The sequence below is a fragment of the Ursus americanus genome, chromosome 21 (assembly GCF_024610735.1).
Source record: "Ursus americanus isolate L20-20 chromosome 21, mUrsAme1.1.p, whole genome shotgun sequence".
Classification (NCBI taxonomy): Eukaryota; Metazoa; Chordata; class Mammalia; order Carnivora; family Ursidae; genus Ursus; species Ursus americanus.
In genome coordinates, this window is record NC_142147.1 from 1,105,003 (window position 1) to 1,235,558 (window position 130,556).

Below are 130,556 nucleotides of genomic sequence, written 5' to 3' on the forward strand. Positions count from 1 at the left end.
CTCCCAACACCTACAGACTGGGAATCAGGAAGGGTCTAGGCCTCGATCTGTCCTGGTGAAGTGGGCGTGGCTGGTGTTTTTCTCCAGGGGCCACTATTTGGGTCCCTCCACCTACAGGCCTTCTTTTTCTACCCAAATTTTACTGATCACATTTCCCCTCTTCACCCTAAAGAAGGCCTTTGGGTCACCTCTCTCCAAGGCAGGAGCAAGTGGAGGAGGGACCAGAGGCCCTGGCGCTGAGAAGCTGGTAGCTGGTGCTATGGCTGCAGCCCGGTTATGTCCGGCGAAAAGCAGAAGCCTGAGGGATCAGCGAGGATTCCGGACAAAAGGAAAACGATGTAATGAGCCCTCCAAGGTTGGGGACCCCGTCTTTCAGCACGAGAGGTGCCCCTGGATGGCAGCGTGAGGGCCACGGACACGGTCAGCACCAGACACCCAGCCAGGAAAACCACTGTTTTCAGACTCAGATGCCAGGGCCCAGCCTCTGTGGGCTCAGGTCCTGGAAACAGGTGCGAGAGGGACACCCAGTCTCTCTGTTGCCCGGTCGCCTGCCCCACCCCCCGTTCAAGGAAACCTCTCTCCCGAAGCTGCAGACACACTAAGGTTATGCCTTCCCTTCCAAAGGCCCAGAGGGTTCCATAAATATCATTTTGGCCCAGAATATTCTGGGGGGTTCTCTGGAAGTTTGAAAATAGCCCGCTTGTTACTATCTATATTCGGAGAACCCACTCCTGGCCTCCACTTGGTGGCTAAGTATAGCTCGCTGGCAAAGTTCAATGGAACAAAAGTTTCCAGGCCTCTATCACTGGCGGATGGCATGACATTCCAGGGAGGGTGCTGCCAAGACTCAGAGGGGCTCCAAGAAGGCTGGGACAGCAGGGCGCCCCCGAGCGGGGGAGTCTGTGGGACTCGCTGGCAGTAGGGGTGTCCTGACTTGGTCTCCAGGTGAGGTGTTCTGATCCCAGCTGAGTCAATCCCACTATAAAGCCTTGGCTTCCACTTCTGTGAAAAAGGAATTATGCTAAACTCTATTTCAGAATTCAGGGGAGTGCCAAATATATATAACAGCAACAAAAGAAAAGAGACACTTAGGATGCCTCAAATAAAACCGAATTGCTAAGTTGAGAGAAACCCTCCACTTTTACCACCTCTGAGAATCTGTGTGCACTTCCCGACCACCCTGGCTCCCGATCTCCCCTTCCAGCTGCCTGCCCAGCCCACTGCGCTGCTGGGAGCTTCCTCAGGGCCCAGCAGATGTGGGGCAGGGCTCGAGTACACAGCAGTGCCAAGGGCGGGAGGCTGAGCGACAGACGTTCAGGGTTCGTCTCGGTGCCTGGGCGTGTACGTCTCTGGTACGTGCAAAAGTTCAGGGCTGCCTCCCCCCATGGCCCATCCGTGCTACGCCCCTGACCTCCAGGCGGACCTGAAAGCATCCGCCCCCACCTCGTCTCCTCACACCTCTGCCCCTCAGGACTTTTGTTCTCCTATAAAGAGCCACCCATCACCGGTCCTTCAGGAAGACATGTACTTGGTTCACCTAGCTTAAGACACCAGCCCCCTTTCCTTCCCCTGGGAGCGGGCCTGGGCTCCAGACACAGTGACATGGTGACCTCGGAAATGAGAATCTGTAAGGAAGGCAGTCCTGGAGCCACAGGGGGCTCCGAAAGCTGCACGTTCGCCTCAGGAATGCAAGTGTTCTGAATTGGCCAAAAAGAGGCTGGGGTTGAGGACAGTCCGAGCCCTGATCCCGCCACCAGTCCCTCTGCTGAGCATGAGATGAGGTGTGGCTGCGGTCCCTGCAGCTCCAGTGACCTTGGCGGCGGCTATCTCTGTCCCCTCACAGAACCCTTACCCGTGACACCAGCAGTGCACACGAGTGGTCTGCAGACTTCTGTCCATGGTGGCTACGCCAACGGACACCTCTCACCGTGGGACGCACACACCGATGGTACAGAAACAGTAGGGGCGGGGCGCCTGGGTGGCACAGCGGTTAAGCGTCTGCCTTCGGCTCAGGGCGTGATCCCGGCATTACAGGATCGAGCCCCACATCAGGCTCCTCTGCTGTGAGCCTGCTTCTTCCTCTCCCACTCCCCCTGCTTGTGTTCCCTCTCTCACTGGCTGTCTCTATCTCTGTCGAATAAATAAACAAAATCTTAAAAAAAAAAAAAAAGCAGTAGGGGCTTCGGTGCCGGCATCACCACACGGGCAGGCCAGCACGCTGCCCCAGGGCCCTGGCACCTCCCCACCACACGCGCAGAAATCAGATGCAGCCTATGGACGTCCTGAATTGTATTCAATCTCAGCCCTGGGTCCTGGTCTCTGCCGTGTTCCGAGTGAAGAAATGGGAGGTGTGCACAGAGTCCCCGCCACCGCAGTGCGCACATCATCTCTGGGGAGGGCACGCGCCACAGAGATGCAGGCCTGGGCACCTGCAGCATCTTGTCAGAAAAGAACCAAGGGGGCCTGTCACTTCCAGGAGAAGAACAGGACTTCTTGCCCATGATAACACCTACACGTTTAAGAGAAAATGACCATTTTGGAAGCTTTCTATCTTTGGGCAGCTTTCATGCTTAAAGATTTTTCTGATAAGAAAATTATATTTTTAAATTATGAAGTGAAACATCAACATGTGGACGACGGGTAAATCAGCGAACCAGTATTTTCTCAAGGACCGATGCAGACACTGCACTATCCTGCCCAGGCCAGGGACCGCAAGCACAGGACAATTTCCGCAGAACGGAGCACGGGAAGGGTTCGCCGACAGGACAGACGCCACATTGCGGCTCACCAAAGACAAGCCACGGGCATCCGAAGGCTGCTGGAGCGTGTTTCCATCCCCAAGTCTGTGGAGGTTGGGCATTTCCTAAGCCACTTGCTGCAAAAGCAGACGGGACAGCCTGGCCGCTCCATCCAGGACACCAGACACCCAGGTTTGCAACAGTGCAAAACAATGCCACTCTCCTAAAACTGTTTTGGAAAGTAGTTCCCTTTACACAATCGTGTGAGCACGTAGTGGGTTTATTATTGATGACTTTAAATAAACATAGTTAGCAAATCTTTAAAACATCATCAGTTTAAATTCCTAACGGGGGAGATGTAGAAGCACCGCGTACACAGTTCTCGGGGGCTGAGCCTCGAGCGTGAAGGCACTCTGGGACCAGCTGGAGAACCACGCTCCCACGTGTGGTCCTGGTGTGGGAGCAGGAACCTGTGGGGCTACATGGTCGCCGTCGGCTGGGTGCTGGAAGAGAAGCTTGCACCAGGTGCAGCAAGATGCGTCCGCTCAGCCTCATCGGGGATGTTAAGGGGTTATCTGGGGTAACTCTGACCGTATGTGTTTTCTGCTTTTACCCGCTGACTCTGGAAACGAATCCCCGAGGCCACGTGACTCTTCACACTTGCAGTGAGATGCCCCTGTCGCACGGGGGGGGGGGGGGGTCCGCTTCCCTGGCCGCACACTTACTCACTTGCACCAGGCTCATCCTCTCTGTCCTCCCACCACCTCCTCGGCTCAGGCCCTGTGCTCTCAGCCCAACCAGTGACGGCTCCTCCTGGGCCCCGCTCCCATCTTCCATCCGCACCTGCCTCCCCTGCGACCAGTGAAGCGCCCCCAGCAGCTTCACGTTCAAGACCACAATCCTTGGCATCCTGTGGGAGGCCACCTTCTACCCTAAACCACACTGTATGAGAGCAACTCTGTGCCCCATGTGCCTGGCCTGTATCTGATCGGGACAGGCGCTCAACAAACACCAAGGGAATGAAGGAAGGGATGCCTGCCGTTGGGAGAGCACACAACTCTTAATCTCAGGGTCATGAGTTTGAGCCCCACACTGGGCATGGAGCCTACTTTAAAAAAAAAAAAGGGAATGGGGGCGTCTGGGTGGCTCAGTCAGTGAAGCGACTGCCTTGGGCTCAGGTCATGACCCCAGGGTCCTGGGATCGAGCCCCACATCAGGCTCCCTGCTCAGCGGGGACTCTGCTTCTCCCTCTCCCTCTGCCTCCTTCCTGCTCATACTCTCTCTCAAATAAAATCTTTTAAAAAAGGGGGGGATGAAGGAAAAGAGGGGGAACAGGGCAAGATTCAGTCTAAACTACTTTGTTTTTTTTTCTTCAGTCCATTTCTGGGGCTAATCTCACAGTCGTGGCCTTTTCTCATCCTTGGAAAGGAAGCTGCTGGCCTTAGCGCAAACGTGAGCACCATCATCAGGCCCGGGGGGGGCAGGCAAGCAGCCTGCTCTGCTCCTCTAGTCTGGCTGTGGTGCTGACACCGCGTGCGAGCGGGCGGGCGGGAAGGTGATGGAGGAGACCATCTCCACCGTGAGCAGCGCCGGCAGGGAGACACCAGGGTGTGTGTGGAGTAGGGACCCCAGCTGGCCGGCCCCAGCCAGCAAGGCTTCCGAGCCGTGTGCACACCGTGAGTGATGGTGCGTGTGAGCTCATTTCGGAGAACCAGAGGCCACAGAAGAAGCTGTATCACTCACTCACTGATTTAACCACCAAACACTGTTTTTTCTGGAAGGTGGCGGCACGCACCTGTGTGCTTCCGGGGCCAACAGTAGTCAGTACTGACCGCGGACTGACATGCGCGTGGCATCGGCAGGGCCCTTCCAGGCCTTTCTCTTCCACCTAAGAGGTCACGCAGCGTGTCCGTGGCAGCTGGGATTTAAACCCTGACCACAGTGTGTGCCCTCAGCTACTAAACCATGTTGCTGCTCAGTAAGACACTCTGAGCTCTCTTTTGGGCATCAAGAGATCAGAACGAGGGTGGTGGTCAGGGCGGCAGAGGCCGCTCTCTCACGGCAGCCTGGCTGTGCGGAGAAGGCCGGAGGGCAGCCACGCATGTGCGGGAAGGGGGCCGCCCTGAGGCCTGAGGGAGAACACCTAGCTGGCAGGTCTGGGACTCGAGCGTGAAGCTGGGCTCTCCTCACCCGTACCCAGGGGAAGAGAAGGGGCCGTAAGCAGGTGGGGGGGGGGGACTGGAAAGCCACGTAAGGACAGCGGGATGCTTGGAATCTCACCAAGCTGCCCAAGCTTTGAGAAACAGGACAGAAAAGCAAGGAAGAACAGAAAAGGGGGAGGTCAAAGGACAGAAGCCAGGACTCAAAGGCAGACTTGGAAAGGATTTCTCCTGAGCTGGCTGTGATGCTGCCACTACCAGCTGGGCTTGGGGACCAAACAGGCAGCAGCACCGGGCACCCAGCAGGTGCCTGATACTCAGCCTCCACACTCTGTGACTCACAGCTCTGATCCTTCTGGTATACAATGAGACCTTAAACTGCTCCTGCTGGAACCATAAACCTTTCAGGGAAAGCCCAGCAGCAACACACCAGCAGGTACCGCTGGCAGGCACCTCCCACGATCAGCCAGACACCTGCAAGAGCAGGTATGCACAGGGCCGGGTGGGAGGCCCTGGCCACCATCTACAGTGAAGCATACATGAACCGGCCTGCAGAATGCCCTCTTCCTGAGTATCTGGGGACCACGAGGCATCCTAACTCCGGGACGCTGGGGCCACCATCACAAACCCCACAGGTGGGGCTGAGAGCTCACTCACGCACTCCCCGTCCTGGGGGCTGCAGGTCCCAGACGAAGGTGTGGGCAGGCTAGTCCCTGCTGAGGCCTCTCTGCGTGGCCTGCAGACTGGCATCTTCTCCCTACGTCCTCATGTGGTCCGCCCTCGGTGCATGCTTGTGCCTGATTTCCTCATGTCCCCCAGTCACTGGGATCCGGGTCCACCCCACTGACTTCACTTTAACTTAATCACCTCTTTAAAGAGCCTCTTTCCAAACAGAGTCACATCTTGAGGTCCTGGGGGTCAGGACGTCAACATGTACGTTTTCAGAGGGCAACTCAGCCTGAGAGCTCCCTTTCAAAACCGTGTGATCTTATTTAAACCGTGGAACGCCAACATGCCCCGCCAGGTGCCAGTGTGCTGCAAGCAGCCCTCGCGGGAGTCAGACTTCCGAGCTCTGAGACTGGCACCGTCTCAGCCCCAGTTCAGGGGTAGGTGGCACAGGAGGTGGACTGACTCGCTCAGGGGCTCCCGGCCACAACACGAGGGAGGAGGATTGGAACCAGGCAGCCTCCTCCAGAACCCATTATCCTCAGGCCCCGTTCTTGCTGGAGAGCAGCCCTGCAGGGACGGGTGGGCCTCAGTCAGGCAATTGCCTTGCTCTCCCCACATGAGGACAGGAGCTGCTGGCCTTCCCTGGAGCAGGCTAGGAATCCACGTCTCCCCACTCCTTGTCCTCAGCATCTCCCCCTGGCTTCTCCCACACAAGTGCCTCACAACGCACCTCATGCATCCCCAAGACTAACCCCAAGCATAAATAAATAAAACATGGATTAAAAACCTGTACATATGGACACCTTGCTGGTTCAGTCAGCTAAGCGTCTGCCTTCACCTCAGGTCATGATCCCAGGATCCTGGAATCGGGTCCCGCATCGGGCTCTCTGCTCAGTGGGGGTCTGCTTCTCCCTCTGCCCCTCCTCCCACTCGTTCTCTCAATCTGTCTCTCCCTCTCAAATAAACAAAATCTTTAGAAAAATAAATTTAAAAACACAAACCTGTACTTGAAGTCCTGCCTTGTGCTCTCTGCTGATGGAGAAGGGCAGACAGCAGCACCTGCTCCATGCCCGGCACACACGCTGAGCCGGCCCAACAAGCGGGGCTCAGGGAAACGGGAGCCCCCGGGGCCAGAGGGAGAGTGGAGGCGCAAACCTGACCGCTCTGCCTACGTCACTGTGGACACGAGCACTGTGAGTGGAGGGCCACAGTTGTGAGAAAAACACCAACAGTCTCAGAAGGGAGGAGCCGCCGTGCAGACAGGGGTAAGCTCAGGTTGTGGCGCGAGCCAACGCCATTCCTCCTGAGCCTCTCTGTCGGTGGGACAGACCCCAGCGTGCACCCCAGTGTGGAGGGCCCCGCACACAGGCGGATGCCCTGCCGGGCTCGTCTCAAAATTCTTCCTACTTTTTGGACAAGGGACCCACACTTTCAGCTTGCATGGAGCCCTGTGGTGACACAGCTGGTCCTGCATCTCAGGACAGGTGACGAGGACACGGATAATCAGATGACTGCAGACGGAGGGAGCCCAGTGCTCACCGTTTCCTTAGTGACATCCTCCCCCCTCCCCCACTGTCACCTTGTCTCTGCCACCCGTGGAGCTGCATGCCGTGCCGCCTTCACGTCGGACTCCGGGTTTACACTTGGTTCAGAGAGCTCGTTTCGGTTCAGAAATCGAAGGGCAAACATTTTTAGACGAGCAGGTCAGCAAAGACAGTGTGATCCTGACATGACAAGCACGTTAGTTGTCTTCGTGCTTCGTTAGTGGGCGAACCCACTCAGGTCGGTCAATCTAAGCCAGTCGCCAGCCCCCTCGGTTCCTGACCACGCACCTGGTGGCTCACACACACGAGATCGCTGTGTCACCAGGCAGCCACACCGAACGGGCACGGGCACATAAGCAAGCGCACAGACACTAAGTGTGTGAGCTGAGGAGTCAGGACACCTGCGCACACCTGTGAAGCCCCGGTCTGATCCATGTGACAGACACACCCGGCCAGCCACCTCCTGCCCTTGCCTGTCTCCCCCACCCCCATCCCGTCCCGGCAACCACGCAGCTGCCTTCAATCACACAGGTCGTTGCTGGCACTTTCTAGAATTCTTAGCAGTGGGATCTGCCGTGATCGTTTATGCATCTCATCTCCTCAGTCCCGACACATGTCTCGACACGAGATCTCAACACAGGTCATGTTTTCTTCCCACAGATTTCTCAAGGTCTCAGACTCCCGTTGCTGGCCTTCCAATGCTGGTCAGAACTTCCATTATAGACCATCACAGTCTGCGTTACAAGAGATGACAGACATCACAGACCACGTCTACAGACAGGAGACACAGGCTGCCTCGGTCTAGACACAACAGATGACACAGGCCATCATGGCCTGGAGACAACAGTTGACATGGGCCGTCAAGGTCTACAGACGACAAACCATCCAGTCTACAGATGACAGATGTCACAGACTGCCATAGTTATAGATGATAGACGTCACCGTCTAGGCTGCAGCAGGCAATGGAGCTTACAGACGACCATGACAACCTTTTAGGGGTCTCCCTGCTCCAACTCATCCATGTGACAAGTGATCTTTGTTCAAGATACAGTTACAATCATGTCATCCCCCAGACTGAAAGCCAGACCTTCCTCCTTGTCTGTGGGGCCTGAGCAGTCACAGCAGCTCCAGCAACGCGCCACTGTCTCCGCTGTGTCGTTCGCTCTAGGGGTTGTCTCGTCTCCACAGGTAGGCTGTGAACCTCCCGAGGACAGGGCTCCCTCCGGCCTCACCTGGCACCGTGCCCTGCTGGAGAGGCCCCAGTAAGACTTCACAAATGAACAGAGAAAAGCGTATGTGACTTCGGCAGAGCTTAGAAGAGAATCACAGGCTTCAGAGCCTTCATTTCGTGATGATGAGACAGTCACACAGCTGGTTCCTGAAGAGGGACAGAATGAAGGAGTTTTGGAAGCCAGAAAAGTTGAAGGCTGGGGGTGACCTTGGGCCACGCCAGGGTGTACCCACCCTTTAAATGCTTCTTGTTCCATCTCTGCCCCAAGCCCCGCTACCTCTCACCTTCCCGTGATGTTGGCAGGTGCCTAGCGTCTGAAAATGCTTGGCTCTAGCCAAGGTGGCCCTGGATCCACAACACTGAATCGTCCCTGTAAAGGAGAGAGTGCGACCCTTAGAGCCATAACTGTGTGTGAGAAGAGCAAGGCTCAGAAGCCACACAGTGCCGCCAGCGACAGGACCACAATGAAAGGAGGGCCCACCCACCAACTCACGTTCCGGTGAGCAGACTGGGGAGGGACAGCGGCCCCGAGCATTTCAGAGAACTGGTCAGGTTCTCACAGTCAGTGACGGAGGCCGGGGGGTCATATTTTGATGCTTCAAATTAACACATGACCTATATTCTGTGCATCAAACATTCCTCAATGAACAGGAAAACTACAAAGAAACAGTGGCTCTGGGAGAAGAAAGAGATGTCAGGCAAGGGAGGCCAGTGCCCGCTGCAGCAATCATAAGGCAAAGTCCAGCCCCCTCTCCCCTGAACATGGGCTCCTGAAGATCTCCAGGATGCCAGGAATGCTTGTACCAGATCTGCCCCAGCCAGCCCCCAGCCCTGGCCTCTCTGCCTCTGATCCATTTCTCTAGATGGGAATGGTTGGTGAGCTGGGGCAAGTTCCCGGGGTAATTAAAGGACAGCAAGCATGCCTCACTGAGCTGCCTAGCAATTGGTGTTTAAGACAACAGTCTATCACAAGCATAAATGAAATAATTCATGTAAGTACTCAGTCCCCAGTGCGCAGGGTGGGGCAAAATGGCCAGAGATGGGTGGGCCAGGTAGCTGAAGACTCTGAGAATCGTCATGCAGGAGACCTGGGAGCGCTGAGCTCTGGTCCCTCTCTGGTCCCCAAGCAGGAGGGAAGGGCAGCAGTGTGAGAGCACCCAGGCCCAGGCCCAACTTCCCGTGCCAGACTGCGACCGCCTGCTTCTGTTGGGCATACTCCAGCACTGGCACTCGGCACAGCATTGTGACGCAGGGCAGACCCCTGATGGACGGTCACTGAATGAGCAGTGAGGCCCTTCATGCTCTCCTGAAATGTCAAGGCACCAGTGCTCCAGGAAGGTCAGGCCCTGGAGCCTGCAGCCGGGAGGTGACCCTTGGCCCCCATACCCCGTCTCACATATGGTGCCTGATGACAGCACACAAGGACCCCACTTGTTCAGTTCTGCCTCGGGCAGCTAGTCCACTGTGGATGGGCCGAGCAGCAGCCACTGAGGACACCAGCATTTATTCTGAGCTTGTGTCTGAGCCCTTGGCAGTGGACAGTGGACACTTGGCAGTGGACAGTAGGGAGTCGTGCTCCTAGCCCACAAACGAAGACACTGAGGTCACCGCAGTTAAGACACTTCACGTACCCGAGTTGGGTGTGCCTGACTCTGGAGCCAATGAACTGCTCGTCGTCTGTCTTTGCTACTCAAGGCGTGGCCCTCAGACCAGCAGGTTTTGTTACTGGCATCCCCTGGTACTTGCTAGAAATGCAGAGGCCGCACTCCAGATCTCCTGAATCAGGATTTCCACAAGCTCCCTTGATGACCTGTGTGCACGTTAACACTGGAGAGACACCACCCCAGACCTCCTTTCTTCAACACGGGGAGACTGCCTGAAATAAAGGGAAGTCTGGGAATGCAGACCAAAACCACTACGAGAAGCAACTTCACACCCGTTAGGATGGCTGTTACCAAACAACAAAAAGGAAAAAGAAAATAAACGTCGGGGCGCCTGGGGGGCGCAGTCAGATAAGCATCGACTCTTAGTTTTGGTTCGGGTCATGATCTCAGGGTGGTGCGATCAAGCCCCGCGGCAGGCTCTGCACTCGGCGGGGAGTCTGCTTCTCTCCCTCTAAAATATATTTTTAAAATATTTTTTAAACATCTTTTTCTTAAAGATTTATTATTTATTTGAGAGAGAGAGAGAGAGAGAGCATGAGTTGGGTGAGGGGCAGAGGGAACCTGATGTGGGGCTCGATCCTGGGACTCTGGGATCATGCCCTGAGCTGAGGGCAGCTGCTTAACAGACTGAGCCACCCAGGTGCCCCCCAAAAAATATATGTATATTTTTTAAAGATTTTGTTTATTTATTTGACAGAGAGACAGGCAGTGAGAGAGGAAACACAAGCAGGGGGAGTGGGAGAGGAAGAAGCAGGCTCCCAGCGGAGAAGCCTGATGCGGGGCTTGATCCCAGAATGCTGGGATCACGCCCTGAGCTGAAGGCAGACGCCCAACAACTTGAGCCACCCAGGCACCCCCCAAAAAATATTTTTTAAAAAAAGAGAAGGGCGCCTGGGTGGCTCAGCTGGTGATCCTGGAGTCCCAGGATCAAGCCCTGCTCAGCGGGGAGTCTGTTTCTCCCTCTGACCCTTCCCCCTCTTGTTCTCTCTCTGTCTCATTCTCTCTCAAATTAATTTTTTTTAAAAAGAAGAAAAAGAAAAGAAGCACTGACAGTGATGTGGAGAAACCGGGATCTCTGCGTGCCGCTGGTGGGAATTTAAGATGATGCAGCCGCCAGGCACACAGCACAGCACTTCCTCACAAAACCAAGAGAATTACCATATGATCCAGCACGTCCAGCTCTGAACATCCGCTCAAAAGAACTAAGAGCAGGGACCTGAACAGGTATTTGTACACCTGTGTTCAGAGCAGCATCACTCACAACGGCCAAAAGGTAGAAGCAAGCTAAGTGTCTCTCAGGGGATGACTGGAAAAGCACGATGCAGTCCACTCATGCGGTGATCACTCAGCCTTAGCAAAGGTCGTGACCCCTGCGACAATGTATGGATGGGCCTGGGGGATACTGTGCTGAATGAGAAAAGCCAGTCACGACAGGACAGACACCGTAAAAGCCCATTCACATGGGGTCCCTAGGAGAGTCAGACCCAGACAGAAAGATGGGGGTGCCAGGGGCTTGGTACAGGATGGGGAGTTAATTTAATGGGGACGGAGCTCCAGGTGCAGAAGATGGCCAAGTTCTGTGAACCGGTGGTGGTGTCTGCATCACAGTGAGTGTGCCTAACGTCCCTGAGCTGAAATGGTTAGGATGGTAAATTTTAGGTTATGCATATTTTATTTTTTTAAAGATTTATTTATTTACTTTAGAGAGAGAGGGGGAGAAAGAGAGAGCACACACAGTGGGAGGGACAGGGAGAGAGAATCTCAGCCAGACTGGGCGCTGAGCACAGAGCCCAACACAGGGCTGTCTCGTGACCCTGAGATCACGACCTGAGCCGAAACGAAGAGTCAGACGTTTAGCCGACTGCACCACCCAGGCAGCCCTAGCCTGTGTATATTCTAGCACAATTTTCAAAAAATGCTTTAAAACAAAAAAAATCTGAGGATGATCGCGAGATGCTTGAGGCTCACAGGAGTGCACCCTGCTCTTCATTCTTGGTACTCAGCCTTGAAATTTCAAACTCTACTCCCTGTCTTCCCCGCACCTTTGAAACACCTGAATGGAACAAACAGAAAATCAGAATAACGTGACCTCTGATTTATCATCCTCTCTGTCACTTAACAGGCATTAACACCACAACCCATGTAACAAAAAGCTGAGAATAGGAAAAAAATATATCTACCCAAGAGGCCCTATGAGGAGTTGATCTTAGACATATGGGTAGGTCCTGGGCTGAAGGTGTTGCTGTGGGATCTAGGCCCAGCCCTCTTATAGGGGGCTTGTTCGTTCCAAGTTCTCCAAAAAATAAGGGAGCCTTTGCCCACTAGCATGTGGTCACACATTTATGCCTACTTGACTGAACAGAGAACGGTTTACATAATCATAACAACAAAACAAATACCTATTGGACTACACACGGAGGAGGGGGAGGAAGGGATGTTGTTGGGATAAAACAGAATCCCTTCCTTCTACTCAGTGGTAATCAACAGATGCTATCCAAAGCTGAAAAAAAGAATAAAAGAAATTAAAAAAAAAAAAAAGAATAAGAAAGAAAAGAACGAAAAGGGAAGGGAAGGAAGGAGGAAAGAAAGAAAGAAAGAAAGAAAGAAAGAAAGAAAGAAAGAAAGAAAGAAAGAAAGAAGAGAGAGAGAGAGAAAGAAAGAAAGAAAGAAAGAAAGAAAGAAAGAAAGAAAGAAAGAAAGAAAGAAAGAAAAGAAAAGAAAAGAAAAGAAAGAGAATGAATATGGGCAGGTTATTTAGAAATATGGAAGAAAAGAACAGATTTGAATAACAGCCGCCTTTAGGGCGCCTGGGTAGCAGTCGGTTAAGCGCCTAACTCCTTGTATCAGCTCAGGTCTCGTGATCTAAGGGTCGTGGGATCGAGCCCCACTTTGGGCTCCACGCTCAGTGTGGAGTCTGCCTGAGATTCTTTCTCCTTCTCCCCCCTGCTCCTCCCACTAGTGCTCACTGTCTCTCTAAAATAAAATAAATAAATCTTAAAAAAAAAAAAAAAAAAAGCGGCGGCTTTTGGTGAGCCAAAACCTGGAGGCAGTGAGTATGGAAGGGGTCTGGTAACTGAGTTTGTAAAACATGCATATACAATATTATCTTAATCTGTTCAGGCTGCTATAACAAAAAATACCACAGACTGGGGGGCTTATAAACCACCACTGATTTCTCACAGGCCCAGGGGCTGCAAGTCCAAGACCAAGGTCCTGGCAGATTCTGTGTCTGGGGAGGACCTGCTTCCCGGTTCAGACGTGTCTTCTCACTGTGTCCTCAGAGGGCAGAAGGGGCGAAGGCAGGCTCTCTGGGGCGTCTGCTCTAAGGGCTCTAATTCCACCACGAGGCTCCACCCTCCTGACCTCATGGCCTCCCACCCACCCCCCTCCTGACACCATCAAACTGGGGGCTGGGTTCACCATATGAACTTGGAGAATTTAATGTCTGTGCTGTCCTTTCCACCGCTACCACGGCAGAACATAAATTACTGAGGCTCACAGGTGACCTGTCTTCAGAGAATACAGGCTGACTGCTGCCCAGAGCAATCTATCATCAATCTTTCCACACAAGTTTTAGCAGCTTGGCATGAAACAGAAACATGACTGCAAGAAAAACTTAAACTAATAACCACCTGAAACGCAAATGTGAACAACGGAGATTCTATTTTTCACCATCAGACTGCGGAGCCTGGAGACGGCGCGCATACCTCCACACTCTGGTGGCCAGGCTTCAACAACTAATTCAACTTCCTTCTAGGGACTTGCCAACAGCTATCAGAATTACCTGACACGTTCTACTTGGCCCGGTGATTCCAATTCCTGAAATTTCTCCTAAGGAATACTAACAGTTACACAAGACGTGATACATAAAAAGCAGCTTATACTATAAAAAAAAAAAAACCAACAACAACTGGCAACCACCTAATTGTGCACCAACAGAAGGTGAGTTGGGAAGATTAAGACACATCTAGACAACAGACCCAGGAGGCACGTCTGTACTGAATTGGGATGATCTCCAAGAAGCACCTAAGTTGGAAAAGCAGGGTGGGGAAAAAGGTCTTTGCATGTTATCATGCATGAACTGGTGATGGAAACATGCACGAAGAACTAACACACTTCTGGGAAGAGAACTGGGTGGAGGCTGGGGTGGGAGGATTCATTCTGCATACTCACAACTTGACTGATTCTCGGACATTTTAAAGGTAAAAATCAATGTTTATGAAGGGAAGGGGAAATTGGGAGTCAGTATTTAAAGGCTACGAGTTTCAGTTTACGATAAAGAAAATGTTCTGTGGCTGTCAAACGGGAATGGATTTAATCCCACAGAACCATACACTTGAAAATGGTTAAAATGGTAAGTTTTACACTACGAATATTTTACAATAAAAAACTCAATGTGCATATAGATATGGCAATCCAAGTTAAGAGTGAAAAAAAGATTCCTGCTTTTCTGCAGCTTAAAAAAAAAGGGAGTGAGTGGGGCACCTGGGTGGCTTAGTGGCTTAAGCGTCCAACTCTTGATTTCTGCTCAGGGGATGGTCTCAGCGTGGTGGAATCAATCCCCCACTCGGCCTCCACACTCCGCGGGGGTCTGCTGGAGATTCTCTTTCTGCCTCTTCCCCCTTCCCCAAATAAATAAATAAATCTTTAAAAAGTGGGGGGATTGAGGTTTGAAAGAGCCTATCTCTGACACCATTCATCCCTTAGCGCCCTCCCAACCCAGCACAGGTCGGGGCAGGGGTGCGGACCCCATTGGAATGCCGGACCACTGTAGCGCGGGGGACCTCAAGTGTCGAGGCGCTAGGAGGACCTATGCGCCCTGCCAGGACGGGGGACCCCGACGGTCAGGGGTGAGAAGGACCTATGTGCCCCGTGGGGACGGGGGACCCCGTCGGTCTGGGGTGAGGAGAACCTATGGGGGACGGGGGACCCCGACGGTCTGGGGTGAGGAGGACCTATGGGGGACGGGAGACCCCGTCGGTCAGGGGTGAGGAGGACCTACGCGCCCCGCGGGGCCCGAGACCCCGGAGCTTGCCCTTCAGCTCGGCGGCACCCCTGACGCGGTCACCCCGTCTGTCGTCCGGAGCTGCTGAGGCCCTCTGGGCTCCCGCACCCCTGAGTCCAGGCCGGTGGAAGAGCTCTTCGGGGTGTGGTCACCTACCGCGTCCGCCCGCGGGAACCTTCCCCTCTGGGGCAGTCCAGGCTCTCTCCAGGGAAGTCCGACGCCACGCGCCTGCGCAGACCCCTGCGCCTGCGCGTTCCCAGCTCCTACGCACCGGCGGGACTCGGTGTCCGGGCCTATCCCTGCGCTTGCGCAGAGCCGGCGCGCCGTCGCCCGCCACTGGGGGCGGGCCCAGAGTCGGCAGTCCATCGTTCGATCCCCCTCATTGGCTGAGAAATGGAGCGGTGGCCTCACCTACCGCTGATTGGGCGGCGTAAGAAACAGAGCCAATCGCAGGGCGGGTGAGGTGCGAGCCGGGACCCGCTGGGGGCTGCGGGCTGAGATCTGTTTCTCGGCCATGGCCTCTGAGAAGCCGCTGGTGGCGGTGACCTGCACGGCGCCGGTCAACATCGCGGTCATCAAGTACTGTGAGTGCGCGGCCCGGGGCGCCGGACACGGCCTACGCGGGACGTCTACCCCGCGGGGGCGACACGGGGGGTGACAGTGTCCGCGGGGACGGCCACCCCGGGGCTGGGCTCCCACAGTCTCCCGCAGCTGGCCACGTGGGGGCCGCTGTCCATTTCTCACATGCTCTCAACTGAAGAACAGCTGTCAGTGGAATCACTGCATATGTAGCTTTGAGAAGTGGCTCTTGTTCCTCACTGTGGTTCTGGGGACTCGTGGGGGCGGCTACTCACGTCATTACTGGCCTCTTTAGTGCTGAGTCCTTTCCCTGCTGGGGACATCCCACACACTCCTTAGCAGCTGAGTTGTGTCCAGGTTGAGCTTTATGGTGAATAAAGTGGCCGCAAAACTTTGTGTAAGGGGGCTCGGTTGAACACAAGTTGTCATTTCTGTGGGGATGAATGTCCAGGAATGCCTCTGCTGGGTCATAGGGTAGTTGTATTTTAGTTTTTTTATTATTATTTAAAGATTTTATTTATTTATTTGAGAGAACGCACACAAGTGGGGGGAGGGGGGAAGAAGCAGGCTCCCCCCTGAGCTCAATCCCAGGCCCCGGGGATCATGCCCCGAGCCCAGCGAGCCACCCAGGCGCCGCTGCTTCTCCCTCTCCCTCTGCCCTCCCCCCCCACCCCGGCTTGTGCTCTCTGGCTGTCAAATAAAGAAATAAAATATTTAAAAAAATAAAAGAAACTTAAACTTCCCGCACCACTTTGAGTTCCCACCAGCGATGTCTGCACGATCCAGGACTTCAGCCTGTGGTGTTGTCACTAGTTTCTATTTGAGCCGTTCTGATCAGTGGGTTGACATCTGGTTGTGGGTTTCGGTCCAGGGATGCTCAACACCTGCTCTCGTGCTTTCCTGTAACCCTCGTGTCCTCTTTGGTGAGGTGTCTTCTTGTGTCTCACATCCGTGTTCTGCTCAGACCGTGTACTTTCTCGCCATGGAGTTTTGAGTTTGAGATATATTCTAGATACTAATCCTTTGTTGGATGTATGGTTCGCCAATATTTTCTCCCAGTCCGTAGCTTGTCTTTTCATCATCCTAACAGGGTCTTTCAAAGAGCTGAAGTTTTTCAGGTTTTGGTGAAGTCCAGTGTGTCAGTTTTTCCAGGTATGGGTCATGGTTTCGGTGTCAAGTCAGACGCATTTGCCTGATCCTACAACCTAAAGATTTTCTCCCGTGTATTTTTCTAAAGGTTTTATAGTTTTACGTTTTGAATTTAAGTCTCCATCTTGAGTTTTCTGTGTAAGGTGTGAGAGGCGGGTTGCAGTCTGTGTCTGGCCTGTGGATGTCCCGTTGTTGTGGCAGCGTTTGCTGAAAAGGCCACTCCTCTCCTCTGCATTGCTCCTACACTTTTATCAAAGATCAGCTGGGCACGTGTGTGCAGGTCTGTGTCTAGGCTGTCATGGATCACCCGCCAGGCAGTGGTCATCATCCCCGCCTAGAACTGTCCATGTCCCAGCACCCGACAGCGTGCTGTACGGAGAGCTCACCTCCTGGAAGGTTTCCTTGTCGCTAGTGTGCAGGGAGTGGGGGTGGCCCTGCGTGCCTCCAGGGCGTATGAGCAGAGAGCTTGGAGGAGTTTCAGTAACCAGGGCTCCTCCTGTGTGGGAGGCTAGAACCTTACCGGCAGAGTGCTCAGGGTCTGGAAGGCACTCCAAGGTAATTTGTTGAACGAATGAAACAAGATAAAACAGAAGCAATGAAGCAGGGGGATGGACTGGCCTCCAGCTCTGCTCTGGGAAGTGGGGAGCAATCCAGGAGGACTTCCTGAAGGTGAGGGCACAGCAGGAAGAGGGCTTAGCCGTGAAAGAGCAGGCTCCTGGCAGGTGGGGGAGAAGTGGGATGGGAGTGAGGGTAACTGGGGAGCACTGGTGGGGAGGAGTGAGGACAGCAGCGTGTTGGTTTGCCGGGCTGGGAAACTGACTGGCTTTGCCTTGGGTTGTCTGTTCCAGGGGGAAAGCGAGATGAGGACCTGGTCCTGCCCATCAACTCCTCTCTGAGTGTCACTTTGCACCAGGACCAGGTTAGTACGGGCCGGCACCGAATGCCAAAGCAAAGAGTTACCCAGATGTTGTTGAACTTTTATGTAACGGTCGGTAGCAACGGCTTCCCAGCCGGTGACGGTTCCACCACCCCCGTTAGAGCCGCTCTTCACATGCACTCCCCTGCTCCCTCTTCTCCTCTGGAGGTCCGCGTCCCATCCTCCGGGAGCCACGCCCAGTGGCTCTGCTGTGGGCCATGAAAATATGGTCGCACGCACCCTGCGTGCTGGAGACCAGGCCTGGCGCCAAGCCTGAGCATGGCTTGAGGCCTTCCTCACTGCCCGGCCTGGCCTGCCTTGGCCTCAAGAGCCCTGTTCTCCAGCAGGGCCATCTCCGCCCCTGAGCGGGTGACCATGAGGGGCCGTCTTAGGAAGGCCCTCCCCAGTGGAGGGGGCTGCTTGGCCAGCACCCGCCCCTGAGGTGGCCCTGTGTTTTTTATCCCAGTTGAAAACCACCACCACAGCCGCCATTAGCAAGGATTTCACCGAGGACCGGATTTGGCTGAATGGCCGGGAGGAGGACGTGGGGCAGCCCCGCCTCCAGGCCTGCCTAAGGGAGAGTGAGTGGGGTCCCGCGAGGGGCACGTGCAGCCCTGGGGCCAGGCTGGTTCCTCACGCCACTGTCCCTTCTCACTCTGGGTTGGGCCTGAGTACCCTGCCTCTTGGGTCCCCCGACTTCCCACCGCAGCCTGGCCCCTCGGGAGAGGGGGTGCCTGTTAGCACAGCCGGAGCGGGGTGTGGGGCTGGGGCTGGGGCAGAGGCCCTCCTTCAGCCGCGCCGCTGCCTCCTCCTGACTCGTGGCAGGTGAGCTGCCAGGCGCGGTTCAGGCTGCTCTGCCCAGCGACCGTCTCCCCTGTCCGTTCAGTCCGCCGCCTGGCCCGGAAGCGGAGGAGCGCCGGGGAGGAGGACCCACTGCCCCTCAGCCTCAGCTACAAGGTTCACATAGCGTCGGTGAACAACTTCCCCACGGCCGCGGGCCTGGCCTCCTCAGCGGCAGGTTATGCCTGCCTAGGTGGGTGCCCGCCGGAGCCCCAGGGCCCTCGGGGCTGTGCTGCGGCAGGCGGCGCTTCCCGCGCACGCAGCCTTCAGGGACCCGAGTGCTCAAATCTTCCCGGGGCTCTGTGTGTAGGGTCCTCCAGGCTGTATGTGTCAGAAACCCACCTCGAACTTGCTCAAGCCTGAGACAGGGCCAGTCTCTTGGCTCAGCAGGTTCCAGGGGCTCACTGGGAACGGGTCTCCCTCCTTCCAAAGCCCTGCTCTACTTTCCTCTGTGCTGGCTCGCTCTCCAGTAGGCCCTCCGCACCTGGGCAGAGCTGGGCACCGCAGCGGCGGGCGGTGGGCTGACTGTGTGCGGCCTGGCCAGAACCCCAGGGGTGACGCCTACTTGCTCAGCCAGCTCGTGTGCCCGTGTGCTGAGCCACCCTAGATGACTGGCAAGGCCAGGACGACACCCAGTGTGGGGGGCAGAGAGCTCGCCTCATGGGCCCCCGGCTCTGTACCCTGGCATCGGACCGTTGGCCAGACCCAGCCCTGCGCCCTGATGCCCAGCACTGCCAGCTGCAGTGTTTGTGCCCACCTTTCAGGCCTCTCTGCACTGGTCTCTGCTCCACATGGCTTTTCGAAGCCTTCATGCCCACCCCACCCTCCTGAGCCCCCTGTGCCCTTCGCCCTGTGCCTGCAGCGTATGCCCTGGCCCAGGTCTACGGGGTTGAGAGTGACCTCTCGGAAGTGGCTCGCCGGGGCTCAGGCAGTGCCTGCCGGAGCCTGTACGGTGGCTTCGTGGAGTGGCAGATGGGGGAGCGGGCCGACGGGAAGGACAGCATCGCCCGGCAGGTGGCCCCAGAGTCTCACTGGCCCGAACTCCGAGTCCTCATACTTGTGGTGAGTGAGGCTGGGTGGGGGAGCTCCCTCTGGCCCATGGGCTCCCTGGGTGATGGAAGCACCTGGCTAAGCATTGAGTGACTCCCCGCAGCGAAGGGGCTGCTGTTCCCAGGCCTGCCCTGTCTCTGCCCAGGGAGGCGACCTCTGTGGTTGGGGAGGGATGGGACGCGATGGGTGTTTCAGGCGGGGAGCCACAGGGTGGGGTCCAGGCCATTTCTCTTGGTGCAGGTGAGCGCGGAGAAGAAGCCGATGGGCAGCACTGCGGGCATGCAGACCAGTGTGGAGACCAGCCCGCTGCTCAGGGTAAGGCTGGCGCCGGGATGGGTGAGCGGTGGCCCAGGGCACGTCCTGCACATGACAGCACACTGCGAGCTCCACCAGCATCCTTCAAAGCCAGGCTGGTCTGCTCTGCTCAGCCCCCGGCGGAGCCGCTGGCCGCCCTGCAGAGCCGGGGCTCCGACTGGGGAGCGGCCAGCACCTCACAGGAGTGTGCCTCGCAGTTCCGGGCTGAGTCGGTGGTGCCAGCGCGCATGGCGGAGATGACCCGCTGTGTCTGGGAGCGGGACTTCCAGGGTTTCGGCCAGCTGACCATGAAGGACAGCAACCAGTTCCACGCCACCTGCCTGGACACCTTCCCGCCCATCTCGTACCTTAGCGACACGTCCAGGCGCATTGTCCACCTGGTGCACCGCTTCAACGCCCACCATGGGCAGACCAAGGCAAGGCGGGTGGGGGCCGGTGAGGGCTGACGCCACTCCTGCCAGCTCCCCAGACTTGCGGAGTGTTCCCTAGAATAGCCCTTGGGCCCAGAGTTGCCTAAAAGCCAGGCTGCGGTCCAGCACAGGCCGGCCCGAGACGAGGCTTCGCGGCTCCTGCCTACCCGCGGTCTGCAGGCGCTCTGTCTCTTGGCCGGTGCGTGGGTGCGTGGCCCGCACTTGAAGGCGGAGGCACCGCTGCTGCCCTCCACGCGGCTCGCCAGGGCCCGGCTCGACGGCGGGCAGCCCCGGGTCTCCCCGGCAGAGGAGAGGCACGAGCCGGGCCAGCCACTCCAGATACTCACGCTGACCGTGGGGGTTCCAGGTGGCTTACACATTTGACGCGGGCCCCAACGCCGTGGTCTTTACCCTGGACGACACTGTGCCTGAGTTTGTGGCTGCCGTGAGGCACTGCTTCCCCCCTGAGTCGAATGGAGACAAGTGAGTTAGGGGTCCCCCACGTTTGGGACACGTGGAGGGAGAAGCAGGGTTTCTTGCTGAGATGTGGGACGGTGGCCCCTGAGGCCCCGGTGCTAAATGGGGGTCCCGTGAGAATTTCAGTTCCTGCAGCGACCCCAAGCAGTGTGTCACCAAGGGCACTCCCTGTGACCATCACGTGTCACAGCCCGGTGGCCACACGTGCAGGTGCATGTAGCATAATGGCTCCTGGGGGTGGTGCCCATGGCCTTGTGGGGACAACTGGGCTTGGACTTCTCTCTTCCAGTCGTGTCAGTGCAGGGACACCTGCCAGCTAGGGGTGCGGGGAGTATGTGGGGTCGGCTTATGTGTCACCGTCGTTGGGGTAATACTGACCTGTAGTGGGTGGGGGCTGGAAGGCTGACTTCCTCACCAGGTGGACAGACGCCATGACCAAGGACGGCCCCCTTGTGGGAGACTCTGAACTCATTGCTCTTGTCACCCTGTGGGTGGTTTGCGGGCTTTCGTCTTCTGGGGAACGTGTCCATGGAGTCCCACTCGGACGGAGGTGTTGACTTCTTCCTTTTTTTCAAAGACTGTATTTATTTGAGAAAGAGAGAGTGGGAGAAGCAGGGTCCCCACTGACCACGGCACCCGACACGGGGCTCTATCCCAGGACCCTGAGATCTTGGCCTGAACCAAAACCAAGATTCGGTTGCTCAACTGCCTGAACCCCCCAGGCGCCCCATGAGGTGCTTCCTTCTTCAGCTATGTTCCCCCCGAGCCAAGCAGGAGCCGCTGGTGAGGCGTGAAAGGAGGAAACCCAAAGCTCCCTATCCTGGTGACCCCGCCAGGCGCTCACTACTGGCGCTTAGCTTCGTGTGTGAGGTCACATACACACCACGGACCGCTCACCCTTCCCACAGCCTTGGAGTGCGCGGCCCGGGCTGTGCCCACACTCCTGTGCGAGCAGCACTCCCATCTGGTTCCGGAGCTTCTGCATTTCCCCGGAAGAAACCTGACCCCTCCCCACCGCAGCAGCCACCAGTCTGCTTCCTGTCTTGCATCTGCTGTCTACACACCTCCCGTCCGTGGCCTCAGGACCTTCCTGCCTGTCCTTCCCCAGGTTTCTGAAGGGGCTGCCCGTCAGGCCTGCCCCACTCTCAGATGAGCTCAGAGCGGCGCTGGACGTGGACCCCACCCCCGGCGGCGTCAAGTACATCATTGCCACCCAGGTGAGGCCCAGCGGCCCCACCGACTGAGGGGGCGCATCCAGCTGTGCGGGCTCAGACCCCGCCTGCCTCCAGGGGAAGGGCTCCTTTCAGCTGCCACCTGTCCCGGCTGGGAAGCTGACTTGCCGAGAGTGGGAGCAGAAGACACAGTGACATTACCTTTTGGTTTTCAGGGCGTTGAGTACAATGTGGCTTGTCCCATTCACTCACTTACCCACCAAGTGGATGTTTAAGGACCCCCAGCGTTGTGGGCTGGTGTTCCCCATGCTGAGGGGGGAGATTTAGGGAGACATACAGGTGCTGGGGGTCCTGGGGACTTTCCTGGCTCACCCCACAGGAGCAGGTCAGCATCCCCGTTTGAGTGCCTGAGCTAGCATTTCACTGAGGTCGGTCTGAGTCTAATTCCGATGACCTGAGCCCCCAGGCCCGTGGTCTCTACCTTCCCCCTGGGACATGCTGTCCACGCCAGGGCTGGGATGGAGGGCAAGTGACAGGATGCCCGGTGTGGGTCAGGGTGTCACCATGTGGGTGGTTAGCCTCTGACCTGCGCTTACCTGCCTCTCCCGTTATCCCGTCTGACAGGTGGGGCCTGGGCCTCAGACCCTGGATGACCCTCATGCTCACCTCCTGGGCCCGGACGGCCTGCCGAAGCCAGCCGCTTGACGGCCTTCCCCGAGGGGAGCCCCGGCCACTGCTGGGAGAAGGGCCCCTTCGCTGGGACTGGGGAGCTGGGGGTGGTGGCTGGGGGTCGATGCTTGTTGGGGCTTGAGGGCTAGACACCGGGCTCCAGGCCAGACCACATGAGTGACCCTGTGCACCACCCAGGCTGTTGGGAATGCCCCCCCCCAAGTGCCTCACCTCACCCCAACCTGCACCCGGTGCTTTGCTGAGAGGAGAACGGGTATGACACTAGGGATCCGATGCTGGGCGCTGAGCTGGATGGTGTGGAGCTGCTGGGCACCCCTTCAGAGGGCCCCCTGGACTCACTCTCCGAGGCCTCTCCCACTGCTCCAAACAGTGGCTCTGCCGGACATGCCAGACATGATGGGGAGCTGGCATCCCTGCTGAGAGCCGGAGGACGGGTCACCACTGCAGACCTCAGGGACCCCCCACAAAGCTGGAAGCCTGAGACAGCCCCCCGTGGTTCCTCCACCAGACTCAGGCCATGCCATACAAATGGAATGCTTCTCTATAGAAGGACCCCCGGTGTGTCTCCAGAGGGAGGTGGGAGAGCAGCACCAGGGTGGGTGTGTTACATGGGAACCCTGTGGGCTGCTGGGAATAAAGCCAGGGGTGCCGACTGGGGCAGACGTGCTTTTTCGTGGTTCCGACACCAGCGCTCTGGGGCTCCTGTGCTGAGAGGCCGGGAGGGTATAGGCAGAGCACCCAAAAAAGCTGCCTTCTGTCCCCTTTGCTTGTCAACTGCTGGCCACACAGTGGGTGTTCCACATGTGGCCATGACCCACGTTTGGTGGCTGACACGATAACTAAGGCTCTGATGGGTGTGAGGATGTGGTTTGGGTCGGGCTTTAAGTCCCTGTCCAAGAAAGAAGGTGGGGAGTGGGTTTTCTGGTGGGAGTGCTGTTAAGGACATGATTCCCTGCAGCCCAGAAGTTTCTGGGTTCTGAAACCACAGGAATGCCACCCCTCCCCATTTCCCAAACATCAGTGCAATGCAGGGCAGGTTTCCAGGAGGAGGTGGACACCTGGGCCAAAACCCCGTCCCTCCCCCACCAGGGGCTGGGGCTGGGGCTGTGGCAGCTGCTGCTGAAACACCTGCTGGGCTAGGACCCTGCAGGGGAGGGTGGAGGGAGATGACAAAGGAACGCACCCCTGCATTCTGGGTTTCCCCAAAGCTTGGCACATCCTGTCCTCCGGAGTTGGTCCTGTGAACAGACGGTCGCCTGCAGTTTGACCTGGGCCGTACTTGCTCCAGGCCCCGGGGAGATGAGGAAGTGGGGGCTCGGCTTGCCACTGTCCCACCTGGTCGGTACTGGTGCCTTGCTCCCTTAGGGGGCATCCACTGCGTGGCCCTGGTGAATGTTCTAGGCCTTTAAAACTGAGGAACCAGCCTGTCCACACCTCTTCTGGGAGAAGCCCCTGTTGCCGCCTGTGGGATCCCTGGTCTGTGAGCGTCCTGGGCTGCCTCTGCTCTCCGGCAGGTGCTCGCGCTGTGGCCCAGCCCGCCGGGGGTCACGCTGGTCCTAAGCAGCCCGGGTGATGCTTGGAAAGTGCAGCTGACCCGGCAGGGCCGGCACAAAGCCAGGGAGACGGACGGTGGCCTCCCCCTCCCGCCCGGAAGGAGCCGGGAGGAGGAAGTGGGTCGGGGCCTGGGCCCGGAGGGGGGCTGGCTGGGCCTACAGGGGACCCCGTCAGGGAGGGAGGTCCGGGGCGGGCAGGGCACCCCACGCTCGGGGCCGGCTTTCACCGAGAGCGCCGCGCGGCCTCCTCGGCGGGGCGGGGCCGGCCACTGGGGGCGGGGCTGGCGGGCGGGGGCGGGGCCGGCCTCGGGCGGGGCTGGCGGCGGCGGCGCAAGCCGCAGTGTCCCAGGGATCCCGCCGAGCCGTGGTCGCCTCCGCCACCATGGGGCAGATCGAGTGGGCCATGTGGGCCAACGAGCAGGCACTGGCGTCCGGCCTGAGTGAGTGCGCGCCGAGACCTCGGGCTGCGGGCCGGGCAGGCGGGGGCGCCGAGACCTCGGGCTGAGGGCGGGGAAGTGAGGACTCGAGGCGGGGCTGGGGACCTGCCGCTGCGGGGCGGGCCCGGGGTGGGGGTGGGCTGCGGCCAGCCGGGCAGTGAGGGACCTTGGCCTGCGGAGGGGGTTCTCAGAGACCATCCACCCCCCCCCCCGCCCCGGCTCCTGCCCACCCCCAGCTGTCCCCTCTACACTACCCCACCCCCGCCCGGACCTCTACACCGAGAGAGGAAGTTGCAGGCAGGGGAAGAAGCGTTTCGTCCTTGGTGGTTTCCGGGGAGTCACTGCCCACCGTGGTTGGGTAAACCCAGCAAGTGGACGCCTGGGTGGCCCTGGTGCCCCGGAGTAGGGGGGCTTTGGACCAGCGGTGGGGAGAAGTTCCCTCTCTTCCTGGGTCCTGAGTGGCAGGTGCTCTCCAAGTGGGGTCCAGCCCCCAGTTGCACAGAAGGGCATCTGGGATTTCATAAGGTGGCTGGAAACCCCCAGAGTGACCCCCGTTCAGCTCTACTCCCAGAGAGACTGCTTCTGGGGAAGAGTGGCAGGGCCCCCAGTCACCCTGCCAGCCATGCTCAAGAGCTCCGGTCAGGGAGTGGTGGGGTGTGCTCCCCAGCTCCGTACTCACAAGCAGGAACCTCTCAGGACTGGGTGGGGTAAAGTGGAGTCAAGAGGAGGGCTCTGCCTGCTCCCCCTCCAGGGACCTGCCCCTCCCAGGAAGGTCCTGTGTCCAGTGGAAAATATGCAGACGAGGGGGTCTCAGCCCAGCAGCATTCCGCTGGGACCCCCCTGAAGCCTTCTGCCACCTGGGGAGAGAAGAGCAGAGGCAGAGCACGTCTCCCCGGCCCTACACTGTCAGATCACGTTTTAAAGCACAGGGCCTAGCGTGTGTTGTACGTCCAGGCAGGTCACCCCTGCTTTGGGCATCTCGAGTGGCTGAGAACCCAGTGGACTGGTCTCATGGTGCTCCTCACGGTCCCCAGGCTGTCCACTGCAGACCAGCCTCCCAGGAAGTAGAGGGTTCTGGGCCCCGGGGCCCCATTTGTTGAAGGCCCACTGTGTGCAGGCCGGTCTGGCCTCCACTGCTGCCTGCAGTGCCGTGGGGCCCACATCTCTCTCACATCCGCTGGGCAGACAGTGAAGTGGGGGCCTGGGCTCAGCCTTCTCCATCATCAAATAAGACCGCTTGTCAGAAGGTCCCCCGGGGCCCCGCTCTGGTGCTGACTTTTCTTCTGGGTGTAAACAGCTCGGGCCTGGTGAGATCCTAGCCAGTCACACCCCACATTTTCTGTTGTGGGAAACCCCATCTGACCCGATCATGTCACCTGCTGCTGGAAGCCTTCCTGTGGTTTTCCAATACACACACCAAAACCAGATTCTGGCTGCTCCAGACCCCGAGGCCTCCAGCTCTCTGCCTTCTCCGGGACTCGCGCACCGGCTTCCTTTCTGTTCCTGGATCTCCTAAGCAGACCGCAGGGCCTTTGCTGAGCTGAAGCATGTGCAGCGAGCTGGCTTCTCCATTCATTTCTGAGCTCAAGATGCCACCTGCTTGGAGGAGCCTTTCGGGAGCACCAGGCACCAAGTAGCCCCAGACATTCTGTCATATTCCCCCTCTTCTAGTTCCCATGTTTATTTCTGTTCCCCCGTTGACGAGACCAGAAGCCCCACAAGAGGCCCCATCTTTCCTTGTTCCTGCTGCGTCCTGCACATAGTAGGGCTCTGTCAGCATTTGGTGGGTGGTGGGAAGTCCTCCTGCCTTCCTGGTGAGCCAGTGGTGTCTTTGCCCCCCTCCTGCTGTCGCCGGGCAGCAGCGCTGCGGCTCAGGATGGGGAAATCACACGCCCAGACACAAGGAGCTGGCTGAACGCAGACTACCACCCTCCCCTCTTCCAGCTCCCCAGATGCTGACCAGCCAACAGAAAAAGTTAATATGTACCAGAGCTCAGCACCAGCAGCAGGAAATCTGCTAGCAGGAAAAGCAGAGTGAGGTTTCAAGGTGGTTTATCCAGGCTGAAGGAAGGGGCGCTGGGGAACAGGGACCGCCAGGGGGTCCAGGCTCTTACCTGGTGGGATTTGGGGGCCTCTGTGTGGAAACAGGCGAATCTGGGCTGCACGGCTGGCGCTGGCTGGAGAGGGCCACCTGCACAAGAAACAGAGGAGGAAATGGTCCCCTCGAAGGACGCTTGGGACCTGTAGTCAGGGCTGGATTGAAGAAGTCCCGGACAAGGCAAAACCGTGGAAACTCAGGCCTGTGCTGTGTGTGGGGAAAGGCCGAATGTCCCCTACCCTGTGCAGGACCAAGAGATCCCCACGCACTGGGCCCAGGCCTGCAGAAACCCCCAAGCCCCCAGCAGAGGCAAACGTTAAAAGTTGTCTGCAAGGCCGTTTGCTCCCTGGGGCACAGGATCGCTGCCAGCCGCCCGCTCACGCCCCCAGTTGGAGGAAGCACGCCGCCCGGGGTGGGCCCCCTCACACCGTGACAGAGCCATAGCAGCCCAGCCGTCTGGAAGACCTGAGAATGTGAGCACGCATTGATGCCTACCCGTGTGTTCCAGACTGCTCCAGGAGTGAAAGGGTCAGAGGATTATACAGCAAAACAGGACGGTGCAGAAAGTGAACTCATGCGGGACGTCAAGAAAGAAAAGTCATTAAAGGTTAATGGATGAATTGAACGCGCTATGAAGACGAGAGGATTCGTGGAACGGAAGATGGGGCTCAGGGAACGTTACAGCACGCAGCCCAGACACGGAGATGGGGTTAAAAGAGAAGCTGAACTGTGTGCAGGGGTGCAGTGGTGGGGGGACCTCCCTGTGGGCAGCAGTGGAGAGAAACCTGCCCCGTGGACAGTGGGTGGGGGAGACCCTCCCCGTGGGCAGTAGGGGGGTGGGGGAGACCCACCCCATGGGCAGTGGGGGTCATGGGGGAGACCCTCCCCGTGGGCAGTGGGGAGGTCGTGGGGGAGACCCTCCCTGTGGGCAGTGGGGAGGTCGTGGGGGAGACCCGCCCCGTGGACAGTGGGGGTCATGGGGGAGACCCTCCCCGTGGGCAGTAGGGGGGTGGGCAGTGGGGGTCGTGGGGAGACCCTTCCCGTGGGCAGTGGGGTCGTGGGGGAGACCCTCCCCATGGGCAGTAGGGCGCTGGGGGAGACCCTCCCTGTGGGCAGTGGGGGTCGTGGGGGAGACCCACCCCGTAGGCAGTGGGGGGGTGGGGGAGACCCGCCCCGTGGGCAGTGGGGGTCGTGGGGGAGACCCTCCCCGTGGGCAGTAGGGGGGTGGGCAGTGGGGGTCGTGGGGGAGACCCTCCCCGTGGGCAGTGGGGGGGTGGGGGAGACCCTCCCCGTGGGCAGTAGGGGGGTGGGCAGTGGGGTTGTGGGGGAGACCCTCCCCGTGGGCAGTAGGGGGGTGGGCAGTGGGGATCGTGGGGGAGACCCGCCCCATGGACAGTGGGGGTCGTGGGGGAGACCCTCCCCGTGGGCAGTGGGGGGGTGGGCAGTGGGGTTGTGGGGGAGACCCTCCCCGTGGGCAGTAGGGGGGTGGGCAGTGGGGTTGTGGGGGAGACCCTCCCCGTGGGCAGTAGGGGGGTGGGCAGTGGGGTTGTGGAGGAGACCCTCCCCGTGGGCAGTGGGGGGTGGGGGAGACCCTCCCCGTGGGCTGTGGGGGGGTGGGGGAGACCCACCCTGTGGGTAGCAGCAGATGCAGAGGTTCAGAGCTCTGTAGGGTGAATGCTGGGAGGCATAAAGGAAAACAAAACCCTTTTTGGACACATGGTAATGAAATTACAGACCAGTCAAGAAAATCTTAAAATTTACCAGAGGGGAAAAGTGGCTTCGCATCAGACGGACTACAGGCTTCTCCAGAGCAGCTACCAGATGACAAGGGAATAAAATCTTAGGTGCAGAGAGGAAGGCTGAGTTCAGGACCCAGGCTGCCTTGTTCGGAGGGCTGCTGCCAGGCCTTCCTGCGGGCACCCCCGGAGGACGCCCATCAGCCGGGGGCACGGAGTCCAGCGGACAGGACTGGCTGCAAGGAGGGGGCCTTGGGGAATACGCACCAATGGTGAATAATTAATGCGTCATGGAGTGCGCAGCCTGGGGGGTGAGGCTGAGGTTAGCTGAAGTCCACACGTGGTCCGGGAGGGGAAACTTCAGCTCGAACACGTTAGCAGGAGGAGGGAAAGCGACACAGACACCTGCTAGAGAGAAACAGTGAGTGCAAATCGCCTGCTGCCATCAGTGGTCAGGAACAGACGTGAAGTTTGCTCTCGGGTTGGTGCAACTAGTAAAAACCCAGCGGTATTGGCTCCGTAATCGTGCAAAACCGGAAAAGGTCCCAAAGACGGGAAGGCGGATCAGTCCCTCGTGGTTGATTGCTACAGCAGAACACCGCGTGGAGGGTCTTGATGGAAGGAGGTGGACACGGGGGTGGGGGTGGGGGGCTCGTGGGGCGAGGAGAGTCTTGGTGTGGGGGGGGAGCGCGTGGGGGAGCGCCTCCCAAAGTCACAAGCTCACGCCCGCTCAGTGTCCTGTGTGTCGGACTTGTAGCTGGAGAAGTTGCTGCAAGTTCTGGGGGTGTTCACGCAGCAGTGTGGGCCGACTTAGGACTTTATACTTTAAGATGGCTACAATGGAACATTTCATGTTACGGAGAAGTTGTAACATAATTTCTGGGGAGAAAAGCTCCAGACGTAAGCGCCTCCAGCAGCCCCGGGGAGGCAGCCGCCCGCGGGCTCGAAACGGCGGACGGACCAACCGCAAGCCCAGGAAAGGCCAGGGTACGCGTACCTGAGAGCTGGGGCCCAGGGGAGACAAACGGGAGCACCGTGTGGCCGGGAGAGATGTCCGTCCGTGGAAACACAAATATCAGTGACGTCTCGAAATGCGGGAAGCGAACACTCAAAATGGCCAGGCGTCGGAGCCAGGCAGGGGCGAAGACCAGCCCCACCTGGGCGCCCTGGGCGCTGCTCCCTCAGCCCCTCCCCCAGCTCACGTGCTGCTGCGAGGGCTCCCCCACCTGTGTCCCCTGCCCGGTCAAGCGTGTCGTCCCTCTGGAGCCTCTGTGGCCGACTGCTGGGCTCGCCGGGGCAGGGGGGGGGCACATGGAGAGGGCTGGGGACTCCTGCTAACCTGCTTCTTCTCTGTCCGCAGTCCTCGTCATGGGGGGCATCGTGGCCACTGCCGGCCAGTTCACCAAGTGGTACTTCGGCGCGTACTCCATGTATCCTGCCAGTGTCGACCCCAGGACGGGGGCAGTGCTGCTGGGCTCGGGGTGGGGGTGCGGCTGCCCCTGGGGGCACGGCACGTCAGTTTCCCTGGGCCCTTTGGACGCCCCGCAGCGGGGGCGGGAGGAGGGAGAGGCAGGATAGGGCTCAGGTTCAGTTTGGGAAGCCAAGGCTGGGAGCAGGGGAGCAACTGGCCTGAGGCCAGGCATCGGTCTGCAACTGGGCCAGGGGTGTCAGCAGCCCCGAGAGCTGGCACTGAGGCCTTGGGAATTCTGGGGGTCCCCTCCGTGCCCCCCTCTATCAGCTGTCCCCCTGGGCCAGCCTGGGATCTGTCCGGGAGTGGGCTGAGCCCCTCTGGCCCAGCTGTGACAGGCCAGCCAAGGCCGGCCTTGGGGGACAGCGGGCAGCAGAATGGCTGGACCTGTTGGAAACTGCCTGGCTCCCAGCTGTATGACCTCCGGGAGGCAGCTGCATCCCTCTGTTTTCTCAACAAAGGGGGCTCACTCTGGCCCCCAGGCTGAGCCCGGCTGTTCCTTAACGGCATGTTCAGCGGCGCAGGCGTGTTTGTCTGCCTGCTGGAGTACCCCCGGGGGAAGAGGAGAAAGGGATCCACCATGGAGAGATGGTGAGTCCCCCCCTGCTCTGGGGGCCACCCCACAAGGGAGGACACTCCTTCTGAGGCTGCAAACACCCTCCTGGGCGAACAGGCCAGAACCTGCCCAGCTGCTGTGGCCCCTCGGTCTCTGGGAGGGAAGAAGACAGGGCCGCGGGGGGCGGGGTGCTGCTAAGTAGGATACCGTCTGTCTTCTTCCCACCCCCTCTGCCTAGTGGACAGAAGTACATGACCAGAGTGGTGAAGGTGTTCGGGCCTCTGACCAGGAACTACTACGTCCGGGCCTTCCTGCACCTTGCGTGAGCCCCCCCGCCCCCCGCCCTCCCCTGCAGGGATCAGGTCGGCCCTGCCCTAAACCCTCCCCACTGCCTGGATCAAGTCAGCCCCATCCCCGCCCAGATGCGCTTCCAGACTTGGCACCAGGGCTTCCCCAGACCTGCTCTGTCCCCCGCCCCCCCCCATGCTGAGTAATGGTTCACGCAAACACTAGGCACTTAACCAGGAGCTGTCGGGGGGGCTGACGAGGCTCACCTGGGCGGCTCTGCTCACTGCCTTGTGCATGCGTCTGCTGGTTCCTGACGGGGAGGCCACAACACACAGGCCTCGACAGCCATGTGGGCTTCCTCCTGGCGTGGTGGGTGGGGGCCAAGCATCAGCACCCCAAGATTGTTAAGGTTCAAATGAAAGCAGAGGACGGCTCCAAGGGCCCAAGCGTAGAAGTCCAACCTTTGGCAGGACTGGGCGTGTCGTCCAGCCAGGGTTCTGGGGCCACACACGATAGTCTGTCTGGTCCTGGGGGTCCTGGGGCCGCGAGCCCTCCTGACTGCCCCTCCCCCTCCCCAGGCTGTCAGTGCCTGCTGGCTTCCTGCTTGCCACCATCCTGGGGACCGCCTGCCTGGCCATCGCGAGCTGCATCTATCTGCTGGTGAGTGTATCCTCTAGGGCTGGCCCGCGGGCATGTACCACCTCCGTCCCCAAAGGCAGCTCTGCCGGCAGATGCAAGGCCAGCAGGCTGTGTCCTCGCTCGTGCCGTGGCGGGTCTGTGACACCGCGGCCACCGTTCACTGCGCATGCGAAGTGTGCTAGCTCGTCTCTGCTCCTCGACCCTGCTTTGCGACCGCAAAGTCCCACGGCCAGCCAAGGCCCCACCGGATTGGGCTCCATGTGGCACACGTTTCTCATCCAACCTGTCCTTGCTAACTTGGGGTGTTGTCGGGAGCCCGTCCTGGGGAGCCCGTCAACAGTAGAGATGCCACGTAGATGTTTTCCAAAGCTGCCCTGTTGGGCCTGCCTGGAGTTTGACACCTGCAAAGGCCCCGTGGTGAGGATGCACGTGACCCGGTCTTCACAGAAGGGCTGGCGGACGTTAGGGCGGACGGTGTGGACGGGAGCTCTGCCGGGCACAGGCTTTGGGCCAGATGCTTCGCTTCTCTCGCACTGAATGTTCATCCTTCCGTTTGTGTGTGTTCTTGAAGGGGGGGCACGTTGTCTGTGCTCCAAACGCCCACGGGCCCAGACGTTTCACAGCTTGGCGACCCGCCGGCCGGCCCCACTGCTCCCCCAATGGGAACCCTTCCTGTGTTCGCTCTGCTGCTTCCCGAGTGTAGTCGCGGGGTGCTGGGGGGAGGGGTGCGTCACCCGCATCCAGCCCCTGCACCCTCCCGGCACTAGCGGGCTTGCTGGGTCAGGGGTCGCCCAAGGGATGCCCCGCCTGCCCACCCGCGTGCTCCCTGCCAAGGCTGGCTGGGCTGCGGGTCCGACCTGCTTCCCTCTGCTGCGGGTCTGAGCTTCCTCTTACAACTGCCCGTTGTTCCAGGGGCCTGTCTTTTCCGTATTAACTTGAAGGGATCTGTGAATGTTCTGTGAGTGCATTTCAGACCCTGAATACTTGCTCGGCCTCGGCGAAGGGTCTGTTCACCGTGTGTGAAATCCTCCCCCGGGCAGAACAGAAGTTTGTCCGTTTGCCTTCTGGTTTGTGCCTTCTCGGACACCCTTTCCTGACCGTGAGCCGCGTGTCTGCACGCTCTCGGATCCACTGTATAGTTTCCTTTTCGGGGGCAGACGCACTAGCATTGAAGTTAGGAGGTGGGGCCGCACTTCTGCTTCCTAAGTGACATGACGTCACACTTCTTCTATCAAGGGTCGTGGGTACAGATGAGAAGCACACGCTCCCAAGTCCTCCCAGCCCGCCGAGGGCCCCGCATCCAGCGAGACCCCATTCTCTTCCCTGGCCTGCTGTGGCTGGTGCCCCCAGGGAGGCCCCCTGCCCTCCCTGGCTGCCCCCCTGGGCCACTCCCACCCTGTGGTCCTGTCCCAGCCTTAGTCCCTGCAGGGTGGGGGGGGAGGCCCGGTCTTGGAGCATGTGCCTGAAGTGGCCTCCGGGTTGCCCTCCCCCCACTGTGGGGTCCCGCCCGGAGGGTGAAGCAGCTGGGGTCTGGGGTCCTGGCTGTCACTCTGGACTTAGTGGGTTCCGATGTGGGTCCCGCCTGGTTCCCCGGGGCTGGTGGTGGGGGTGGAGTGGGCCTGCGGGAGGCCCTATCAACCCAGCTCCTCCGTGTCCTGCAGGCGGCCTTCCGCGGAGAGCAGTGGGTCCCCATTGAGCCCAAGCCCAAGGAGCGGCCGCAGGTGGGAGGCACCATCAAGCAGCCGCCCAGCAACCCCCCGCCCCGGCCCCCAGCCGAGGCCCGAAAGAAGCCCAGCGAGGGGGAAGCAGCAGGTGCAGCGGGAGTTTCCGGTGGCCCCCAGGAAAACCCGGTCCCGGTGATCGACGAGGTTGTGTGACCCGTGTCTCCAGCGGTCCCCCTTGTAGCCCCCAAAATAAACCGAAGAGAGCAGGCTCCGTGACTCCCTATGTGCACCCCGCTCCTGATCCGGGATCCAGCTGCAGCCTAAATCTTGGATGGGCCACTTCTCACCCTCTCTGCCTCCCCACCTGCCTGTCCCGACGGGCCACTGCTGAACCACTGCCGAACCGCCAGTCTCCCGCGGCCCAGGATAGACGCCACCCGTGCCATGCCAGTCACCGCCATCAGGGGAGGCCCCTGGCCTGTGGCCTCTGGGTCTCCTGGACCCTCGGTGTGGAAGTGCAGTCCCTCCCCCTCCCTGACCCAGCCACCATTCCTTCACCAGCAGCCCGAGTCGCGCCTGGTTCTGTGGCATCCGTCGCCCGTGGGGCTCTGCTCTCAGAGCCAGCCACATGGTAGAAACTCAGTCACGTGCCGAACAAAGCGTCCTTCAGATCCCAAAGGTCGCTCGTCCCCCTTTCCTGGGCGCTTGCTTGCACACAGTAGGCCTTCATCAGGGGTGGAAATGGCTGGTCAGACAGGGAGGTGCTGAAAACTGCCCTTAGATGGGCCAGGGAAACTGAGTCTCCAAAGGGGGTCATCACCTTGCCGGGACTCTGATTGCAGGCCGACCAGGTCCAGAGGCCAGGCCGCCTGGCCTCGGGGCAGCCCCTGGCGGGCCAGGTCACTGCGGGTGGGCAGGAGCCCCCCGGGGCGTCCAGGCAGCGAGACCGGCCTTTGGATTGACCTGGGTCTCTGGTGGGACTGGAGGAGACATTCACACCCTTGGAGGGGATGGTGGGCCGCACAGGCGTGTCCCCCTGAGCCGACACCCCCGGCCGTGGGCAAGAGGTAGGTCCCCCTGGTGGAGGAGGGCCTGCCCGCATGGCGGCCAGACAGGGAGCCGAGCCTCTCCCCGGGCGCCACGGCCAAAGGTGTCAGCAGGTGAAACCACCAGGGCCCGCAGGGCACACGTGTCCGCACAGTGGCCACCCTCGGGGTTCGCGCATAGGCATTTCTGGAAGGACGCCAGAGTCTAGGGCCAGCAGCTGCCCCTGCAGGACCAGCTGGGTGTCAGGGCCAGGCAGGGGTGAGGGTGAGGAGGCAGCCTTCAGCCACTGCTCTGTGCTGCCGCCGCTGTGCTCTGGGGGGTTGTCAATTAAACAACACATTTACACTTAAAATAAATAGTTGTTTTAGAAATACAGGGGTACTTGTTTCCAGGGGAGGCTGGGAAGGGAAGCTCGGGGGACAGGGACCAGCCTGAGGCCAGTGAGGGCGCTAGGGAGCCCGGGGAGCCACAGACGTGGAGGGGACATCAGAACACATTTCCCATCATTTAACACGTTCTAGTTGAATAAGATGATTCCTTCTAGCCCAACTGTTTTTGCAGAAAGGGTAAACCGAGTCTCGAGATGGGCCTGACCAGCACAAGGGGACCCCACAGGCCCCAGGGACGCAGCTCTTCCAGGGCCTGGTCTCCACCATCGTTCCTCACCCCTGAGGCCTGGAGCCTCGGTACCTGCCCGGGGACCCCGGGGGCAAATAAATAACCAATAAATACACATAAATAGGAAGGGCCCTCTCTGCAGAGACCCCGACTGTCCAGTCTGGGGGGCGACCCCCCGGTGCCGGTGAAGACAGCCAAGGCCGCTGGTCACTGTGCCGACCTGGGCAGGACGCAGGTGCAGCCGACGGGCACGCGGATGAACTCCGTGTGGAAGGAGAAGGCCCCGGGCGTGGGCAGCCCCGTGGCGTCCCGCGAGCAGGGCTGGCGGCGGAGGACCAGCAGGCTGTGCAGCAGCGGCACGGAGCTGAGCGCGGCCGTCTCCCGGCCAGTCTTGGTGTTGATGCAGCCCCTGCAGAGGCACTGGGCGACGGCCAGCTTTTGCGGGTAGCGGCTCTCGTCGGTGTCCACGCTGCGGGGACAGACGGTGTGAGGCCCCCGCCCGTGGCCACGGCCCTGTGGCGGCCCCTCACGCTCGGCGCGCTCCTGGCCCCACAGGAGCAGAGGACACCGGGCTGCGGGGCGGGGGCACGGGGCCCCCAGGAGTGAGTCTCGTCGCGTCCCCCTCACTGTCCCCTCAGAGAGCTCCCCCCACCCCCGACAATGGGCCCAGCCCACCCTGGCGGGGGCTCAAGCGTGGACCGCAGAAGTGTCCCAGGGCACCCGGGGACCAGAGCCGTGCTGCCGTCTTGCAGACGGCGCCTGTGGTGGGGCCGCCCTCCCCGCCTGGGGGTGACGGCCCACCCAGCAGGCGAAGACACTGAGGCTCAGAGAGGGGAGGGAATGGCCCAAGCCCACAGAGCAGGGACCCCAGACCCCGCGAAGTCCCGCAGCCCTCACCGGTATCTCCAGGGCGAGATGGAGCGCTGGTGGACATCGGCGTCCAGTATCTCCTCCGGCCGCAGCACCGGGCACTGGGTCCCAGAGGCGGGACCATCGTGCCGCCTTCTGCGGCCCCCTGCCTCCAGACTGGACACCAGGGCTACAGGCAGAGCCTGCTCCCACTTGGCAGCTCGAGCCAGCAGGTGTGGCGGGGCCTGGCCCGGGGGCAGCTCCTCGGCCGAGTAGCAGCGTGGAGGCCCGTGGGGGTGGGGCCCCCCCCAGAGCTGGGGGCCATGGCGGGCCGGGCTGGTGGGCAGCCAGAGCAGAAGCAAGAAGCCGGGTAGGAGCTGGTGGACAGACATTAGGTTGGGTCAGGTCAGGGGGTACCCAGGGAAGGGGGCACCTCCCTAACCTCCCGGCTTGCCCTATTTCCTATGGAAAGATGGGGTATGGCCCTCCCTCTACAGTTGGGGAAAGTGAGGCCAAGAGGGAAACTTGGCCCTCAGCCCAAGCTCCCCAGAGCACCAGGGCTCCTGGGTCCAGGCTCTCCTGTGCCCAGATTTGGGGGTTCTCCTGGACCCCGTGCCAGCATCCTCTGCTCGGGGGCCGGCGGCACGGTGCAGGCCGGGGCGTGGGGAGAGGCCAGCTCACCAGGCTGACCATGGCAGCAGCGGCGCTGGGCTGGGAGAGGCGGGTGCAGCCGGCTGCAGGCCTGGAGGCTGTGGACCTGGAGGCTGCCCGGCTCCAGGTGCCCTTTATACCTCCAGCCACACCTGGGGAAAATCCGGAGCCACTTCCTCCTGGGGAAGTGCCCGGCTGTGCTTCCTCCTCCCCTCCCGGTGGGCCCCACTGTCCCTCCTCCCTGCCCGGGGCAGGCCATGCTCACCCCCATCCTCCTTTCCCTCCCCCACCCAGGGGGTGCCTTGCAAACGGAGCCACCAAGCCTCTTAGGGCTGTTTCGGCGGCTTGGCGCTGGGAGTGGGGCAGCTGGGGCAGCTCGCTCGTCCACACGGCTGTGTGGAACTCCTCGGGGTGGTTCCCCAGGTTGTGGACACGCGGTCGGCCTGTTTTTTATATTTTTATACCTGGTGCCTGCCTCCAGCTGGCAGGTCGGGCGGTCCAGAAGAGGCTCCGGGAGCTGGGGGCCGGCCAGCGTCTTCAGGCTTGGGGTTGGGTTTCTGAGGATGTCCTCAACACCACCCCACTCTGGCAGCCAGAGATGCGGTGAGAACGCCTTGGAAACTTTAAAGTACCTGCACCCCAAAATTTGAGAAGGCCCCTCTCACTCAGGCTGCGGGCTGCGGGGGGGCTGCGGGGGGCGGTCCGGTGCCTTGGTTATCCTGCAGGGGACAGTTGGAGGTGAACTTGCAGAGCTTTGGACGCGGCTCCCTGGGTGCCCTGGCCACCCCTAAGACGCAGGGCCCCATGTGCCCCGTCTCCCCTATCAGAGGCTACCGTGTCCCTAGCTGAGGCGGCTCTGAGGGCAGGGGAGTGGCCAGGACAGGGCCGTTCCCTAAGTCTCCAGGGACACCAAGACCCCCTGGAGGAGCAGGCCTCTCCTGGTCCTTACAGGTGTCTGCACCTGCACCTGCTGCCCTGCACTCCCCCCCCCCCGGGAGCAGGACAGGCTTAGGGGAGACCCTATCCCTCGCTGGCCTGGAGGAAATGCTCCTTCCCAACTGATGGATGGTAGATGCGTTGAGTCCCCAGGGCTGCTCCTGCCTACAACGCCCCAGCCCTGGTCCCCCGTCCTCTGTTTGCATACCTCCTGCAATGTGGAGATCACCACCCCGCATTAGTTTGCTGGGTGCTATTGCTGCGTACTACACGCTGAGGCCTCCATAGCTCTGGAGGCCAGAGTCTGAGGTCAAATCGGGGGCAGGGTCCATTCCTTCTGGGGGGTCCGAGGGAGGACCGTTCCCAGCTCTTGCAGCCTCTGGGGGCTGCTGGTAATTCTCAGAGTCCCTTGGCTTGTGGCCACAGCACTGCTCCCCCACCTCCTCTCCATGTGGCCTCTCCCCCGTGTCCGTGTCTTCTAAGGACACTCACCCGTGAAGATCTCAAGATCTTCCCATTAATGACATCTGCCAAGACCCTCGGTTCTTCCCAGGGACGGGGCCAGGCCTTTCGCGGGTGTTGGGGGGAGCACAGTGGAGCCCAGGACCCCTGTACAGGGCGGTGCTGGAGGCTTGCTGGGCCAGCTCTCGAGGGAGCCCCTCCTGAGGCCAGGCTGAGGGCGGCCTCCATCCCGGGAGAGTTCCAGTCCCTCCTGCGTCCCCCCCGGGAGGCAGAGCGACCCCCTTGGGCAGGGACGGTGGTGTGGGGCAGGGCCACGGCCCCAGCACAGAGCTGCGGCTGGCGCCCAGGGCTCCATGAATATGCGGGAACAAGGGGGAGAGGGGACGAGCCTGGCTCCCCGGGGAGTAACACGGGGTGACAATGCCCCAGTTGCAGGGTGCTGGCAGGCAAACCCCAGCCTGGAGACCGAGGGAGGGGGACACCCGCTGTGCAGTGGTCTCGCCTTCTTTTGGGGGGGTCTGGCTGCATCCACACACGGGTGCCATTTATGAAACAAAACGGCTTTGTAAAATGGTCACTTCTGCTGTGGCTGCCGGGCGTGCCCCCTCCTGCGGGGCGGCGGCTGGATGTACTCGCAAGTGCGGCCCCAGCCTCACCCCCTGCCCACGCCAGCCCCCTGCGGGTGAGGGCAGCTTCCGCATTTTCTGTGCCTTTCCAGAACAGCTCATGGGTGGACAGCGCGCTCGCAGAGGAACCCTGGTATCAGGCTGCCCGCCATCCGCTTCTAGATGCCACCGCCCCTCACGGCTCCGCGTGGTCCTGACAGCCGGCCCCCAGGGGGCGGGGGTGGGGGGGAGAACTGCCCGAGGGGGACGGGGGCAGGGCCGGGGGTCGGGGGTCTTGGCCGGCGGCGCCAAGGCCGGAAGGATGCGGGGCGGGGGCCCAGGCGGCACCTCATTCCTGCGGGCGGCTGAGGCAAGCGCAGAAGTCCCAGGTTGGGCAAGACTGGAAAGGCGCCACCAGAGGAAGGCTGGAGGGAGTCCTGGAGGCGGCGTCCCAGGAGGCCCCGCCCTCAAACCGTGCCCCTTGGACCACAGGCCTCCGTCAGTCTCCTGCTGAGTGAGGCTGCCGCCACCGCCCTGGAGGGGGTGACAAGTGTCACTGGGGGCAGCCAGGCGGCTGGGCGCATGGAGGAGGGGCAGGGGCGGAGGCCCAGGCGCCTTGGCGGCAGCACGGCTCCTACAAACGACCAAAGAGAAACCCGCAGAACTTCATTTTCACCAAGCGAGTTGCCGCGTTAGCCTGACATGTTCACTCATGACGTTGGAGATTCTCACATTTGAGTGACAAAAATTACAAAATAAACCCTTCTGTTCTGTCCACTTAAGAGAGACGAGGAGGGAGGCCGCAGTGGGGGCCGGGGGCGTCAGCAGGGGCCGGGTGGTTGGGGAAGGAGAATGGGAAGGCCTGAGGGGCAGGGTGGGCTGCCCTGAGCTGCCAGAGTTGGTGTGAATTAGTCAGGTCGGAGATCCAGGAATAGGAAACAGCATGCGCAAAGGCCCTGGGGTGGGAGGAATGGCAAGCAGGTGGGGGTGGGGTGGGTCAGCATGTGTAACGTGGCGGGGCCGCTCTAGCTGTGGAGACTGGACCTGGACACAGGGGCCAGTCTAGTGGACAGACACGGAACTGGAGGGACAGCCCTTAATTATCCGCACTATTTGCATGTTAACTACAGCCAGGATCTCAGCCATCGTGTTCCCTGGAGCGCAAACATGCCTGAGGACCCATTACATAACAGGGCTTCCTCTTTCCAGTTGCCTGGCCCAGAATGTTCTTTCCACAAATGTTCTTTCCACCAGACTGGGCAGGGAAGGGTGGGCTTGGGCTGTGGCCCTTCCCCCTCCCCGGACAGGTACTACTGAGTCCGGCCCAGAGGAGCCGTGAGCCCAGACGGGCTGGGGTCGAGGGGACCCAGGGCTGTGGCTCCAGCCTCAGGGTCAGAGGCCCGGGACAGGTCCGTGGGGCAAGGAGAGCTATGCGCAGACAGGGACGTGTGGTGGGCTCACCTGTGGGCTCCCGGCTGGCTTGCCGGGGTGCAGTGGCTCGGGGGTACAGAGCACACGGGGTCAGGCTGGCCCCAACCTGCCCTGGGTTCTGGCTTTGTGTCCTCGAAGGCCACCCACTCAGAGAATGGGAGTTCCCTTTGAACCCGGCTTCGACCGACAGATCAGGTAAGCCTTGAAAACTTGCTGAGACACAGGACCGAGGCACCGTGGTGCAGGAGGACTCACATCGTACAGGACGTGGAGGCAACATGGAACACCGTCCACGGGATGCTGACCCCGCTCACCCCCGGCCCCCACGCTCTGATGGCCACCCGGCCTCGGGGCAGAGCACTCGGCGGGTCCCGCGGGCAGGGGAGAAGCCCTGGGGCTGCTGCCTGCTGACCTGGCCTGTGCAGCTCCCCCCACCGGAACTGGAACTGGGGAGGCAGCATGGGCCCCAGGGGGTGTTTTGTCTACCAGTGGAACTTGTTTTAAAGCAATCGGAGCATGGAGGGGGCACCGACTCTGCCCACCACAGACCGTGTGGGGGTGCTCTGAGGCCTTGGTGCTCCTCGGCGAGCTCACTCCCCAAGAAAGGGCTACAGCGGGCAGCAGGGGTCCCCATTGATGGTCTAGGCAGCGATGGGGCTCTCCAGCGGGGAGCGGGGACTGCGGTGGGCAGGAGGACGGCCCTGCTTGGACCTCCTCACAGCAGTGGGACCACGGGACGGTCCTGGGCCCAGGACTCGTCAAGCCTGCCTGCGTCTGCCTGTGTGCACACAGGGGGACCGCGCACGCCCCTTTGGGGCCAAGCCTGACGACCGTCCTTTCTGGCCTCTTTGCTCCAGGACCCATTTCGGGGAAAGTGGGTCACCGGCTCAAGTGGGAGGTGCTCCCGTGTTCAGGACGCCCCGCCAGGCCCAGAGCCACCACGAGGACACGAGGGGCCCCATCCACGGGGGCCGGGGGGCAGAGCCCCTGTGCGAGCAGCGTCAAGGGCATCTCATCAGGGCCTCCACGGGCCACCAGCCGGGGCCGCCAACTCGCCAGGCAGGCCCAGGCCCACGGAATCATCACCACCAGGGCAAGACGGCTGCTTATCAAAATACTTTATTTTAGGAGACCCCTCAAAAAAAGACCCTCCACATTAGACAGACTCCCAACAACACCCTCAGCCTTTTTTTTTGGTCTTTTCTGTATTTTTTTCCTTTTTAAATCAACTAAAACAATCTGATGCTTAAAATAAAAGACAGGAAGTATTTCCCAATCGGACTTCAGTCAAGAATATATATCTATTTTCTGACCCTGGGGCCGGGCGGGGGTGGGGAGGAGGCGGCTCAGGAGCACGAGGCGCTCCCGGGACAGGAAGGAGCGCGTGCGGAGGACAGGACGCAGGGCAGGCCGGCGGGCAGAGGGGAGGGAAGACGGCAGGCGGAACCGGGCACCCGGGGCTGATCGTGTACACGGACTGCCACTGCCGCGTCCCTGCTGCCGCCGCGCCGCCGGCCTGTCTGGCGGGACCTCTGCTCCGGGACGGGGCTGGTTCGGTCTGGTCTGGTCGGGAGAAGACTGGGACTCGGCTTCATCTTCATCACGTGTGGCTTCTTTTCCAGCTGAGAAACTTTTTTTTTCTTTTTTAATTTTTAAAAAGATTCACAGCCAAAATGAGACATTAACTTCAAAATCCAAGACGGCTGTGCTGACGCTAGTTATAAAAACACGAGAGTCTCGCTGCGGCGGGGCCGAGCCACGGCCTACACCTTCCCGGGGATCTTGGCCCGCTTGCGCGCGATGGCGTCCTCCACGGCTTTGAGCTGCTTCAGGAGCTCCTCGCGCCGCGACAGCGTGCTGGCCTTCCCTGACTTGGTGCCGCCGGAGACGGTGCTGCCAGTGCCGGCATCGGAGGCTTTGCCGGGCACACTTGTGACCTTGCTGGAGCTCTTGCACTGGGGTGACAACTGGCGCTTCCTGCGGGGTTGGGGGGGGCATTAGAGGGTCCGCCATGAGCCTCCCGCTGGGCGAGGACACGAGGCTCTGGCGGTCGTCGGGACGACAGCAACGCTGGGTCTGGCCTGGCCGCAGTGGGGTGTGTCGTCCCCCCCCCCCCCCCGGTTGTGGAGAGTGAAGGCGGCACAGCGTCCAGGGCTTGGCTGCTGCCCTACTGATCCGTCCCTCCTGCTTCTGGTGCTTCTTTGCAGGCTGCCCCTGGGTGGGGAGGAACCCCACGCTGCTGACCCAGGAGCAGCCCCGAGGGCAGAGACACGTGTGGGGCTACACGGAGAGCCGAATCCCATACCCATGGGCACCACAACCCTGAGCACTGGGCTGGCAGGGAAAGGCCTCACAGCCGACCCACGAGAAGGAAATCTCTGCCCTGCTTCTGGGGCCGAGGGGAAGGTGGGAGAAGCTGGAAACACCTGGAAGCCTTGTGCCTCGGGGCCCTTGTCCTAGGACCTGCTTCGGGGCAGGAACACTCTGGCTAGCCCGCCCTGAGGCCGCAGCACACATGTGGTCCGCCTAGGGCACGGGTGGGGCACTCACCTGTCCGGTGGGGCCACTGGCACCTTAGAATTCTGGCCTCTCTGCCGCTCTGGCTTCGGGGAGCTGAGTCTCCCGCCTGACTTCCGGTCCCGAGAACCTGGATGACAAGGACGAGGTGAGACCACGGTCCCAGCCCAGAGTGGGCTGGTGTGCACAGAAAGGGTTCGGGCGGCCTTGCCGGCTGCCGGCGACCCCATGCCAGAGTCATGGCAGCTGAGGACTGCCTGCACGTTCTCACAGGAAGAGGGAAAGGGCAGAGCCGGTCAGAAGAAAGGGACAGGGCAGTGCTGGTCATGCTGGAAAGTGAAGCCCCAGGAGCCCACGGAGGCCGAGGTCAGGACAGGCCACCGAGCTCCCACTTATCCAACACAGACCCGCTCATCACTCACACTTCTGAACTGGGAGCAAACAGGGAGGGGAGGGGAGGAGAGAGAAGTAAAACCAAGAAGATAGGGGTGTTCGCCGCCCCGCCGTCTAGTGAGCACGGGGCCCCGCAGAAGGGCAGTGGGGGTGGTCAGCGCCCAGGGAGCACACAGGCGCTCGCACCAGCTGGTTCTCGGCCCAGGCGGGTGTGCCGTGGTCCCGGGCTCAGCGGCACAGGGGAGGGGCACCCCCTCCTGCTCCCGACAGGCCCCTCGGCCCTCGCTTGGGGGGGAGGACGGCTGCGCGCTGGTGATCAAAGCCGGCCAGGCAGACGGCCCACAGAGGGCTGGGGTCAGATGGCTTGCGCAGCAACACCGGGCCCCCCTGCCTGCCCTCCCCCGCTCCCCAGAGTCCGCGCCCTGTGCTGTCACGGAGAAGAGGACCGAGCCACCATTTGTCAGCCAAACACTGAAGACCTTTTCAAAGAAGAAAACACAACGACGCTCCTGACTTTTGTTCATGGAAATATAGTTATTTTTCATAAAAAATGTTATTTGTGTTAAAATAGAATACTTTGTTACTGCTACTTAGCATTAATAAATGTTGACTTTTTTCCCGAGTTTTAACTTCTAACACTTCAATATCGATGGATGGAACCACACGAGCGTTAGTTCCTCGGGGCCCATACGTAATAGCTCACGGGGTCCTGGCCCCTCTACCCTCCTCGACCCTGCGGAGGCGTGAAGCTCACCTCGGTCTGGGGATAAGTTCGCCCGCTTGGCCGGAGGAGGGCTCTGCCTGTCTTTGTCCGAGGGCTCGTAACGCTTCCTGTTCCCTTTGTCGGCCGCCTGGAACAACGGAGGGAGCGCGGCGGTGACGGTCTCACTCCCGTACCTGCTCCCACGGGTGCCTCCTCTGGGTGCCCACGGGGCCCCGAGGGAGGCAAGGCCCGGGGTGTTGGGCCTTCATTCTCTGCAGCGAAGGTGCGCAGAGAGGACCCCAGGGGACTCGGCATCCCGCCCTCCCGGTCCTAGGGAGCCTTGGGGATGTCAGCTCACACAGGCCCCATCACACGGAGAAGGGCCGGGGAGAGCACCCACCAGCCCCGGGACGCTCTCTCTCCCAGGACACCCACGCTCCCCCGTCAGGGCAGCAGGACGAGCGGGCTGACGTCCGGCCACTGCTCTCTAGCCCCAGGCCCCCCCCGGGAGCTGGGTCCCCGGAACCGCCGCCAGTACCGCCCACGGCTCACCTTGTTCAGCAGCGTCAGCTTGATCTCCTTGTGGGCAACGAATGTGCCCTGCTGGGGCTGCCCGGGGGTCGCCTGCTGGGGGGCTGTGGGCTGCTGGGGTTTACCGCTGCCAGAAGGCTTCGAGGACTTGGGCGGCTGTGCGGACGAGTCCCTTTTCCGCTTGTCCTCTTTAACCCCATCTTCTTTTTTAGACTTTCCTGCCAACAACAAAGGCTAAGTCACAGTCGCCATCCCGGCACGGCGGTCCCCTGTGGGCCACCTGGAGGGGATGTGCTATGAGCCAGGCCACACGTCTGTGGGACAGAGCTGGGAGGTTCCTGCGCTTTCCTATGTAAACAAGCGAGGCAGTGCGCGCACCCTCTCTCCGCGAAGGGCCTGCCCGCCTCTGCAGCCACAATGCCCAGGACGCGAGGAGCCCCCTGTACCTTTCTCCTTCTTGGTCTGGGCTGGGGTGGGGGACCGCGAACTTGCTGAGGACACGGGGCTGGCCAGGTCTGCGTACATGTCGTCTGAGTCCACGCTGTGCACCGAGCTACTACTCGACGTGGCGCTGGACACCGAGGAGACGCTGCTCACGCTCAGGGACCTGGACACACACAAGCACGTGTGCACCCACGTGGCCCCAATGGAGAGACGGCCGGTGGCCAGAGGCCATGGGGGGCCGGTCACGGGTGTCCATGTCCACCCTCCCCAGCCTCCAGTTTCGAGGAACATGTTCCACCAGACTGGAGACTTCAGGGGGTACTGTGGGCGGTTTAAAGGTGCCCCATGGTGAAGGGACGCCCTGTCACGGAGTCGAGGGCCCGTGCACGAATGAGCAGCCGCTCTGTTTACTGGGCAGAGACGTATGACAAGTGACTACGTGTGAGTGAGGCTGGTGACGACAGAGCCAAGGGCCCGGGTTATGAGGCTCAAGAAAGACCCCATAACAGAGGCCACCTTGGCCCAGCACGCGCTCTGGAAAGCACGGGGATGGCGACCAGCTCACAGGCGCTGCTGCCACAGCTCCCGCTGTGAAGAGGACGTGCCCCACGGCAGGCCACTGAGTCCTGTCACTCTCAGAAAACGCCGGGAGGACCAGTGGAGAAAGGAAGGGCCCAGTTTTGTTTAAAGGCTGGGTTTTTAAACCTCTTTGAGGAAGATCTGGGCTGCCTAGAAATGAAAGACAATGTCCGCTCGGGGACTCTAAGGACTGATGTGACAGTGTCTTCGTGTCAAGCCGCCCAATGGCAGCATTCTTTCCCACTCTACTGGCCGTCCAGTGAGCACCTCGAGCACGACGGGCGGGGCAGCCAGGGTTCGGGGGGCGGGGGCCAGGGGGGTGCTGACAATGACCTGGATCTGGAGCTAGAGCCGCTGTAGCTGCTGCCGCTGCCGCTGCCACTGACGGTCCGCCTGCAACACAGAGAAGCCCCGCCAGTGCCGCCGCGGCCCCCAGACCCGACCGGCTCACAAGTGCGCGGGGCTCTGCTCGCTTTTAAGTGCGATTTTCCCCAGAAGAAAGATGCCAACCCTCTCCTTGGCGTCCCACAGCAGCACTGCCTCTTCCTAGGGGAGACCTCAGTGTCGAGGGGCGTCTGCGTCCCGCACAACCACACCTTCTGTCCTTAGGTGCTTGCGCCCCGTCGTGGTCGGGGGAAACTGAGGCTCGGGGAGGTGATGTGACAGGACAGCCACATAGGACAGGGACGGAACAGGCCCCGGGCCTCAGCTGCTCGCCCCCCCTCACTGCTTGCAGTCCATTCGCTCACCTCCTGGGGGGGGTCCTAGCTTGCCGCTCCCTCCTCCTGGCTTCCCGAGGGTCTCCCGGCTTGGTGGGCTCGGGGGCTGGAGCAGTGGTTTTGGGGGCCTGTGGAGGGGCTGGAGGTGGGGCTGGCTTCTTCACGGACTTCTCTCTGTGATGAAGATGGAGCGTCAGACCCGGCCCCGCAGCACGAGGACGGGTCCATCCGAAGACCCCCGAGAGCCAGAGAGCTGGTGCTGTGCTTCCTTGGGAAGGCGCCCCCCACCTCCCCAGCCCCGCTCACGGGCCAACCGCCGAGGGCAGCAGGGCCGCTCCCGTGGGGACCCAGTCTGCAGTAGAGAGAACAGCCCCCAAAGCTCTTCGGTGCCGTCAGTGTGGGGAAAATACCCTGCCGACCACTCCAGTAGCACCGAATGCTCACGGGTCAGGCAGAAGCAGCAGGAAACAAAGCCCTGGGCAAAAGCAAACTGCTCAGCACAGTGTTGGGGGCGGGTTAAGACCCGTGCAGACCAAGACGCACGCACAAGCCTGCCTCCTGTGCGGCTGGGCTGTCTGGACCGGGGTGGCCTCCCGTGTTCGCTCAGCCCATCAAACGGCACAGCTGAGATGGCTGTGGTGCCCAGGCTTAATTACGCCTCCACACTGGTCACCTTCTAGGAGGGGGCGACACCGGCTGCCTACATGCCCCTGAGGGCTGCTGGCAGACTCTGCGCCGGCCACCCAGCGAGTGCCAGGCTACCGGCCACTAAATGAGCCACAACCGTGAGGCCAAGTGACTAAGCAGGGCCGGTGCTGGTGCCACAGACGGGCACACAGGACCCGCCTGCTCACGTGTGCCCTGTCCTCGCCCTGCAGGCCACAGGGTCAGCTCCACCACCGCCTGCCTCTCTGGGCTCTGCACTGCTCAGGAAGGGAGCCCACTTTCATTCTGGGGGAGCCTGGGCACGGCCGCAGCCCGAGACCACACATCAGGTTGTGACGTCTGTCTGCTAAACTCCAGATGTTCTAACTTGTCACATTAGTCATATCTGCTGATGAGGATCAATGAGATCTGCTCTAGGAGCAGCAAATGCAAACGAGGCCAATGTGGCGGGCCACCCCTCTCTGCACGTCCCGGACACAGCCCTGGACACAGGAAGTGCTACGGGACCCCCTCCCTCCTGCCTGCTGGCAAAGCCCAGCGGGGCTGCTCCTGTTAGGTGAAGTGGTCTAACCCCAAGGAGCACGGCCATCACCACGGTCCACGCAGGGGTGCAGGCACGCCAATGCACGCATGGCCTCGACGTCCACATGCCAGGAAGTGAGAGGCTAAGTCTGCGTCCTGCAGCCCCCGAGCCGGATCCCCCAACACCTCTGCCCACCTTCCAAGGGTTCTCACTGGAGATGCAACAGGAGAGAGAGAAAGAGCAGGAGAGCCAGCCCCATGGGGCACTTACCCTGCTTTCCCAGGAGGCGGAGCTGGCTCCCCCTTGGTTCTAACAGAAGGTCTGTGTGGGGAAGGCGTTGGAGATGGGGAAGGGGATGAGGAAAAGGACCGGGACCTAGGGAGGAAACAGAGGCATGAGGAGGGAGCGCCACGGTGCCCTAGTCTGCACTCGAGCACGCGAGGTACATCCCCCGGGTTCACAAAAACGTTACTGCAAGTCTCTACTTAGCTGCCTCGGATTTAAAATGGCTTTCAGGCAGTTCTTGGTCCTTTCTTAAAACACACTAAAGGGAAAAGGCGTAACCATGCTGATGGGTCCTGCAGAAGCCTAGGAGCTGTGTGGGCAGGAAGGGCACACGCTCTGCGTTGCTAGGAAGTCCAGCAAGGACATGGTGACACAGGTAGGACAGAGGGCCAAGCAAGGGAGTGGGACACTGAGGCCCAGGGGGCTGGAAAGTGGGGGGTGGGGAGGGTGGCCACAAGCAGCACGAAGTGGGGACTGGCCAAGCCCAGGGGACTGTCCCCGCTGAAGCACACAGTGATGGGCTCCAGTTTCAGGTGTCAGCAGCATGGACAGAGCGCCCCAGGATGGGGGCGCTGGCCCGGTAACTCCGGGGGCCGGCCTGGCCAGGTTGAGGACTCCACTGTCCCAGGATCCAGCCCCACACCCCACAGGAGGCAAGCCTCCAAAACGCTCCCGGGCTGTCGTTTTCTCCCTACTTAAAACTGTCGCGTACAACTCCACCTTTTCAGCCAAGCAATGGCACCAGGTAAGGTAAGGTGGGGCTCCTGCAGTCACACACACTGAGGTTTGAGAGGTACAGGGGTGTGAAGGAAACGCCTGGTTCTTCCATCCTGATGATCTCTTTGCCTGGCTGGGGCTGCCCATGCGGGGAGACGGGAAGGGACGTCCCCGCTAATTGCCAAGAGGCTAGCGCCAGACTGTGCAGCCCTGCACCACCGCCTGGTGTGCGAACGGTCCTGGTCACCGACTGCGACGATGAGGTCTCCGGTCTGGTCCCCATTGTGGCCTTCCTGAGGAGCGGAGCACCCTCTCTGTGTGTATGGAGACAACGGAGCTGGGGGTCCGGCCTAGAGGCCCCCACACAGGCAGTCCTCCACTCTCCACCTTCCTCTGGCCTTGGACCTCTCCTCTCCTAGCTAAGCCCTGAATGGGGTGAAGGAAAGAAAAGGGAGCCGGGGGTCTCCCCACGCAGGGTCCCCTGTGGGCGGGACACGTGGGTGCAGGCGGAGTGCACGGCACCTGAGCTGGCTGCAGAGACAGAAGCTGCACACAGAGCCCCTGAATGGTCCTGCTTGTTACCGTAATCAACCACCTGCGACCACCTGCTCCAGCACAGACAACAGTGAAGAATTCTCTACAACTCCAAACACAGCTTGTCTATCTTCAGGGGGGAAAATACACGTGTTCTGATCTTTCTAGAAACGTCCAGTAGAACCTGCTGTGAAGCTGGAAACGCCTCTATCTGAACACGCCAGACAGGCCCACGCACACTTTAACACTTCAATTGAGTGAGAATGTGAACCACCACACGTGGCTACTGGCCCAGTGGACAGTGCAGGTCCACAGGACGTGGCCAGCGGCCTTACTTCTGATTTTCGCACACCCGGAACCGCTGCTCCCGACCCACCTCCCGACACGAGCTCCGTGCACCCCGAGGCCCCAGTGCCTGCGGCTCGTTATCTGGCACCTCGCCACGTATTCCTGCTCAGCAGTGACCTCGGAACACAGCCGAGGCTGTTCTAACGACAGCCGAGTGCCTGGAAGGACGCCATCAAGACAGAGACCGGCCACTGTGCGGGCACCGGGGGCTGACGCGGGCCACACGCAGAGGCGCCCACACTCAGTGCAGCCGCCGGCCTGGCACATACCTGGACCGGCTGCCTGAGAACGAGCTGTGTCTGGAAGACCGGCTGGAGTAGGAGCTGTAGGAGGAGGAGCGGGAGCGGGAGCGGGAGGACCCGGAGCCAGAGTACGAGGACGACCGTGATGATGACCTAGAGAGTCCAAGGACCAGAGTGGGAGAGGGGCCAGTCTTCCTCTACCTCCAGCCCGGCCGCTGCTGCCGACCTGCTGTCCTCAGGCGCAGATCCAGATGACGCCCACCCGTACCCACCCTCCTCCACCGACGTCCCCCCGTCCCTGCCTGTACACACCCACCCACCTTCCCACACACCTACTCCCACCCGCCTCCGCCCACCTACACCCAACCACCTACCCACATACACCCCCCGCTTCCCTCCCACCCACCTACCCACAAACCCACTCCCACCCACCCTTTGGACACCTCTGTGGGCATGCTGCAGTCCAATCCCCTTCTGGTGGGAGTATGTTTAGAAAGCAAGACGCGGGTACGGGTGTGCTATGACTGGGGGACAGCTCCCAGGCCCTGGCCGCACGGAGCCAGGACAGGTGCGCCCACCTGTACAGATACACATGTGTTTCTCTCTCTGCCCATCTGTACACATAATGAAAGCCCTGGGTTGACACTGACCTCCCCAGTTCCTGTCTAGCATGGCGGGCTCCTGCTAGCCTCCCACCACCCACTACATCCCTGCCTGTCTGTTCAGACCTTGTGTGCACACTGAAGCCCAAACGCACAGGAGAAAGAGAGGGGCTGACTCCAAGATGGGGCTGACGCTGTCCTTCTGGCCTTCTGCCTTGTGTGGTCTCTCCCAGAGGGACCGGGCGAGCCCTCTCCCCTCGATGGCCCCCTCGCTGGGTCTGTGCTCCATTCTGGGTTGCCAGCATCCTGGCTGAGGTCAGTGTTTATTTTGGGGGTGTGAAGCCTTACTGAGGTTCTAAGCATCGGTTCTGTCTGCCGCCAACGCTCCAGCACCCCAGGTACTCACTAAATCTGCTGGACAAACAGATGCCCCTTTAGTCCTCCTGACCGTCCTCAGGCCAGGATGGTGCAACCCTCCGGTGGCGTTTATGAACCAGTCCTTCTGACTGGCCGGCTCCTTACCTGGAGGAATTGGAGGCAGAGGCCGATGAAGCTGATGTTTTCCTACGCCTTCGTGCCCGGCTAGGGGAGACGGACACCCCGAGTTTCTTCTTGGGAGACTTGGACCGGCGCCAAGGGTCCTTCCACTCGTCTGCTCGCTTCACCTGTGGCCCTGCGGCGGCGGCCTCCTTCTTTGGTGGCTCAGCTTGACGGCTGAAATCACAGAGGTGGTAGCCACTCTGAGGCCGCCCTCCACGACAGCGGGAAAGGAAACTGAGAGGCAGGACGGTAGCACCGGCACCTTCTTCAGGGTAAGCCTGCCAAGTAACAGGTCACCTACCAGGGCAGCAAATACTCCCTCAGCGGCAGAGCTCACCACCAGCAAGACAAGCAAAGCTCGCTCCACAGACGGTCTCCACGCACACGTGTCCTTCCTGGAGGAACAGGTCTTTCTCCTTCGTAGTAACTAACCACGTTGGTACTTTCTTGGGTGTAATGACTTATAGAACCCCCCCACACTGCAAACTCTGGAAGGACAGGGGAGGCCTGTCCAACATGTCCTCTCTAGAGCTGGCACACAGTGGGTTCAAAACAAATACTTAGTTTAAGGGTAATAAAGTACTTGTTGCCCTCATGTTATGGTCAACTTATCTTCAACAAACCAGGAAAGAATATCCAATGGAAAAAAAACCAGTCTTTCCAACAAATGGTGTTGGTTGAATTGGACAGCCACATGCAGAAAAATGAAACCGGACCATTTCTTTACACCATACAAAAAAATAGACTCAAAATGGATGAAAGAAGTAAATGTGAGACAGCAATCCACCAAAATCCTAGAGAAGAACACAGGCAGCACCCTCCGTGACCTCGGCCACAGCAATTTCTTGCAGGACACATCTCCAAAGGCAAGGGAAACAAAGGCAAAAATGAACTGTTGGGTCTTCATCAGGATAAAATGCTTTTGCACAGCAAAGGAAACAGTCAACAAAACTAAGACAACCTACGGAATGGGAGAAGATATCTGCAAATGATTTACCTGATAAAGGGTTAGCATCCAAAATCTATAAAAGAACTTATCAAACTCAACACCCAAAGAACAAATAATCTAGTTCAGAAATGGGCAGAAGATACGAATAGGCATTTCTCCAAAGAAGACACCCAGATGGTCAACGGACACATGAAAAAGTGCTCCACATCCCTCGACGTCAGGGAAATTAAAATCGAAACCACAATGAGATACCACCTCACACCTGTCAGAATGGCTAAAATGAACAAGCCAGGAAACGACAGGTGTTGGTGAGGACGCGGAGAAAGCGGAACACTCTTGCACTGCTGGTGGGAATGCAAGCTGGTGCAGCCACTCTGGAAAACAGTATGGAGGTTCCTCAAGAAGTCGAAATTAGAGCTGCCCTATGACCCAGCAATTACATTACTGGGTATTCACCCCAAAGGATACAAAAATACAGACTGGAGGGGACGCCTGCACCCCCATGTTTACAGCAGCATTATCAGCAACAGCCAAACTATGGAAAGAGCCCAGATGTCCATCGACAGATGAATGGATAGAGACGATGTGCGTATACATACAATGGAATATTACTCAGCCATCAGAAAGGATGAAACCTTTCTGCAATGATGTGGATGGAACTAGAGGGTATGTATTATGCTGAGTGAACTAAGTCAGAGAAATACAATTATCATATGATTTCACTTGTATGTGGAATTTAAGGAACAAAACAGATGAACATAAGTGAAGGGGGAAAAAAAGAACAAAGCAAGCTGTAAGAGACTCTTTAACTCTAGGGAACAAACTGAGGGTTGCTGGGGGGGGTGCGGGAACGGGGTAACTGGGTGATGGATATTAAGGAGGGCACTTGATGCGATGAGCACTGGGTATTACAGGAAGTGATGAATCAGTAAATTCTACTCCTGAAACCAATATTGCATTGTATGTTAACTAACTAGAATTTAAATAAAAATTTGAAAAAAAAAGTACTTTTGTTTCCACAGGCATTAGAAATTTTGTGTATCAAACCCAAGCCTTCAACAGTTCCTTTGTTCCCCGACTAAGGTTTGAAGAGACTGGTTTGATCAACCCAGAGAATACTGTGATCAAAACCCCAGAGAGAGAGAGGAGACAGTGGCCCAGAGAAAGTCAGAGATGCTACTATGTGACAGTCACTAACACAAGCATCAGGACTGAGGGCCAGCGGGCCAGTGGGAGGGACTGTGCCAGGACTGAAGAGTGATGTCCCCCAAATCCCTGTGGGGCTGCATCAGTGGTAACTACGGGTGAGTGAATCACGGCTACGGCTGAGATGTGAGAGCCATGCTCCACGGTGACCAGCAGACCACCAGCAGGAGAACCCAGGAGCCCTCAACGGGGTAGGAGGTGGGCGGGCAGCTGAGTACTCAACGGGGAGCCCGTTCACCCGGTCCAGGAGCTCAGGGTGGAGGCACCCTGTGCCCACAGATACACCTTACGAACCCAAATATCCTCCCTGAAAAAGGAGCCAGAGTGTAGGATCCCAGACAGCTAGCAGCAGTTTAACACAGAGGCAGCTGTTGGTCCCATGACATTTGTATTTTTTTCTTAAAAAGATTTTATTTATTTATTTGACAGAGGCAGCCAGCGAGAGAGGGAGCACAAGCAGGGGGAGTGGGAGAGGAAGAAGCAGGCTCCCAGCGGAGGAGCCTGATGTGGGGCTCGATCCCATAACGCCGGGATCACGCCCTGAGCCGAAGGCAGGCGCTTAACCGCTGTGCCACCCAGGCGCCCCGACATTTGTATTTTTAATCGAACAGTTACAAAGTTCACTGAAAAGTTCTGGAAAACACAAAAGGATAAACAAGGAAATACATAAAAACCCCACGATCTTGTTCTTCAGAGACAGCCAGCATTTAGCACTGCTGTGTTTCCTTCCTACCCGGACTCCGTCTGCCACGACGAACACTCAGGCGTGTGCTCACACCCGCTGCAGACACAGCTGCGGCCCGCCCGGTGGCCGCATGTCTCCTGTGGCGTCCGCCCTGCAGACGTGCTGCTCCTGGACCTTGTGAGAAGCCACCCCCAGTGCCACCCAATCAAACAACTACTAGCTGTTTCTAACTTGAAAAGAAACCACAGGGGGGGGGCGCCTGGGTGGCTCAGTCCTTAAGCGTTTGCCTTCGGCTCAGGGCGTGATCCTGGCGTTATGGGATCGAGCCCCGCATTAGGCTCTTCCACTGGGAGCCTGCTTCTCCCTCTCCCACTCCCCCTGCTTGTGTTCCCTCTCTCGCTGGCTGTCTCTGTCAAATTAATTCAAAAGAAAAGAAAGAAAAGAAACCACATTAAAATGACTACATATACTTCTTTAGGGACAAAGTTTCTCTAAGGGCAAATTCCTAAGAAGTGGAATCAGTGAGTCAAAGGAAACGAACACTTCACAGGCTCTTGTAAGTCATCAAGCGTTCTCCCCACAGTGAAGCCAATCTGTGCTCTGTCGGCAGCCGGAGCGCCCACTTTTGCCTCGCTGTCGACAATCCTGGGATCCTGTGTCACCAGGGAAGCCACGAGATCGAGCCCCGACCGTGGCAACGGCACGCATGGAAGGGGCTCCTGGTGCCTCCGGGGGCAGCTGTGGCTGCAGGGCCGCCCTGAGCTGTGGCGCTCCCCCTCCCTCGTGGCCACTTTCCTGGAAGCTCTGCACGTACGGAAGAGCCCTTCACTGTCTTGCGTCTGTCCCTGGCTACGTGCTTTTGACCGTGCCTGGCAGCGGCTGCCACGCAGTACAGCACGTTCCGATGGTCAAACCATTTCTTTCTCTTTTTTTCTCATTTCTTCTCCACTCTGAGCCATATTCGCTTCCGTTTTTCGTCTAGGTGATCTGGAGTTTCCTTCCTTCTTGTAAAACCGCACTCTGCGGTGCGCCCGGGATTTGTGGTTTCGGCGTGTGGCACGTCCGGCAGAGCGTGAGGGGAGCAGAGACGCGGCCTGCAGGGGAGCGCCAGCAGCAGCGGCAGAGCCTGCCCCGCTCCCACCAGGCTCTCGGTGGGAATGGCACGGAACTGATAAACGGCATCTTGCCATTGACTCGGGTCTTCTTCATGGGGGTCGGCAAAGGACAACAGTTTTCTCATAAGAGGTCCTGCCTTCCCAGGGGAGACTTCCAGGTGCTGTGGCTTCTCCAGCACCAGCATCTGAGTGTCTCGGTTGACACTGGGCTTCGCCGTGGCCACCACCTATCTATATTCCATCATAATACACAAAACCCGTCACCCGTTGACATGTGCAGAACCACCAGCGAGTTCCAGGTTGTTACTTGCCAAGAATCCCACACCAGAAGCAGTGGCCAACATTTAAAAATGCCCCAAGGGGGGTGCCTGGGTGGCTCAGCTGGTAAGGCATCTGCTCAGGTCATGATCCCAGGGTCTTGGGATCGAGCCCCCACATTGGGCTCCCTGCTCAGTGGGGAGCCTGCTTCTCCCTCTGCTGCTCCCCATGGTCGTATCTCTCTCTCTGTCAAATAAATAAAATCTTAAAAAAAAAACAAAAACCAACTCTTAATTCTAGGGAACAAACTGAGGGTTGCTGGAGGGGAGGAGGGTGGGGGATGGGGTAACGGGGGAATGGGCATTAAGGAGGGCACGTGATGTAATGAGCACTGGGTGTTATATGCAACCGATAAATTACTGAATATGTAATTGGGTGTACATTCAGTCATTTCCTCCAAAACATCTGCCATTAAAATAGACGGTTCCACTTTTGTGTCCAAGTCTGAAGCTGTCTCTCCCTGGTCCGGGTCCCACACCTGTGGCCCAGCTCAGCAGTACCTGAGTCTGGGGGTCTGCAGAAGGGACCTACATCTGAACACTACATCTGAAACTAATGATGTACTATATGGTAGCTAACTGAATTTAAATTTTAAAAATGCCCTAAGGACACACTAAATCAAAGCATAAAATCCCTGTTAGGTCGGCCCTAAACCCCAAGAGTGATTGCCACATAAGGTCATAAGCGGGTCCTCCTGGAAAAGTAATCCCGGAAGGAAGTGAAACCTGTCTGTCAATCCCAGCCTGTCCCAGGCCAGCCCGGAGCTGCTGTCACCTTTCTACGTCCTGAGTTACTCTCATCCTAAAAATGCTGGTGTGGGATTCTTCACCAGGTTTTCATTAGTCATGAGAACGGCCCAGCTCTGCTGGCCTGCAGCCCCTCTAATAGGGCAACAGAGCAGATGGAAAGCGAGGGACAGACTCCTCATGTCACCATTAACTGTACTGGGAGCTCCAGCTACAAGTGAGGGGGAGAGAGGACAGAGTGCTGTCCCCTGTCCCCATCACAGCAGGGAAAAGAAATCCAAGGAGGCTGCAGAGAGGTGGTCAAAGCAGGCTGCCGCAATCTTTGAGAGTCAATGTTTCCTCCCCAGGGGGACTCTTTCACGCACTCTGGGGGTGACTCTACGGGCTTCATGGTGAGAGGTCCTTGTACCAGTGCTGGCATGGGGCCGGGAGGGGCCGTCAGCCCACGCACACCGAGCCACCAGCCAGCGCCATCTTCCCTCCAAAGGGCTGGTACCAGGCCTGGTAGTGACCCCATGAAACAAGGTATCCCCCAAAGTGTGGTAAATGTGGGTCCTGATTTTAAATAATTTGTACATAGACAACCACTTTCATTTTTGACTTAATTTCTACAGTGACTCACTAGGACAAATGATCTAGCTTGTTTTATGGAAATGATATAGTTTCCTCTTAAACTGTATTTAAGCTTAAAAAGTAAAAATATCAAAAAATGTAAATTGTGCGCATGGGACCTGGATACAGAAAACCATGCTGGCAGCACAAGAATAAAGTGGTTGAGGGAGCACGCTGAGTGAGGGGTCCCTTCTGCAGACCCCCAGGCTCAGGTACTGCTGAGCTGGGCCACAGGTGTGGGACCCGGACCAGGGAGAGACAGCTTCAGACTTGGACACAAAAGTGGAACCGTCTATTTTAATGGCAGATGTCTTGGAGGAAATGACTGAACGTACACCCGATAAGGAGCTCACGGAGAACCCCACAGGCAAATGTGGCCGCGACACGGGGAGGGTGGGCGGGGACAGGGTGAGGTGCGCCCCAGACTCCCAAGCAGGCGGGCACACGGGGCCAGGGATGACGGCAGCCGCACGTCCGCGATGTCTGTCCTTCCTCACTGTTTCCTTCGTTCTTTACAAAGTTTTCTGAACTTTCCTACGCCATCATGTTTCATACCTATTACAAAAAACCTGAAGCGTTGTTTGAAAAATGTTCCCTCTCCTGCAGAGATCTTCTGCTACTCTGACTAGTGCGCCCGCTCAGGAATTTTACTAACACGGTCTCGGTGGCGTGTCCTCATCTCTCACGGGACCTCCGCGCCCAAGGAAGGAGCCCCCGGGCTCTGCCCAGCGCCGTCACAGTGCCAAGCGGCTTGTACGGCTGCTGACGCTGACCCTCACCTGCCTCTCAGCCCCACACCGGCAGGGACGGGGGAGAAGTCGCTTTGCGTGGGTCAGTCAGTTGAACACGACCCACTCTGTAAGGGAGCAGGGCTGGCACGGCTGTGCTGAAACCCTGGGAGGCCACACCCTTGCCCCCCTGAGCCTGGACGTGGAGGGCGGGGGGGGGGGGGCGCGCTGGTATCACGCAGGTGCCCCCGGCCCATGGCTCTACCTCTGCTTTCAGAGAGAGGCCAGGCCCCGGAGGCTGCCACACTGGTAACACTGCACCAAAGGAGGCAGGTTCACGGCTGAACAGCTGGAAGACGCAGGGCAGGGAAAGGCAGTGGAAGTGAAGACAGCTGGGCAGGGAGGGCCACAGTCAGGAGCGTGTCAGGCCTGCATTTACATAAACCCTTCTCAGCAGGGGCGGGGGGGGGGGGGGGATAGGCCTCTCGTCCCTCTGCCCAAGGAAGGGGCCTTCCCCAGCACAGCTACAGCACACTCTTATCTTCCAGGCTCTGACCCTCTGTTCAAGGCCTCGGCAGAGATTCTGGGGTGCAAAGGTCAGCTGCAAGGCCTGCCAAACACAAACGTCAGAACAAAACACAACAAAGGGGCCCCGACGACTCACAACACGCCTCTCACGTCACATCAGCGGACAGAGGCATGAGGTGCCAGTGACGTAAGGCCGCGACCCCAAGGTGTTTGGAAACTCCAAGCGCAGCAGATGCCAAGTTCGGGGTCAAAGATAAAACAAGAGAGAAAACATAAAGGTGCTCTAACATCAAAAGGGCTAGACATCTAATACAGATCCAGGAAAAGGGAATTAGAAGTGACTGAACTCATACTCCTGTCCCACGTCAGAGCACTTCCATGGGACTACATTCTGGGAGCCTCTGTGGGGCCTTCGATGGAAGCCTGTGCTGTGATCACCTCCCCCAACCCTGGGCAGAAACCACCTATGGAGGTCCATGTGGCTGCACATCTGGGTGGGCCCTCAAGTGTACCCTGCTGGCTGCACCCCTTCCTGCCTAGCATCACGCCGGGGGACACCTGCCAGTGAAGAGATTCCGAGCCCTGGCAAGGCATCGCTCCCTCTGGAACGCCCACCATGCGTGGAAATCCTGCTTCTTCCTGGTCTTGGACTATCATTAGTTTTTACCGCCCACCCCCGCGGGCTACAACCCCTCCTCCAGCCTGCGCCAGGCTGTCTGCCCCTCTCTTAGGGACAGACACACGGTAAGATGTGAGAGAACTCAGATCTCCTGTTGACGTTTCTCAGCTTGCTGCCACCACAGGACCCGACGGCAGCCTGAAACACAGGCCAAGGCACGCCCAACCAGTGAGGCACACAGTGGTGCCCTGGAACCCTGACACTTCCAGGGCTGAAGCTGGGTCCTGACCGGAGGGCCCCGAGGACTTACACCTCTGCACACCAAGGGCTGGTCGCTGCTGCAGATGGTCCTCCCGCGGGGGCAGGACAGACAGTCTCCCTAGTGAGGGGACACGCGATGACAGACCCATCAACTGCACCCTCCAATTCTGAAAACGTCCCTGAACCTAATCAGAAACAAGTAAACCTGCCAGAAGCATGACTGCCAGCAGGGCGGCTCGCAAGTTCCCAGCCACTTCCACTTTAATTTCTGGGTGAATGGAAAGAAAACAGTCCACTGTTTCACGTGGTGGGCAAGTGGCACTCACATATATTTCTGACCGCGCAAGGCCCCTGATGTTGCCCGAGGCTCCTTACGGCTCCTGCCCCCCCCTCCCCGCAGCCTCCCCTGCAAGGAACACAATGCTCCCACTGGGGGCGGATCATGCCCGAGGCGGCGCACCAGCAAGTCGTTCTACCTCGGGGCCGCATCCGTGTCTACCTGGATTTCTCCAGCTCCCATGGACACCAGATGGCCAAGCTTAGATCTGAGTACATGGGAGAATGCTGTTATCTGCCTTCTTGTCTTTATCAGTTGGGCCACTTCTGGATCATTCAGTAGCTTAAAAATGCCCCGGCCACAATGACTTTCTCAGAGGCAAGCAGTTCAGCTGTGCCCAGGACAGATGAGAGATCAGCACAGTGAACTAAGATTTATGACATCTCCAGGCAAGTGCCTTTGTCCTCACAGAAGATCAGTGACTTTTAAAGCCAAGCCTAAGTGCCGGGAAACCAACTCTGAGCAATCTCTGAGTGCCCGGCTCATCAGGAAGCACGAAACGTCACGCGGCTGGGAGAGGAGTGGGAGGCTGGGGCGACCTGCCCTCATGCGGCCTCAGGACAACGCCCACCCACGTCCGTGGGACCACACACACCCTGCGAGGATCCCAACAGCTGTCCAGGTGTGGTCTCAGACACACTCAGGGGCAGCAAAGGCGTGTGACACCACCACACTGGTCTAGGGCCGTGTGGTCGATCACAACCTGTAATGTTCAAATTCATGAACCCGACAAACTGAAGCACATAAGCTATGGGAGATGCTGAGGGACCGCTGCTGCCGAGGCGAGGGCAACAGGAACCTGGAACGGAGAGGTGCACTCAGAGAACGGGGAGGGAGAGTCACCAAAAGCAGAGGGAAACCTAATGTGTAGTTTTCGCAAAAAAGATAGCAGACCGCAGTGAGGGTCATCTTCTCTCCAGGGCGGCAGAAGGCCACGCGGCCTCAGAAGTGACGGTGAGTCTGAGCCGGACAGAGACGCACAGGGCCGCGGTCCTAGCGCAGCTCACGTAGCTACAAATCAACCACCCTTGCCTAGGCAATTCCCGGCCTCTGAGGGCAAGCCCAGAGCAGTGGGCCTCTGTGATGGGGTCGAGGACCCCTGTGAAGAAGGCTGTGAATGCTTGTCCACCGCCAACCCACCCTGAGGTTCCTGGTGCGCCTCACACTGGATGCTGACAGGCTGCACGCAGCTTCTGGCATCCTGAGACAAGGCGCCCGTGGAGGAGATGGCGGGCTTCAGTGAGCACACAGCAGCGGGCAGGAAGAGGGGCTCCCTCGTGAGGATGGAGGAAAGCTCCCGGGGAGTTAAGGAGCCTGCCCTTTCAGCCCCAAGGGGCATCAAACCTCACGCGTGCATCTGAACGTTCAGCAAACAGCTTTGAAGACGACAGGCAGTCCGGGCAATCCCTCCAGGAAGACCACAATTACTATCTTTATCTAGAATGAAATTAATTTGCCTATGCCAAAGAACATTCTAATTACCCCCCTCAGCTCCACCCGGTGCAGCACACCCACTGGCTCGGCTATAAAGATCAGAAGGAGGTTTCACAAAAGGGACTTCCCTCTATTTACACAGATGCGTTCTACAGAATTGCTTACAAGGATCTGCTCAAGTCTAACAGCAGCCCAGATACAGGAGTGGGCAAGAGATCTCCAAAGGCCTAATTTCAGAAGGTAAACCTAAATGGAGAGAGAGATACATCTCTCCACACAGTGACAGCACATCGAGCGTATGAGGTCTAGAGGGAAACTGGTCAGAAAGCCCAGAGGGAGACGCCCCACAGAAGGCTGTGTGAGAGCGGCCCAGGGCAGGGAGGGCAAATGGACAAGGGCAGGAAAGAGGGCTGCCAGCAGGGGGTAAGACGCAGGGAGCCCGGCACTCTGCTGACACATGGCGCCAGTCCTCGCCACGCCTCACCCTGCTGTGAGGTGTCTGTCCCTCCTTCCGGGTAGTGGGTGGTCTGGGTTTCAAGAGCTCTTACTGCTTGCAGACAAACCACACTGAGTTTATCATCACCAACTCCTATGTATGCCCACTGGCCTCTGCAAGGACCATTCTCAGGGCAGACTCGACCCCACTGCAGAGTCCCTCGTGCACTAGCTAGGACGAAAGCATCCCACTCCGCTCTGAATGCAGTCATGTCTGCCTCCTACTTCAGGCAAGAAAAGTTCTTTCCGTCCAGCTGTTGATGTAAAATTCTCAACCTGTCCTAGGTAAGTAAGTCGACTCATCTAAAAAAGGGAGCTCACACAAACGTATTACTGCGGGGAAATGCAGCCACCTCCTGAAGTGGTCACGCCAGCTCCGTCTGCTCAAAGGAAAAGGAAATAGGACCGTGCTGGAAATTCTGCTCTGGGGAAACCCTAGCCCTTCACGCTGGCAGCAGGGCTGGCGGGGTTCCAGCCAGGGTGATCAAAGATGGGGTTCAAGACTCCCTGGCACCAAAGAGACAGGCTGAATCCAGACCAAGTGACAGGGTGCGCCTGCCTCCGCCCACAGCAGAGGAGCTGTTGGGGAGGGCCCACGGGGCATGAGTGAGGGTCTAGGGAAGAAAAAAGAGGGGGATGTGAGCCTGGCAAAAGGAAGCAGACGCCAGTGGAGAGCAGGCCTGCCCGGTTTGGTGAGAAAGCTGCACCTCATTTTAGGAAGAATCCACTTAGTCAAGCCTCTTGAACCCGCCCCGCCGGCTCAGCCGTGCTCTCACTGAGCCCGTCCCTCACCCGAAGGCCCACGGTTGTGCAAAAGCAGGGTGTGGGGGCTGTTCTTCGCACGGATCTGGTGCTTGCGGGCGAAGCCAATAAATGCTACCGCACGGAGAGCAGTCTTTCTGGACTCACACGGACAGTCCTCTGGAGGGTCAGGCAGCGCTGGGGACGTGGGTGCTGGGTGCGCATCTGTGCCTGAGTTAGCAACATGCACAGAGACACAGTCACCTGAGCAGCTGTCTTCCCTCCAACAGGCTCTCTCTAAAAGCACGCTCAGGTGTATAAACATGCCCCTGAGATGGAAATACAGACACCTGACTCGGGGCAGGACATGTGACTAGGAGTGGGGGAAGGCAGACTATCTAGCCAGAGCAAATATGAGTAAATACGCTCATAAGTCACCAAGCCACTGGAGTGGACCAGCTGACGTGATTCGGGCATCTACAGAGTGACATCCTAGACATCATCTGCCTACCTTCCCTGTGTCTCTCCTTCCCAGACCAGGCATCTGGATACGTGTAAAAGCAGCCGTATTAGGAGTCTGGAAAGCAGAATGAGTGAGTTCTGTCTGCAGCACTCAGCCCGCAGCTTCGTCACTCCTACATTGGCTGTGACAGATAAAGGAAAAATGGAGGATGCTACCAAATCCAAAACTCATTTACAGCACCATCGAGTGTGTGTGGGCTCCAGCTCTGTGCCAGGCCGAGACGAGGCCCGAGGCCGCGGTGGGACCGCACTACAGAAGGCAACGGGTGATAACACATACGTGAACAGGGATCGAGCAGGATGACAAGACAGGAGTGAGTGGGGAGGCCTCTCTGAGCAGCAAGATCTGAGCAAAGTCCTGGAGACACAGAGGGCCAGCAGGGGCAGAGGATGGCTGGAGCACAGGCCAGATGAACAGCAAAGCGGGTGGTATGAGCAGTGGGCCTCTTGCTCCAGCAGCGCTCCCGGAGCAGGGACAGCCCCACCACCGAGTCCACACTGGAAACAGTGCGCATCTCAGGGAAAAGGGCTTCTATCAAAACGGGGCCTCAATGGACCAACAAGAGGAAGGTCAAAATCAAGGTCTGCCATCTAAATGCAGTTATAAATTTCCAGACGGCGTAGAGTGACGGCTGCAACAGAGGCATCAAAGCAGTCTTTTAAAGAATGAACGGTTTCAGTGCATCGAGAACATGTGATTCACTCTGAATGTTCTTTAAAAACATTATGTTGCCCAATATTAGGAAAGTATGAAAAAATACAGCAGATTTAGTGAGGACTCTTTATTGCAATCTGGAGTGTGAGAACAGAACTGGTGCTCACACAGACTAAGCGTCCTGCCGCCTCACCGTCAGGAACACGGCTGCACAAGCAGGTGAGCTGGCTTCATCCACCAACAAACCATAACTAAGAGACGAATTCGGTATAAAGGATACAAAGTCAACGTAAAAAAAATCTGTTGCATTGTTATACACTAACAACCTGAAAACAACAACAAAGGAAACAATCTCATTAACAACTGCATCAAAAATAATAATATACTGGGGGCGCCTGGGTGGCTCAGTTGGTTAAGCGGCTGCCTTCCGCTCAGGTCCTGGGACAGAGCCCCGCATCAGGCTCCCACTCAGCGGGGTGTCTGCTTCTCCCTCTCTCTCTGCCCCTTCCCTCCCCACTCATGCTCTTGGTCTCTTGCTTTCAAATAAATACAAATCTTAAAAAAAATAATAAAATACCTAGAAATAAATTGAGCCAAGGGGGTGAAAGAGCTATACACTGAAAATTACAAGAAATTAATGAAAGAAACTGAAGACCACGCACAAATAAAGGGAAATATGTCCCATGTTCATGGATTGGAAGAAATAATACTATAAAAATGTTGCTAATACCCAAACCCATCTACAGATTCAATGCAATCCCTATCAAAACTCCAATGATATTTTTCATTAGAAATAGAAACAACAATCATACAATTTTTAGGGAACCACAAAAGACCCCAAACAGCCAAAGCAACCTTGAGCAAGAACAAAACTGGAGGCATCACGGTTCCTGATTTCACAGTGTATCACAAAGTTTTAGTGGTATTGGCGTAAAAACAGACATAGATCAGGGTGCCTAGCTGGCTCAGTCACCAGAGCATAGGACTCTTGATCTCAGGGTTGTGAGTTCAAGCCCCATGTTGGGTGTAGAGATTACTTAAAAAAAAACCCAAAAGACAAAAAACAAAAACAGACACAAATCATTGGAACAGAATTGAAAGCCCAGAAATAAATTCACACATATATGGTCAATCACAACAAAGAAGGCAAGAATATACAATGGGGAAAGGACAGCCTCTTTGATAAATGGTGCTGGGAACACTGGACAGCCACATGCAGAAGAATGAAACTGGACCCCCATCTCACACTGTGTACAAAAATAACTCTATAGGTGGATTAAAAACTTGAATGATGGGAGACCCGAAACCATGAAAACTCCTAGAAGAAAACATAGGAACAAAGCTCCTTGACACGGGTCTCAGTAATGACTGTCACCCAAAGCACAGGAAACAACATCAAAAATAAATAAATGCAATCACTGAACTCTGCCCCTAAAACTAGTAATACACTGTATGTTAATTAATTGAATTTAAATAAATAAAAAATATATATTTAGAAATGGAAAATAAATAAATAAGCAGGACCACATTCAAGTAAGCTTTTGCACAGAAAATAATAATAATAAAGTGAAAAGACAAGCTACAAGAATGATAAAAAAATATTTGCAAAACATCTATCCGATAAGGGGTTAACATACAAAATATGTAAGAAATTCACACCACTCAAAAGCCAAAAACAATCTGATTTAAAAATGGGTAATTTCCAGACCAGACATTTTCCAAAAGAGGACACGCCCACAGGCAGGTGAAAAGGTGCCCCACACTAGTTGTCAGGGACCTACAGACCGAGCCCACAGGGAGCAGTCGCGTCCCACCTCTTAAACGGGCCGTCATCCAAAGCAGAGCTGGCAACCACGTCAGTGAGGGTGGAGGCAAGGGAAGCCCCAGGCACTAGACCACTGCACGACCCCACCACCCCTTCTGGGTAAATACCCAAAGGAAATGAAAACAGAAAGAGGCCGTCTGCACTGCCCTGCTGGCCTCAGCACGCTTCTCAACAGGAGCATACGGGTGGACGGACAGACGGAGAAAATGCGGGAGAGCCTCATGACGGAGGGTTACTTAGCCATAAAAAGGACATCCTGCCATTTGTGAGGACACGGATGGACCCTGAGGAATAGTGCTAACTGAAGTAAGTTAGACAAAGAAAGACTATTCTCACTGCACATGCTCACTTACATGTGGAATCTAGAAAAGCCAGACTCACAGACACGGAGGGCAGAATGGTGGTTGCCATGTGCTGGGGGAGCTGGCAATGGGGAGCTGCTCATCAAACGGTACCCATTTCCCTTTACGAGATGAGTAAGTTCTGGGGATCTCACGTACACCACGGGGGCTGCGGCCAGCAATTCTGTCTCGTGTACTTGAAAGCTACTGAGCGAGTAGATCTTAAATGTTCTCCCCGCACACGGAGGAGGTAGTTACGTGAGGCGATGCTGGTGGTAACTTGCTGTGGAGACCATTCTGCAGCACACACACCTATCCACGCATCACCCTGTATATTTTAAGTCTGCACAATGTTACATGTCAACTGCACCTAATAAAGCCGGAAAAAAAATAAAATAAGAGGCTTTCCCTGAAAAAAAAAAAAAAAAAAAAGGAAAAAAAAAAGGACATCATCAAGAAAGCAAAACTGACCACGTAAATTACGGGGGGATGGGTGTGCACGTGCAAGTCAGTTATCTGACAAGGGGTTTGTACCTTGAATATATACAACTCAGTAACAAAGACAATGAGCACATAATTTTTAAAAGAGTGGGCAAAGGATCTGAACAGACATTTCTCTGAAGAACATTTACCAAGAAGCACATGAACAGATGCTCAGGGACATGAAGATGAAGCCACAGCGAGCTACCATGTCACGCCCAGGAGGACAGCTATAATAAAAGAAGATGGACACTAATAAACCACCCGGAGGGAACTGCAACCCTCACACATTTCTGGTGGGAATGTAGACGGATGCAGCTATCTACGAAGGTTCTAGAAATTCCGCAAAAGGTTAAACACAGTTAGCACATGACCCAGCAATTCCACGCCTAGGTGTATACCCAAGGGAAATGAAAATGATTTCCACACTAAAACTTGTACCCGAACGCCCATACTCACAATAGCCAAAAGGCAGAAATACCCTAAATGTCCATCAAGGGACAAACAGGTACACAAAATGTTGTATCCACACAACGGACTATTATTCAGCCACAAAAGGGAGTGAAGTATGGATACGTGAACTTCGGAAACCATTGTGCCAAGTGAAAGGAGCCAATCACAAGAGATCACACGTTGTGCGATCCCATTTCTATGAAATGTCTGGAACAAGCATGTCTACAGAGACCGAAAGTGGGTTAGTGGCTGCCAGGGGCCACGAGGCGCCACAGATAATGAGCATGAGGTTTCTGTCCGCGGCACGGAGCGCATTAGTGTCACGATGGCGCCACAGCTCTGCGCACACTAGCCACTGGCTTCGTCCGCTTCCAACAGAGGGGCTGCAGGACACGCACATTTCATCTCAGGAGGCTGTGAACACAGACACAACTTCCTCCACTTCCATGATTTTCTGACAACCACCTGTCCTGCTCTCGTACTCAAATATACATATGCACATATTTTATTTCTTTTTAAAAGATTTCTTTGAGAGAGAGAAAGGGAGGGAAGGAGCAAGTGATGGGAAGGGCAGAGGGAGAGAGAAAATCTCAAGCAGACTCCATACTGAACATGGAGCCTGACGCGGAGCTTGATCCGAGACCCTGAGATCACGACCTGAGCTGAAATCACAAGCACGCTCCAACGACGGAGCCGGCCAGGCGCCCCTGCATGTATTCTAAACAAGGGCTGTCTGAAAGCCCAGAGCCTGCCCTGCCTCTTGGGCCGTTGCTGCGCTGCGTGTCGTCGGTGCCCACCCCAGCGGTCACCCTGGCAGCTCTCCTGACGCTGCACAACAGGGGGACTGACACCCAGGGAACGAGCTAACTGGAGGCCTGCCCTCCACCAGGAGACGCCAGAGTGCCACACAGTGGCCAGCAATCTCCCACCCCCTCCCCCAAAGCAGGGGGGCTGGGAACTCACACCTCTCCTGATTCAGGGTGATGACGAGCAGTGCCTGGCTCATGTTCCCACTGTAATACTCAAGCTACAGGACGGGGTGGCACCTGCCCCTCAAAACTCACCAACGCTTCCCAGTGACAACTGTGGGATTGTGGGTACGGGGCTACGGGAAGCAGACAGGACCTGTGGGCCACCGGCCAGCCCCCTCCTCTCCAGGTCCCAGGCCACCATCCCAGAGCCCAGCGGGCGGATGGCCTACCTTGGTGGCTGCGGGGAACGGGGCTTCGGCTTCTCTTTCTCCTTCTCGCGCTCCTTCTCCCGGTCTCGGTCTCTGTGCTGTCGGTCCTTCTCATCCCGCTTGGCTCGCTCTCTCTCCCACTCCTCTTTCCTCCGTTGCCGCTCCTTGTCACGCTCCCGCTCACGTTCCCGCTCCCGCTCCCGCTGCCGGCGCTCCCGCTCTCGGTCCCGCTCCCGCTCACGCTCGCGCTCCCGCTGTCGGTTCTCACGCTCCCGCTCCCGCTCTCGGTCCTGAAGTCAAACATACATGCTGGGTGGTACCTGGCACTAAGTGCGGGCAGCATCACTGAAGCCACAGGGAACGATCTCAAGTGCTCACCCTGTTTCCAAGTTTCTCCTTAAAACACAGCGTTAAGCAGTGAGCCAGATGCCAGCTTGGGACCCAGCCTAACGGTTCAACACTACCTGCCTCACGCCTCAGCCCTTCCTGCGAGCAGTGGAGATGACCCGGCAAGGCCTCCGGTGGGCTTGGACCAAAGCACTCTGCTTGATGGAGTCTGATACAGAGGGGGCACCCCAAAGTGGTGGCTCTTGCTTTCCTAAGCACAACCCTTGAACACCTTTCTGTGCCAGTCTGCACTCCTCCATTCACTTGCTCTAATATTCAAAGTTAAAACGATAAAGCCCAAATCACAGCACGAAGATGGGTTTCAGGCTCTAGGCGGCCTTGCAGGGAAACGAAGCACGTTCCTGACCCTCCCCTGGCCCGAAACCTTGGACACGGTCGGGGAGAGAGGTGGCGGAAAGGGGCTGCAACAGGCCCCTCCGACCTTCCAGGCTGCCCTGCCTGGCATGCAGCACCTGTACCCCAGCAGCCTGGCACTACTGATGCTCTACCAGGGAGAGGGGCACAGGATGGCCAACCTAACTCATGGCTTCCCAGGGCAGTCACCTCCCTTTGGTCTTAAAACTCTGTCATATGAGTCACAGGACAAAGCCCGCCCCACTGCTCCCACCCGACCTTTTCTTAGTGGCAGCTTTCCCATCGCTCTGAAAACATCAGGGACTCAAAGACTGAAGCACATCGCTCGTCAAAAATACCAATACAGAATGGTCCTCCAGGAGACCACACGGCACAGCTGGGGAGAGGCCCAGGTCATGAAGACGGAGGAGGACAGCATAATTATAAACAGCATTACTAAGGGGCCTGAGGAGGAATTTGTTCAGGAGGGTGGAACACAGTTCCAAGCAAGCTTATATTAATATTTTTAATAACCCAATCGGAAAACCTACCTTTTAAAAAAACCACAGCAGGAACACAGGTGAACTAAAGGAAGTCTCTGTTCAAACCACCACCCATTTAATCTGTGGGTCTGAACTGTTTCTCCACAGACAGTTAATTTGGGCTGACACTGGTACACTGTGCCAACACTATTAAGACCGTATGGAATCCTATAAATTAAGAAGGGGACCACTTTAAGGAACGGCCCAGTAAGGTCAGATGTGCACACCGACGCCCCACTTACCCGGTAATTATGGTACGGCTCCGTCTCTGTATACTGCACCCGGAAGTTCTCGTACTGCCCGCCACGCCAGAAACGCTCGATTTCGTAGTCGTAATATGGGTCTGCGTAAGGCTCTAGTCTGAAAACAGAGCCAGGAAAAAGCAAATCTTATCCCTTGGGAATATTAATGCAAAAACATTACATAAAATGTCGGCAAACAGAATCTGACACCACGTTAAGAAAACAGACACCATGACTCAGTGGGATTTATTCCAAGAGTGCAAGGTTGAGTCAATATGAGGAGATTCGTAACCAAACCGCGCATCACGACAGACGCGGAGAGAAAAACCACGGGCCTGCACCCACAGATGGTGGCGGCGTCTGGGACAAGAGCGACATTGCTGAAGGGAGGTGGAGGTGGCGCCGCCTCAACGCCACCACACACGTGTACGCTGTGCACCTCAAGCCAACCTCTCACTCAACGGGAGCAGAGGGGCACTTCCGTCAGGCCGGGCCACGGCGAGGAGGCCAGAGCCCCACAGCCCCCACGCGAACCCCCCGGCGGGACAGGGGCCCGGCTGCTGCAGCCAGGAGGCAGGAGACCAGGCCAGGAGAAGGATCTACACTTGGAAACTGAGATACAGGAAAGCCCATCCAAGCAGCCAGAAGAACCCAGTGAGGCAGGCAGAGACCAAAGAATGACCGCCTGGGAGAGAGAGTACAGAAGTCCGCATTTACAGCAGTGAGCAAGAAGAGAAACTACAGAGGAACAAAGGACGCTTCACCAGAAATGAGCAGAATGTATTTGAGGAAAATTTCATAACACTCTCGAGAGGCCATAAAGAAATGGAAAAACATTCCATGCTCATGGATTGGAAGAGCAAACACTGTTAAAATATCTACACGTTCAGGGTGCCTGGGTATTACGCCAAGTGAAATAAGTCAATCAAAGAAAGACAACTATCATATGACCTCACTCATGTGGAATTTAAGAAACAAAACAGAAGAACATAAGGGAAGGGGGGGAAATAATATAAAACGAAATCAGAGAGGGACACAAACCATAAGAGACCAAACTGAGGGCTGATGGAGGGGAGGAGGGTGGGGGAATGGGCTAGATGGGGGATGGGCAGTAAGGAGGGCACTTCTTAGGATGAGCACTGGGTGTTGTACGGAAGTGATGAATCACTGAATTCTACTCCAGAAACCAATACTGCACTGTATGTTAACTACCTAAAATTAAAACAAACACAGAAAACACTGAAAAGACACAAAAACAGGTGTGAATAAATGAGATGATGTTCCCCGGCCAGGATGACTAGACACTGCCAAGAAGTCAGCTATCTGTCGGTTCATTAATAAACGTAGGACAATCCCAGTACTAACAGCAGTGAGCTCCTGTACGGAGCTTACGAGCAGCCCCCCCACCCCCTACACAGGGAGACAGAGGCAAGGGAGACCCGCCAAGAAACACATGCCCTGTGAGACAATACACCACAGGAGGAGGCCTTTCTGGGGAGGAAAGGAATGGCCCACAGGAATGTGACAGGAAGCCCAGAGACAGACCCCAGCACAGAGGATAAAGGAGCTTCCCGCAGGGACGAGGTAGGCTTGTCACTGACGGGGAAGGAACAACTGCTAACTGCTGGGAGGAAGGTGAGGAGACCCCACCTTACCCACGGACCCAGAGGACCTGCCCCGGGGATGCCTGGGACCCCGATGGAGGAAAGAGGAAATGTAAACCCAGCAACACATGGGCTCTCTTGGGGGATTTCTTGGCTCCACACCAACTCTCCCCTTTGAGTAAGCTAGTGGGGGAAACCGAGGTGCCTACAACCCACGGAGGTGCCGCTCTGGGGAGTTGCTGCTCTGGGGAGTTGCTGAGGCCTCCGCCAGGAGGAGCATCTGGGTCACCGGATGGCCTCCAGCAGGCTGCCTTCTGGGAGGCCTCTCCCCCGGCTCGTCCAGGACCCCAGCGGGCCGGGTCTGTGGATGACATAGCTCTCTTTCATTCCAAGCAGTCAGACATCTTCCTAAGCACCTCAGCCCCACACAACTCAGATCGTATTTAAGACAAGAGTCAGGAATGACAGAGGCCTGCTGCAGCCGGAAGGGAAGAAAGAACGCTGCCCCCGAGGCACCAGCACCATTTGCAGCCACTGAGGCGCTGGCGAGCACTTTCCCAAGAACGTGCGAGGGTGTATGTTCTGTCAAAGGAGGGCTGTACAGGCCGACTGGTGTTTGGGAAACTGGGTAAGCAGGGTGTAAATGGCTCCCCGCCTGCGGGACTGCTCAGAGCCGGAGGGTACGGCCGCCAGGGCCCTGGTCCTCGGAGCACAGACAGCGCGGCTGGGCGGTGCAAGCAGCAGTACGCTCGAAGGACGCTGACCGGTAAGGGCTCCACCCCAGGCCCCGGGTTACTGAGAAGCTCAGCTGCTGACAGCTCCTGCCAAGGACCTCATTCCTCCCAGCTGACACCCTGGGCTCCCCTCGTCCGCCAGCTCCCACCCTCCTGCAGGCTCCGTGCAGCATTCTCAGTTTGCACCCCGCCCCAGCAGCCTGTGCAGAGAGGTTTCCTCCCTCCCTCCCTTCTTTCTTAAGTAGGCTCCACGCCCACCGCAAGGCTTGAACTCAGGACCCCAAGATCAAGAGTCATGTGCTCCCCGCCACTGAGCTAGCCGGGCGCCCCGAGGTGACATTTCTTAATGTCTTGTGTGCATGAGGTCCCACGAGTTGGTCAGCATCTGAATAAAGTGCCTCAGGTAGAAAGAAACTCTTAAAGCTATGAATTGGGGTCTGTCTAGAAAAGCACTACTTTTACCAAATGATCCTACTGGACAAATTGTTTAACTCCAAACAACAGCATAAGTAAAAGACCGTTTTCCTGTCCTTTACGCCACCTCAGAGAGCTTCCTCACAGCTCCTGAGTGAGCACCTTGTCCCAACGGTTCTCCAACGAAGCACCCAGCTCCACGGTACAGGAGCCCGACTCCACTAAGGCCACTGGGCGCCACCACGTGACAGCGATTCAGTGTTCCAACCCTACCCTCAGCGTCAGGCCAGGGAGCCCAGGCCCCGGGAACGACGTCCATGGTTCTCAGACCTCAGTGGGTGGGCAGCAGAATTACCTAGAAGGCTTCTGAGCAGCCAGCCGGGCTCCACCCACCCTTGATGCTCTGATGGGAGCACTTCTGACAAGCCCCCCGCCCCAGTGTGCTGCTGGTCCCGATGCCGGCCTCGGAGCTGAGCCCTCAGGCCTACTCCCACCTTCCTCACCCGGCACACACAGGCACCGTGGTCACAGGCACCGTGGTCACAAGCCCGCTGCACGGCCGGCCAAGGAGCCCCTGGCACAGAGCCTGTGGCGTTGCAGGCTCCCAGGGAAGGAGAACCAGCACTGCTGGTCTTTCTGAGTTGGACATCGACAGCCCTTGAACTGCTGTTAAGTTAGCTGCTTGGTGTCTCAGCAGCCCTGCTCGCGCTCTGCCAAGCGCCTCCCGTTCCGCCAGCTGCGCCGTGGGAGGGTGGCCCACAGCAGGTGCCGCAGGAGCTGGTGAGGCTGGGGTGCAAAAGGGCTCTCTCTGTCCTGGCCCCTGCCCGTTGCTGCCAGCAGGACTCCTGCAACCCGGCTCATCGCCCACCTCAGAGACGTCAGCGGAGCTGGCCAGCGTCCCCTCCTCAGCAGCCGCAGTCCCAGTGCCTCCTCCAGCTTCTCAGTATGAACAGTTCTAGCCTCTCCCCTCCCTCCCTGAGGGGGGTGGGGGTGCTGCTTCCTGCGGTCGCAGCTTCCATAGTCTCGTAGACAGCATGTCTTTATGTTAAACGCTCTCCATTAAAATAGCTGGGGGGGGGTCTCCTCTGCTTAGTGGACCCCAGTTGACACAGCAGAGGCGGTTTCCCATCTGACCCATGCTGGGACCCTGTTCCCAGTGGTCCCGACTGACAAGGTCTGTCTGGCGCCTGGCACACGAGTGTCACAGAAGCCCCTGGTTCATTCTAAGGCTCTGATGTTGAAACACCAAACACAAGTGAGAATGTGGGTCAAAGGCCCATCTTCAGAGGCTTCAGAGGCTGAAGGCCCTGCAGCGGGGACCCCCCCAGCAGAGGAGGTGCGGAGTCAGCAGCCAGCGTCAGCCCAGCACCATGCACAGGGTGGGGCCGGAGCGCGGCTGCAGAGCCACACTTGCCACGCTGCTCCCCAGCTGGCACGTGTTCAAGTCCCTGCTCCAACCACGGCTGGGAAACACAGTGTCAAGGGTGAGCCTTGAGGTTCTAAACCTCTTCTTTCAGTGCTCAGAATGACCACACTCAAGAAGCACCCTCTGCTCCATGCTCGTCAGATGCTCCGCGAACTCCCGGGATTCCCCCCCTTCCCCCAGAGCCCGCAAGACAAGATCATCACCTGCATTTGAAACAAGGAAAATATGAGACCTCAGGGCATGAAGGGAGCCGCGTGCCCTGGCAGACACAGTCCCGTCCTGACTCCCATGTTCCTGTCCGGGATCTGACACACCTCCATACCCAGAATTAGAAAACACAGAGGTCTGAACCCCATCTTTCAATCTCCACCCATGAACCTCTGAGCTGTCCTAAGAACGGCATGGACCAAAGAGCTTCCTCCCCCTCCTTTCTGCACATGGGACAGGAGAGCCCTGAGACAGCCTGGCGGGCGCAGGTCAGGGCAGCAGAGTCCTGAAACACAAGCACCAGAGGAGTCCCTCCCCTCCGCGCCGTCCCCCACCACCTCCTCAGCCAGACCCCGGCGACCGGGCTTCCCCGGCAGCGAACATGAGCGCGCGGCACATCGCCACAAGGCTGACACGCAGCTGAAGCCGGCTCCAGTCACAGGCCGGACGCCGCGCTGTCCCTGCGACCTGGGCCCATGCGGCAGCTGCTGCTCGGGAGAAACCTGCCTGGTTCTGCCCCTCAGAGGGGAGCACAGCAAAGCCGCCCTTCCCCTGGAACCGAAGCACGGGCAGATGAGAGCTTTACTTAGTGTCGCCCAACTTCTAAAACTCTGACTGTTCTTCAACCACGTGTACTTCGGTAATGGGTCTCTACAAGACCAGTAGGAAACATCTGGGAGCAGAAACAAGACAGCATTTACGATGAAAAGGGTCACACCTGCTAAGTTCCTGGACTCTGGTGACAATCTCATGGGTTATTCTGGCTCCTGGGTGCCTGGAGGGGGGCAGGGAGAGGCAGACTGACGGGGCACCAAGAACAGCTGTAGAAACTCTCAGCGCTCACAGGAACCCACAGGGAGGCGAGTCCTCCCCAGGCACACGGCCCTGGCAGAGCTGACACACTTCCTTCATGGAGCAAAAAACCAAGGAAAGTTGATGCAAAGAGTCTGAAAGGATCATGGGGACGCCATTCTCAGTCCAGGACAGGGGACATGCGTGGGCCCCCCGATGCCTGAGGGAACCCATATGCTGCTGCTCTCCAGAGCCCAGGGCTCACACAGCTGGGGACAACGTCATACTCTACCAAAAAGGAAGGAAGAGGCAGAACTGTTCCTTACACTGTGTCTCGGACATCCCTGGTGATCCGGTAATTCCAATCTCGGAAAACTTCATTTTCCTTGTCAAACTCCCGTTCATCTTCCCCAATGGTCACGGTAAACCTTTTCTCTTCAAAATCGGGCTCCTGTTCTTTTCGAATGGTTGCTTTTTTTAAAACCTACCATTATAAGAAGAAATCAATGCCATTTACTGTTAGGAAAAGCAAAGGGAAGCCTGTCCTGATGTGACCCATGGAGCCTGGTCCAGTGTGGGAGAAGTGGCCTACGTGAGCGTGCTTGGTGGGGGAGAGGCACCTCCGCTCTAGGCCTGAGCACGCCGTCTCTGCACCTGGCAGTCAGGACAGGCCCGCTCAGCAGTGCCATGGAACTCGCTCACGTTTCAGAAAGGGGTGAGAGAGCTGGCCACTTCCTAGAAATACTCCTGATGCTGAGCTGGGGAGTCCCAGATAGTCACTCGGTGAGGAGGCCCAAGTGTGGAGAGGAAGGTGAGGCTGCTTATGGCAGAAAAGCCACGTGGAGTGGTTCCAGTCTCAGAGGAAAAGAGGGGAGGCGGGGTGCATGCTCAGCAAGGGAGGAGAAGGGTTTTGTTTTGGTCTGTCACCTCACCGGAGAGAAGTGGGGGCTCAGGGAACAGGCCTGGTGCCGACAGACCACAAGCCTGACAGCTCGGGCCACGGTAGGGCCCGGAGCGAGGGAGCGGGAGTGGGGGGGGGCTGTGCGTGAGCGCCGCGGCAGTCTCAGGAGAGGGTGGCTCCTCCACAGGCATGGGCCACCCTGTGCTAAGTCTCTGGGGAGTGGCTCTGGGCGCCTGCAGGCTGGGCGGCCGGGGGCAACCGCGCCAGCTGGGGCGTGGTCTGCTGCTGCCCAAGCCACAGGAAGGCAGCAGACCTTGCTGTGACCTTGCCCACCTCAGACAGATGGACAGACATCAGTTTCCATTCGTAACTCTTCAGAGAAATCACAGAAATATACCCCTCAGAGACCTTCCTGGGTTTTCAATCCTTGTCTCTGAATTAAAGAAATGCTACTTTTGCTCAAGGACTGCCCGCTGCTAGCATTTTCTTCTCGGGCTGTCTGGTTACCTCCTTTGCGTGTCGGAGTCCTCGTTCCCAGGCACTCTCTGTGGGGGGCTCTGGAGGGGGTGGAGGCAAAATTTCATCAACTACTGGCCCACCCTATTAAAAAATGAGAAGGGAAAAGTTGAGAAAGCAAGTAAAACTTTAAAATTGATAAAGAAATGGGAGCAAAAACCCTGGCGAGAGCGTTAGCTGACTGCACGCCCCCCGCTCTCCAAGCCTTAGTCTGGCCCCTGACCCACTGCCCTGCCTGAATCTAGGATTACCTCCACACGGAGAAGCGGAAGCATCTGGAAGGCGACTCAGTGACTGTGTGACATCACAGAAGCGCCTTTTACACAAGGTGTATTAATGTGCTGTAAGCTGAAGATTCAGAGAGCTTAGATGTCCCATCTGCTAGCAATTAAAGAAAAGAGGTGTTCACGCACCCATGGGTTGGCAGGCATCAGTGGGTGAGGTCCAAGAGGCGGGGCACCATTAGGCGGGAAAGGTTCGGCTTTGGTGATTAAGGAATAGTTGCCCTTGTCGTTGACTCCAGGGTGTATAAACCTACAGTTCATTCCCCACGTGCAGTTCCCTATGGAGACAAAAGCCAGGTCAGAAAGGGGAGAAGAGAACCAGAGTGCATGGGGTCAGCTTTCTGCCCGCTCTGCCTGCAGCGGCAGCCTGGGGGCAGTGCCAGGAGCGGCGGCTCCACAGAGGGCCTGCGAGGGGCCCCACGCGAGCTCCAGGGCTCCTGCTGCAGCCCTTGCCACCTCATTAGCTGTGTGCATCTGAGCACAGACAGGTCCCAAGGCAGGCGGCTGCAGCGGCAGACTCAGAGCTCAGAGCTGGGCCACCCGGGCTCGGTCCTCACGGCTGAACTGAGCACAGCCACCACCCCCGCTGGTGCCCCCCCCCCTCCCGCTCAAGTTCCTGGCATGCAGGCCTGGAAGGTCTCAGGCCATGCCCGGGCTGAGGAGCTTCCCGGGAGCAGTACATCCTAAGGGCTCCCGGAAGGGGCTGGGGACGTGGGGTCAAGGAAACGTGGCCCCCATTCCTAACTCACTCTGGGAAGAGTTTATCTCCCCCTAAAAAGAGCGAAGTTCCAGAGCTTCCCAGACAATCCCAGGCCGCCCCCTGCTCTGCGAGGCGGTCTCCCACTCAGGTGACACTGTACCCCCCGAAGGGTTCAGAGGTGCGCATGCAAGACCCTTATCCTGACTCCAAACACTGCGATCACTGCGAGAATTCTGCCAGTCTGTCTCAGGGCGTCTCTACCAGCTCTGTAAACCTGAGTTTCTCCCACCAAAAGTCTCACAAACTATTCCAGGATATTTCCGCGCTTCAAAATGTGTGAGAGAGACAAGACAGAGAGGACTGTCACACCCTGGGTGCTCATACTTTACAAAAACCAATAAAAAATGTCATCTTCCAGAACTACTCCATAACAGAACACCAAGATCATTCAAGGAAACCACTTGACTTTTCAGAGCAGAAGGCAAGAAGTCCAAGTTTTAATTTAATCAGTTAAGTGAATCACTTTTAAAAAATTTAACATGGCGGGGGGGCACCTGGCTCAGTTGGTGGAGCGTGTGACTCTTGATCTCTGGGTCGTGAGTCTGAGCCCCATGTTGGGAGTAGAGATTATTTTTAAAAAATAAATAAAACACATGAATAAAAATAAAAATTTAATTTTTTAAAATGTAATATCTACATAAGTGCAAAAATAAATATGGCATAAATATCTAAACAGTTTTAAAAACATTTGCAATGAGTTAACTTGTAGTTAAATTTTAAATTATCTTTTAATACATATTCCCTTCTAAATGTAATATTCCACTTGACTGTTTCTATCAACAAAACACATTTTTCCTTGTATAACATAAAGGGAAATAATCATTTAGTATTTAGGAAAAAGCTAAATTTACCTTTCAGACATCATGAATATTTAAGCTTGTATTAAAACCAACCTAACGACATACTCGTCTGAATTAAATGCAAAATAAAGTATGCTTAAAATTAATTCTCTTTGGAAATGCAAAAATTAATAACTTTTAAAATCCTTAAGAGTGTTTGAGAGATCACACAGAAGTCAGAGATTGGGAAATATTATACTATGAGGAGTTCAGACCCCAGTCTCTCAGAGAGCTTTAGAGAAAACAGACCCTGTATGGAGTCCTGCAACTAAATAAAGGATTCCAAATACCGTCCAGCCCTTTCCCGTCTGTCACAGAGCTTGCACGGTACCCTCACTGCTGTGCAGGTAAAAGACTAACGGAGGCTTTCTGCAGAATCTGCAAGTACAGGAAAGTATTAATAACTTAAGCCCCAGGTTTCCATAACTTTTATAACCTAAAACATATACCTGGGTGGTGGATAAACGGGTATTTGGTAATCTCTGTTCTTTTATTTACATGAAATATTTTTAAAATGATTTTATTTTAGAGAGACAGCGAGAGCGAGTGAGCATGTAGCAGGGGGAGGAGCGGGGGGGGGGGGAGGGAGAGGGAAGAGGAAAGAAGCCCAAGCAGACTCCGCGCTGAGGGTGGAGCCCGGCGAGGGGCTTGATCTCACGACCCTGAGATCATGACGTGAGCCGAAACCAAGAGTCGGACGCCACCCAGGCGCCCCAATATGTAAAATATTTTCAAAACAAAACCAAAAACATCACCCAATGAGCCCACTGACAAGAAAGATCTCTTCTTGCTCCCACAGGCAGGGGAGGAAAGAGGAATGGAAGAAATCAGTCAGGAATGGCAGAGGCAAGAGCAGCGGCCTATGCCCCTCTGAGACTCTGGTGGGTGTCTGTGCCTGGGTGTGCAAAGATCCTGGCTGGACATGTCTTCACTGCTGGCCACCAAACACGAAGAGAAGGCTGCTCCAGGCAGAAGGAGGGAGGTCTACAAGTACCTACCACCAGGACAGACAGCTAGCACACGCAGGTGAGGAGGGAGCATAGGAGCTGTCCACTCCCAGTAGCCTTTTGATTTTTTAAAAGATTTTATTAAGTCATCTCTACACTTGATGTGGGACTCGAACTCACAACCCCAAGATCAGGATTTGCACTCTCCACCGACTGGGCCAACCATCCACAGCATTTTTAAAAGTGAATTTTTATCTATGTAGAAAAAAGCCTTGGAAAGAAATACCCCAAATTCTTGGATGGCAGAAGACTTTTATCTTTTACTGTCCTGACTCTCTGTCAGTATGTACTACTTTTATAATTTAAAAAAGCATTTTGTTTAGGGAAAAATATTCTCTAGAAAATGGAAGCAAAAATCTTGTGACTGTGACTCCGACCGGGTGAAGAAATAGGCTTCCAATGATGCGAGGACTCCATGTAGGGACCTGAACACTAGGCAGCAGGGAACAAGGAGAAATGGAAGCATGGTCACGGCGGCAGGATAGGCGACAAGATTCTTCATGTTGGCGTATATACGGCTTCGAAGGCAAGAAGGCATCGATAACGTTCTAGTTCTTAACTGAATGGTGCGCATATTAGTAACTACTATATTTTTTATCATTATATATCCCTGTGCAGGCACTGTCGATAAATACGAAACGTTTATAGGTATGAAATAAAAGTAACAGATAAAAATACATCCAAGCACTCTAAAAGGTATTCCGTGAGGTCCCCGAGCTTCCAGGGCCCTCTACCAGAGGTAGTTACCAATGTGCTGGGGATGGGTCAGTCTGTGTGTCTCCCCCCATGTCTCCCCTGCTTCTATTACACCATGTGTTGATGCTTGCTTCTCTTCACTAGGTCACAGATCTATGAAAAAGAACCTGTGTGCAGTACCAACACACCCACGACCAGTGAGACAGACACGACCTTTGCAGAAGACCTATTCAGGTCCTTCCGCAGCAATCAGAGGAACTGAACCCAGGGACGATGGGACACCACTGTCTCCCGTGGCAGTAACCCACCGCTCAACACCACACACCAGACTGATCCAAGGACCCAACCCGTCTCTCCTGCAGCGTGAGATGTCAGGAGAAAAGCATGTCTGCGGGCATGCTCGAGAGCATGTGCGCGTGCCGCGTCCAGAAACACGACTAGAGTCTGAAACTTCGCACTGTCGGTCTGACTGGTTACCAGCACGGGTGCAGCACCAGCACTGATGGGCTGCACTCACTGTGTCTACGAGGCATCCTGCCACGGCGTTATTTCTAAATAAGACAGAGTGGAATAACTCAGAACAGAAAATAAATACGGGGATTGTAAAAATAAAGAGGTTTAAAGTGCTTCATGGTTTTAAGAAGTTACCATTGAATGGAAGGCAGAATATGCAAAAATCTAATCATTCAATATTAAGGACAAACCTAGAACCTATAAACATGTATCCTAATGGGCATCGGGTCCCAGGGACCATCACGTGCCAAGTTTTTAACGACAGAACATAAAGAACTCAGGAGTACCTTCCTTTCCCATTTCACTGACAACCAGTCACCTCTCGTGGTATCTGAGATTTTAACTTCTCAAAGCAATACCTTCATTGTGCTAGCTGATTATTATGATATTATGTTATTAAAATAACATCTGGGCTGCTGCTTTATAAATAATGTAGATTTGAAACCAGAAGTTCTTTAACTTTTAGGTCTTAGGAGCCCAAAGAATCATAAATGGATCGTGTCTATTGGTATTTACTATAGAAATTAAGGCTGAAAAAACTTACGTAGTATATGCCACGTGTAACTTATGGTAACTATATATTAACATAAATGTTTCATGAAAACTAACTTTTAAAAATATTAATGACACGAGCAGCATTCTCTTCCTTTTTGCAAACCTCTTTCAAGCTGACAGGAACACAGCAGACGGTGGCTCTCCCTTGTCGGCTTCTGCACTCTGTTGGCCGGGACAGCCTGTCTGCGAAGTAGGTGAAGGAAGCCAGCCTCGTCCCCAGCAGCTGGGTGGGGGAGGGGACTCCGCAGCCTCCGCAGCCTCCGCAGCCTCCTGCGTGTTCCTGACGCCACCCGGACCTTGTCAGGCAAGGCTTCTCGGCCGTTAGCTGCCGTGAGGGGCCTGTAACCCCGGTGCTGAACATTTCCGACTGTCCCACGGAGGCCCATTGCTCCGCCTCGAACTGCGAGTGGACCTTCTACGCAGGTGTGCTTCTGTACGCCACGCGATGGTCACTTGGAAAAGTCATTAAGCACCGCAGGTGCAGATTTAGGCCCTCTGAAATACTGACTTTCACGTGAGAGCCCAAAGCTCATCGTGAGCACAGATACCGTCAGCTGTTCTCCTGGAGGCGGCGGGCTCACTTCGTCCCGGAGGAGACTGTGCTGTGTCGCTTTGGGGGTCCCCACTCAGGCGCAAACCTTGCGCGCCCCCCCGGAGATGCTGCCGGCGCCTCCCTGTGCGGCAGAGGGCCTCCGGGAGCGCTCGCATCTCGTGACGCTGGATGTGGGAAAGACCAGCACCGCGGGGTCTTCCTGGGGCGACGGACACGTTCTGCAACTGGATTGTGGTGACGGCCGCACAACTTGGTCGATTTAATAAGAATCATTGAATTGTATGCTTAAAATAGATGAATTTTAGGGCATGGATAATATACCTCAATATATTTTTTAAAATACCTGTACTCAAATGTAAAATTTAATTATAATTTTATAATATTGCTCTCTTAGAGACATCATTAAGTGAAATTGCTATTACTGAACTCTGAGTGTGTGTTGGTCAATACCCAACTACTAGCAGGCTCAGGACTACAAAAGTAGTTTTGACCTCAGGGTCCCTTCAAAGAATTTTAAGAACCCCTAAGGGTCCGAAGACCACATTTGAAGACCTGCTGCTTTTAACATAAAGGGGAATGCAGGGATTCAAAAATGGGCAATGAACATTTCTCCAACGAAGACAGACTGTTCAAATGGCCAATGGGCACATGAAAAGATGCTCACCATCACTAATCATTATGGAAACAAATCAAAACCACAATGAGATACCACTTCTCATTAGGATGCTTACTATCAAAAATTAAGAACATACTAAGTGTTTGTGAGGAGGCCCTGGGTCCTTGTGCACTGCGGGTGGGGATCCAACATGGTGCTGCTGCCGCGGAAAATGGTATGAAGGCTCCTCAAGGAATTAAAAATAGAATCACCGTGTGATCCAGCAATTCCAGTTTTGGGCACACCCCCCCAAAATGTGAAAGCAGGGTCTTGAAGGTACATCTGCATACCTATGTTCACAGCAGCATCATTCACAGTAGCAAAAAGGAAACAACCCAGGTGTCCGTTGCTGGATGAACGGATAAACAAAATGCAGTACACACACGCTGGAACACGAGCCTACGAAAGGAAGAGTTCTGACACCTGCTGAAACACAGATGACCCTCCAGGATACGAGGATGAGCGAAATAAGGCAGTCACAAAAAACCAAGAATTGTATCATTCCACTCAGACTGGGCACCTAAAGTAGTTAAACTCATGGGCAGCAGAATGGTGGTTGCCAGGGCCTGCGGGAGGGAGGAATGGGAAGTGATTGTTTAATGGCTACAGAGTTTCAGTTTTACAAGAGGGAAAGACTTCTAGAGACGGATGGTGGTGATGGCAACAAAGTGAATATAATCAATGCCATGAACTGTGTACTTAAAAATGGGTAAGATAGTAAATTTTACCTTAGGCTTATTTTACCAAATTGTGTGTGTGTGTGTGTGTGTGTGTGTGTGTGTGTATGTGTGTGTGTGGGGGGGCAGGGACGGAGGGAGAGAGAACAGAAAGGGCGAACAGAAAGGAGCAGAGACAAGGTCTGGCCCACAGAGTGGGTGGGCACTATTGATAGCTGGCTCAATCAGAAACCCAAAGCAAGACACAATTTAAAGAAAATGTTACTTATGCTTTTGTAGACAGCACTTTATATCTTGATGATTCAACATAAATACACTAGAGGTAAAAATATGCCATAAACAAAATACTGGTGCTTAAAAGTGTTTCCATTTGGGGGCTCCTGGGTCACTCAGTCGGTTAAGCGTCTGCCTCAGCTCAGGTTGTGATCCCAAGGTCCTAGGATCAAGCCCCCATCAGGCTCCCTGCTTAGTGGGAAGCCTGCTTCTCCCTCTGCTGCTCCCCCTGCTTGTGTGTGCACTCTCTCTCTCTGGCAAATAAATAAAATCTTTAAAAACAAGTTTCCATTTATATTCTAAGTACCATTTTGTTGTCAGTGGTCACAAATGCAAATGTATCCATTTGGGCAATTAATGATTAATCTGCAGAAATCTTTTAATAGAAATATAACTAACAACTTTTCTTAGGGAGAATTTTCAAATTAAGATATAATTCACATACCATAAAATATGCCAATCTACAGTGTATAATTTAGTGAGTTTTAGTACGTACGCAGAAGGTACGCAACCATTTTCTTAGAAGGAAGACCCGTACTGCTCGGCTGCCACCCCCACCACCTGCTTCCACTCCCTCCATCCCTCCCCGCCAGGCTCCGAGGCCTAGACAATGACTATAACCCAGCTCCTCCTCTATAGATCCATTCTGGATGGTTTGTATAGATGAAAATGCACAAGAAGGGGCCTTTTGTGTCTGGCTTCTTTACTCGGCAGAATGTCCTCAAGGTTCATCCGTGCTGTGGGGTCAGCACTTATTTGCTTCATGGAAGCATAACATCCCACTGCATGGACAGACCACACTGTGTGTAACCATTTTATGATATGACGGACATCTGGGTTGTTGGCGCCTGTTCGCTATTTTGAACACTGCTTTTTACGTACAAGTTTTTGTGTGGACGTACATTTTCATTTCTCATGGAGAGACACCTAGAAGCAGAACTGATTGGGTCACCGGAGAGCTCTACCCTTTTGTGTTCTCGGGGCCGCCACACCGTCTTCCAGCAGCTGCACCATTTCACGCTCCCCCCAGCAGTGTGTGAAAGTTCAGTTTCTCCACATCTCGTCAAATGCCACAAACTCCATTTTATCTTTAAAAGTGACTTCTGTTGCTAATAAAGGGAACTTACATGGACTCATCTCAATTTAACACCACGCTTATAAACTGAAGGTAAGCAAAAACATTTTCATCCAAAAACTCTAACTAAGAAGAGATATGTTCTAGAACACCCAAAGAATCACCCATTCCTTTTTGTACTGTATCACACTACTCCATAGAATAAACAAACAAGTATGGGCAGAAAAGGTAAGCAAAGTCTGAAACAAGTCATAGATTATGCCCAACCAAGTTGCAAAGAAGGCCAGTTGCCACTAGTCTCAGATTTCTCTGCAGAAAGCCCTGGCCACTTTCATCCCTGAAACCCAAGGTGAGCATTTCACTGGACTCAGGAGGGACCTCCCTTCCACTGTGATGTGGCCCTGGGCACCATGGGGTCCATGGAGATGGTGCCCAGTCCTTGCCCACGAGGCATATCCCGAGGATGCTGATCTGCAGTCCCAGCAACAACTTCACTTGTCTGTGCTTCTGTTGCTAAATTCTGGAAATAACTTCAGTGCTGTGACCCCGCGCACCTGGGCTGCGACCTCTGTGGCGTAGATGGATGGCGCTGCCTCTTGCCGGGGGGCCCCTGGCCAGTTCTGACCGCCGGCCAGGACTCTGAACCACAGTCTGACAACAGTGCACATACATCTATGCACACATGGACGTATTCGTCTCCTCCTCTTTAATCTAGAAATTTCAGAGGTGGATTGACATCATTTATGCCCATGTAATTATGGAAAAGAGGTATTCTGCTTAAGTTAAAATTCTCTGAAATATTAATATTTCAAATACCAAAACTTTTTTAAAAGTAGTTTCCATGCTCAGCGTGGAGCCCCATGTGGGCTTTTGAACTCATGACCCTGAGATCAAGACCTGAGCTGAGATCGAGAGTCAGGCATAACCGACTGAGCCACCCAGGCACCCCTCAAATACCAAAACTTTCAAAGAACTGTTAAGAGCTGACTTCCTAAAACATACCACACACTTCTCTGCATTCTCAGGGTGACCATGCTGCCCACGATGTAACTGGCAGCCACCCTCCAGAGGGCAGAATGCACATGGCTACACGCATGTCTACCTCCAATGAGTTTCCACTTGGCAGAAACCACAGTCCGCACGTAAATGGCAGAGGCCGGGAGCATGCGCCCTGAGGAGGGAGCTGACCTGGGTTCTGAGCCTGGCTCCTTGGCTCCCATGCACCCTCTGCACCACGTCATCCTGGGTGTAGGGAGAAGGTCCTTCAGAGCTTGCCCTCTCGGGAAGATGGGGCTCTACCGTCCCACACTGACCCCCCTCCCTGTGCCATCCACAAAGCTCCCGTGAGCCTCATCAAGTGCCTCTAAGAACTGAGGTCCACGACCGCTCTCTGCCCCTCAGAGCCTCCCCCTTCCTTCTGGCTTCACATCAGAATTCTGGATCCAGGAGAAAGAAGTCTGGCCTCCGGAGCAGAGAGTGAATATCGTATACTTTGTACCTTTAACCTGGCCTCTGAATGGTATGGAATGTGATATTGGTGGAAGAGGAGTGGATAATGCTGTCACAACATCTGGAAAAGAAGTACAGGAAGCTCTTGTGAAATTCAGACCGTACGCGCAGGCTGGGCCGGCGAGCAAGGGCACCCAGGGCCAGAGTGAGACTAGAACAAACACAGACATCTTCCTACCTGTCCAAGGAAAATGTGGGACTACAAGGACTACGCCCGAACTGCTGCCACATGGCACAGAAACCCTTACAGACCGGGCGTCCTGCTGCCCCTTCCGGGTCAGCCCTGTTCCGTTACTCTGCCGCCTGTTACAGCCACTTGGCTCACACCATTCACCTTCCAGGAGCGAGCAGGCCTTGCTGCATTCAGAGCCCCTCCATTCCAAATAAACGGTGTACTTCGATACATTTAGCAAAAAAGTGGCAACTTTCCTTACAGAGGTGGGAAAATGTCTGCACCTGCACCTGAGGCATCTAGCCTTGGAAAGGGAACGATACTGTCTACATTAAATCTATGGTTCTGCCAGAAACCGGTGGGCCTGGAACCACAAGTGTGAAAATGGCGAGCCTGGCCCCCTCCAAGTCAGTCAAGTGAGGCAAAGACCCACGAAGGATTGATGCCACCACCGCCACTAATGGTCACGGTCTGGCCCCAAGAACAGCCTTGCACAGGTTCAGGGCGGAACCACCACCACAGTCCCGGGAAAAGCCAAGGCCACACAAGGCCCCTCAGACAATTACCTTTCATGAAGAATCGGCAGGTGGGACGCGGCCTCACCTTCCTGTCACTGGGGTCCTTTACTTCGCCCTCCTCCAGATCATCATCCTGAAACAGAGGACAACAGGATTTAAGAGGGAATCACCTTAACAAGAAAGGGGAGGTGGGAGGGGCTTCTACCATTAGGCACAGCTTCACCAGACCAGAAAGGACATTTTCACAAGAGTCATGTCTTGGCCGCTCGGCAATCCATGTACATTTTCCCAACCTCACGTTCCTCGGCCAAAACAATGGGGCTATGTCGAAGCTTGCCTCCAAGACCGAGGCATTACAAAGGAACACCAAGTAAAAACACCCTGTGAAGTAGGTAAGGCAAGTACAAAGCAGGGTTTCACCACGTTTCCCTTCATCAGCAATGCTGGGCAGAAAATGGTGACACTTTAGATTTTTAATACTTTGTATGTTTAAACAATATTTATAGACCGAAATAACTGCTACCCTAGGGCCTCAGTCAACACTAGCCTGCAGAGACACCCACCCCGTCCCTCCATGGAGACTCCAACCCCAGGGGTCACCCACAGCCCAGAGCAAGTATGCAGCCACCCTGCTGACCTCTCTGTTGGGAGGTGCAAGAAGGATCTTCTCATTGCCCCTGTGTCCTAGCCTCTTCCAGGGCAGTCAACCCAAGGGTCACACAGGGCATGGTGTAGGGCGTCACTGGAGCATTTCCCCCTCTCCTGCAGCATCACCCTCATCCAAAGTACTGCCCAGTCCCACCTGGTCTGGGAGCCACTTCCTACCTGGGGCCCCACTCTCTCCAGACTGCCCACACACCCTCTGTGGTGAGCAGTGACCTTTCTGACCCCAGCCTGCCTTCTTCCTTCTCCGCTTCTGCTAACAGGCGGCTCGTCTCATTTTCAGATGGCAGGTGAGTCTCCTTCCTCAGGGCCCCCCCGGGTCCCTTCGTGACGGGTCCTGGCAGCACGGGTCACGGCCACCATGGGAGGTCTACCAGGCAGGACTGTGTCATGTCCAAGCACAGTGTTGGGCTTGTAACCAATGGTAAGCATTTGTGGAATGAAAAAATATGGAAGTCAAACCCTGGTTTACAATGACTTATTTTTAAAGCTTAGGTATTTGTATCACTTCTGCCTTGAAAATATTTACTTATTAGAAAAGCATTTTAGGGGCGCAGCTGGGTAGCACAGTTGTTTAAGTGTCCAACTGTTGTTTCGGCTCAGGTCATGGTCTCAGGGTCGTGAGACTGAGCCTCGTGTTGGGGTCTGGGCTCAGTGTGGAGTCTGCTTGAGACCCTCCCTCTCCCTCTGCCTCTCCCCACTGTGCACGAGTGCACTCTTTCTAATAAGTAAGTCTCAAAAAAAAGAGAAGCATTTTACATACTGAAAAGAACAGATGCTGGGAAGTAATATCCTTTAGGAACCAACAGAATAGGGGCGCCTGGGTGGCACAGCGGTTAAGCGTCTGCCTTCAGCTCAGGGCGTGATCCCGGCATTATGGGATCGAGCCCCACATCAGGCTCTCCGCTATGAGCCTGCTTCTTCCTCTCCCACTCCCCCTGCTTGTGTTCCCTCTCTCGCTGGCTGTCTCTATCTCTGTCGAATGAATAAAAAAAAAAAAAAAAAAAAAGAACCAACAGAATAATTTATTTTCTTTGAAAAAGATTAAATAATTTATTCAAGGACTTTTTTAGGTCCCTAGAATGTATTCATCCTCTAACTGAAGTCTGTCCTCTTTGAGCACCAGCACCACCTCCCCACTTCCTAACCGCAGGACAATTTCCTTAGATCTCAGAGGACATGTGTTTCCTTCATACGAGGGACAGAGCACCGCTCTCCTCTGGTCTCCTCTGTCCTTAGCATCTTCTTCTTACGACTGTCCTCATGGTGATGATCACTATACTGACACCTTCCTGGGGTGTTTACATGAGCTCAAATGCAGAGCGGACTCGTCACTGTCATTAGGAAAACAAACTCTCATGAAAGGTTATAACCCATTCAAATCTCTCTGCTTCACTTGGAAATTAACGCACAGGAGTTGAGATGAGGAGAGCAGGTCCGCAGTCAGGACTCACAGTAAGTGCACCAGATCAGATGTAAAGATGTACTTCTGCAAAGCTGTGACTTTTACTACTTGGCAGAGCTGACAGGAGAACCACCCACCCATCTTGAGACTGGGGAGCAGTCATGTGAGCCATATAAAGGAGTTCTGTGCAGCTGCTGAAAATGCTCTGTAAACAGACCTAGCAGCTCAGGATAAAGCACCCGCGATACAACGTCCACCTGGAGAACACCCACTGGCCGCTGCCCCCCAGCCCCCACACCTGCTAGGATGGAGACTGACGGCTGTCCCTGGTGCTAAGCTGGGTTTATGGTTTCCCCTTTAATTAAAAAACAAACAAGAACAATAAATCACTCAGCAATATAATATCCCGAAATTTTCAACGAATCATTTAGTATGATGGCCTTTCAAGTGATGAAAAATTAAAATGAGTTGTTAAATCTTGCAGAGTTTCATGCAAACACAGATCAAGAAAGGGGATCTCTAAAGTCAAATTCACATTGCTCTGTTGTTTGTGGCTGTCACAGAGAGCGTGTAATGCACGTGGATTCTTTTAGATCACCTGACCACATGGCTGCACGCAGAGACAGCAGAGAGCGGAGGACAGGGAGAGGCCCTAGTGGTCCAGCCAGAAGCAAACTGCTGGGTCTATACATGGGAGAGTGTCCATGAGACTCTCCGTGACATCCACCCAGGACAGGCTGACACAGCCCCAGCATGCAACCTAGGGGGTGGGCAAGGCTCTCTGGAGTTCGCAGGTTGAAGGGACACCAGGCTGCTGGCATGCCCCCCTCAGCACTTCCTCAGGGAAACACACACACAGGGCATACCAGACTTTGATGGCTTTACAAAACAGGACTGGGGGGAAGGCCTGGGCCTGAAGCCTGACAGCGTGAGCATGGACAAGAGCCTCCACTCTGAGCCGGGCAGTCCTTGAGCAGAGCAGGTGGCTGCGCTCAGGGTGCTCCGTGCGCTGTGTCACAGACAACCCCAGCAGCGAGTGCTCAGGACGTAGCCGGGATTATAACGGAGAAGAACCCCCGAGATAATGTCTCCAAATACGAATGTCTAAGCAGCGTGGCTTAGATTTACTTGCCGCTCCATGCAGGTTTTTATTTTCCTTTAAAAAAAAAAACAAATAGAACAAAAAACAATGTGTGCATATTACTTCTCTGACAAGAAGTTGTTTCCACGACGGCAGCTCCTGCACTAAGGTGCCTCAGCAGTTACCACGTGAAGACACCATGTGGGGAAGCAGACAGGCACGTGCACCTGAGCAGAGGTGCCGCCCTGCTGCCCCCGGGGCCCACCATGATCTCCGCAGACCCTGGCTTCTGCATCTGCAAAACGGGGGTAACAATACCCAAAACCCTTAGGGCCACACGTGTTTTGGGAATTCAGAAACATTCTGGTTTTAGAAAGGCAATAGAAGCAGGGTCTGAAACAGGACCCTGAAAAGGACACAGTCGTCCTTCTGTGGGGAGACACGTGACCAGCCCCACAAGCAGTAAATATAGGACAAACAGCCTGGTGTCAACTGGGGCCAGGTCTGCCACCAGACGAGTGAGGAAACCCGCCCGTCCTCAGAGCTCCCGGGCCCCCTGCTCAGGGTGAGGACTGCGGCGATGCTCCCTCGCGTGCCTGTGCTGACCGAACAGGCTGAAGCACGTGGGGGGGCGGCAGTCCTTCAGGTGGCGGGTGTGGCACAGACTCTCTGCAGGCAGCTGCCTCCTGGGCTTCAGCAAGGCCACTAAGCATCTACGTGAGGTGACTGGGAGAGGAGCAGACATGACCAACACGCACGACCTGGAAGGAGAGGGGCCCTTACAGAGTGGAGACCGTAAGCCATGAGAGGGAGTGCGCCAAAGGGAGACCTTTTGTAGAAGATATGAGGTGCCTAGACATAGAAGGAACAGGTGGATCTGAACAGGAGAAAATATAAAATACCACTTGCAAAGAAAATGTTTCCAAGTACTTTTTATGTGGGTGGGCTTGAGCTATCACTTCTGACCAAGGAAGGGTGGGGTGGACTGTCTACTCAGATTGTGGCTGCTCCTGCTGTCCTGTCCTCTCCTGTCCTGCTGCACTGTCCTGCTGTCCCTGAGAGGCCATCCTACTGGTGTGAGAGTCATCGAAAGCAGGTTTGGAACAAAACACATAGTCCACCCTTTCCCAAAGGGACAGAACCAAATTCTATTGACCAAATAAATGACAAGGAAGGTAGAAAACCAAACCAAACACACGAGCAAAAGGAAGGAAGAACACACCAGAGACAGGGGGACTTGAGTTGGGAAAGGCAAAATCAAAGACCCCCAAATATGCATCTCAATGCTCCTCAGACCCCCATGGAAGGAGTGGCTCTGGCAAGACTCAGTGGGTGCAGGAGCTGGTTTTGGCGGCTCCACCCACTCTTCTGAGAGATGCAGAGGCAGAAACAAAGGCACAGGTGAGTTTGGTCTTAAGTGCGGCTTCCAGAACAGGTGAGAGACTATGGATTAACTAAGGCTCCCCAGGGCTTGGATGTCAGGGACCCTCGGCCCCCACTCCACAAACAAGCCAAGGTGCCGTAAGTAGTTGGCCCGTGCTGTGTGCAAAACCCAACCCCCACCACGGCAGCAAAGCGGCACTTCCAGAAAGGTATTTGTATCCGAAGGGTATTTTGGCAGCACACCAAACATAAGTAAAGGACACTTAAGATCTTAGTCACAAATTGTGTGGTTTAGACAAAAGAATCTTAAGGGTTTATTGCTCAAATTGATGTCACCATCAGGAAAACTACCAAGAGGGCAGAAAAGTCGGGAAGGTTGCGGGTGACCCCGCTGCATATCAGGTCACCTGTCCCAAAGACCCAAAATCTGAAAGGGAGAAAAAAGGCAGGACAGCGTATCATGACAGAAGTGAAAAGCACTCGGCTTTTTAGATGCTTACACTCAGCTGTTTTGGCAAATCAGGGCGGGGAGGCTGTAGAGAGGAGGCAGGCAGCAGGTGTGCGGGGAGGATGGGGCAGGGACAGACTCTGAACAGGGAGCCTGCTGGGCACAGGAACTCTCAGGGACATCAGTGAATGCATATTTTTGAGGTGTAAGCCGAACTGCACATCTCCTCCTCATAAAGCATCCAGGCAGTTCACTTTTGACATGAGTGGGCTTCAAAGCAGCAGGCGAGAAAGCCCTCTGGGATGCACACCTTCTATGAGGTCAGGCGCTGCTTTGCAGGGACTCACTAAAGGGGAACCAAGCCGAAGGACTGGCGAGAGCAGGCTGTTCCCAGACCCAAGCCCATACCTCTGGCTCCCTCTCCATCACAGACACAGGCCTGGGACAGGGAGGACGATACAGTGCAGGAACGCTAACGGGGCACCTTGGGAAGGAAAGATCCGGGAATGTGTGCTTGGCAGGGACATGGGGCAACACTGTAGCAGGGATCAGTCAGGGAGTGATGAAGGGCTGGGATGGGCATAGAGGACGGGAGGAGGCTCCCGTACAAACTGATGCACATCCACACTGGGCCCCACCAATCGTGCTCAGGGCTGGCACTTGTCACCCACACCCAGGACTTACACTGCCCTGTCTGTATGAATGGCTCTCCAGGGTAAACTCTCCTTCCGCCCACTGCCACTGTATATTTCATTAATGTACCCCAAAGCACTGGGGGCTTCACCTATCTGCTCAGAAGGCAGTTACTGGCTGCCTGCAATGGGCCCAGCCAAATAGGCTGTGGACTTAGGGAACTTGTACTTTTAGAGGTGGGGGAAGGGGGAAGCAACAGGAGCAAACACACGAATGGCCCAGTTAATTTAGACTGTGCAAGTACAATAAAGTCCTCAGCCAGGAAGGAGAGAGCCAGGGGAGGAGGCAGAGCCTCCATAAAGGAAGGGACACTGAAGCTGACAGCAAAAGGGTGGGGGGCAGCTGGGACCGCAGCCGGCAGGGACCAGAGCAGGAATCAGCAGAGAAGCCCCTGGAGGGCAGCTGTGCTCCTGTGAGGTCCAAGTCACCATGCACAGTGCCCGCCCTCCCCTTGCTGAGGCCTGCTTGTCTCCAAGGGGGGTATGGGTCCTGCTCTGCCTGATCACATCCCTGGCACAATACAATGACCCTGGCATGCCACAGGGCCCACTGGGACTGTGACCAAGAGGCACAATCTGTGGCATGGGGAGACTGGTTCTGCATGGCTGAATGAAGCTGTATTCAGGTCTCATCAGCAGCTTTGTTTCCAACTAGGCTGGGGGCCCCTCATAAGAGGGTGCAATGGAGGGCAAAGCCAGCCAGTCAGCCAGCCAACCAACCAACCAACCAGCCAGCCAGCCAGCCAGCCAGCCAACCAACCAGCCAGCCAGCCAACCAGCCAGCCAACCAGCCAACCAGCCAGCCAACCAGCCAACCAGCCAGCCAACCAACCAGCCAACCCGCCAGCCAACCAACCAATCAACCAACCAGCCAACCAATGGTAGGATCTGAGGGAACAAGAAAGCCCAACTAGATTTGTATTTCACATGCTTTTTCTAGGGAAACCAGCCAATCTCTAGACAACGGGCATTTTCCAGGGCTGGCTCAGTTCAACTCAAGGTCCCCATACCATTACATCTAAGTAGTGGCAAGCCCGCTGGTGTGAGGACAGCAAGGTTCTCCAGGACCTGTGAGGGAGACACCTGACGTCATATGACCATGGAAAGGTAGGAAAGAAGCTGAATTTCCCCCTAAGACTTACTCAACAGTTGAAGCAAGAACTCACAACTGATCGTCTCTGAATGGGAAACAGGCTGCCAGGGACCCCTGGGCCACAGCATCCTGGTTATTGGGAGCCCCCTCCTCATTTTCTTGGGACAGAACAAAACCATGGCTTTTCTCTCTGTGACACTGAAAAAATACATTCACCGGCAATCTCAATCAATAACTTCCTCTTTTGCCTAAAATTTCACCCAAACTGATAAACTTGAGTTACAAGGCATCTCTTCCCTTTGGTAACCCTGTGGTAGAGGAACATTTTCTGAAACTGGAAGGGACGTATAGCTGGAAAACCTAAGAACACCTGCATAATCATGTTCTGACAACACCCTTTTAAATAAAATACCAAGCAAAATTAACAACTTCGTTGTCAGAAGATAAAAGATCTAAAATTCTAAGCTTGTAACCACATACCCGCCCCCTGACAAAGTTCTGTTCTTGTGAACCACAGTTAGATAAGCAATGTTTAAAACCCTGTAAACTGGGGCGCCTGGGTGGTGCAGTCGTTAAGCGTCTGCCTTCGGCTCAGGGCGTGATCCCGGTGTTCTGGGATCGGGCCCCACATCAGGCTCCTCCGCTATGAGCCTGCTTCTTCCTCTCCCACTCCCCCTGCTTGTGTTCCCTCTCTCGCTGGCTGTCTCTATCTCTGTCAAATAAATAAATAAAATCTTTCAAAACAAACAAATAAATAAATAAATAAAATCTTTCAAAACAAACAAATAAATAAATAAATAAAATCTTTCTAAATAAATAAATAAATAAATAAATAAATAAATCCCTGTAAATTTACCAAGTGCAGCCATGGCCCACCCCCATGGTTTGAAATGCACTGAGCACATACGTACCAGCAGCCAACTAAGAAGTGTGGTGCTTACCATGAACCAAGGGTTAAGTACTTCACTAGTAACCTCTTTCCTTCCTCCAACCCAAAACATTTCTGAGACCTATTCCACACACCTTTCACTGTCATGACTCCCAGAGAGGAAGCATCTCCTTCCCTGGCGTACTTAAAAAAAACCCTGATTATCTCAGTGTGCTCTGTTCCTCTCTCAACTCCTCTGAGTAAAAGCATTACTCAGCAGGACTTCAGGCTTCCCCCCACCAAAACTCAACTTTTTAAAGATCATGATTTCAAAAGGAGTGCCTGGGTAGCAGAGTTGGTTGAGTGTCTGACTGCTGATTTCAGCTTGGGTTGTGAGATCAAGCCCCACGTTGGGCTCCACGCTCAGTGGGGAGTCTACAGAGGACTGTCTCTACCTCTGCCCCTCCCCCACCACAAGTGTGCATGCGCACGCGCTCTCTCTCTCGCTCTCTCTCAAACACATAAATAAATCTTTAAAAAAACATGATTACTAAAGAGATAAGAATATGCAATGGGGAAAAGGTCTCTTCAACACATGGTGTTGGGAAAACTGGACAGTAACATGCAAAACAATGAAAGTGGACCACTTTCTTATACCACATACAAAAAACAAACTCAAAATGGATTAAAGACCTAAACGTGAGACCCAAACGCATGAAAACCTTAAAGGAGAGCACACGCAGTAATTTCTCTGGCATCAGTTGTAGTAACGTTTTTCTACACGTCTCCAGAGGCAAGGGAAACAGAAGCAAAAATGAACTACTGGGACTTCGTCAAGATAAAAAGCTTTTGCAGAGCAAAGGAAACAGCCGACAAAACTAGAAGGCAACCCACGGAATAGGAGAAGATTTTTTGCCAATGACATATCCAAAAAAGGGTTAGTATCTAAAATAAAGAACTTACAAAACTCAACAGCAAAAAACCAAATAATCCAATTAAAAAATGGGCAGAAGACATGAAGAGACATTTCTCCAAGGACACCCAAATGGCCAACAGACAGGAAAAGATGCTCAGTATCACTCAGCATCAGAGAAATCAAATCCACAGTGAGACACCACCTCACACCTGTCGGAATGGCTAAAATTAGCAAGTCAGGAAACGACAGGTGTTGGCGAGCATGCAGAGAAAGGGAAACCCTCGTGCACTGTTGGTAGGAACGCAAGCTGGTGCAGCCACTGTGGAAAACAGTGTGGAGGTTCCTCAAAAGGTTAAAAATAGAACTAACCTGTGACCCAGCAATTGCACTACTGGGCATTAACCGCCAAAACACAAAATACTAATTCAAAGGGATACATGCACCCCTATATTTACTGCAACATTATTTATGATAGCCAAGATACGGAAACAGCCCAAATGTACGTCAATAAATGAATGGATAAAGATGTGGTGTAGACACACAATGGAATACTACCGTAAAAAAGAATGAAATCTTGCTATTTGCAACAACATAGATGGAGCTGGAGAGTATAGCAGAAAGCAAAATAAGTCAGTCAGAAAAAGACAAACAGCATATGATCTCACTTATATGTGGAATTTAGGAAACAAAACAAATGAGCAAAGGGAGAAAGAAAGAGAGACCAACCAAGAGACAGACTCATAACTATAGAGAACACCCTGATGGTCACCAGAGAGGAGGAGGGTGGGGGATGGGGGAAACCGGGGATGGGGATGAAGGGGTGCACTTGTCTTGAGGAGCACTGGGTGACGTATGGAAGTCCTGAATCACTATGCTGTACACCTGAAACTAGTACAACACTGTACGTTAACTAACCTGGAACTAAAATAAAAAACTTAAAGAAAGACAAATCATGATTAAAATCCTTTCAACAGGATTATGTATCATAAAAACCCAACCTATCCGTGTCTGAGAGGATACGCTAGTGTTACCTTCTCTGTAACCTGAAAGTCAGAGTACTTAAATATATTATAACAAAGTGTGATGGCTTGAGCAAAGGCTGAAGTGTTTGGCAGCACAACCCCCTATGATCCATTCCTAAGTGTCTTTTCAGGGAACACCTCCGAAGATGCTTGGCCCAGCTGGCACCCTCACCAGGGGATGGGCTCAGGGATAAAGATAACCTGGAAGAACAGACAAAACTTGAAGGAAGCTTCTGGAGCTCATCAGTCTCAAGAACCTAACAGGAACTGAAAATCCACTATGGTTTTAGTTGAATGTGACCTCAAATACTATTTAAAGATAGCAAAAAGAAAGGGAGAAATGATCTCTTTGCTTGTTACACAAACCTAGAACTCAAGAAAACAAAATCGGGGTTAGGCAATTTAATACAGTCCACCCAGCAGCAGCAGACAGGGGAGGGTCCACGGAACTTCTGCCAGCTACCAAGAGGCAGACCCAAGTTTTCTGAATCTAGCCTATTTCTCCTTCTTGGTTTTTGGCACTCCCTAATTACCACAGTGCTGCTCCCAGAACAGTCCTGACTTCCCAGCCCTCATGTGTCCTGTCCCCAACTCCCTGCATCTCCCCCCACCCCCCGCCAGCCCTGGCAGCGCAGGCACTCACGTCAAGCTCCCCATCATCGAGCTCCCCATCATCATCCTCCTTGTTTTTCTCCTTGGCAGTCTCCAGGGGCTCCTTGTCTTCCACACTGTGAACTCCTGTAGCCCCCTCGTCCCCAGGAGCTCCTTCTCCCTTCTCCTCGTCATCCTCGGCGCCAGCCTTCTCAGTCTCGTCCTCCTGCCCAGCGGGGGCCGGCTCCTCGGGGACCTCCTCATCGTAGTCTAACTCATGCTCATCCAGGTCCCTGGTGACCGATGAGGCCTCATCCCTCAGGTCGCTTGTGCGCTCTTCCTCCCCCCCGTCCCCCTCCTCCACATGCGGGGGGCTTGTGGGGCCCCTGCTCAGATCCTGAGCCTCGGACTCCTGGTCCTGGTCCTCCTCGTCAGAGTGACTCTCTTCCTCCTCCTGGCTCAGTCCCGGGACAGCACTGTCTTCATCCTCCAAATCAGAAGCCCTCCCCCCAGCTCCGTCCAAATCCTGATCGGACCCACTCTCCCTCAGAATGTCATCGTCCGAGAGCCCCTGCTGCTCCTCTTCTTCGTCCTCTGGAGAGCGAGGGTCCCGTTCAGGGCTCTCGGCCACATCCATCGGTACCCACAGTTCTGCAAAAGAAAGAGAACACAGACGCACAGCAGTCAGCAAAACATAAAGTCAATCTTGACCTGGTTTTCTTGGCTCCATGCTCATTCCCGACCTGCAGGAGGGACCAGGACCTGCATCTCTCTCGGTCCCGCACAGCTCCTCCAAACGCCAGACCCCATTCTACAGACCACTGCTGCTGGTTGTTCCACCAGGGAGGCCACTGGCTGGCCCCGCATACCTGCAGCAATCTGGCAGAGACCTGGACTGCTCCTTGTCACAAGCACAACCCAGCAGGTAAAGAGAAAGTGAGCAATAAGATACAAATTGTGAGGCACAGCTTTTTGGATTCTTAAATTACTTTTAAAATTCAAGAAAAGTTGCATTACGGAACGAGGCAATGCCGCCACTTTTCTGGAGCCACCCTCAAGGGTCTGGAGCAGAAACCCTGGCCAGTCTTGTCCCCAGGTCACTGGTTGTCTCCTGTTCTGAATGCACTTCTCCAAGTATGGCCCCGATTGCCCCATCAGAATCACTGGGGATGATATTTAAAAATGCAGACCTCAGGCCTCACCACAGACCTATGTGCTGGGGCCACCAACAGATGTTTAGAAGGCGGCATCACTCACGCGTGCTGCGGCTCTCTCACAGGAACGCAGAGAACCATCATTCTAATACAGCTATGTCATGGAAAAGAACTCTGGCAGAAAATTTTATGTATGTGAGTAGTTTCATATGTAAAAAGACTGTCATTTTAAAAGTTTTTTTTCTATTTTTACTAATATAGACTTAATTATAAAGTGGACATTTTTTCACTTTCCCACATCCATGCCCAATGACAGGACATTGTTCCATTTCCTTTTTTTATTTTTAATTTTTAAAGATTTTATTTATTTATTTGAAAGACAGAGAGAGACACAAAAGGGGGTAAGGTCAGAGGGAGAAGCAGGCTCCCCACCGAGCAGGGAGCCTGATGTGGGACTCGATCCTGGGACTCGAGGATCATGACCTGAGCCGAAGGCAGCCACCCTACCAAATGAGCCACCCAGGCACCCTGTTTCATTTGCTTTAAATGTAAACTGAATACAGTGGGACAGGAGTATATGCGCATGAAACCAACACCAAACAGCAGCATTCACCAGTGCACCTGGAGGAAGTCACTGCCCAACCAGTTTGAAATAACAGGAACAGTGAAAGGTGCAGTGTTTACTTGATTCTCCAAAATTTTAATTTAAAATAATGTATGTCAGAATTATGCAGCTTGGTATCTCAGCAAGATCTGGAAACACATATAATTACATACTTTAAATAAAAAGAGTCATTTTATGCTTTTATATAACTAAAAACTAAACACGTATCTTTCAATATCTTTATATTTTTAAAAAGAGAACCTGTGTTTAAAGATGCATATACCAATGGGGCGCCTGGGTGGCACAGCGGTTAAGCGTCTGCCTTCGGCTCAGGGCGTGATCCCGGCGTTATGGGATCGAGCCCCACATCAGGCTCCTCCGCTATGAGCCTGCTTCTTCCTCTCCCACTTCCCCTGCTTGTGTTCCCTCTCTCTCTGGCTGTCTCTATCTCTGTCGAATAAATAAATAAAATCTTAAAAAAAAAAAAATAATAAAGATGCATATACCAAGAGATGGTATCTTAACCTATAGTCAAAAATACTTTTTTTTGCAGTTAATGGAAATTAAAATTGAGTACACATTAAGACAAATGACTTCAAATTCACCACTTTATAAATCAACTGAATGGTTAGTAATAATAGAAATTTACAAACCAATCAATCCATTCACAGCCACAGTTTTAAAAATGATTCACTTTTTAGTCTTCCTAACTGTACTATCCAGAGGCAGGACTACTGGGGAGAATTTTCAAAAGTCAGTCCTCAAGGGGCGCCCGAATACCTCACGCAGTTAAGCGTCTGACTCTTGCTTTCGGCTCAGGTCGTGATCAGGGCTGTGAGATTGAGCCTGACATCGGGCTCGGGCTCTGCACTCAGCACGGAGTCTGCTTGAGATTCCCCCTCTCCATCTGCCCCCTCTCCCTGCCCCCTCCCCACGCCCCCGGCTCATACATGCACACTCTCTAAAAAAAAACCCAAAAAACAAAAACAAAGTCAGTTCTCAAATAAAGGACTCTGCTGAAAATCAAGTAGAGCCCTCTGCCCCATAGGGCAGAGCCTGTCCCTGTGCACAACACACCCACCGGCCATAGTAAAGATGAACAAGGTGCCCGAAAGCTAAGGGCTTTCTGCTCTCAGCTGTCGCAGAATGGGCCTGGAGTGGGGATGGGTTACAGTAGCCACTCAGGGCCCCTTCCCCTTCCTTACTGATTTTCCTTGTGTGTGAGTCCTATGCCCAGGTCTGCATAGTTTTCATCACACTGTATATAAGAAATCTTCTTCACAGGAGTTCAGCGACTTTCATCTCCCCAGCTGCTGAATCGACACCTGTACCCTGTGAGCAGCCAGTAATATGGAGCTGGTTACCAAGCCTCAGACATCCTACTTGAAACCCGACAAATTCTTCTTTTTTTTTTTGGCGGGGGGTGAGGGAGGAGGGGGAGAGAGAATCTTAAGCAGGCTCCACACCTAGTGTGGAGCCCGACGCGGGGCTTGATCTCACGACCCTGAGATCATGACCTGAGCTGAAACCAAGAGTCGGACACCCAAGTGACTGAGCCATCCAGGCGCCCCCCGCCCCCGCAACAAATTCTGGTTCTCACATTTTATGGTCCATTGGCAACCCTGAGAACCAAATGACTTATTTAAATCAATCAAATGTTATCTAAAATTATGTCCCCTCAAACTAGTTTAAAAATCTGCAACTGAGAAGCTGCAGAAAAGACCCAAGTCTGCTACTGGCCTCCCAACATCCCACCCTGCTCAAAACTACAACCTCTCATAGCCTGCTAGCAGCCTTTTCTGGGGCTTGGATGCAAACGGGTTTGCACTTGGGTTTCATTGTTATGATTAGATTCAAACTGCTTTTCATATTCTAGGAAGTTGAAACCAAATACTAGAGTAAGAAATGGAAGAAAAAGAGTGCCTCACTTCAAATACCTGAACTGATGCAAAAAGTGGGCCAGGCCAGCGGGTAGTTTACCCCTTGGTGTGCTGCAACTTTATGGGGTACACAGACAGTGCAGCAGTGTGGGGTCTGCGTTAGAGCTGAACCCCAGCGCTTCTGCTTCCTAGCTTCAGGATCCTTGGCCAACTATGTACACTTGCAACGCCTCGGTCTGTGTCTTCACCTGCAATACAGGGACAACAGTATCTACTTTATAAGGCTGTTGCAACACTTACATGAGATAAGCCTCATAACATGCCTGGCACAGGTTCCACATACTTGAATTTAAACTGAATTAGTGAGAAGATGAGTAAAGGTAATCCTCAACTTGTAAGAACCAGACTCCTATCACCCGTCAGATGCATTTCCAGTCTCGGGGTACACTTGAGTAATTCATTCATGGTTTCATTCGACAAATAGCTCTCTACTCAATGTGACACTCTATCATTGCAAGGATGTCTGCAATAAAGCTGACAGCCACTGACACCTCTAAGAGACGACCCCTCTGTGTCAGGCACCTGACCAATCCCTCATGTCAGCCTTCCAAATAAGCCATGTTCCTTGTCAAAGATAAGGAGACCTAGGTCACGTGGCCACTGAGTGGGTATCCTGGGACTGCAAATCAGAGCTGCCTCTAGGGCGTGTAGTCAATTACACAGCCCCGCACTCTGCGTGAAATGAGCTGGTGCTACCTGCACGGGAGCCCATCCCCACTTTTTGCCATTGCTTCTACAGGAAAATGGGACCCGAGTTCCAAACTGATTTTATAAACTCTTTTTTGGAACAGAACCCACTACTGAACCAGGAGATTTTGCCTGTTTTTCTTTTCTCCCTTTTAAAGTTTTATTCTGATCCATCTACACTTCTATCTTAGACCCTCTAGAAACAAAAACAATCTCATCTACGTGGAAAAGTTAACATCTCATTTATACAGTCCATAGTTAAAATAGTTATGAACGTATGGAGGTTCAACTTGGGACACCAGTCATTTATTTTAAACTTGTCTGAAGTTTGAATCTCAGGCATCTAAACTAAACATGAGTCCAAGAAAAGAAACCCCAAAGATGCACACCTTTATACTGAGGCCACGGGAAATGCTGACGAGAGGCTGCTGTACTGTGGCAGGGAAAGAAAATCTGAAGAAGTACTAACTGAGTACATGCCCCCCACGGTTTAAATTTTGGACATGACTTCAACTCTCCAAGGACACAAAGATAACTTTCTGACTCTCAAAGACAGTTTTCAGGGCTGACCAGAAGGTGGCAGGGCAGGAGGTCCTGGGCGCACCTGCTACTAGGAGGGCAGCCTAGTGTTCTAGGGTGGCGGTGCTTAGCCTTAGGGAAGCATGGATTGTTTGGAGAATCTGATGAAGGGGATGCGATGGCTCCTCTCCCTAGAAAAACATGAATGTATGCAATTTATCTTCCATTTAGGGAGTTCAAAATCCCCTGAGGTTTACTCACCACTCCCAAATTGAGAACTCTTGCCCTAAGTATATGTTATTCTAGTACATATCCATACTTACCATACGGTCCACGACTGTTTGTCTGCAAAGTCTGTTGGCAGACCCCTCCCCTCCATGAAGTACCTGAGTAGAAGGGTTCAGACCCACCTTTGTGTTTCCCAAACTCAGTGGAATAGCTGGCCCTTAGTAGCAGTGCTCCACATAATTTATTGTTTAAATTGGGTCACATCTGAGACTGAAAAGGGGGCACTATTAACAATTACAACAGCTGGGTGGCTCAGTCGGTCAAGCGTCTGCCTTCGACTCAGATCATGATCTCAGGGTCCTGGGATCGAGTCCCACATTGGGCTCCTTGCTCAGCGGGAAGCCTACTTCTCCCTCTGCCTGCCACTCTCCTTGCTTGTGCTCTCTCTCCCTCTCTCTCTATGCAAATAAATAAATAAAATCTTAAAAAAAAAAAAACCACAAACAAAACAAAAAACAATTACAATAGGCATGAAGAGAGGCTCTCCTAGGCACAATGGGACACACAATCACCCTTAGGAGGCCCCGACAATTTCCTGAGGAGTCACATCTTTTATTTACCTATGGAACCCTTTGGAATTTAACAATAGGCTGCATACAGGTGAGCACCTTGGAGAGAAAAATGTGCCAAAGAATCTACCCATTAGAAACAACCTGAGTCACACCTTGCTGCTCAGAAGAAAAGTATCACTGGGAGTCAGAAGATGGTTTGTGTTCCAGGCCCTGGGCTGGGCAGGTTCCTGGTCTCTATGGGCATCTACAACCTGTTTTGAGATGAATTCACTTTGGAAACCACCCGAGTGCACACTTTAGGTCAGGTGCTAGGAAGAACACGCAGCCTATCAAAAGCAGACAATGACACAGAGGGTCCTTTCGTCACATCTTCACCAACTCCCGCTTCACAGTTTTTACTCAGCTGTTCTTCTCACACAATCACCTTGTAACTGAGGATTCTTGGCGAAGTTTAGAACTACCTCTTCGGTTCTTTGACCCACAAGATGGTGAACTTGCCCAGAGACCTGAATGACAAGTGTCCATCACTGTGTTTCTACTGCATGCTGCATTTGGCAGATGACGCTCGATAAACGCTTGTTGAATAAATGACAAAATCTTGTTACTTGATAAACTACCTGTTGCATACCAGGAAGAAACTGGAAATAAGCGCCCCATTTTTAAAAGACCACAGCAGAAGTCAGACACGCAGTGGGTGCTGCCTTATCCCCCAGCAGCCACCCTGGAAGGCTGCACACTGATTCCAATGGCAATGCTAAAGTGCAGACCAGTTTGGGAACTTCTCTGTTTGAGTGACCTTCAGAATCTGCAAAGTTTTTTCCTGGCTCTCTGGTAGCAGCAGATATTCCTCCTCAAAGTAGGTCACTTTGAGAAATCACAGGAAACCATTCAGAACCTGGTCTGGTACATGAGGTGAGCTACCAAACCAGGTAAAGTGATTTCTGGTTAAACACAGGGTACAACTATTGAATGAAACCAATTTTCTCATATGACTTACGTATTTATCGCCAAAACAGAAGTTATAAGGCGGTTTTGGCAAAGGAGCACCAATGAAATACAAGCATAACCTTTCAGAGTAACAACTTTTAATAGAACAATCCCTATCTGAATGCTGAAGTTGGTACATCTGGTAAAAATTCTGACTCATAACTTCACGGATTTACAACATCTAAAGGAAGGGTGTCAAAGTTGATGACAGACACCACCCACTAAACTCGACCACCAAAAACTCCTCAGGAAAGAAGCACTCACCTTGAGATGATCTGCAGCTGTGAAAAAGTAAAAAACCGTCCTAAACATGAGCAAACACAGCTTACCTGTTGGCTCTCTGGAATGATTCCACAAAGTTTTCTTACACCTGGGCATTCCCCACCCAAAACCAGAGAGGGGTTCCAGCCTTTGGGACACACACATGTGCTCAGACTGTAAAATTCTCAGGCAAAGACGACTCCAACTCCACTCCACGAGCAATAGGAGAGAGGTGAGTCTCAAAGAAGAAATGATGAGACATTGCTCTGCCCCCAGGCAGTACTACAGATGCCAAACACTCCGTTCTTCTATTTTCCCCATATGGATGGTACACTGATCTACTCTTGCAAAAGAGCTTGCTGAGCGGGGCTCTCTCAAAATGATCAACCACTCTACATGGCAAATGCGCTGTCATAAAGTATTCGAGAAAACAACTTTTAGCAGAAGCAAGGCTGGAAGTGGACTCAGCCTCTCCCAGCAGGATAGCTACAGTTAGTTTATCCAAAGGACTCGGCATCCTTCAGGCTCCTAACTAAAGGAGCAAGGAAGTTTATGCCTAAGAGTGGCGCGCGAGTTGGGGCACAGCCAATACATCCAACCTGTGCCCACTGAAGCTGAGGGAGCAAGTTCCGGGAGGCTCCAGAGAGCTCAAAGTTCCCGAAGAGCCCATCCCCAGTCCGGGCTGGTCTCCTCCGGAGGGCGAACTGCGTGCCTCCCACCACCACCCCCCCCGCCGCCGTGGGCGGCAAACATGTGCCACGCGAATGTCCCGGAAGAGAAATGACAGCTTCGGGAGAATGGACTCCACCGCGGGGCGCAGGGGCAGCCGCGGAGTTCGGGCTTCAGGTAGGTTCCAGGGCCCCCCGGGCCGGCAAGCCGCGGACCGAACACGGGATCGTGCCTGTTTCTGCGACCCCTTCCCAGGACCCGAGAGCCACGCTCGGCCGAGGACACAGCCCGGAGCGCTCCCCGGAGGCGGCGGCGCCGGGGCTCCCGGGCCTCGACTCCGCGCCGCCGCCACGCTCCTCACCCGGCCGCCTCGGCCTCCTCCCTACCTGCCCGGCCTCCCCGCCGCCGCCGCCGCCACTTACCTCAGCGCGAGGGCGGGGAGGGGGCCACGGCTCCGCTGGCGTCGGGGCGGCGCGGGGAAGACGTCCCTCGGCCCTTCCGCTCCTCAGAGGCTCCGGCTTGAGGCGCGACGCGGGCGGAACAAACGGGCTCCACTACCCGCGGGGGCCGGCCATTGTGCGACGTCATCAGGCCGCGACAGTCGTCCTGCGGGCCGGCGGGCTTCCCTCGCTCGCCCCGCCCTCCGCCCGCTTCCTTCCGGCCTCCGCGCGGCCTCCTCCGCGCGGCCCCGCCCCCGCGGCGCGCGCCCGCCCGAGCCCGCCACAGCGCAGGCGCTACCTAAAGGCCCCGCCCCGGGGCGTGTCTCCGAGCCCGCGCGCCGCCGGCCGCCTGACCACGCCTGCGGGGGGGCGGGCCTCGCTGCGGGCTCACGTGACGCCGCGCGTAGCCGGTTCCCGCCTTGCCTGACCGTGCTGCGGGCGGGAGCGGCGCCGGCGGCGGCAGGTGGTTTCGTCCCCGGAGCCGGAAATCCTACTTCCTCCTGCAGGGCCCGAGAGCTCCCGCCCCGTTGAACGTACGCACCCAACACAAAGTTACTCATTTTTCGGATACAGAGTTTAAACCTCAAAGCCTGGACATATTTAGCTCTTTCCGTCGGACTCAATGGCTTACGCTCTGTTGAGTATAATCAGTTCAGCCCAAAATTAATCATTGTTGAGTACCGAGTTTAAATGTTAAACCTTAAGATTTTTAACTATTCCTGCTTTCTTAAAAATAATTAGCTCGACAAAAAAATTAATCCTGTTGCAGATACTGAGATTCAATATCAGAGCTTGACAATTTTCACTATTTCCGTGGGAATAAACAGCTCTGCGTCTTATTAAATGTGATCAGCTTTCCGAGAGCACAAGGACGTCACGTGATATTTGGAGCATTTGGGCGGCTTACCAGCTAAGCACAGCCCCTCAGCGTGGAACCACCTTGCAGGAGATCAAACAGCATTTTTTTTTTTAAGATTTTATTTTTAAGTAATCTCTACCCCCAATGTGGGGCTGGAGCTCACTACCCGGAGATCAAGAGTGGCATGCCCCACCCACGGAGTGCACTTTCCGTTTTATTATTATTATTTTTAAAGATTTTATTTATTTATTCAGCAGAGATAGAGACAGCCAGCGAGAGAGGGAACACAAGCAGGGGGAGTGGGAGAGGAAGAAGCAGGCTCATAGCGGAGGAGCCTGATGTGGGGCTCGATGCCACAACGCCGGGATGCACTTTCCATTTTAAAGAGGAAGGTCCTGGGCTGGGTTCTTCATCATTTGTGAACAAGGGGCCCACGTTTTCATTTTGCGCTGGACCCTGTAAATTATGGAGCTGGTTCTGGGTGTAATGAAGGGTTTTGGGAAATGCTGAGCAGGGCAGGCCTTCCCTCAGCCCACCTTCCTTCTCCAGAAAACCTGCAGTAAACAGAAAAAAGAGCTCCTCCTTGGGGCAGCCTCTCACCACCGTTGGGCCACAGAAGTAAGTGTCTGGCAGACTGTGAAGTTGCATGAACTTGTAGATGTTTGCCCCTTGTTATCCGAACAAATGAGCAAGGAAAGAAATGGGGGCATGCAGAGTTACCAGACGACCCAGCAATGACACTCTTAGGCAGCTAACCCAAGAGAAATGAAATATGCACACAGACACTTGTATACCAGCGGAAGTTGGTGAATAAAGCAGCTTTATTCACAATAGTCACAAAGGGGCAACAACCCACATGTTCATCAACTGATGGTAGATAAGTGAAATATGGTCTATCCACTCAACAGAATATTATTCAGTCATATAAAGGACTGAAGTCTTTATAAGAAGAGATAGCCCAGAGTTCTGTCCACCTCCTCCTCCACACACCACGAGAGGCACAAGAAGGTGGTCTGCTTCCCTGGAGGAGGGCTTTCGCCAGAACCTGACCACACCAGTACCCTGTTCTTGGACTTCCAGCCTCCAGAACGGTGACAAATAAATTTCTGTAAAGCTGCCCAGTCTGTGGTATTTTGTTTTGTCCGCCCAAGCTGACTAATACATTCCGTGTACATGAAACACCAGAAGAGGCAAATTCATAAAGTCAGAAAGTACAGAGTGGTCGCTGGGGGCTGGGGGCGTGGGAACAAAGCCTCTTTTGGGTTAACAGAACTGTTCTGGAATTAATGGTGATAGGCACGTACTAAAAATCACTGAATTGGGTACTTGAAAAGAGTGAATTTTATGGCATACGAGTTATACCCCAACAAAGCTATTAATTTATTTCATTTTTAAAAGGATTTTATTTGTTTGAGAGAGAAGGAGATATCGACAGAGAGCACAAGCGGTGAGGAGAGGGCGAAGCAGGCTCCCTGCTCAGTGGGGCTGACATGGGACTCCATCTCGGGACCCTGGGATCATAACCTGAGCTAAAGGCGGACACCCAACTGACTGAGCCACCCAGGTGCCCCAAAGCTATTATTTAAGAAAAGGAAAGAAAAGAAATTAAGTAGAGCCAGACTGATGGGGGGGGGGGCGATGCAGGGTGGGAGCGAGGAGCAAGAGGAGGTGGGAGGAGGGAAGGAGCCAGGGCTGAAGAGGTAGGCAGCGGGCTCTGCAGGAGAGGGAGAGGGCCGGACTCCGTCCATGGTTCTACCTCCTGAAGGAATCTCCAGCAACCCTCCCTTTTCTCTATCCATCATCATCACCTGCTGGGGTTCATGCCCCAGCTCCAGCTCCTCCCCTCCTCCCCATCCTCTCCCAGACACCAAGAGCCACCTGACTGTAATCTCACTGCTCCAGCCTGAGACCCTCCAGAAGCTCCCTCTGCCCCACGTTAGGCTCCGAACCCTCAGGCGTGTTGCCCCTGCTCTCTAACCTGTCTCCAGCCCTGCTGTCCCCTTCCTTGCCTTCAACTGGCTGCACATTTTGCTTTGCCCCCAGGCCTTTGCACATGCCATTCCTGCTGCCTGGGACACTGCTCCCACATTTCCTCACTGAACTTTGATCATTCTTCACGCCTCACCCAGGATGGACCTTCTTCCAGAGCCTTGTCTGTCTCTACAGCATGACTACGAGCTCCTGGCCGGGCACTGTGCTGCCAGTCACAGTGTCTGCAGCATCTGGAGTGTGTGTGTTGCAGGGAAACCTTCAGAAAGACGGAGAATGCCTGAGACGGGATCAGAGCCCAGTCTCTGTGAGTCTAAATACCATGGGCTTGGACTGCTGTGCCTTGAGCCGTAGGCCCCAGCTATAGCATGTAAGCGGTGTCCCTGTGAGCCTCAGTTTCCCTGCTCTATAAAGCGGAGCTATTCACACCTGCTGCCTCCTTCTCCAGTGGGAAGGAGGAGGCCACGAGGTGACAGGCACACACAGTCGTTGGCTCCCAGAGCTCTCTGCTCATGGCAGGCCGTGTGCTGGGTGTGGTCGTGACATCCTTGGGAGGCAGCCCCCGCCGTGGTCTCCGTTTTATAGGAGAGGAAATAGAAGCTGTGAAGGGCAGAGCTGGGCCCTCACCCAGGGAGTCGGACCACAAACCCCAGGTGAGGTTACTCTGGCTGTGGCCATTCTGTAGGAGAAACATAAACCCCTGGTTTATCCACTGGGTCATTTGGAGTCACCGTCAGTAGCAGCCGCTCTGATAACTGGCAGACATGCACACCCTACATTCAGTGTGCTGATAGACGTGGTCCCATCTGGCCAGGGTCATTGTGTTGGTCAAAGCCAAGAAGGATGCATGAACATCAGTTATGGCCGGAGATAGCTGCCACCACCCACAGAGCCGTGACAGGTGTTGGGGATGGTCGTGGGGGGCACTGAGTCTAACAAGTGTGGCAGTCTACACTGGGCAACAACCACTTTGGAAAACAACAAGCATGTTGAGAGCAGTGCTCTGTGACCAACAGCGCAAGCCTAGACAGGCGTTCTCAAAGTGGAGTCCTTGGGCGGCAGCACAACACCACAGCGTCTGTTAGGAATGCAGGTTCTCAGGCCCTGCCCTGAGCTGCTACACCGGAGAGTCTGGTGGTGAGGCTGTCAGTCGGCCTTTTCACAGGCCTGGGGATCCGATGCCCCATGGAGGGCAAGACCCCTGGACTGGACTTTCTTCCTGTGGCCACGAGGAGACATGAGCAAGGATACTCACAGATCTTTCACTAATAACCAAAAGAACAAAGTGGAAAAAACAGCAGTGGCCCAGATGTTTACAGCTGATTGCAATACCGTACAATATGTTGCAGATTGTAACAGATGAGTCTCGAGTATAAGTATGTAATATCCATAGGGATGAAGCTGCTTTAAGGAGGGCATTGACTCCCCCACTGAGGAGTGACGGGGAGCCAGAGTACATCTTGAGCAGGGGAGTGACATGAGAAACTGCATATTGGGGATTTTAAAGCCTCATCGGAAGCTCCTATGTCTGAGTCACCTGTGGGGTCTGTTGCTTTTCCTGTTGTTGGTTTTCAGTGATCTGGCCCTGTTTTATAGCACGCCTTGTACTTCTTATTTGATATTGGACATATGGATACATTTTTGCGGGATGCTGCGCCATGGCCTTATCTGCTCCCAAAGAGGGTGAGGCTTTATTTGTATGTGCGGGTGGTTTCAGCAGATCACTGGGCCCTGATAAGCCTTGCTTCCAGGCTTCACAAGGGCTGGCTTGTTTCTGAGAGTGTGGCCCATCCGTACTCCTGGGAGGGGAGCGTCTGCACTCTCAGAGGACCGTCTGCACCGTCTGCCCCAACTCTGCGTCCGCAGGCTTGATCTGCAGTCTGCTGCTGCCCCTCTGTCAAGCTCCTGGTCTCCCCAAGTGCTCCTCTCTGCCGGTTCTCACGGTTTCCCCAGCATGGGCAGCATAGGGGCTGGCCACTACTCCATGGGTTTGCACTCAGGATGCTGGGCTCCTTCTCTCCAGGCTTTCCCCTCAAGTTCCAGATGGTTTAGACTCTGTCCCCTCAGCTCAGCAGGGCCGTGCTTGCAGCTATTACCCCCCTTGCCCCCCGCAGGGTGAATGTGGGGTTCACTTTGTTGTTTCTCTTTGCTCAGGGGTGATAGCCCCACAGCTGCTTGTGTTGGCAGCCCTCCAAATGCGTCTATGCATGTATATCAGTACGTCAGGGTTTTATAGCTGTCTTTTGCAGGTGGTGGGGAGTGGGGGTCCTGGGGGGGGTGGGACCCACATTCTTACTTCTTCAGGGTGGCCATACCTGCGTGAGCCTTTGCTGTTTTCCCAAGCTGCCACCAGAGGGCACACCAACCCAGGTGTTCTCCACTCCCGAGCCAGGGGCTGGGATGTGGGCCGGGGTAGGGACTGGCGGGTGCTGCTCTGGCTGCCAGGGCCCCTCAGCCCTTCTCATTCTCCAGGTGGCCTCTTGGATGATGCTGGGAAGGCAGAGTGGGCCTCAGGCTCCTGGAAGTTCCAATGTTGTCCATTCCCACCTGGGGAGGAGCGCACGCACACACACACACATACACATTCCCTTTCATCTTCATCCAGAAGTTCTTTCTCCAGCTTCATGAGAAAATTAATGGAGTACACATTTCTTTACAGATTTTTCTGTATTTGGAATTCACTTCTGGGAGACAGCTGTAGACACAGCTTGCAGGAAGGGCCCCCTAGTTCTGTGTGGGACCCTGAATCCTGGAGGAACCCTGCCTCCTACAGGCTTTGTCCCAGACTCCAAGGGCTGCCCAGCACAGACTCTGTCCGACCTCTTCCCTTCCCTTCCTCAAGACGTCCAGGAATGACCCTCAGCCCCCGCCAAGCAATGGCTGCCAGACCCCTCCTCTCTGGTGTGGCTGAATGATTGCATGAATGAATGTCAGTTTAGTTCCCAACTCACAGCCTTTATCAAGAGCCAGGACTTCTTCCCACAGTGACAGCGTGGACACAGCACACTCGTTCCACACTGCAATGCACCCTGTGGCTTCCCCATCCCAGTGGTCAGTGACGCCCTTTCTGGAAGACAAGGGGACTGTGGTGGCAGGTCTCCAAGATGCCCCGAGGAACCCTGGCCGCTGAGACCTGTGCTCTGAAGCAGCCCCTCCACCTGGGCCGGCTCGTGACTGCTTGAGCTGGTAGGGGCAGGGAAAGACACTGTGGGCTCTTGGCGTGCTGAGGGGCTGTAGGATGTCCAGCTTCTCTGCTGGCATGGTCACCTGGAGAGGGCCCGGCTTCGCCATTCCAGCCAGCCCCAGCCTGCCAGTCCTCCCTGCGAGGCAGCGTGTTCATGAGCACCAGCCAGGTAACCCTAGACAACTGCGGTCCCAACCATCACCACGCACAGAAGACCACCCAGCGGAACCCACAGCAGCAGTGTGCACAGTGACAAAGTGGCTGTCCTTTGAGCCCAGCACCAGAGAACTAAGGCCACAGGGGCTCTGCCGCACCTGGGACCCAGCCTCTGCACGCACGCGGCCCCCCAGCCCTGTGATGAGTTTACCACTGGAATATGACTTACTGTCTTTTAGCGCCAGCCTGACTACATCTCTACACAAACAACTTTATACCTCTGCCCCCATCTTCTTTTATTCAAACACCACCTGAGCTTCCAGGAGCACCTGTCACCTTCAGCAGAACCTGCTGCCGAACACCCGAGCGCACCGCTGAAGTGCTAATTAACACCCAGACAGCAAGGCTGCCCACCAGCAAGAAGGGACACAGTCGTGGGGCCAGACGTGAACCCTTTGGTTTCTGGGCCATGGAAGAGTTCCGGAAGTCTCCAAGGAGCGTGCAGCTGGCTGAGGTAGCGGGCCCTCGGTTATGGACAGATGGTATGGGGGTCATGCGGTAATTCAGCACTGAGGCAGCAAATACCTGGGGGCTTCTTTGGGGGCCCCTCCTCAGGGCCCACGGGTGTGCCCCGGCATGTGACGCCTGCAGCACACATTTGGAACACCTCCTTCCCCGAGCCTCCCCTCCCGGCTCGGTGTTTTCACCAACTGCCAAGCCCCTAAGTCTAAGGACTGAGAGGTGACGTTCTCAGAGGTCTCACTGTGGCTCACCCCCAAACCCTTGCCCCCAAGAGTATGGCACAGTGGCCTTTCCTGCCCATGCCCTGCTCCCGTCCTTGGGACTGAATGTAGGAACGCAGCCACGAAGACGGCAAACGTGTTTTGTCATTTTTTCTAATTACTGAATCAACCCACCTTTATAGAGGCAAACAGATAAAGAAAATAAGGTGACCTGTGCCCTGGGAATGTGCCAGGATCCAGACCTTTCAGAGTTTGGGGGAAGAGTGGCCACCCAGCCCTGAAGACACCTACTTTGTAGAAGGAGAGGTTTGAGTTCAAATCCCCGCTCTGCCCGCCACTGCCTCACCTTCCTGAGACTCTGCTTTCTCTCCTGAAAAACTGGTACTAACAGTAGCCAGCATGTGGGGATGGTCGCGACAGCCACACGAGATACCGCGGGCTGTGTCCAGCGCCTGGCACATGGCAGGCTCCTGGCAGACGTTGCTATTAGATATGAACACATTTGTGAATATGAGACAATGCTCACCTGTTCTTTACAGATGGCTTTTGCTCACTCTGTTACGAACGCCTTGCCATGCCAATCATCGACATGTTTTTTTTTTAAATTAAGATTTATTTATTTATCTGATAGAGGAGAGTGCTCACACACAGAAGGAGAGGGAGAAGCAGGCTCCCCGCTGAGCAGGGAGCCTGACATGGGGCTCAATCCCAGGACCCTGGGATCATGACCTGAGCCAAAGGTGGACGCTTCACCGACTGAGCCACCCAGGTGCTCCCATGACATTGGTTTTAACTGATATTTTGCTATGGGGACACAGCATCGAGTTCTTACCACTCTGAATGGACATTTAAATTGTCAGAGAGTGGTCTTGTTACAGACAAAAGCTATGTAACTGCTCTGTAACCCCAGGAGATGCTACTGGGGGTTTCTTGGGAGGCTGCTGGCTGTAGGGTGCCTGGGGCACACAAAGGGGGGGACACAGCATCTTTGAGATGTGGTCTGTCTATGGTGCAGGCGAGTTAGGGGCTGGGAGAACTCAGGGCAGAGTGAAAGCCCTCTCTACACAGGTTCTGGGTGTTTCCCAGAGAGAAGGAGGACTTCCCAAGATCAAGGGCAAGGGGAGTGGAAGAAAGGCCCAGCGTGAGGCTGATGGAGGTTCTCCTGTTAAGGGTGTCCTGCTCTTCAGGATTGATTGAGACACTGGGCATGCAAACAACACAGTGTGTGGGGTGTAGCAAGTGGTCCCGGAATCTTAGCTGTCACTACCGATCTCATTTGCTACTGTCACCTGCACAGTTGGGCGAGCCGCTTTCCCTCTGCACCCCCGTTTTTACTTCCATGGGCCTTGGTGGAGATGGGCTTGTAGGCACTTGATTGCTTTCTCTCCTGAGGTCACCGAGCCTGTGGCTCCTTCTGGAAGGGGGCATGATAAGGCAGCCCGTGGCTTCAGCACCAGGGAGGAGGACAGCGCCTGGAGCTGTCCAGGGGCTGAATTCACGGGGGTCGGGGGGGGCCCCTGCTGGAGGAGGGCCTCTACAGAGGTGTGGGCCGCGGGGAGGTAGCAGCAGGGATAGTGGGAGACAGACCCATGCTCTACCCTGTCATGTGATGGTGGCTCACGGGATCACAGCCTTCCCAGAGGTTCTGGCAGCCCCAGGGCGGAGCTGGGGTGCCACATTTACGGGCACGAGGGACTGAGGCCTTCCCTATACAGGTGCCTTTGGCCACCCTTCCCCCACCCCCATCAGCCCTCTCCCCTGATCTGTGTGTTTCTGAGTTCAGCCAGGCCCTGTAAATCACAGTTTTAGGAACAATTGGATGAAAATGCCACTCAGCCTGAGTTTGTGTTCAGGAGTGTTCTAGCTGTGTCGTCCGTGATTCCTCCAAACTGGAAACCACCCAGAAGTCCTTCGACAGCCCGTCATGTGGGGACACAGTGCAGAGAGTCCTATGGCAGAATTTCACACAGCAGTGGAAACGGATAAGGGAGGGTCATACTCGGCAAGGATGAATCTCTCAGCGTGATGCTGGGAAGAAGCAGGACGCAAATCATTATGTGTGGTTCTGGTTACAGAAAGCTCCCAGGCAGGCAAGGCACAGGACGGCATTTGGGGCTGCAGGCCAGGGAAATGCTGACCATCCGCAGAGGGAGGGCAAGGACTGGGAGGACAAGGCTCATTTTATTTGTTCAACCATTATTTTATGTTTGGTGCACTTTCCCATATGTTGATTCCATTTCAAAATGAAAAAGTGAAAGAGAGAAAGTCACTGGGGGTCATTGGACTCTCTTGGGGAGAGGACTATTAAAGCCCATATTCAAGGGTTGCTGCTGGTCACTCAATCCGTGCCAGGAATTTGCACCCTCACTGGGTCCCTCCCTGGTTCTGAGAAGTGTGCCAGTGACTCTTCCAACTCATGACCCTTGACCCCCGAGATCAAGAGTTGTGTGCCCTACCAGACTGAGCCAGCCAGGTGCCCCTGAAACCTGCTTTTTAAATGCCTTGGAAGAGCCAGGCCCCTGGCCATGTGGGGGAAACAGTCTGGGACTTCTGCTTCCTGGGCCAGCTGAAGGGCTCCTTTGTGGTCTCCTCCTAAGGGCTAGTCAAGAGAAGGTGTGCCAACCATGCCCCCTTGTGGAACGCACAGCAGCAAGGGCCCAGAGCACCCCTGCTTCCCAGAGACCCCAGACTTGGGCTCTAGACCTGCCTCTCGGCCTGAGCCAGCCATTCCCCCTCCCAGGCATCAGTCTTCCCTCTGGAACACGCTGCAAGAGGTGCTTAGTGGACAGGTCATTCCTTCCTCTCCACAGCACTGCAGAGGGCCCCCGGGGGGTGGACCCCACACCAGAGTCACCTGCAGATTGTAGACACCTTAGCGCTTCCCAGTTGATCCCAGGGCCTGTCTGTGTCTTCCCCACCTCCTCCTGGATTTCTGGCTTTCTGCCTCCTCCTGTTAGACCGTCCATAGCTCAGCTGGTTGTTGGGGTCCTTCTCAGCCTGATGGACTCCTGGGGAGCCCCTGCCCTTATCCTGGGAGGGGAGGCAGGGATGGCAGAGTGGGTCTCCTGCTGGAAAGCCGCACTAGTGGCCCTTGAGTTGGCGGTCACTCCTGCGGGGGGGGGAGGGGCGTGTGGGAGCAGGGAGAAGTTGGCAGGGCCGTGCATCTGTGTGCGAGCATACACAGCGCGTTCGCGTGCAGCACTGCAGCCTGCAGGATGAGAGGCCTCTGCCCGCAGAATGCCTGGGGTGTTGGGGCTGTCTTCCCCCTCTCCCCATCTCTGGAAGGAGGAAGAAGGCAAAAAGTCTCCTCACTGGGCAAGTTCCCTGAGCTTACAAGTTTCTCCTGGGGGCTGGGCTGGGAGCCAGCGGTGGTGGCCTCTCACCTGGTGGACTGTTTCCTGCAGAAAGGCTAGCGTGCAGGGGCGGGGGGGTGGGGAGATGGCGGTGGGAGGATGGGGTCCTCTGAGATGCTGAGAAGGCAGAGACGGGGCAAACTCCCAGCTGCAGGGGGGCTGCACACTTGGGGGGGCTGTTGTGAGGACTGTGGGTTTAGTCCTCGGGCTGCCAGCCTCCACAGCAGAAGGCAAGTGCGGCCCTTGGGGGGCTGGGGGGGGGGTCGCAGCAGCTGTGCTGGGATCATGGGCTGATTGTCTCCTCAGCTAAACAGAAAGGGAGGCTCATTTTCAGGAGAGCAACCTGCTGGGTGCTCGTGTAGGTCCGTGTGGGCAGGTGTCTACGAGTCCAGGTGTGGGGGTGTGTTCCAGGTACTGTGCACGTGGCATGAGAGTGGGCAGTGTGTTTGTATGTATGGTATGCACACCTGTGTGGTGGGGGTGTGTGTGAGTTTGTGTTGTGATTTACACACATGTGTGTGCATTTGGGACTGTGTGTTTTGGGTATAGGGTGTGGGGGCTAGTTCAAGTGTGTGTCCATGAAGAAGTGTGTGTGGCCGTGTGTGTGTCAGGGTCTGTGTGTGTGTGGCCGTGTGTGTGTCAGGGTCTGTGTCTGTGTGTGTGTCAGGGTCTGTGTGTGTGGCCATGTGTGTGTCAGGGTCTGTGTGTGTGTGTGTCAGGGTCTGTGTGTGTGTGTGTGTCAGGGTCTGTGTCTGTGTGTGTGTCAGGGTCTGTGTGTGTGGCCGTGTGTGCGTCAGGGTCTGTGTCTGTGTGTGTGGCCGTGTGTGCATCAGGGTCTGTGTCTGTGTGTGTGTCAGGGTCTGTGTCTGTGTGTGTGGCCGTGTGTGTGCGTCAGGGTCTGTGTCTGTGTGTGTGGCCGTGTGTGCGTCAGGGTCTGTGTCTGTGTGTGTGGCCGTGTGTGCGTCAGGGTCTGTGTCTGTGTGTGTGGCCGTGTGTGTGTGTGTGTGTCAGGGTCTGCGTCTGTGTGTGTGGCCGTGTGTGTGTCAGGGTCTGTGTGTGTGTGGCCGTGTGTGTGTCAGGGTCTGCGTCTGTATGTGTGGCCGTGTGTGCTGGGTCTGCTGTGGAGGTGAGTTTGGTTCGTGAGTATTTGTGTGTGTGTGTGCTTGTATGTTGGCATGTTCGTGTAGGAGGGTATGCAGGTGCGTGTACAGGTGTGTGCTGGCTGTGTTGTATGTGTGCAGGTGGGTATGCAGGTGCGTGTACAGGTGTGTGCTGGCTGTGTGTGCAGGTGGGTGTACAGGTGTGTGCTGGCTGTGTGTGCAGGTGGGTGTACAGGTGTGTGCTGGCTGTGTGTGCAGGTGGGTGTACAGGTGTGTGCTGGCTGTGTGTGCAGGTGGGTGTACAGGTGTGTGCTGGCTGTGTGTGCAGGTGGGTATGCAGGTGCGTGTACGGGTGTGTGCTGGCTGTGTGTGCAGGTGGGTGTACAGGTGTGTGTACAGGTGTGTGTACAGGTGTGTGCAGGTGGGTGTACAGGTGTGTGTACAGGTGGTGCCGCCTGTGTTGTGTGTGTGCAGGTGTGTGGGCAGCATCCTAGAAGCACCACTTCTCTCCCAGCCCTGCCCCAATTCTGTGCCCTGGCCCCTGCCCTGTGGGGGCTGCAGTGGGGGTTTCTGGCCTCTCAGGCCAGGTGGGAGTGGGCCGAGCACCTGGCCTGGCAACTGTCTCTGGGTGCCCGGCCGTGAGGGGCTTTTGATGTCTTTGGCTGTCTCAGTTGGTGACCTTTGGAGGTGGGCAACTTAAAAACCCACTGGGGCTCTCGCAGATGTCAAAGGTCTTTGGAAGGGCCCTGGGGTCCCTGGGCCTGCAGCAGACATGGCTGAACGTGGGGGGGGGGGCTCCGGGGACAGGGTCCTCTAGGGGCAGCACTTGCCACGTGCCCTCAACACGGCCGCCTGGCCCCCCGAATCCTCACGGCCCTCGAGTCCTTCCCTGACGGGGAATCTGATGGGCCAGGCTGGGTCGTGAGCGCGCGCACACACATGAGCGCATGCACACACACGCACATGCACGCACACATGCACCCGCACGCGCACGCACACACGTACGCGCAGGGCGCACCTGACCCCGCTCCCCAGCGCGCAACACGGCCGCCCTGTGGCTGCAGGTTCATTGTTATCCACCACCGGATGCGGGCGCAGACCGTGTGCACCGCGGGTGGGGCCAAGCGGGTCGTCGCGGCTGGCAGGGGGGCCACGTCCGTCTACTGCCTGTTCCGGTCCTTCTGCTGGACCTGCACGTCAGCGAGAGCCAGGGCCCGCAGTGCGGCTACAGGATGTCCCGCAGCCTCTACGTGCCCATGTACCTGCTGGACTGCACCCTGTTCTTCGTCACGCCCCTGCTGGTGGCCACCGTCCTCTATGGCTCATCGGGAGAGTCTTGTTCCGGAGCGCGATGCCCCACCCGCCCCACCCTGGGGCTGGGCGCCGCCAGGCCTGGCAGCAGCCGGAACCCAAGAGAAGCTGCCCCGGGGGCCAGATGGGGGCCCCAGGTCCTCCAGGAAGCAGGTGGGTGAGGTCTGCGGGGGAGTTGGGTGGGAGTGGCCGGAGGGGACTGAGGGCGGGAGAGGAGAGCTGGTGGGCAGAGAGGCAGGGAGAGGCGTGACACAGAGCCGGGCAGAGAGGGGATGCGGGTGGGATTCGCATTCGTTCACTCTCCAGGTGTCTGTGGCCCCCGCCTGGTTCTGGGTGCTGGGACTCAGGACCACAGGGCAGACCCACACGCAGCCTGTGGGGGGACCGGGAGATGACGTGACGTGGGACGGGGCTCAGGGAGAGGCACAGAGGCCTCTTGGAACTGACAGCCGAGTACAGGTCTGAGGCTGGCAAGGGGGCAGGCCAAGCATGTACCAGGAAGCCCTGGGAGGACAGGGCGAGGCCTGGAGGTGGTCGCAGGCCTGGTGCACTGGGCTGGTGGGGGGGCAGCGTGAATAGCTGGGGGCTCTCGGCTTTGACTGCAGGGAAACAGGGGCAGCCATGGGGGCTCTGAGACAGCAGGACCCCCTCACATGGGGAGCCTAAGACAGGTGCACACTCAGAGACATGGAGGGAGGGGGAGCGCTGAGCAGAGGGACGCCAGTGACTGAGCCGCGGCACTGTGATGGGAGAGAGAGACCGAGCCAGGCACCCAGAGTGGCCAAGGCCTGTGTCCACTCTCAGGGTGCAGTATGGCCCCAGGCACAAAGCTCTGGACACACAGGTGGTCACACCTCCTGGGGCAAAAGCCAGTGATGACTGCATGGTCCCCTTCCTCACCACAATTCGGGGAGGAGACTGCTGACATCCTGATACTGGAAGCTGGAAAGGGAGGCTCAGAGAAGCTCAGGGGGCTGCCCGCGATCACCCAGCAGGAATCTAGGAGCTGGGATCTCACTTGGTCTGGCAAACCCCAGCACCTACACCCTTTCCCTGGAGATGGCAGCAGGGAGGGGCCCCCAGGAGGCTCCTGGCATGGGTCAGGCTGGTATGTGTGCCCCAGAGCCCCGGATGGGTGCCCCTTCTCCTTCCTGATGACCCCAACTCCTGCAGACATCCTGGTCCTAGCAGACTGTCCTGAGCTGCACGGGGGTGGGCTTTCTGGGTCTGTGACTCACTCCTGAACTGAAGGATGGGATGCGGTGCGGGTGGGGGTCCTGAACAGAGAGGCATGGCTGCAGCTGGAGGGGGCCATTCGAACAGTCATGAGCATGGACAGGTTTTGGGGTGGTCTCTCTTGCCCTCCAGGCTCTGCTTCCCCATCCCTGAAGGGGCAGCCACGACGGTGCCATCTCCAGGTGGGCCGTCCGGGGCTCGCAGCTGGCAGGGCCCCGAGCGTCAGTGTTTGCCAGCTGGGAGTCTAAGAGGTGTGGGGGCAGGGCAGTGACCAGGTAGCCCCCAGGGCAGACTATGTCATGGTCTCATACGCTGGCACAGCTTGCAGGGTCCTCCTGGCCGATTCACGGGGAGCATCTAGCACGCTGCCCCGCGGGCCTGTCATCACAGATACCTCTAGTAGCGTTCTCATGGGTACTCAGCACTCGGCTCTGAGGCGGGAGCTGTGGCTGCCCCTTTGGGGCGTGTGCTCGGCCGCCAGCCTGTCCCCATGTCCCACAGGTCACCAAGATGCTGGTGGCCCTGCTGCTGCTGCTCACCTCCCTGGTGGTCCAGCCCCTCCTGGACGCCTGGGTGCCCCTCTTCTGCCGCCCCTGCGTCTACACCCACAGCACCGTCAACGCCGTCGTCTATGGCGTCATGTCCCAGAAGTTCTGGGAGGCCTTTTGGCGCCTGTGTGGGTGTCTTGGGGGAGTGACAGAGGTGCGCAGCCTGCCACACCGCCACCAGCTGCAGTGTGGTCCAAGAGACCCCCCAGAAGACGCAGGCCGACAGGAGTCAGGGCCGGGGTCCTCAGGCCGCAGGGTCCCCGCCCCAGCCGCAGGGGCCCTCGGTCAGCATGTTCTGAGGGTGGCCCTCCTCCTTGGGCTCAGCGCGCTGCCTCTCCCTGCCCAGACTCCGTCTGTCTGCTCACGTGCTGGGTCTGCCTGTCCACTGGGTGAGGACAGGCACAGATGCCCCTGATGCCCCCGGATCCCCCAAGGCTTCCCTCCCCAGGAACAAGGACAGTAGGGTGGCCTGGGTCCGGGCGCTTGAAGTTCAAGTCTGGACTCCCTGTGGGAATCTCTCACCTCCTGGGGAAGCAGGAGAGGAGACAAACAGAAAGAGAAGCTGGAGGGCCACCAGCCTTCACCATTGCGACTTTGTGACCTTCCACCCATGAGCACTTACGATGCTGAGCGTCTTTTCCAGGCGGAAGCCCTGAGGGTGTTAGAGTGCTTGCTTCCCGTGTTTTCAGCGCTGTCCTCAGCTGTGGGTGGAGCCCGCCCAGGAATGCGTATTCCCCTTCAGACCGAAGCTACCTGGGGCCATGTCGAAAGGGTACCCGGCTTCCACCGCTGACACCCAGAGATGCTTCATAGGGCAGGGGAGCCCCGACCCCAGGCCGCCCCAGTGCCCTGGTGCCCAGCCTGAAAAGTGTATCCCCCTGCAGGGGTCAGCCGGGCTGGTCCCTTCCCTACCTAGCCCACTGCCATGCCGCTGTCACTGCCAATGTGCTAAGCAGGGGCTGGGGGTGCTGGGGTGAGCAGGGAGCCCCCGAGGAGGCAGGACCGTCCCCATGTGGTGCTCCTCAATGGTGGGAGGCTCTGGGCACCGGGCCGAGCCCGCCACTCTCACCCCAGCAATGGCCTGGGACTCCCACCATCCCCGTTATGTGCGTGAGACCTGGACACCTCTAGGAGGCAGCCCCTTGCCTTCTTGCGGGTGAGTGTCTGTGCTCCCAACCTCCAAGATGGGCACGTGTCCCCGACCTTGTCCCTGTTCCTTTTGAGATCACTGTTCTCCTGGCGTCTCTGGTGTCCACTAAAAGCAGATTTTATGCGGAGTTGACTGGGAGGAGGTGTGTCCCCCTGGCCGAAGCCCTGAGGTCAGGCAGGGAGAAGGGGGATGAGACGATGAGGCCTCGCCAGAGGACGGGTCCCACAACTGTGACTTTGGGACCAAGCTCAACGGGCAAAGGCACCAGGATGTGACCGCCTCTTCCGGCCTGTCACGGTCGAGGTCCGTCCTGGGTGCTCAGAGGCCTGTCCTGAGTCAGTCTTGCTCTCTGAACTGTTTCTTTACTCTTTATTTTTTGTACAGGAACATCTCACTGATAGGGAGGCTGTGTTACTGTCCCTGACCCAAGACATAGGAATCAGGAAATAATTTGTGCACCCCGCCTACCACCCTGCCAACAAAAAGTGCCCTCCAAATGTCTGGGAGCTCAGCAAGCAGAGGGGTAGGAGTGAGCCCCCTGCTTCCATCTTTATTTCGCACACAGCCGTCAGGGGTCCCCAAAACTGACGCTCACCAGCCCCTCCCCATTTCCGTGGCTACTTCTCCCTCCGTGGCTACTTCCACGGCTTCCGTGTGCTGGTTCTCGCGCACGGACCAGGACAGCGATCGCCAGCGGGACTGCGTAAGAAATGCAGAGTGCCTGCCGGGGCGCGAGGCCTGGGCATCTGTGACGGACGGGTGAGGAGCTGCTCGGTGGCACCCACGGTGAGCCACAGGCTCACCTACCCATGAGGCAGACAACTGGGACAAGCAGCTCTGCGTTAAGAAGCATGTGGGGTGGGGGGTGGGCTGATGGCTGGGCCCCTCCAGACCCTAAACTGTGCCAGTGCCCACTAACGGGCAAGGCCGCGGTTCAGGGTGACCGGGCCGTGCACGACGGTCTGGATCTGTTTCCCGCCCAAGTGGCTAACAGTGGAAAAGCTTTGGTGTGTGAAGGCGTAACCAGTAGTCAGAGCGAGCCGTGAAATCCCCGCGGACGTGCGTCGAGCTCTGATTTCTGCATGAAATTCATTCTGCTACAGCCCGGATGCAGTTGTTCCGGTGACGCCCGCCAGAGGAGCACGGGCGCAGCAGTCAGGCCTCAGCCCCCTGGAGGGTGAGCGCATGTCCGGAACACGCCGAGAACATGCACGCATACAGGGCAGGGGGTGCGAGCCCCCAGGGCCAGGTGTGAGGCCGAGGGAGGCCTGGGCCGTGGTTCACACCGTCGTGGTGCTGACGCATTAAGTGTCACTTGGCTCTCGCCATCCCACGCTCTGCTCTCCTGTGGGCGTGTGTGGCCTGTGTGAGGAGGAGACAGGGCTTGGGGCGCACAGACAGGCCGTGTGACCCTGGGGAGGCTGCATGTGCTCTCCCCCAGGGCACAGCTGTGAGGACAGAGGGGGCGCGAGGGGCTGCGTGCTTTCTGGTACCGTGTGGGGCTCTGGTGGTGGTGGGCCTTCTTCGGGGAAATGGCTGGACCAGCTGGGTCCCCTCTGAGCTTCTTAGGACGATGGGGAACTTCCCCTGTGCCTGAGCAGCCAGGAAACAGGGACAGTGAGGAAGCCTCCATGGTCCCCTGGGGGCCGGCTTGCCGCAGAGACCCCCTTCCCCTAATGACTTGCAGGACACTCCAGTCGGCTCTTCCTCGTGGCTCCATGAGAGCCACAGATGACCCCTGGGTCACCTGGGACCAGGCCAGACCCTGCAGCTCCCCGTCCTCTGTCTCATGGCTGATTAGCCGAGACCAGCTAGACGTGGAGACCGTCTCCGGATCAGCGGACCCAGGCTCCCCTGATGGCAAGACAAGCCCAGCTTGTCTGACCCCAGCACACCACCCACCTGTCACTGTCTGTTCCTCCCTGCACGAGCCCAGGACAGAACCACCTGCCAGGACACAAGGCCTTCAGCCCCACGGAGCTCTCCCTACTGCAAAGGCCTGAGTGGAATCGAGGTTCTGCTTCTGGTTCTCTGTCTGGCGTCCTCTGCGCTGAAGACGTTCTTGGTCTCTTCCCCCTTTCCAAGCAGCCTCTGCTCCTTCAGAGTAGGGCACCCCCACCGTGTCTGCACACGGGCCTCTGTCGGAGGCGGGTGGAGTTCGGGCTGTCAGTGTGCGGGACCCACGCGGCTCTTCCTTGTGCGCCGCCCCCACGGCCGGCGGGGAGGCAGGTGCGCCTAATGCGTCCGCTCCGTTGCCCGTTGCACCCAGCAGGCACCGCGGCCCTTTCCTCCCAATTCCCCTTCGCCAGTCTCACCCACGCCTTGTCTGCCCACACCCGGCAACTCGGGCGTGTTCAGAACAGCGTTCGGTCGTTGCGGGACTGGGTGGACCCATTGGCGGTAGAGCCGCCTGAAGTCCCCCAGGAGCACAGGATGACACGCTCCTGCGGCTGGACCTTGTGGAGGTAGGACACATGTTTGCAGTTCCGTCTCTGCGAGCAAACACCGAGTGCTTTGTCCGGGAGTGCAGGCGGTGTGCGGCCGAGGGGAGACTGACCCCGCTTTGGGGACTTTGCGAGCAGCCGTGGGGGTTTGCCCCTCAGGGCCCTGCCAGGGACCTCCTCCAGGAAGTCCTGGGCGCAGCTCCCAGCCTGATGGCCTCTCCCCCCACCCCTCCTAATACCTCCCATCTGTGCTCAGTCGTTGACTTCAGAGGTGGCTTTTCTCTCGTTTGAGACTGAAAATGCTGGGGGGGGGGCGGTTAGTGAGCAGTTTGCTTGTGGCTTTGAGTTCTCGTCTCTCATGCTGGCGGCATGATTGTCCCCTAACGCTGGGTCCAAGTGTCACCTGGGCAGTGAGCGTGGTCAGGTGAGCTTGGGGAGGCCCTTTTCCTTGGGGCTGCGGTGAGGGGTGGAAGTGGGCTCGGTTGTCGGGGCAGGGCCGGGTCTGCAGCCACGCTGGCCTGGGTCAGAGCATTCACGGTGAGGCCCTGCCCTGAACAAGGCCTCGGGGTCTTCTCACTGCTCCATGTTGTGAACAGAGCTTGTTCTGGGGGGTCCGTGGGCCTGAGAACCCACGAACTAAATCATAGAGAAATGCGCGGGGCAGGACCTTCATCCGGGAGATTGACTGACAGCATGCAAATGGCCCCCCATTTGCTCCCAGCCCCCTTGTCTTGCACACTTGTACGTGGCCCCATGTTGTCCTAGAAGCCAGGTAGCCACCGCAGGGGCCGGCTGGGGGTGGGCAGGGCACCAGCTGCCTCCCTCGGTTCTAGAACATTCTCTGACCATCAGCACCTGGCCACAGCACCCTGCCCTGCTCCCGTGGCGGAACACGTGGACTCCACCTTCCGCCAAGCCGAGAGAGCTCCAGAACCCTCTGCTGCCCCTCACGCCCTGGTGTACCAGCTGTTCATTCCCGGCGGTGCATTTTCTGAAGGCTCTGTCACCCTGCACCCAATGTCTGCTTCTGTGAGCAGAGGTGACCTCTCCTTCCTCCTCCCTGCAAGGACTAGGTGCTGATGAGGAGCATGGGGACTCTGGTCTGGGTCACCCCTGCGGGCTGCGGGAGCCGCCGGGGAGGGACAAGTGATGGAGCACTAGGAGGAGGGGGTGGTTCTTGGCAGGTGCATTCCATCCAGCCAGGGCACAGAGCTCCCAGTGCATCACCAGGGAAAACAAGATTGCGTCCATCAGGCCTGTGACTCTGTGTGGCTTAAGCAGAGGGATCTGGAATTGTCCAGATTCTAGGAATTGTCCAGGAGGTGGGAAGCTGGCATCCAGGGGGCGTGACATGGCCTCGGTCACCCACGGAGAGGGGCCTGGGGACTTGCCCAAACTTTAACCCATCCTGTGGTTGAGCCTGGGGTCGAGGGGCTACTCCCAGCCCAAGAGGGACTGGTGCTGCGCAGGAACAGGGGACAGGTGCCTGTGCCCAGCCCTCTTTTGACCCTCCAGTGGTGGCTCCCCAAATTAGAGCTTGGGGGACAGAGGCTGGGGAGACGGAGGGAGGGGGGTGGTGGGTTAGAGCCATGCCCGGGCCGGGAGTGGCTGGGTGGCCACAGTGTCTCTCTGAGCCTCGGTTCCTCATTTGGGGGCAGAGAATGGCCCTCTGGGCAGTCCGAGGATGAGAGAGGAGAGTCCTGGAATGAACGCTGGTGGGGAGTGGCCACTGGGGACCCAGCTCAGTGGCCTGGGCCAGTGGAGGCCTCTCCTGTGCAGGGGACCCAGGCTCCATAGAGGTGACCTGGGAGGGAGGCCGTGGGAGAGGCGAGGGGGTGAGAATGGAGGGCCGGACTTGCATGGCTGCGGGCTGCAGAGACCCCCCCCCCGCCCCCGCCTGGCCCTGTGCGATGTGGGTGGTCTTCCCAGATTCCTGCCCACAGAGACAGGAGGGGCGGGACTCCAGTGTCCTCCCAGGTGCGTGAGGCTCGTGGGCTCCGGGCTCCGCATGCACCTCGTTAACGTCACCCACCCTCCAGTTCCTTCTTTGGCAAAATAGGGCTGACGCCCATGACCTGGGGCGAGGGGTGGGGTTGGGTGAGTGTTTAATCTAGCAGTTCTCAAAGTGTGGTCCCCGGAACCCCAAGGTCTCTGACATCAGAAACAGCCCGTCTTGTGTTTCTACAAGTGGATCTTTGCTTTTTGGGGACGAAGTGGCTGCAGCTCCAGGTTGTGCTCAGGGCTCCGCACGCTGAAGGAACGCGGCTTTCCTGGAGATTGTCCTACGTGAGGCAGTGACAAATACCAGTGGTTTTAAGTCTTGAATTCTTCTTTTTTTTTTTTTTTAATTTTATTTATTTGAGTGAGAGCTCACGAGTGAGCATGAACAGGGTGGGGGCAGGGGAGAGGAAGAAGCAGACTCCCCGCTGAGCAGGGAGCCTGATGTGGGACTCGATCCCAGGACCCGGGGTCACAACCTGATCTGAAGGCAGACGCTGAACCCACTGAGCCACCCAGGTGCCCCTTGAATTCTTTTTAATGTTTTGTAGCGACAAGAAGGGAAGTCATCCAAAATGTACAGCCCTTACCGCGGTAGCAAAGCAGGAGGACGAGGCACACAGTGTGGCGGACAGCCCCCCCCCCCCCGCCCCCGGGAGCGAGGCTGCACAGGGGCCCTGGAGGCCGAGCCTTGAACCCGTGACATCCTCGTCTCCTTTAGTGCCTTCCGCTCGCCTGTTTGGGTGAAACATGCGGTTCGGCGAGTACAGACTTGCTCCTAACGTGGAACAGAACCGCCACGGGACCCTCAGCTCCACTTCAGGGTGACCCCCGAAAAACCGGAAGCCAGTATCTCTAACAGTGTCCGCATGCGGAAGGTGGAGCCGTCCCCGGCCCGTCAGCGGCCGAGCGGACACACACAGTGTGTGCGGGGCTCTGCCTGGTGGGGGAGGGCGGGGGAGGGCTGCCTGCCCGTAAGAAGGGACAACGCTCAGATGCGTGACCGCTCGGAGGAACCTGGACGGCATGCTGGACCCAGAGGCCCGTCACAGAGCGCCACGTGGCCTATGATGCCGTTTCTAGGACACATCCAGTAAAGTCCTCCATCGAGGAGCCACGCAGGCTGGCGGTGGCCGGGGCAGTGGGAGGGAAAGGGAGTGAGCGGCGATGGGCAGCGGCCTCTCTCGGGGGGAGTGGAAATGTCTGGGACGGAGTGGCGGGTGCTCAGCACTGTCCACTTGAGGGTGAGGCTGGGCAACGTGACGTGGACTTCCCTCAGAGGAGGAAGGAAGGGGGAGAAGAAGCAGAGGGCCCGTGGCAGGAGTGCTGCCTCAGGCAGCCCCTCCCGTGGCTCCCGCCCTGGAGACAGCACTTCCGGAACACCGTGCCCCGCCAAACGCGCTCTGGCATCAGGGAGTTAGAGCCTCCCACCGTGGACGTGCTCCAGCTAGCATTCCCACAGAGCGTGGCCAGCGTGCTTGGGTGTCCATCCCCGTGACCCGGGGGCAGGATGGCCGCTGCTCTGCTGATGGTGGCGCGAGAGGACGGTCATGGAGCTATGCGCCCCAGTCCACGTTCTCCAGTGGGCCGTCAACTCTGAGGCCTCTGTCCTCCCAGCGTCCTCCGCACTCCTGGCTTTTCCAGCCTTCTCCACTCTTCAAGGATTCTGAATCTTTAATAAGTTGACTGCGAGCCCCACCCGACGTGGTTGCTGAACAGCAATGTCTGCGAGGCATCAGGCGAGCTGCACTGGACTCGGAAACACTCTGTAGCCACCAGGCCCCTGGTCCCTGCCCGTGGGCTGAGGACCATGAAGCAGAATGGAGCTCTCATTTCACAGCGGGGAAGCTGAGGTCCGAGGCGAGGAAGGGACTGGCCCAAGGTCGCACACGGGCCACAGTCCAGGCCTGGCAGTCCTGACGCTCACAGACGGCATCTACCACGGCAAGGCCTCGCCCAGATCTGGGATGCTCCTGGGGTGTCCCCCTCGGCTTGCTGGCAGTGCGTGTGTCCTGGGAACGGAGAGGCACCTGCTGTGGGCTTTGTCATCCTGGAGGGCAGGCAGGGCTCCTCGTCCTGCTGGACCAGTGGAGGGCGGCCACCACTGCCCGCCTCTCGGCCCTCCTGGCCCTGAAGTGTCCCTGGGGAGGGCCAGGCTGCGCAGGGTCCTGGGGGCTCAGCCACAGCCCCCGCCACGGCCGGGCATCTCCAGCTCTAGCTTAGAGCGTGAACAACACAATCCGAATCCAGACCAGTCCCGTGAGCTGAGCTGCCTGTCCTTCCTGCCAGTTGGTTCAGCACCTCTGAAACCCACTTCGTGGTCAGGAACGCGGGAGTGCCTCTGTTCCGGGGCTACTACGACAAAATACCCAAACCGGGGGCTCGGAGCAGCGGCAGTGGAGACGCTCACTGTTCTGGAGGCCTGAGTCTGAAATCAGGCCCACTGGGTTGAAACCCAGGTGCCGCAGGCCACGCTTCCTCTGAGGCTCGAGGACAGGGTCCGTCCCGCATCTCCCAGCTCCCGGGGGACTTCGGGGGCTCCAGGCGTCCCTGGGCGGTGACCAAGTGCCCCCAGTCTCTGCCTTTGTTGTCACACAGCCTCTGGCTTCTGTGTGTCTCGTCTCCCCCTGCCTCCGTCCTGTGACGTGACATGACATCGGGTCCCCCGGAGGGTCCAGCATAATCGCCACCTCTCAAGACCTCTGATTCAGTCACATCTGCAGAGACCCTTTTTCCAAAGAAGGTCACATTTGTTGGTTCTGGGGTGAGCATCTATTTTCGGGGTTACTACTCCACGGACCACAGCAAGTGTGAAGGACCAGATTCCGATCCGAGGCCACCCCGTGGTCTGTGCTCCACGCTACGAGGCGATGAGGAGTAAGAACCGTGGCCCCTTGGCGCGCGCTCATGTGGCTCTGGGTGTGTCTGTGCCTTCATTTCTCTTTCTGCTGCAGGTGGTCAGCTCAGGCTGGGTCGACGTCTGAGCCACTCGCTGTCCGCATGCCCCACTTGTGAGCCCGGTGACGAGCTGCCTGAGTCGTCGGAGCTTTGCCGTCCGTTCCCTGTCAGTGGGGCTGCGAGCAGAGCCTCTCCGGGTGCCCTTGAAGGAGACACTGTACACTCAGTGCTTGGTAGCAGCCTGGCCTTGGTGAGCTCCTCAAAGTGGGCGGCTTTCAGCATGAAACAGGGCTGAGCGTCCACGTGGGAATGAAGGCCTGGCCTCCTCGTGAGGTCAGAGGGGGAAATTCTGGTTAGAAGTGCTTGTAAACCACGGTGCACTCGTCGGTGGGGCTGGGGGGCTTCACGGTGGGGCTGCAGCGATGGATGGCGCGCCTTGGTAGCGACTTGTGTCCTGGGAGCCTGCTCGGCCGGAGCGAGCCCTCGGTCTGCCCGTGCTCAGCTGCACCGCGGGCCAGCAGGTGCGTCTGCTAGGGTCCAAGGTGGGCTTCCCAGGACACTGTCTGCAGAAAGGGAGAAAACCACTGATCTGACCACAGATTGAAACCCAACCGCAAAACCAGACATCCCATGCAGAAACGGGCGAAGGACTTGAATCCAGGTTTCTCTGGAGAAGACGTCCAAGCGGCTCGCGAGCACACGAGGAGACGGTCCACGTCACGCATCAGCGGGCACCGCCCCTCAGCGCTGAGGGTGGCCGCCCGAAAGTCAAGCTTGGCAAGGATGTGGAGAAACCGGGAACTTTGTGCCCTGCGAGGAACGCAAGGGGGTGCGGCTGTGGGAAACAGTGTGGTGGTTCCTAAAAAAATAAACACGGAATTACCACACGACCCGGCAGTTCCACGACTGGGTTCACGCCCGTGAGGTTTGGAAGCAGGGCCTTGGAGAGTTCTTCGCACCCCACGTTCCCAAGAGCGTTGCTCACAACAGCCAGAGGGCGGAAGCGACTTGTGTCCGTTTTTGGATGAAGCTCTAAGCAAAGTGTGGTCCCTTCACGTGGTGCAACGTTACTCGGCCTTAAAAAGGAAGGCTGTTCTGACACCTGCCACAGCGTGGGTGGACCCAGAGGCCACGATGCTCCGTGAGGTCAGCCCCTCGCAGAGGACAGACACGGCAAGATCCCACTTGCACGGGGTCCCCGGTGGAGTCAGCTCCACAGAGCCAGGAATAGACGGGTTCCTGGGGCCGGGGGTTAGGGTCTCATGGGGATGGCATTTGGGAAGATGGAAACGTCCCGTGGACGGACAGAGGCGGCTGTGTGGTGCTGTGAGTGTACCGGGAGCCCCGGGGCTGCACACTTGGGAGCAGTGAAGGTGGTCAGGCCTGTCGTGTATTTCTCCGCAGCAAACAGGTGTTTAGAAAGGGGGAGCCCCGTCAGATGTGCTCTGAGGGGGCCCCTGGTCCCTTGCTCTGCTCTGGAACCAGGGCCAGCCACGCCAAGTGCGTCGAGGGGCCTCTTGGGTCCCCTTAGCAGATGCTGGATGCTCACGGGCGCTGCTGTGATGGACGTAAGGCCCCGGTGTCCACAAAGTCTGACGTGAGCTGCGTGCACCTTGGCCTGGGCTCTGGGGACACAGGGTGAGACATGAGACCATGAACCCCGTGAACTCCCACCTTGCAGGCAAAGCCTAGGAGCTTCGAGGGCCCAGGGCACAGGGAGACGGGAGAGAAAGCCCCTGGCGTGAGAGGCAGAGAGGAGGGGTATTTAGATCTGGGACAGAAAAGTGGGAATTCAGACAAAATTCTGCCGAAAGGTGATGTGCTCCATGCAGCCATAACTCACCGAGATGGAAACAGTCACTGTTGGCAGAAGGAGGTGGAGGAAGTTTTGACGCTACTGGGGGGGAGGCTGTGGGGCAGCCGGGCTGGCTGGAGGTGAGGAACACGGGGAGGGGTGCAGGCGGTGGGGGGTAGCAGGCAGGGCTGGGTCAGACGGGGGCCGTCCGGGAGGGGGCTGGAGCCAGTGTGGATGGAACAGACCCAGCCGTAAGCGGGAGCCCTTCGTTCACTCTCTCGCTCCCGTTTGCACCGTCTGTGAGGGGACACAGGCGTGCCTGTCCTGGTGGAGCCTGACGGGGGGCGGGCGAGGGTTCCTGGGCATCACGTCACCGGCACGGGGTGAGCCTCCAGGGCGAGGCCTGACCTGTACAGGGGTCAGGGGGCTGCAGAGGCCCCTGGGGGGTGGAAAATCCTACAGGGACAGCGTCCTGGTCTAACCAGGGGCCCCCAGTGACCCGTTCGGACACCTGCTCTCCTCGCTGGGGGGCTGTCAACACTTTATATCTGTTAACTGTGCTGGCGTGATGTGTCCGCGTGCGGCCTTCTCCAACGGCGAAGGCCACGGCCTCCACGTGCCTGTTTCACCATTTTTCCGTAGCAGCTTCGAGGGACAGGCGAAAGCGTCCCTTCGCTAGCGATGCCTAGAGTGTGGCTTTGAGGAAAAGGCCAGAAGACATGGTGATGGCCTTTGGGACCGTGAGCCTCCCAGGGCTGGTCCTTGTGTGTGATGGGCGGTCCTACAGTCGAGCGTCACCCACTGCCCCGGCTGCTGACGCGGTGCCAGCTGCCCGCGCCGCCATCGGAAATGCCTTGTGTCCGATGTGGGGGTAAAATGTGCATGTAAGCCGCAGTCATTCCGGGTGTAAAGTACGGGGCCCCAGGTGTCCCGCAGCTGCGGGGAGAAAGGGCCCCACAGCCCGCAGCCCGACGCAGCAGGACCGTGTTCTCTCCCGTCCTGCCGGCCGCGCGTCTGCGGTCCAGGTGTGGGCAGGCTGCTGCTCCAGGCTCTGCTCTCCTCCCCTAGCGCTGTGGGGAGGGCCGTCCTCGGAGTCGCTTGGCTCGTGGCTGCCAGCTCTGCCTCCGTTGTCCATGGAGCGCTATGTGTCTGTCCCCTTAGGGGGACACCCGTGTTTGGATCAGGGCCCCCCCGCCCCAGCACGACCCCCTCTTAACCTGATCATCTCTGCAAAGACCCTATTTCCAGATACAGCCACAGTCACAGGTATGGGGCTTAGGACGTGGACATACCACTTTGGGGGACACGATTCGACCCACCACGGCCCCCACATGAGGTTTCCGAGGAGCGGGCAGGATTGTGGTGTGGGGAAGATCTGGAAGGACACCCCAGGCAGAGGGGACAGCACGCAGGAAGGTGTGGGGGGCTGCGGGGGGGCAGGGGCTCGTGGGCAGGTGGCACACAGCGGAAGAGGACTTCGACCCTGCTGGCTGGTGTCCCTCAACAGAACCCCTGCTTCCTAGAGATGGCCCGGCCGCGTCCCCTGTCCCTGGGGAAGACGACAGGCAGCCAGGAGCGCCAGGGTTTGGGCTGGTGACGGCAGGCGAGACGGCTCAGCCCTGCCGACCTCATGAGTCAGAGCTGTCCCTGCCCAGCGTCCCCCGGCGATGAGCGCCCAGCTGGGGCCGGTCAGAGCTCGCTGCGTCTGCCCCGTTGGTGGCAGAGTGGAGTCCGCCGCGTGAGGGATAGAGGCACGCACGGTGCTGGGGGTGGGAGACCCCAAACCGGGACGCACCCCAGGCAGGAGACGGAGGAAGGTCCCTTGTGTCCTAGCTGGGTTTGGGTGGGGCTTTGAGGGAGTGAGCGGGTGTGGGGGGCCGTCGGGAAGGTCGCCCGTGGACAGGTGCTTCCGGGGAGAGGCAAGGGCATCGCAGAGTTTCGGTGCGCAAGGGGTTCCGGTCAGGGCCCTGGAGCTGCCTGCAGGCTTCACCCAGGACAGGATCAGGGCTGGCCCCGGGGTGCCCCGGTCTCCATGTCCCGCTCCCCAGCCCCCGTGGGCACCTCACCCCTCCCCAGGCCTCGGAGCACCCCAGAAGTTCTTGCTGCTGTTTAAATGCGTATTTCCCAGAAAACCGCGTTACTGACGAGCTAACACGGAGTGGAGGCGACTGGCCTCTGTTGTTTTGATCGAATGACTGAAAGTCACAGTGTTCAGACATTACAGTTAAAACGAGACAGCAGGATGACTCCTTTTGTGCAGTGGACTCTGACATGGGACCTATTTTTAGATGGAGAAACTGACTTTATTCTGCCTGGTATTTTTAGGATATTTCGAAACCCAAGCCTCGTCTCTTCTCTGTCACGCGAGTTTTCGTGGCTTCTGGCTAAAGCGGGAGGATTTGACAGCCCATTTGTGATATTTGTGACGCAGTTAGAGCAGCATGGGGTGGGGGGAGGTCCCGCCTGGTGCTGAAGCTGCCTGCACCTTCAACCACTAGGACCTTCTGTTTCTTCTTCCGTAAAACAAAGTGGGGGCTGGAAGTGTTCTGATGGGAGCAGATGTTCCCAAACCCTGATCCGTGGACCTGTGCTTTTGTGTGAATGGTTTCATCGGGCTGCCGTGAAATGAGAAAAAGGCAAGTCGGGGATTTCGCGAAGTTCAATTAATTTTTTTATAAAAAACTGTCTTTTGTTCTGAGTTCTGTCTTTGCAACATTTTTGATGTTAAAATGTGTTATTAGGAAACACCGAAATGATTAGCCAGTAGTTAAAACAATCAGTATCTGGAAAACAGAAAAGAAAGAGGTCAGGGTCCGTGTATCCCAAAGTGGTTGCTGACCATTCCCTGGTTGGTGAATTTCTGAAGTCTGAGACCCTGTGGTGGGGGCTGGTCCTTCCAGCGTCCAGCTCCGAGACCCAGTGCCGACCCCCTCGGATGGGCCCCGGAGGCCCTGGCAGGGAGGGAGGGACCGGGGGCCCAGCTGTCGGCGCAGCCAGATAGCAGGGGCAGTGGGCAGGTGGGCCCCCCCAGACTGGGCCACCCAGGGGTCCATCGAGCAGCAGTCCCACTCTGAGCTGGAGTAAAGGAGGGTCCTCAGGGTTCCACGGCCCACGCTGTGTGGGAGGAAGGCGCCAGACCCTGAGG

The 130,556-nt window shown here is 56.3% G+C and overlaps 4 protein-coding genes across 9 annotated transcripts; 2 read left to right on the forward strand and 2 right to left on the reverse strand.

Moving 5' to 3' along the window:
• Nucleotides 1-15,461: 15,461 nt before the first annotated feature.
• MVD (mevalonate diphosphate decarboxylase) lies at nucleotides 15,462-23,265 on the forward strand. The gene is made up of 10 exons (XM_045772649.2): nucleotides 15,462-15,594; nucleotides 17,587-17,657; nucleotides 18,121-18,235; nucleotides 18,541-18,687; nucleotides 19,357-19,556; nucleotides 19,785-19,859; nucleotides 20,057-20,275; nucleotides 20,637-20,752; nucleotides 21,855-21,963; nucleotides 22,543-23,265. The coding sequence occupies exons 1-10, from the start codon at nucleotides 15,525-15,527 to the stop codon at nucleotides 22,621-22,623; spliced, it is 1,203 nt and encodes a 400-aa protein (XP_045628605.1). The 5' UTR covers nucleotides 15,462-15,524; the 3' UTR covers nucleotides 22,624-23,265.
• Nucleotides 23,266-24,465: 1,200 nt separating this feature from the next.
• On the forward strand, nucleotides 24,466-33,316 carry CYBA (cytochrome b-245 alpha chain). Of its 4 annotated transcripts, XM_087870376.1 has the most exons (7): nucleotides 28,733-28,853; nucleotides 29,263-29,419; nucleotides 29,793-29,862; nucleotides 30,417-30,491; nucleotides 30,695-30,778; nucleotides 31,323-31,404; nucleotides 33,045-33,316. In XM_087870376.1, exons 2-7 carry the CDS (start codon nucleotides 29,263-29,265, stop codon nucleotides 33,258-33,260), a joined length of 684 nt encoding a protein of 227 aa, XP_087726502.1. In that variant the 5' UTR covers nucleotides 28,733-28,853; the 3' UTR covers nucleotides 33,261-33,316. The 4 variants fall into 4 exon arrangements, with proteins under 4 accessions (XP_045628606.1, XP_087726502.1, XP_087726503.1 ...); XM_045772650.2 differs by lacking the exons at nucleotides 28,733-28,853; nucleotides 29,263-29,419 and adding an exon at nucleotides 24,466-24,601; XM_087870377.1 differs by lacking the exon at nucleotides 29,263-29,419 and having other exon boundaries at nucleotides 28,746-28,853.
• A 1,603-nt stretch (nucleotides 33,317-34,919) lies between these two features.
• On the reverse strand, nucleotides 34,920-40,729 carry IL17C (interleukin 17C). Its single transcript, XM_045772767.2, has 5 exons — nucleotides 40,530-40,729; nucleotides 38,689-38,849; nucleotides 36,243-36,364; nucleotides 35,610-35,938; nucleotides 34,920-35,181 (listed from the first exon to the last, which is right to left on the reverse strand). The coding sequence occupies exons 1-5, from the start codon at nucleotides 40,727-40,729 to the stop codon at nucleotides 34,920-34,922; spliced, it is 1,074 nt and encodes a 357-aa protein (XP_045628723.1).
• A 20-nt stretch (nucleotides 40,730-40,749) lies between these two features.
• ZC3H18 (zinc finger CCCH-type containing 18) lies at nucleotides 40,750-102,814 on the reverse strand. 3 transcript variants are annotated; one of them, XM_045772660.2, is made up of 20 exons: nucleotides 102,630-102,814; nucleotides 98,282-98,472; nucleotides 94,639-95,237; nucleotides 84,473-84,557; nucleotides 83,724-83,795; nucleotides 74,752-74,900; nucleotides 74,330-74,422; nucleotides 73,248-73,405; nucleotides 67,745-67,862; nucleotides 66,241-66,509; nucleotides 49,972-50,163; nucleotides 48,875-49,000; nucleotides 46,992-47,096; nucleotides 45,563-45,706; nucleotides 45,147-45,206; nucleotides 44,237-44,397; nucleotides 43,812-44,008; nucleotides 43,311-43,407; nucleotides 42,197-42,293; nucleotides 40,750-41,623 (listed from the first exon to the last, which is right to left on the reverse strand). In XM_045772660.2, the coding sequence occupies exons 3-20, from the start codon at nucleotides 95,221-95,223 to the stop codon at nucleotides 41,410-41,412; spliced, it is 2,922 nt and encodes a 973-aa protein (XP_045628616.1). In that variant the 5' UTR covers nucleotides 95,224-95,237; nucleotides 98,282-98,472; nucleotides 102,630-102,814; the 3' UTR covers nucleotides 40,750-41,409. The 3 variants fall into 3 exon arrangements, with proteins under 3 accessions (XP_045628616.1, XP_045628615.1, XP_045628618.1); XM_045772659.2 differs by lacking the exon at nucleotides 98,282-98,472; XM_045772662.2 differs by lacking the exons at nucleotides 83,724-83,795; nucleotides 98,282-98,472 and having other exon boundaries at nucleotides 102,630-102,813.
• Nucleotides 102,815-130,556: the final 27,742 nt, after the last annotated feature.

Bases quoted from the DNA above. Each gene is read 5' to 3' on its own strand.
- MVD (XM_045772649.2), top strand. From the start codon at position 15,525: ATGGCCTCTGAGAAGCCGCTGGTGGCGGTGACCTGCACGGCGCCGGTC. The intron at 18,236-18,540 runs GTGAGTGGGGTC...CTGTCCGTTCAG, and splicing joins CCAGGCCTGCCTAAGGGAGA to TCCGCCGCCTGGCCCGGAAG. The intron at 20,276-20,636 runs GCAAGGCGGGTG...TGGGGGTTCCAG, and splicing joins CCCACCATGGGCAGACCAAG to GTGGCTTACACATTTGACGC.
- CYBA (XM_087870376.1), top strand. From the start codon at position 29,263: ATGGCTACAATGGAACATTTCATGTTACGGAGAAGTTGTAACATAATT. The intron at 29,863-30,416 runs GTATCCTGCCAG...CGGCATGTTCAG, and splicing joins TACTTCGGCGCGTACTCCAT to CGGCGCAGGCGTGTTTGTCT. The intron at 31,405-33,044 runs GTGAGTGTATCC...CGTGTCCTGCAG, and splicing joins CGAGCTGCATCTATCTGCTG to GCGGCCTTCCGCGGAGAGCA.
- IL17C (XM_045772767.2), bottom strand. From the start codon at position 40,729: ATGATTCCGTGGGCCTGGGCCTGCCTGGCGAGTTGGCGGCCCCGGCTG. The intron at 38,850-40,529 runs GTGACCCACTTT...GGTCGTTTGTAG, and splicing joins AGCACCTCCCACTTGAGCCG to GAGCCGTGCTGCCGCCAAGG. The intron at 35,182-35,609 runs GTGAGGGCTGCG...CTGTCCCCGCAG, and splicing joins ATCTCGCCCTGGAGATACCG to CGTGGACACCGACGAGAGCC.
- ZC3H18 (XM_045772659.2), bottom strand. From the start codon at position 95,223: ATGGATGTGGCCGAGAGCCCTGAACGGGACCCTCGCTCTCCAGAGGAC. The intron at 43,408-43,811 runs GTGAGCCGTGGG...CCGTTGTTCCAG, and splicing joins AGCTGACGCTGCTGAACAAG to GCGGCCGACAAAGGGAACAG. The intron at 41,624-42,196 runs GTGAGTGCCCCA...CCAACCCCGCAG, and splicing joins CCAGTGGCCCCACCGGACAG to GAAGCGCCAGTTGTCACCCC.